This window comes from Pantherophis guttatus, chromosome 16 (genome assembly GCF_059756535.1).
Source record: "Pantherophis guttatus breed Tessera chromosome 16, ASM5975653v1, whole genome shotgun sequence".
Lineage (NCBI taxonomy): Eukaryota > Metazoa > Chordata > Lepidosauria > Squamata > Colubridae > Pantherophis > Pantherophis guttatus.
The window spans coordinates 1,477,769-1,601,677 of record NC_142078.1 but is presented as its reverse complement, the minus strand read 5'-3'; the positions used below and the strand labels follow the sequence as shown (position 1 = coordinate 1,601,677).

General features: G+C 47.3%; 3 protein-coding genes and 1 pseudogene across 6 annotated transcripts; 2 read left to right on the top strand and 2 right to left on the bottom strand.

The window, feature by feature from the left end:
* Window positions 1–2,244: 2,244 nt before the first annotated feature.
* Window positions 2,245–70,075, top strand: SEC16A (SEC16 homolog A, endoplasmic reticulum export factor). 3 transcript variants are annotated; one of them, XM_060691835.2, is made up of 32 exons: window positions 2,245–2,812; window positions 8,229–11,852; window positions 12,794–12,933; window positions 14,854–14,942; window positions 17,559–17,673; window positions 20,765–20,963; window positions 29,623–29,791; window positions 33,496–33,638; window positions 36,503–36,564; window positions 37,210–37,348; window positions 39,925–40,167; window positions 40,270–40,367; window positions 42,350–42,431; window positions 43,690–43,807; window positions 46,427–46,538; window positions 47,125–47,230; window positions 49,685–49,825; window positions 50,599–50,712; window positions 52,791–52,980; window positions 53,347–53,583; window positions 54,445–54,521; window positions 55,088–55,135; window positions 55,327–55,488; window positions 56,319–56,387; window positions 58,240–58,296; window positions 58,873–58,975; window positions 60,492–60,629; window positions 61,444–61,538; window positions 63,198–63,272; window positions 63,836–63,895; window positions 68,169–68,231; window positions 68,599–70,075. In XM_060691835.2, exons 2-32 carry the CDS (start codon window positions 8,310–8,312, stop codon window positions 68,665–68,667), a joined length of 7,056 nt encoding a protein of 2,351 aa, XP_060547818.2. In that variant the 5' UTR covers window positions 2,245–2,812; window positions 8,229–8,309; the 3' UTR covers window positions 68,668–70,075. The 3 variants fall into 3 exon arrangements, with proteins under 3 accessions (XP_060547818.2, XP_060547832.2, XP_060547845.2); XM_060691849.2 differs by lacking the exon at window positions 63,836–63,895; XM_060691862.2 differs by lacking the exons at window positions 63,198–63,272; window positions 63,836–63,895.
* On the bottom strand, window positions 47,705–48,575 carry LOC148111697 (securin-like; annotated as a pseudogene).
* Window positions 70,076–71,453: 1,378 nt separating the features above from the next.
* On the top strand, window positions 71,454–86,798 carry INPP5E (inositol polyphosphate-5-phosphatase E). 2 transcript variants are annotated; one of them, XM_034427168.3, is made up of 11 exons: window positions 71,454–71,608; window positions 74,695–75,528; window positions 77,007–77,130; window positions 77,995–78,092; window positions 78,686–78,810; window positions 79,069–79,188; window positions 79,945–80,052; window positions 81,820–81,978; window positions 83,802–83,917; window positions 85,146–85,282; window positions 85,926–86,798. In XM_034427168.3, exons 2-11 carry the CDS (start codon window positions 74,789–74,791, stop codon window positions 86,056–86,058), a joined length of 1,860 nt encoding a protein of 619 aa, XP_034283059.2. In that variant the 5' UTR covers window positions 71,454–71,608; window positions 74,695–74,788; the 3' UTR covers window positions 86,059–86,798. The 2 variants fall into 2 exon arrangements, with proteins under 2 accessions (XP_034283059.2, XP_034283058.2); XM_034427167.3 differs by having other exon boundaries at window positions 81,817–81,978.
* A 1,414-nt stretch (window positions 86,799–88,212) lies between these two features.
* PMPCA (peptidase, mitochondrial processing subunit alpha) lies at window positions 88,213–101,006 on the bottom strand. The gene is made up of 13 exons (XM_034427169.3): window positions 100,673–101,006; window positions 100,340–100,536; window positions 100,128–100,207; window positions 98,205–98,287; window positions 97,248–97,342; window positions 96,734–96,834; window positions 95,546–95,809; window positions 93,223–93,315; window positions 93,020–93,138; window positions 89,762–89,852; window positions 89,433–89,495; window positions 89,205–89,349; window positions 88,213–88,847 (listed from the first exon to the last, which is right to left on the bottom strand). The coding sequence occupies exons 1-13, from the start codon at window positions 100,717–100,719 to the stop codon at window positions 88,678–88,680; spliced, it is 1,548 nt and encodes a 515-aa protein (XP_034283060.2). The 5' UTR covers window positions 100,720–101,006; the 3' UTR covers window positions 88,213–88,677.
* Window positions 101,007–123,909: the final 22,903 nt, after the last annotated feature.

Genomic DNA, 123,909 nt, shown 5'->3' with positions numbered 1-123,909 from the left:
AGGGACCATCTTTGGTGGGAAGGTAACAGAGTTCCGTGCGCCTTTGGCATTGAGTCATGCTGGCCACGTGACCACAGAGACGTCTTCGGACAGCGCTGGCTCTTCGGCTTTGAAACAGAGATGAGCACCACCCCCTAGAGTCAGGAACAACTAGCACATATGTGGGAGGGGAACCTTTACCTTTACCTTACAAACGATGCATCAAAATGTAGGACTGTTCGCTATGGACATTATCATCACTGGAGGTTTTCAAGAAGAGACTGGACATTGCTTTGTCCAGTATGGTACGGGCAGTCCTCGACTTACAACTGAGCCCCAAATTTCTGTTGTTAACTATCACATTTAAGTGAGTTTTGCCCCATTTAGAATAAAATTCTTTATTGGCCAAGTGTGATTGGACACACAAGGAATTTGTCTTGGTGCATACGCTCTGTGTACACAAAAAGAAAAGATACGTTCATCAAGAATCATAAGGTGCAACACTTAATGAAAGTCATAGGGTACAAATAAGCAATCAAATCATATTAGGAAACAGTCAATATAAATTTTACAACTTTTCTTGCCACAATTGTTAAGTGAATCCGCCTTCCCCATTGATTTTGCTCTTCAGAAGTTCACAAAAGGGGATCACGTGACACTCGGGCGCTGCGACCGCCATAAATACGAGTCAGTTGCCAAGTGTCTGAATTTTGATCACATGACCACAGGGATGCTACGACAGTCATAAGTGTGAATTAAAGTCACTTTTTCCAGTGCCCTTGTAACTTTGAACGGTCAGTAAACGAACTCCTGAAGGTGCTTTTTCAGGAGGCAACTGGACTTTCTGGTTTTTCTTTGAAGACCTTTCACTTTTCATCCAAGAAGCTTCTTCAGCTCTGAAGGGATGGTGGGGAATGGAAGGATTTATACTCCTTGCAGACAACTGGTCCTTTGCATCCTTGAAGGGGTCCTTGAAGCACTTGGAGGCTTATATCTTTGTCCTCAGGGTCCTGAGTTAGTGCAAATGGTTCCGGTACTCTGCAATTTTTTCCTCTGGAAATTCATTCCTTCTCCCACCCCATTCCAAGGGTCTTCATCCCAAATTATATAGCTAAAAGTCTGTAGAGATTCTCAGTCATCCAGGTCATAGTTGTCCCAAAGGTGGTTTTTTTCTCAGGAGGCAACTGGACTTTCTGTTTTTTCTTTGAAGACGTTTTGCTTTGTTAGAAGAAATATCCTTCTGGGTTCAGCTCCAAGTGGGGAAAAAGACACTGGAAACATGGAGACTGCTTGGAAAGATCACATGGTTTGAGTTCCTGAACAGAAAAAGGGCGAGACGCAGCGAGTCCCCGGGTTTTATGCCCTCTCTGGCTTTGAACTTCCTGGGGCCCCGGAAGAGTATCCTGATTGGTTGTCAGACTCCCAGGGGACGGGGGTCTTAGCTAGCCTTGCTGGCTGATGTAATCTTCCCAAGTGCCGTGAGTTTCTGTTGCTAGATGGGTCCCATTGTGTTGCAGATGATGGTCCTTTGACAAAGACTGAATTTCTGCCTCTGGCCCATTGACAAAGGGTGGGGGCAGGAAGATGGGAGCTGCTTCGTCTTTAAAACATGCTTCTCCATTTCTCATCCAGGGAAGCATAATATTCTGCCTTTTTAATTATTTCCCAAAATATTTCATTCCTCTAGGAAAGGGGTGGGTGTTAACTTCCTACAGCTTCTCGTCCAAGAAGCAGCTTCAGCTCTGAAGGGATGGTGGGGAAGGGAAGGATTGATATTCCTTGCAGACAGCTGGTCCTTTGCATCTTTCCATTCCCCACCACCATCCAGTCAGAGCTGAAGAAGCTTCTTGGATGAGAAGCGAAACGTCTTCAAAAGAAAAGAACCAGAAAGTCCAGTTGCCTCCTAGAAAAAAAAGCCCCTTTGGGACAACCATGACTTGAAGGACTGAGAATCTCAAACGGACACTAAATGAACTGTTGTAAATTGAGGTTCTTCCTGTTTAGGGTCTCCTCCTTCCAGTAGAAGACCTCCAAAGACCCTAAATATTTCTGCTCTCCTCTCTCCAGGCTCAGAGGGAAGCCAGGGAAACACCCGGCGTCCTATTTCGCCTCTTTCCGCCTCCATCTGCCAGAGCGACAGGTTGCAATCGCCCAGGAACGAAAATGCTCCAGGGCTTTTTTTTGCCGGGAGCAGGAAAACGTGGACACATGGGGATACTTCCGGTCTCCATTTGAAAGCCGCCTAGACAGGCTTAGTTAGTTAGAGGAATCGCTCTAGCCACAGAAACTCTTTGGCCACGGATATTCGTTTGGATCTGGAAGCAGCTGTTGAGGCATTTAAATAAATTTTTTAAAAAAAGGTTTGACATGTGTCCATAGAGATAGGAATTGTAGAGAAACACTATCTACCGTCGGGATCAGAAACTTGCAAGTCCACTCTTATACTCTTCCAGGGGGCCCGACCTTCAGAAAGGAGAACGCACACGTGACGTGCGATAAAGCAAACTGAACTTTCTCAATGAAAAGTTGCTGTCACACGTCGACTCACGTCCGTGTGTTGGTGGTGTCCGATTTTCCCGGTCGCCACGAGCGGACGACTCTTCCTTTTTCGTAGCTCTTAGGTGCCACCTCTCGCGTAGGGCAGGACTGGGCGGGGCGTGCGCGATGACGTCACGCGCACGGGGCCAACGTGACACGTCAGCGCTGCCGCTGGAGCCGGATGTTGCAAGATGGCGGCGGCGGCGGCGGCTGGGCTCGCTGCTACTGAGGCTGTGGCGACGGAAGGAACCGGCGCCGGCGGCCGCGCGTGCTGAGGGAGACCCTGCCCCCACAGGTGACTTTCGGGTTTAAGGAGGGTGAGGGACCCCCGGGCCCTGCTGCGGGGGGGGGGGGCGGGGGCTTGATGAGGGTAGGAATGAAGCCTCCCGCTTCAGGAGAAGTCTACCTCATTGGTCATCGTGGATGGTTCCTGGCTGCTCCCTGAGCGGGAAGGATCTTTCGTCTTTTCGGGCAGGATGGCCGGGCAAGGAGGAGGAGGGAGAGGCGCCCACAGGGTCGATCTACCACATTTCTCCCCCCCCCACACACACACCGGCTTTGAGACCCCCCCTCAACCCTTCTCCACCCCCCTTCCAGGTCCCTGGCTTCCCCTGACACAGGTGGTCCTCGACTTACGACCACCACAACTGGCGCCCCAAATCTGTTTTGGGTTAAGGGAGGCTTTTCTTCTGTGAGTTTTGCCCCGTTTTACGGCTTTTCTCGCCCCGGTTCTTAAGTGAATCGCTGCAGCTGTTAAGTTAGTAACCCGGGGTCGTTAAGCGAATCTGGCTTTCCCCATTGACTTGGCTTGTCGGAAGGTTGCGAAAGTTTGATTGAATGACCAAACCGGGACACTACGGCCGTCATAAATGTGAGCCAGCTTGTCGAGCGTCTGAATGCAGATCGCGGGGATGCAGCAACGGTCGTAAGTGCGAGACAACGGTCCTAAATCCCTTTTTTTTCCAATGCCGTTGTAACTTTGAACTGTTCCTAAACTGATGTAAGTCGAGGACTATTTTGCTTTTTTTTTAAAAAAAATTAAACTGGCTGTTTGCCAGGGGTGGTCCAGAATGAGGCCTTCTTGACCCATGAAGCAGAAGCGCAATCCGCACGGAGTCCCAGCAGCAGCAGCCGCCCCTGGGGTGCAAGAAAAGGAAGGGGGTAACAAATTGGCTACTCCCCCCCCACGACTGGAGCCCCCCCTCAAGGAAGTGGAGTTGCTGGGGCGATGGGGGAAGAGGTGCAGATTATAATCCATGGGCATCATAATGCTCAGCCTCTGAAACTGATGGGACGTGACAGGTCATGTGTCAGGTACTGGAATACAGGCAGTCCTCGACATACAATAGTTCATTTAGTGACTGTTCAGAGTTACAACAGTACGGAAAAAAGGGACTTTTTCCCAGTTTTTCACAGTGGCAATCTTTGCAGCCTCCCCGTGATTACGTGATCAAAATTCAGATGCGTGGCAGCTGGTTCATAGCTGTGTCCCAAAGTCATGTGGTCCCCAAAGCCCCTGGGGAAGCCAGAATCACTGAATGACCAGGTTACTGCAGGATTCACGTAACAACGGTGGCAAGAAAGGTACTAAAATGGGGCAAAACTCACTTAACAAATGTCTCACTTAACAGTGGAAATTTTGGCCTCCATTGTCATAAGTGGAGGACTACCTGTAATTGCCCCTTTCCTGCAATAAACGTCATAAGTCATGGCGACGTAACCCCAGGACAAACAGCACACAGCCATCAATGTGGGCCAATTGCCAAGCGCCCCAAATGAAGTCACGAGGAAGGCAGATGGCAGAACTTCAAATCTGGACCCTCACTTAACAACAGAAATTTTGGGCTCAGTTGTGATCATAAGTCAAGGACTACCTTGAATCTGGGTTCATTAAAAAAATTGTGTGCTTTTTTTCCCTGATGCCTTCTCTCCATCCACGCGACATGCAGCTGGGAAAGGAGGAATCGGTCGTTCCAAATGCAGGGTCATATGCATGGAGGCCAGATCCAGGCTCTGTCTGAAGTCTGAACCCATTTCTGTGGACTTAGAAAATGTGAAAAATAACGGTCACTCTGAGGGGAATGAAGCCCTAAGGGGATCTGAGGTGCTACAAACCCTTTGATAAGTTTGAGAATATATTTATATATATATATAAACCGCATTTGGGAGGCTTACGCAACACGTGTAGTGAAATGCACTCGTGGATTCTGAAATATCAGGATGTTCGAGTAGAGCCCGTTTCTCTTGGCTTCCCTTGTTCAGGTTGATGTTCTCCATAATCAGACAATTAGTTTAGTAATTAGATTTCCTTGGTGAATGGAGGTGCATTATTTTGTGTTCATTTTAGAGTTTGAATTGTTGCTCTTGCTAGAAACAACCCACATTCAGTTGTTGTTGTTCAGACTTGATCAAGCTTGGATGGGTTGCCAGTGTTTTTGGAAACACTCACCTTTGCTTCTCTTATAGCAGAAACTTTAAACTGTACATCTACCAATGATTTCTGTTCTTTTAAGTTGCTGTTAATTAAATTACTAATTAATCCTAATATGGAAAGTTCCTTATAACAGTACTTCTCTACTGTCTTGTAAGAGGCTTGTTAGACCTGTTCATAGCACTGAAGGCAGAATTAAGACTTTTTTTAAAAAAAAATTGGAGCATTTATAATCACCATCAATAAAACCAATAAAACAACTAATTACCAATCATTTCTAATATAGAACTTTAATGAAAAAGATTAAGAAGTAAGTGGGGAGTTCCTTTTAAAACAAAGCATCTTTCAGACAGCAGAAAATAACATTTGAAAAGACCCACTTGGTGGAATGAGTTAGAAATCAGAATTCCCACAGCCCAAATCTTAGCTGTTTGAATTTGGGGAACATAGCAGTTGCTGTGAGGATGTATCTGTGTGTGTGTGTGTGTGTGAGAGAGAGAGAGAGAGAGAGAGAGAGTTACCAGATATTTTGAAAACAGCTATCACATTCCATTCAGTTTTCTTCCATGATGTTTTCTACCCAGTTTTTAAATAATTCTTTGAAAAACTATCTCTGCCGCTTTGTGCTTCTCCTGGCTTGCTTTAGGAGCCAAGATTGCACCCAGCACTTAAGATGAGATTTGATTAGTGCTGAATAAAGTAAATTTATGACTACAGTGCCTCTGATTTAGAGAACAGAGTTTTATTAATGCAATCTAAAAAGGGCACTAGCCTTAGCTGGGTCACTTTTCGGGTGTGATCAACTGTAAACCCAGGGACTTTCTAGCTGCCTTCAGGTTATAATTCCTCCTCTGTTGTCTTTAAAGCAAAGACAACTTTGCTATCTTTAATTCATCTCTTTTCCTCCCTGCCTCTCTCCAGTTCAAAACTTTGGGTTGTTTTTTTGGCAATTATCTGTGAAACAAAATAAACATTTTCTGTGTCACTTTCATGTTTACATGTCTTTTTTTTAGACAAACATTTAGTACATCATCCATTTCTTCCATGTGACATCTCGGTGTTATCTCCAAAAACTTCTTCTTTTCTATTATCTCTTCTGTCTTCGTTCTCGCCAAGTCAAAAATTTCCCACTAATCTAATATTCTAATTATAACATATTTTATCTATCTCTATTAACGCTTATTTATATCTTTTTTCTAACCAGTAGTAAAATTGATTCCATATCTTAAAATATTTCTTTTATCTTCATAGTTAATCTATTCAGTTTACATCTGTCTTTTACTCTTAAGTCACAGGTGTTGAGGAAAAAGGATAGGGGCTTCTCTTGAATGCTTTTCCTGTTTTTTGAGGAGCTAGTGATAGAATTACATGACTGAGCAGAATTTTGTACTAAACAAAAAATGTGCTTTAAATGTGGTTTCTTAAGTTCTTGTTACAGTGGTGGGATTCACACACCTTGCTGAACCAAGGCATATCGCATTATGTGTGAACCTGGTGTTCAGTTTTCCAGCCCACTGACGTGCATGTTTTCTTTTCAAAATATCACGGAGATGGCTTATGATGTAGGCACAACCGATCACAAGGTGTAACAGGCTTTTTTCTCAGAACAAGAAGTCTCAGCAAATACTAACAAAATCTGGGAGTGCTTTCTTTTGCTTTGCCCTAGGATTTCTGATCCCCCCGTAAAAGGCCACAACAGACTAAGGAAGACCAAATTACTTCACAGCTCAGAAGTGTCCCTTAAGGGCTAGCAAGCACTTTGCTCACATCCCACCACTTGGGAATTCTGGGAGGTGAAATCCCGAAGCACACCATGCGGAAGGCTGAACCCTTCCTCTGATTCCGATGAATCGCCCTCCGAAATGTTTCCTTCCCACATCTTGTAGTTCAAACTTATTTGAAAGTAAATGATGAACAGGAACAGATGGAAATCCCTGTCATGGGTGGAAACGCGTCCCTTGCTCTGGAGCTTTGCCAGGACACTGGCAAAGGTTTGTGGGTACCCGAAAGGCCTTTACCTACTTTTCAAGTTCTGCTTACCAAATGTATTGGGAAGAAATAACAGGCTGCCTTTCAATCAGAGGGCAAGAGGTGGGTGTCATTCAAAACCTCCGAGAGGGCTTCTGTGAGCGTGCTTTTCTTCCTTGCCCTGCCCACTCCTCATCTCCCCCCAACCCCTCCCCCCCCCCCCCGCAATAGCTGAGTCCGATGGAGTCGGGAGGAAAAATCATTACTAGAAAATGCTGCAGCTGAAGTGAAAGTACTGTTCCCTTGATCCGAAAGTACAGCACAAAAGACAATCTCTGAGCAAGCCTTTATCAAAGAACATAAATTATAGACCAATAAGGAAGCAGATAAGCTTATTCAGGTTCCAGAATCCCTTCTGGGCCTAGAATGTATGAGAAATTCTAGGCCAAAATAGAGGCCTTGCTTGTGCCATACAGTCCTAGCTTCATCCATAATCACTGGTATTGTTTCATGAACTGAAAACAGGCAGTGTTGTGTGGAAGAAAAAAAAGGCAGGCATAAAGGAGAGGCTATGAATTGAGAGATTCCTGCAAGACAGCCAGTATAGTTAGCAAATTCAAATTGTGCTTTATAAACACTACATACTTCAGATTCCCCAAAGATGCTTATTTCATCTCCAGTAATCCATATTCTTGATGGAATAGCAAGTGTACGTACGGTAGGTACTGCTTGACTTATGATGTCAATTGGGACCAAATTTTCCATCATTAAGTGATGCGATCATAAATTACAACCACATCCCTGAATGACAGCAATCTCTTTAATCCTTGTTGCCATCATTAACTGAATTTCACAGTCATTAGGCGAGGCAGCTTCCTGCCAAAGTTAATGGAGAAGCCGGCAGGAAATCGCAAGCCCCAGATTGGCAGGTAGGTAAGTGGCTGCTGCTGGGTGGGGAAGGGCTCAAGAGGGACCCCCAAGAGGCACCACGCAGGTCTGAGAGGATGCACGAGGGTGCCGTGAGTGTGGAGAGGGGCACAGGAGCGTGGGAAGCAAAGGGGGGCTGGAGGACGATGCGCAGGTAAGGAAGTCCCATCCCAGAGGCTTGCAACCTTCCCTGCCGGCTTCCCCACTGACTCTCAAGTGGCCATCACCCGGTTGTGGAGATGCTGGAGCAGCCAGAGCTCCAAGGGTCGGTTGTAACCACTGCTTGTTTAGTGCTCTCACAACTTCACATGATGGCTGAGCGAGCAGTTATATATCGAGCACTATGCCCGTTACTAATTCCACTTTTCTGTCTTCTTCACTCCAGCTTGTGCATATGAAGGCAAGCCCGCCCTGCTCCATCTACTGCTCCTCTTCAGGTGGCAAGTGACTCGGCTCCACTTTGATTATGCAGCCCCCTCCTCAGACAGCTCCCCCGGGGGTTGGAGGCCCTCCTCCTCTCGCCCCCTCCTGGAACATGCATTGGCGAAATGGCCCCTACGGTAGGCGTGCAAACGCCCCCACCTCTGCAGCAGCAGCAGCGACTGGACCTGTGCAACCGGTGACAGACCCCTTCGCCTTTGGCAAACAAGGCCCCCGGAGCTCCCCACTGAGCAATGTGCCCCACGGAGACCCAGGCTCTTCTTCATTGGCTTTCCCTCCATCGGCTGCTCCCCTTCACCTCTCTTCTGGGCACCTTCCTCACGCGCCCGCTCCATCGTTAACGTCTGTCTCGGCCTCCCATTCAGAAGCTGGGGGCTCCTTTTCCATTTCCACAGCCTCCATGTCGGCCTTCCCCAAAGGGGTCCACAACAGCACCGAAATGCATCCAAGCACAGAAAACGCCCCCCGCCCCCCAGTGGAACCACCTCAGCCCATGAGAATCGGCTCTGAAAATTCTCTTTCGGCTTCTGTCCCGGACAGGCTGCCGGGTGGGCCCGACGTGAGTAGGAATCCAGGCAACCCCGGTGCGGCCCCCCCATCATTGCCGGCCTTCTCCCTCCTTCAGCAGACGGTGCCTCAGTGGATGCCTCCCCAAAGCTCTGCGTATTTGCCTTCCCCAGAGCCCCTGTCCCGGAATTCCTTTGGGAGTGCTGCCCATTCCAGCAGCTCTGTTTCCCAGCCGGGCCCCCAGCTGGATCGCCACCCGACTCCCCCTCATCAGCCTGGGTTCCCTGGTGTCCCCCAGGCCCCCTACATGCTCGCCGAGGCATCCAATGTGACTCTGCCCCCCAATAGCACTTGGCAGAGCCCCGGGGGCACCGGTGTTTGGGCTGGCCAGCTCCCCCAAGAACACTTTTACTTGCAGCCCCTGGAAGCCACGTATCCCTCGGGCCACCCCACTTCTCAGGAAAACAGCCCCCCCGGCCACGCCCAAGGGGTGTCTGAGGCAGGGAGCAGGCAGTGCCCAGATGAGGCCGATGCGGGGACAATTTCAATGTTCTTCAAGGGAGACGAGGCGGAGAACGAGGAGATACTGTCATCGGAGGCCAGCAGCCATGTTGCCAGACCAGACGTGGATGCTTTCCAGCAGACCATGGGCCACACCTATTACCAGCCTTTGCACGGCCCGCAAGGGCTGCCGGCTCATTTTGCGCCAGCCCAGGCTAATGCACCTCTGGCAGCAGAGGCAGCGCCCAAAGAAGTGGACGCCCAGCGCTTCCTTAGAACGGCGGTCATTCAGCAGGCCAGTGAGAAGGCGCCCTTCCCGGGAGAGGACCGAGCCAGCCACGTCCCACAAGCAGGAAGCTGCTCTGCCAGCGGGCAGTATGAAAACATGGAAAACCAGGAGTGCGTTCAGAACCAGGAGGTTTTGCCAAGGGAGCCCCTGTCACAGAACCCTTCGTCCCCAGGGACGGCATCGGACTCCAGCCGCTACGCCTCTCTGGCCCCACTGCTCCCAAAGAACCATGTCGGGAGCCACATGGAAGGAGGACCCAACCTGGAGGCCCCCAGCGTGCTCCCACGGCCCGTCCGGCCTGACAGCGTCTCTTCCAACTATAGCAACTTGAGCCCCAGGAGCATGGCTGGCACTGCCCGGCCGCAAGAGCCGGGCACGTTCATTCAGCAGGAAAGCGGGAAACCCGAGCAAGAGGCTTCCCGCTTCTTTTTTAAGCAGGTCGACTCCTCTCCTCTGGGAGCAGATGTGGGGGAGCAGGAGCCTGGCAAGAATTACCACAGCCCCCCCTCCCAGGCGCCGACGCCGAGCCCCCCCAAACCCATGGGAGTGTTTCACACCAGTGTCAACAGCTCCTTTGAGCCAGTCAGGGCCCACAGCCTGGGGGTGAAGCCCACAGAGACCGATCAGGCCAAGGTGGTGGCCGAGCTGCGAGAGGATCGTCCCAACCAGAGGAGTAGCCAGAGGAGCTCTGCGGTTGCCGTGGCCTCCCCAGGGAACCTGGAGCAACCTCCTGACAATCTGGAGACCCTCTTCCTGCCCCCAGGCCACCCCTTGCCCCTCTCCCTCGTGGGCGGCAGCGGAAGCCCCCGGCAGCTTCCTTCCAGTGGGGCAGGGATGGAGAAGAGGCCGACCACCAGAGCTCAGGGACTGGGAAAGAAGTGTGAGAGCCCAGCCACCACTCTTTGGGCGCACAACGAACTGCCCAGTTTTGGGGGCAATGTGCTCCTTGCCCCCGCCGCCCCTGCGGTCTACGTCCCGGCCAAGCCATCCCCACAGGTGGTCCAGCCTCCGGAGGAAGCGTTGCCGAGCAAGCCGGGGTCTCAAGCCGGAAGCCTCCCGTCTGAAAATTTGGAAAACCCTCCCAAGCTGGGGGACGAAGAGGCGGTTGGCTCTCAGGGAAGCCTGGGTTATGCCAGCCTCCTTTCCTCGCCCCCGACGGAGACGCTTCAGAACCAGCCGATCTTGCTTGCCCAACCGAGTCAGTTTGGCAGCTTGGCCCTGCCTGCCGGTCCCTCTCTTGCCCTCCAGCTGGGCCAGCCCGAGAAGAACCACTCGGCCAAGGACCTGGGCGCCAGTGGGGCTCCTCTGCCTCTGCTGGGGAAGAGCAGGAGCTGCAGCTTGACCGGGGAAAACCCACCTGGTGGCTTAGCTCACTCAAATCCTAGTTTCTTCCACTGCCCACTTAGCGCAGCTGAAACTGCAACCCCCAAATCCCTGCTTCAGTCTGGGTCTCATGGTCCCCTCAACTTAGCCATGGAAGCCCCCCAGCCTCCTGCTGCGGAAGGGCTGCCTTTGGAAAGTGCTGGCCAACCCACAGCCGGTGTTCCTCTCTCCCACGTCAGCGGTGCGACTCCCATTGTGGGGCCCAGCAACAGCCTTCCCGGCTGGTCACAAAACGCTCCCCATTGCCAGGAGCTTTCCAAACCTCTGGATTTGGCAGGAGTGAAGTCTCAGGAGCACAGCAGGGCAGGGCCCGGCCCCCTGGGGCTCAGCCAGCTCCTTTTGGGTGGCCAGACATTTCCTCTGGCCCCCGGACCGGCTGGCCCCGGTGACCCCCAGGCTCGAGGCCCGCAGCAGTTCTACCGGCAGGTAACAAAGGACTGGGTGCCCGCGATGCCCTCCAATCGAGGGGCGCCTTTGGAGCAGGCTCCCACAGCTACTGGGCACTCTTCCGCTTCCCCCAACCTCCAGATGTTTCCCGGAAACCCCTGTGCTCCGGCGCCGAGTCCGAAGCCTTGCCCCAGTGGTCCCGTGGAAGGCAGTTCAGCCCTCCCACCACCCAGCCATCCTCAGCCGGGCACCGACTTCAGGCAGGATCCCCGCATCCCCCCTGGCATGGGGCCTCCTCCTCCTCCTCCACCTGGATCCATAGCCCCAAGTGGCCCCCAACCTGCTCATCCCCTTTCGCTCCACGAGCAGCAGTACCCTTCTTCACAGAACCCCCAGAACGCCTACGGCCCGCCCCCCAACTCCTACTACTACTACCGGCACCCGTATGACAGCTACGCCTACCCACCGGTGGATCCTAGAGCTGCTCACCTTTACTACCAGGTAGAGTGAAAGGTACTCTCTTCGGTCACCCTCAGGAGGACCCCCACCACCCCTGGGGCTTTGGGGTGGGGGTGGGCGATCCTGGGTGGGCTGGGCTGAGGCGTAAGACGTTCCGCATGCATTCACGTTCAGGGGGATTTCTTCAGTGAAAACTCTTCCCACCCGGAGCAATTGCAGAGGGCATTTTTCAGGCTAGGGGTTTCTGCTGAAGGCCAGAATGATTGGCCAGAGAGGAGGGGGAGGTTCTCCCTTCCAAGGCTTCTTCCAGGTGTGGCAGGTGGTGGCAATCCAAGCCCCCCCCCCAGTCTCTCGGAGCCCTTTTGGCTTTCGTATGCTTCAAAGGCTACACATAGCCTTTGAAAGAGCAACAAAAAAGGGGGAAAAAAGGAAGAGAAAACCCATTGACGAGAACGAGGGCTTCATTTAGGTGGAAGCACAAAAAGTTTGGGTAAGAGAAAGCTCTCGAAAAATTGGTGAGTGTGTGGGGGGGAATTTTGGCAAACGGGCCATCCAAACATTTCACGTTTAAAACAAAGATGCAGGTAGCCCTTGACTTACAGCCATTCAATCAGTCACAACGGCACTGAAAAAAACCCCACGGTCCCTCTCTACCCCACAGGGCTGTTGTGTTAGGGGAGGAATCGGGGAAGGCCCCTGAATGTGGGATATCATCATCATCATCGTCGTCCTGATCCCCAGAGGACTCCGGTCCTTATCTTTTCGTGTATTTATTGTTGGCCTTTGGGCAGCTGGGTTATAATCAGCTCATGATCGTTTGATTTTTTTCACCCGGGATTTTGCTGTTGGGTTCTTTGTTGACGCTTCTGAAACCTCCTCCGTCAGCGTGGCGTGGCATCCGCTGAGGGAGGAGCCTGGCCAGACGTTCGGCTCGCCTCTTGGACTCCCTCCCGAGTTAATGTATCCTTTCTTGTCTCTCGGAGGACGCGTATGGCCAGTACAACTCTTCCTACAACCAGTATGACCAGTCTGCTGCCTATCGAGATGCTGGGAGCTACTGGTACCCTGAACCTGAGCGCCCCAGTTCAAGAGCCAGCCACACTTCGGACAGGCCCCAGTCGAGGTAAGCAGACTGCCAGCGCTGACGCCTCGAAGGTATTTTTGCAAAAGAGAGGAGGAGGAAGCGGGAGCACTTAATAGAAGCGCTTTTATTTGGCCCACTCTGGAAATGCATATTCCTTTCTCAAGGACCGGTCAGTTAATCCCAGACATTCCCGAAAAGCCCTTGAAAAAAGGAATGTGTTTTCTGAAAGCTGGCTCAAGAAAAGCCTTTTCACTGGCCTTTGAGGTTTTCTTTTAGGTTGCATTGGTGCCTCTTTCTCTCATCAGACATTTTATCAATTGTCTGGTAGTTCTGCTTAAATTTCCTCTACCTGACCTACACAGACTGCAATACAGCTCAAGGTCCTTTTCTCCTTGCACTTAGTGGCGTGTTTGCAGTTCTCCTTCACTGGTGGAATTCCTTGAGAAATTTGATACTTTCAAAGACGATGAGAAAAGGCCGGGGGGGGGGGGGGCTGAAATAGGCTGGCCTTTCTCCTCGGTGCTGAAATTTTGGTCACAGCCAGACCTCGACTCTACTGCAGGGGTGCCAAATTCAATTTCATCGAGGGCTGCATCAGGGTTGTGTTTGACCTCAAAAGGGAGGGGGGGAGGGTGCTGGGGGCGTGGCCAAGGTGGGCGTGGCCAGCTTGATGTCACTCGTGTTGGGGGTGCCCGTGGCAGCCCGAGCACTCTGCAGCGTGAATGAGCTCCTGAGCTCCGTTTTCGGCTGCCACGGCCTCCTGCAACCCTCTACCAGTGAAAACGGAGTGCAGAAGCACTGTGGGCCGGTCCTTTGCTGTTTCCAGAGTGACCCCACGGGCCAGATCTAAGCACCCCTCTGGCTTTGAGTTTGACATCCCTGCTCTACTGTCATTAAACCTGGCAAAAATAAAGTCAATCCACAACCATGGAATGTTGCAAATGGCAATAAATACCGTTTGCTTGCCGAGCGCTGAAAATGTGTTCGTGTGAGCCTGGGGTGGGGGTGGGAGCAGCTCCAAAGCTTTGAAACCAAGTGGTAAATACCTTTTGGGGAGGCCCATCGTGATTTCAAATGGTCACAAGGCAAGTTGGTTACAAAGTGGAGGCCTTACCGGTACAGGGTACCTAAAAATTAGCCCTATAAAGCATGAGATCCAGAAATGTATTGATTTATATTTGACTGATTGCCCTGACATCATCCTATGCTTATGGAGTCTCAGTCACCCAAGTCATGGTTGTCTCAAAGACATCCAGACTTTCCAGAATGAGTCACCTTCCACCTTCAGACGTTGTGGGGCCCTCCATCACTGGAGGCTTTTAAGAAGAGCCTGGACAGCCACTTGTCTGAAATGGTAGGGTGTCCTGCTTGAGCAGGGGGCTGGACTAGAAGACCTCTAAGGTCCCTTCCGGCTCTATTCTGATTCGGATTCACTTCCAGTTTTGCTCCTGAGGAAGAACTGCAAAAGATAGACAGGACTCACACAAACATCTTGATCTCTGGGAAGAAGAAAAAACAGATTTGGTGTCTCTGTGTGAGAGAGAGAGGAATCTGGCATTTCTCAAGGAACAACTAGCTGATGTCCCAAAGGTGCTTTTTTTCAGGAGGCAACTGGACGTTCTGGGTTTTTCTTTGAAGATGTTTCGCTTCCCATCCAAGAAGCCTCTTCAGCCCTAACTGGATGGTGGATCCTTCCATTCCCCACCACCATCCAGTCAGAGTTGAAGAAACTTCTTGGATGGGAAGCAAAACGTCTTCAAAGAAAAACATTCATGAGACAACGATGACCTGGATGGCTGAAGATTTCCACAGACAGGAAATCTTATAGCTGATGTGTTTCAGCTATACGAAATCCCAGTGCATTTTTCAGCAGTGCTTTACATCTGTTTGTGTTGATAGTCTAAGTTGGGACTTAGGAATTTCAACCATTTCTCTTCTCTCTCCCCCCTCCCCTCCCAGACAAGATTATCCCGATGACTATTACAACACCAAAAGTGGATGGAATGGCTACTATGGAGACTATTACTCAAATCCGTATGATAACGGAGGTAAGGATGTGCTCCTACAGCAAAATATGCCAACTTCAATATACAAACTCCCTTAGCCGAAGCCTGATATTTTCTCTTTCATCTCTGTAAAGGCTATTTCAAGACATTAAAAGTTTGAGCAAGCTACAGGTGCACTTATAACCGCAATTGGGATTGCATTTCTGGTACTAAGTTGTTACGGTCTTAATTTGAGGCACCCATGGGATTGGATATGATTTGATGACATTTTTTGCAGTGATCATTAACCAAACACTAAAGTTGTATGGGGACACAGTGGCTCAGTGGCTAAGACGCTGGGCTTGTCAATCGAAAGATCGGCGGTTCGAATCCCAAGTGCCACGTAACGGGGTGAGCTCCCGTGACTTGTCCCAACTTCTGCCAACCCAGCAGTTCGAAAGCACGTAAAAAACGCAGGTAGAAAAACAGGGACCATCTTTGGTGGGAAGGGAACAGCGTTCCGTGCGCCTTTGGCATTGAGACATGCCGGCCACGTGACCACAGAGACGTCTTCGGATAGTGCTGGCTCTTCGGCTTTGAAACAGAGATGAGCACCGCCCCCTAGAGTCGGGAACGACTAGCACATATGTGCGAGGGGAACCTTTACCTTTACAGTTGCATGAGTCAATTCTTCCAAATGGGTATTTTTTGGGTGGAAACCAGCAAAAAAAATTTAAAAACATTGCAAATTGCACGTGACTGTGGGACACCACAACGAGCCCTAAAAGCAAGTCCCTTGCCAAGCTCCCAAATGTCGTCATGTGATTGTAGTGAGAGATGTTGGCACAGCATTTTACAATTGCCAGATGTGATTTCAAACAGCTGTTAAGCAATGAGTCATAACTCGAAACCTGCCTGCATTTCACGGACAGAGGCAACATGCGTTCACACATAAAAAGATGCCAGATAATTCTTAGCTATCCTGATTTAAATCCTGCCAACTGAGAGGAGATACAGGCTGTTTTCCCTTTTTTGAACCAGCTGTATTTCAAAACAGTTAAAATGGTTTGAGGGACCCAGGCCTAATTCTTGCTCAGTGAAGGACTCCGAGCATCTCTTATTAATGCTCAAGCCAAGGGTTTCTTGTTGTAGTTCAGCAGGATCTTGTGGATCACAAGTTCCCCTCTCCTCCCAGAAGACAGGATTCTGAGCCCCTTAGATACAGAATGATATTTCTCCGCGCCAGGGGAACGACTAAGATTGGCATCTTTACTAAGGCTTCACACCCTATCATTTGCAAGGCGAGTCAAGATGGCCATTGTGCCTGCAGAATTAAAACACAACACCTCTAAAAAAAAGGGGATGGGGCTCACAGTTGTGGCTATTCCCTGGCCCAACACCCTGCCTCACACTTAAATTTTGTGAAGACGTATTTAAATAATAAAATGAGGCAATTGCAGAGATGTGAGAATAAAGACAGAACAAAATGTGAAGAATTTAATTCTTCATCCTGCAGCAGATTTCGGACACATCAACAAACGCAGCAATGGGAATTATCAGAATTAAGCTCTGGGAGATATGAGGTTCAGGAAGCATAGAATCAGTTTGGGCTGCTGTTAATCTTATTCAGCATGTTGTAAAAATGAAATAATTAAATGAAATGCTCTTTTAAAACTCTTGGATTGTAATTTTTGAGCATTTAGGAGGAAATTCTGCTGAACTCAAAATTTTGAGTCCCTTGTTTGTCAAAGGTGGAAGATAGTATAAGCACTCTAATAAATTTGTTCACTAGAATTTATTTTCAGGGACACATATCTTCTTTTAATGATCCCATAATCCCTTGCGGGATGGAGTCTGGGCAATTGAACAGAGCTGAATATTTACTAGCCGAATGCCCTTCCTGTCGCCAATGTGGAGTTTTTTTCAGCAGATTTATTCTCATTGTGCCCAGAGAGAGAAATATCTGCCTCTACCTAGGATCGAACTCACAGCCTCTTGATTGTAAGGCAAGAGCTCCACCTCTAGGCCACTGCACCACTCATTTTCAGGGACTCATATATCTGGGTAAAAATCAGTTCATCTGAAATGTGCAGTTTTTCAGCTCAAGAAAGGGAGACTAGGAGTACAGGATCCCCCTGGTAGCCTTCAGTTATTACTCTCTTTCAAGCCCCAATAATCTCTTGGATCTTTCTAACACACATAAGCTGGATTCAGACATCCTTCCCAAGTTACAGGGTTAGGGTTAGGGTTTGCTTAGCATCATTAGGTGAATTATGTTGTTTATAAACCTTTTGAGGCACATTTGGAATTTGAAAACTACGCAAGGCCTAAATTTAAAGCTGGCAGCTGGTGCCTGGCTTTGCAGAATATCAATTTCCTGGTGTTTTAATTCAACACGTGTTTTATAATTTTTTGGGGGGGAGGGCAGGTGGGGGAAAGAACCCAAGGGCCATGTTGGAATCTTCATGTCTGTAGCTTAATGTTGCATGAAACACCAGCCATGGATGGTTTGCTCAACAAACTCTGGTGAAACCAAATCTAACTGCTGCACTGAACGTACGGTAGGATGGCTGGCCAACGCAGCATGTTAGCAGAGACCAGATGTTCCCAGGGAATCTGATTTGGTAAGAGTGCAGAGCCTCTGTGATGACCGATTGTCCCACTTCTTCTGTTTTAAAGATCGTTACTCTTCAAATTATGATGCCAGATTCCGAGATCCTCGGCTTTATGACCAGAGGTATTGGTACAACACGGATCAGAACCAAAAGAAAGAAGCCTATCAGCAGGGAAACAGGTTGGTGAACCTTCGATACCTCTGGGCTCCAAATGGATTTGGGAATGATGGACCTTTTGGGGGGACTGTGTGAAGCAAACGGTATGAAAGACAGCTGGGATAGCAAAAGCAGCAGAGATATTCCTTTCAACAACCTCATCCTGCGGCAGAATCCCGTGTTTCCCCGAAAATACGACCTACCCTGAAAACAAGCGCTAGCCCAATTTTCACGCCTGCACCTAATAATAAGCACTACCCCCAAAATAAGCCCTAGTTAAGCCCCGCCCACCATCTGGTTATACGAGGTGGGGGCGAGGCAAATGTGTAAAAATCAAGCTGGGGTGGGAGTGGGGAGGTGGAGCCTTTACCTTAGGAGCACCGCAGCCAGGCCTCCCACTCCCCGACACCTGTCATGTCGCTGCCCGACTTCTTCTGTAGCTGCTTGTGGTCCCTTGAGGCTGGACGCCACATAGTGCATCACACAGATGCCGCTGCTTGAGGCAGGACGAGCGGTGGCATCGGCATGAAGAGACACGCGCCATCTGGCCACGAACAGCCACAGAAGAAGTCGGGCAGCAGCATGACAGATGTCGGGGCAGGAGAGACCTGGCTGCGGTAGTCCTAAGGTAAGCAGGTAAGACATCCCCCGAAAATAAGACCTGGTGCTTATTTTGGGGCCCAACAGTAAATAAGACTGGGTTTTATTTTGGGGGAAATACGGGTAATTAGAATCTACTCTCTTCTTGGATTGATAGCAGGATTGGCAGCCTTCTAGCAGTCCTGTGGAATTCATGTTATTGCAGAAATCCAAAGAGATGAATGTACTTCAGAAATGTAAAGTCAAAAGGCCTCCAGCTTGTTGGGAGGATGGCAACCGTTTATTAATGTTGTAAATTCCCCTTATTTTTTTTCTTTTGTTCCTGCCTTTTAGCTTTTTCTTTTAAAAGAAAATCGGGAGCTTTGATAGTTGAGGGATGGTGATTTTGAATAGTCAGAGCTTCATATTCACATATCGGATTGAGTGGATCTGGCTTTTCACGGTGGCAGTTATATTTAATATTTATCATAAAATGTGGCTGCTCTTCACTGCCCTTCATGATGGTGGGGCCTTCATACCTTCAGCCCCACAGTGGGCGTCATTTGAGTAGGATGGCTTGTGCCCTTTGTGTGGTGCATTTCTGCGTGAGGCTATTTTCACTGGACTTGGAGTGTGTCTGTTTAGGCATCCGTAGAAAACCTCTGGGGCTATTTGAGCAAAAGTACAGATTTTCACAGAGTTTCGCAGTTCTGCAGGAAGTGTGGATACATCACCGATGCAAAGTTGAATGTTTAACTATACGGTATCCTGAATGCTGTAATTTTGCTGAGAGAAGTATCTCGGCTAAAGAACGAGGGAAGGCGGACATGAAAATCCGGTTTCCCTTTAAAGCTCCTTGTGTGTGAGCCAAAGACCTTGACTTGAAAGAAAGGAAATTGTTGAACGTCTCAACAATCAACCTTGCCTCCTTTTTAGTGGTTTCCTAAAAGTATTAATCCATAATTACCTGCTGGCATGAAGCCAGTTGGTGGTGAGAAAAGGGGAGGCACAGAGTGCACACTCCTGGCATACTTCTTGTGTTCTTTCAAGCTTTTGTGCAAACACAACCCCTGTCTGTCCTGGGTCACTGCTTGAAACGGTGTTCCTCCAGAACGCTTGGCTCTTAAAGCGTGACTTTGCACTGAGGCCGTGGGGTCTGCTTCACACAGGCAGGGTAAAATTAAGCCTCAACTGTTTTAGTTGCTGGGCTACTTTGCAGCTTGTCAGACCTGCCGCTCCCTTGGGTGTTTAGACAGATTAACAGAGTTGGAAGGGACCTTGGAGGTCATCTAGTCCAACCCCCCGCCCAAGCAGGAGACCCTCCACCATTTCTGACTGATGGCAGTCCAGTCTCTTCTTGAAAGCCTCCAGTGATGAAGCTCCCACAACTTCCGAAGGCAACTTCTGCTCCATGGGTGGATTGCTCTCACTGTCAGAAAATTCGTCCTTATTTCCAGGTTGAATCTCTCCTGGATCAGTTTCCATCCATTGTTCCTTGTCTGGCCTTCCGGTGCCTTTGGGCTGGAAGCTTTTGATCCAAGGAAGCACTCGCTTTGACATCTATCATGGGGTGGTGGTATGGGGGCAATTAAAAAAAAACATTTTTTTATCGACTAAAAGAGAACAGAATAGAATCCAAGGGCCAGAAGGGACCTTGGAGGCTCTCTGATTCCCAACCCCTTCCCCATGACAGAAGACCTGATATTATGCTGGACAGATGGTTGCCCAGTCTTTTGTTGAAAACCTCCAGCAATGATGCACCCACAACTCTGGAAGGCCAGTTATGGTTCCTGGTTAGATCTCTCTTTAACAAGCTTCCACCCCTTGCTTCTTATCCCACCCTCAGGAAGTTTGGAGAATAAGTCCCTCCTCTCTCTCTGGCTGCCCATGTCACCCCTAATTCTTCTCTTCATTAAATTAGATGTACCCAGTTCTCTGAAGTGCTGCTTCATACTTAAACGGTTGTCCATTGAAACACCCAGATCCCTGGCACAGTTACTGCTGTTGAGCCAGGTACCACCTGTTCTACACCTGTGCATTGGGTTTTTCCTGCCTAGGTGTAGGACCTTAACTTTTCTCAACACTGAATTTCATTTCGTTTGATAGGGCCAAGTCTGTCGAGATCCTTCTGTTTCTGGAGCCTATTTTTCGGGAGTGTTAGCTATTCCTCCAGCTGCAAATTTGATGACTTCTCTTTCTATCATCATCATCTTCTTCTTTTAACGATCCCATAATCCCTTGCGGGGTGGAATCTGGGCAACTGAAGGGAGCTGAGTGTTTACAGCCAGATGCCCTTCCTGTCGCCAATACAGAGTTTTGTTCAGCAGATATATTCTCATCATGCCCAGAGAGAGAAATATCTGCCTCTACCTAGGATCAAACTCAGCCTCCTGATTGTGAGGCGAGAGCTCCACCTCTAGCCCACCGCACCACTTCAATGACTTCCCTTTCTATCCCCTTGTCTAAATTGCATATGAAGACGTTGACGAGTCCTGGGCCTAAGACAGTACTCCTTCTCTCACCCCCACCCCGCAGTAATGACCGGTATGAAGACCATTGGCGATACGACCCTCGTTTTGTGAGCAGCTTTGATGACGACTTGGAGCCGCGCAAGGATCCGTATGGGGATGACAGTGACTGGCGCAGCGTCCACAGCGAGCATTCGGGACACAGCCTGCACAGCTCCCACAGCCTCCGCAGCCGCCAAAGCAGCTTCAGCTCCCGTTCTCAGCAAGTAAGGAGGCTTTGCAACCTTCTTGGCTGGCGTTTCTCAGCCGCTTCAAGATGGGTGGACTTCAACTCCCAGAATTCCCCAGGCAGCAAGTCCAAATTCGATAGCAATAGCACTTAGACATTATTATTATTATTATTATTATTATTATTATTATTATTATTATTATTATTATTTATTGAATTTCTATACCGCCCTACTCCTGAAGGACTCAGGGCGGTGAACAGCCAAAAGATAAAATACATATAATACAAAAGTTAAAAAACCATTAAAATACAATTAAGTAATTTGGCCCAAAAAAACAAAATTTAAAACACCCAAATTTATAAGACAAATTTAAAATTTAAAAACAGTTTAAAAAAGAGGTTTTCACAGTGGTTTACAGCCCTCTCTAACCCGTTTATAGAGCCAGCCTGTTGCCCCCAACAATCTGGGTCCTCATTTTACTGACCTCAGAAGGATGGAAGGCTGAGTCAACCTTGAGCTGGTCAGGATCAAACTCTTGGCACATCCTGCAATCTAACCACTGTGCCATGGCAGATAGATAGATAGATAGATAGATAGATAGATAGATAGATAGATAGATAGTTTAGTTTAGTTTAGTTTAGTTTAGTTTAGTTTAGTTTAGTTTAGTTTAGTTTAGTTTAGTTTAGTTTAGTTTAGTTTAGTTTAGTTTAGTTTAGTTTAGTTGTATACCGCCCTACTCCCGAAGGACTCAGGGCGGTGAACAGCCAACAATAAAATACATAAATACACAAAATTTAAAAACCCGATAAAATCAAATTAAATTATTTGGCCCAGACAAATTAAAATACCCCAATAATTTAAAAACAGATTAAAATTTACGTATTTAAAAAGGGAAGAGATCAGGCCAAGCCCGCTTGATGGAATAAAAAGGTCTTCACAGCACGGCGGAAGGAGCGCAGATCTGGGATCCTCCGTATCTCCGGGGGGAGCTCATTCCAGATGGTAGGTGCCCCCACAGAGAAGGCTCTCCCCCTAGGGGCCGCCAGTCGACACTGTTTGGCTGACGGCACCCGGAGGAGTCCCTCTCTATGAGAGCGTACTGGCCGGTGGGAGGCTATTGGTGGTAGTAGGCGGTCCCGTAGATAACCAGGCCCTAAGCCATGGAGCGCTTTAAAGGTGGTAACCAAAACCTTGAAGCGCACCCAGAAGACCACCGGGAGCCAGTGCAGCTCGCGCAGGAGAGGTGTTACATGGGAGCGCCATGTCGCTCCCATCACCACCCGCGCGGCCGCACTCTGCGCCAGTTGGAGCCTCCGGGTGCTCCTCAAGGGGAGCCCCATGTAGAGAGCATTACAATAGTCCAGGCGGGAGGTGACGAGGGTGACGATATACCTTCTGCGCATGCTCCAAGATGGCGGCGACCAAATAAGCTCCGTTTCGGAGATGGGAGAGTTGCCGGTTGTCAGAGTCTTCAGGAGCCCTCTTGTCCATCTTCGGCTCCAGTCCCAGTGAGGGGAGCATCCGCCCTGCCTGTTGAGGGCTTTTTCGCCCTCCGGAACATCAGGGCAGGGCTGGACGGCTCCGCGGGAGATGGGGCGATGGGCCTGGCTGCAACAGCTGTTTCCGGTGTCGGGGGAAATGGAGGCCAAGGCATCCGGCAGCGGGCGGCGTTTGTTCGGCGGCGGCTTGAGGTGGCCCCCCCTCCGCTCCCTATAGCCCTCTAGATCCCTGGGGCACTCTTTTCCGGCGTTTTCGGGGCTCCGGTATGCCTTGGAAGCTTGGGGTGCCTGATTACGGGCTGACGACGACGGCGGCGGCGGTGGCAATGGCTGACATGGACCGGCCGGCCAGAAGAACAACAAGCAGCAGGTTGATGGGGGAGAAGCTGACAGCCTCACCCCTAGAATTACCATCTGGCTCACAGTTGATTTTTACTGTGATGGGGTGTTTTAGAACAAAGCTGTGTCTGGGGGTTGTGGAGATTGGGGCTGGAGAGGCAGGAGGCTGACCATGGTTTGGTTGGTTGATCGCCTCGGGTGGCCTCTCCTCCCCCCCTTTCCCCCAGGTATGGGTGGGTGTTGGCTTCAATGGCCAACCACCCCTGGATTGGACTTTCCTGTCTTGCTACTCCTACTCTCACCTCAAAGAAGATCTTGTGCCCATGGGTCTATTATCATCTTTATTAACATCTTTATTATTACCATCGTTATTAACATCTACACTTTGGACACTCTGGTCCCCTTATTATGCTCCACTCACACCCTCACTGCTAGGAGAGACTGTGCACCATTTGAGAGAGCTGAGGGATTTTCCACATCCCAACGGAGAGGATAGAACTTTGCTCCCATTAACTTTCTAACGGGACCGGCCATCATGAGAGGATGGTTGGCCATTAGCCTCTGTTGGAGAAAAAGAACTTTGGACCTTCTCCCTGTCGTGAGAGGACAGTGGAGTCCAGCCCTATAAATGGATATTTTGTGACCTTTATGCTCAGTTATCCCTTGGACTATGACAGATTCCTGGACTGGCTTTTCTTTTCCCATCTTTGGTTCGGTTGATGCTCCAAAAAACCGACCTTCTTGCGCTGCGAGACTCCCCCCTCTCGCAGGCCTGGCCCTCCACGTTATCGAGGGCCTATCTTGATGACGGGCTTTGGGACCCCGAGAGATGGCATGCAGCAAAGAGGGGGCTGAGGGGTTTTTTAGCTAAATTTTTAAGGAAAATTTTAAGGGGACCCGGGAGGACGGGTGGGGGTTGTAAAAGTGGACCTGGGGGGGTCCAGATAGCGACTGCACGGGATGATGGGTTAATTAGCTGCAGCAGAGGGGTCGCGAAAGGAAATTTAACCGGGGGACAGGGGGACGATAGAAAGGGCTGTGTAATTGAAATCATGAGTGGGAGGGGCAGGTATGACGGGCGCAGGGGGTCATATCAAGTGTCGGGAGTGCGCACACGCTGTCTCCGAGCGATTGCGCACTCCGGCCCCCAATGCGTGACTCGTGTCCTGGGTTGTGTAGAGCCTCATGCCCAGGGTCTGCGGCTGATGTTATGTAATGCCAGGTCAGTGGTTAATAAGGCCTCCCTCATCTGTGATCTTATTTCGGAGGAGGGTGCAGACCTGGCAGGTATTACGGAGACCTGGTTGGGCCAAGAGGGGGGGGTCCCCCTCGTAGAGATGTGCCCGCCAGGTTTCCGTGCATTTCATCAGCCAAGGGCCCAGGGGAGGGGTGGGGGAGTGGCGGTGATCATTAGGGAGAGTCTTTATCCGAGGGAGACCACTGTTCCTCAGATAGCCGGATGTGAGTCCCTTTATGTGAAGTGGGGCCGTGGGGTGCAGATGGGTCTGCTGACTACGTACCTGGCTCCCTGCCACGTGGCAGCAACCCTGCCCGAACTACTCGACGTCATTGCCGGGGTGGCGGTCGATACCCCCAGACTTATTGTCATGGGGGACTTCAACCTCCCATCCACAGGTGGGGCGTCAGAGGTGACTCGGGAGTTCATGGCTTCCATGACGGCCTTGGACCTGACCCAGTTAGTTCAAGGCCCCACTCACATAGGGGGACACACTCTGGACCTGATTTTTATCTCTGGTCAGTGGTTGAATGATCTTGGTAGAGGGGACCTAGACATCAAACCCTTGTCATGGACAGATCATTCGCTCCTTCACTTAGACTTTCCTACCGCTTTCCCCCGCCGCAGGGAGACGGAACCAACCAGATGGTTCCGTCCCAGGCGCCTGATGGATCCCGAAAGGTTCCTGACGGAGCTTGGGCCGTTTCCTGAGACTCTAACACACGACTCGACTAAAGAACTGGTGGCCGCCTGGGAAAGGGCGGCCGCTGGAGCTTTGGACCGCGTCGTGCCTTTGCGGCCTCTGACCCGATGCCGATCTCAATTAGCTCCTTGGTTCTCTGAGGAGCTGAGAGAGATGAAGCGTCGGAAAAGACGCCTAGAGAGCATTTGGAGGACTAGTCAATCCGATTCTGACCGGACACAGGTGAGGTCTTATATCAAGACCTACCTAGTGGCGATAAAAGCGGCAAAGTCTAACCATTTTTCCGCTCTTATCGCATCTGCAGAGAACCGCCCAGCTGCCCTGTTTAGGGTGACCCACTCCCTTCTTCGGGGGGGAGTGCGGGAAGATCCCTTGCAGGGTCGTGCTGAGGATTTTGTGCAGTTCCTGCATGATAAAGTTGCTTGGATTCGGGATGTCTTGGACTCCGATTGGATGAGTCCACGGGAGGAGACCGGGGCAGGTCTTGAGAATGTTATCTGGGAGGAGTTTGATCCTGTGACTCCCGAGGATGTGGACAGGGTTCTGGGTAAGATTAGTGCCGCCACGTGTTTATTGGACCCGTGCCCCTCCTGGTTGGTACTGGCCTCCCGGGAGGTTACACGAGGCTGGCTCCAGGGGATTATAGGTGCTTCTCTGAGTGAGGGTGACTTTCCTGCCGCCTTGAAAGAGGCGGTGGTGAGGCCCCTCCTCAAGAAGCCTTCCCTGGACCCGGCTGAATTAGCTAACTATCGTCCAGTCTCCAACCTTCGTTTTGTGGCGAAGGTTGTTGAGAGCGTGGTGGCACGACAACTTTCCCGACACCTGGATGAAGCTATCTATCTAGACCCGTACCAGTCGGGCTTCAGGCGGGGGTACAGCATAGAAACGGCATTGGTCGCGTTGGTGGATGATCTCTGGAGGGCTCGGGACAGGGGTTGCTCCTCTGTCCTAGTCCTATTAGATCTCTCAGCGGCTTTTGATACCATCGACCATGGTATCATGCTGCAGCGGTTGAGGGGGTTAGGAATAGGGGGCACCGTTTTGCGGTGGTTCTCCTCCTTCCTCTCCGACCGCTCGCAGTTTGTGTTGGCAGGAGGACAGAGGTCGACCTCGAGGCGTCTCACATGGGGGGTGCCGCAAGGGTCAGTCCTCTCGCCCCTCCTGTTCAATATTTATGTGAAGCCGCTGGGTGAGATCATCCGTGGTTTTGGGGTGAAGTGCCATCTGTACGCTGATGATACTCAGCTGTACATCTCCACCCCAGACCACCCCAACGATGCCCTTGATGTGATGTCTCGCTGCCTGGAGGCCGTGCGGGTCTGGATGGGGAAGAACTTGCTCAGACTCAACCCCTCCAAGACCGAGTGGCTGTGGCTTCCGGCGCCCCGATATAGTCAGCAGGTGCCATCGCTGACTATTGGGGGTGAATCTCTGCCCCCCACAGGGAGGGCTCACAATCTGGGTGTCCTTCTGGATGCACGGCTGTCCTTAGAAGAGCATATGACGGCCGTGGTCAGGGGGGCCTTTTATCAGGTTCGCCTGATTCACCAGTTGCAGCCCTTTCTGGATCGGGACGCCCTACGCACGGTCACTCACGCCCTTGTCACCTCCCGGCTGGACTATTGTAATGCTCTCTACATGGGGCTCCCCTTGAAGAGCACTCGGAGGCTCCAACTGGTCCAGAATGCAGCCGCGCGGGTGGTTATGGGCGCAACTCGTGCCCATGTGACACCCCTCCTGCGCGAGCTGCACTGGCTCCCAGTGGTCTTCCGGGTGCGATTCAAGGTGTTAGTTACCACCTTTAAAGCACTCCATGGCATAGGACCCGGGTACCTCCGAGACCGTCTTCTGCCACCAATAGCCTCCCACCGACCAGTCCGTTCCCACAGGGAGGGTCTCCTCAGGGTGCCGTCAACCAAGTTATGTCGACTGGCGACGCCCAGAGGGAGGGCCTTCTCTGTGGGAGCCCCAGCCCTGTGGAACGAACTACCCCCGGAAATGCGTAAGATCTCCGACCTCCGGGCGTTTCGCTGCGCACTGAAGACCCTGTTGTTCCGCCAGGCCGGACTAACAACACAATAGTTTTTAAATTGGGATATTTAAATTTATTGGGGTTTTAAATCTGAGCCACTAAATTATTTTAAATTTTATATTGTTGTTTTCTTTGTGTTTTTAAACAGGCTGTACACCGCCCTGAGTCCTTCGGGAGAAGGGCGGTATAGAAATAAAATTATTATTATTATTATTATTATGAGTGACCGTGCGTAACGAGTCCCGATCCAGAAAGGGACGCAACTGAGATAGAGGGACAAGGGACGCAACGCAGATAGATAGAAAGATAACCTGTTTCCCCTAAAATAAGTCATCCCCTGATAATATGCCCAATCGGGCTTTTGAGCGCATGGCAATAAGACCAAGCGCTTATTTCACGGTTCAAAAAATAAGACAGGGTCTTATTTTGGGGGAAACACGGTAGATAGATTAGATAGATAGATAGATAGATAGATAGATAGATAGATAGATAGATAGATAGATAGATAGATACAGTAGATAGACAGACAGACAGACAGACATAGAGATAGATAAATAGCACAGCACTTACTTGTATACTGCTTTCCAGCCCTCTCTAAACGGTTTACAGAGTCAGCCTCTTGCCCCTAACAATCTGGGTCCTCAGTTTACCCACCTTGGAAGGAGGGAAGGCTGAGTCAACCGTGAGCCTGGTGAGATTTGAACTGCCAAATTGCAGGCAGCCGGCAGTCAGCAGAAGTCGCCTGCAGTACTTGCACTCTAACCACTGCACCACCGTGGCTCACTGATGGGGCCTTCCTTCCTGTGGTGTTGCCATGTCTGGCTGGGGCACTTTCCACTCCCTGCCCCCTCCAAATCATCTTAGGTTCATGCTTCTTTTGGGGTCGAATGTCACGCAGTCAGAAGGGGTCTCTTTAAGCAGCTTCACCTGAGCTTCCTTTTATGGCTCAGAGGAAATGAAAGGACCGTATTTTTCGGAGTATAAGAGTACCTACCTTTTTTTGTTTTTTTGTTTTTGTTTTTTGTTTTTTAGACAAACACACATACAAACATAACAATGTATTTTCTTTGAACAGAATATTTGGCTGGTTCACAAATTTAAACAGTGTTTAGTCATTTCAATTAAATTTATAATTTCTATATTTCCTTTTTGCCATATTTATTCCTCATCTATTTTTAAAAAAAACCATATTACCCTTCATCTTCATCTCTAATCTTAATCAAATTCAATTTTCCCCTTCTATTCTATATTATACCACTTCCCATTGTCATCTATTTTTATATCCATCCTCACATTGGTTAATTATGTAATATTACAGTTGTTTAATACAAATTCAACATTTTAATATAAATCAATTAGTTATATAACTATCTTTTTTGTATATTAATCAATATGAACATGAATATTCCAATTATTTCCATGCAATCCAATTTCTTACAAATCAATTATATTTACCAATAATAATAAACCAAATAATTTTCCCCACATATTTCTCCAAACCACAACTTAACCATTTGCTTTCAACACAATATACAATTAATAGTATCTCAATTATTACAATTCCCTAGTTAAATAGAGCTTTCCCCTTATGTTACTCATTTTCACATCTTAAACTCTCCTAATAACCCAAATAGTTTTGCCCATATAATCCTCCAAATCACAATTTAATCATTTCTACTTTCATCACAATATATAATTAAAAATATTTCAATTGTTACAATTTCCCTAATTAAATTTAAAAATGTTCTAGCGGTTATCCAAGCTACAACTTAATCCTTTTTACTTTCATCACCATATACCATTAAAGGTATTTCAATTGTTACAGTTTATACTTACGCATATTTCTAAAATAAATAAATAAATAAAAACTTATCATTGTCTAGATTTCAAAAATACAAAGACAAATATTCCAATTATTATTAATTTCATTTTTACAATCATGATTTCCCATTTATTTCTTACTACTATTCATATTTCAATTCTGAATATGTATAAATTCTTTCTCATTCATTTCTTTTTCTCTCCATTTTTCTTTTTGCCTTTTTCTTTCTCCTTTTTTTGTTTTGTGTTTTAAAATCTTGAACTCTCCTCTTTTGCCCTAAATTTCCCATTCTTTGCACCTACCTTTTTTGGTGAGGAAAAAGAAGAAAAAGAAATGTCCCTCTGCCTAATTTTACGATGTTGCAGCAAACAGCCTGCTTTACTTTCATTTTCGTTTTCAGCATAGCTTGATTAGCACAAGGAAAAAAAAAATCTGCTCCAGCAATTTACCTCTTTGCAGCAAGCAGCAGAGCCCTGCCCAAAACAGCTGAGAGCAAATCAGCTGAGAGTCGAGAGATCCAATCAACTTGTGCTAATTAGGTTGTGCTGAAGCTGAAAGGAGCTGTTTTTTCTTGCTGTTTGCTTGCAAGGAGGTAACTGCTGCGAGGCAGAGGCCAAAGGGTGGGGGCCAGTGGGTGGGCGGGGCTACATTCGGTGTATAAGACGCACCTAAATTTTCACCCCCTTTTAGGGGGGGGAAGGTGCGTCTTATACTCCAAAAAATACAGTATGTTCAGTCACAACATCTCTGCCGGAGAAATAGCTTTATATGTTAGCATGCTTGGGTTTCAGTTCATGAGAATTGGGGCCTTCCGGTTTAACTGTGACAGGCCTGGGGGCTGAATCTGGCCTGCGGGGTGCTTAGATCTGGCCCATGGGGCTGCCCTGGAAAGAGCGAGGGAGCGACCCACGGTGCCTCTGCCAGCAAAATTGGAGCTCGAGAGGGCTGCCTGCAGTACTGCCCTCTAACCACCACGGCTCATCCTGTGATGCTCCTGTATTACCCAGCCTTGCGCTGCTCCTGTTCCTTTGACTCTTCCATGCCCTTCTGTCTTCTCCTCCAGAGCCAGCGGTATCGAAGCAACCACGACTTGACCGTCAATGCCTACGATGGCGACCCTCCGCCAACCTCCCTCCGCACAGACTATTCCTCCGGGGGATACTACATCAACCAGCCACCGTTGAACAGTTACAATCCCGTAGCCCAGATTCCTTGGGCAGGTGTAGAACAAGGTATTGGTTTAAAAAAAAAATGTTTTTCAAATATATGTCGTGGACATATATTTATAGGTCTTAAATCAAGGATTTCTGGGAGTAAATTTAAGTTAACTTTGGATTCTGGAGTTGATGCGGAGAAATGTTGGGAGAAATGCATTTAATATAAACATCAGATAACGTCCAAAGAAAACTTGTTTTCACTTTCTGCATTGAAATAGGAATAGGGTTTTCGCAATGGTTCAATGTTCTGTTCTTTACTCTTCTTAGCACTACTGTGTTCATTAGAGTGGGTTTTAATGTGCTTCTGGTGGGCTACCTTTCGCCCTGTAGTAGTGCTGGAAGGGGGGGGGCTAGTAATTTCACCTGACTTTGTAGTTTATCTCCTAAAACAGGGGTGCCAAAGTCACGGTGTCACATTTTCGTCACGAGATATATCACACTTTTTCCCCCTTGGCTAAAACGGAGGTGGGCGTGGCTGGCGCGTGACGCATCTGGCCCGCGGGCCGTGAGATTGACACCTCTGTCCTAAAAGCTATTCATTTTCATTTTCATTTCATTTTATTTAATTTGTATACCGCCCTACTCCCGAAGGACTCAGGGCGGTGAACAGACACAAGATAAAACACATAGAATACAAAAATTTAAGAGCAGAAGTAAAATTGAATTAAATCAATTTAGCCCAAGACAAATTTAAAACCCCAGGTTAAGAACAAATTAAAATTTACATTAAAATTTACATTAAAAAGAAAATGGGAGAGGTTAGGCCAGACCAGCCTGGTGAAATAAAAAGGTCTTGAGAGCGTGGTGGAAGGTGCATAGATCCGGGATCCTCCGTATCTCCGGGGGGAGCTTGTTCCAGATCGTAGGTGCCCCCACAGAGAAGGCCCTCCCCCTGGGGGCCGACAGCCGACATTGTTTGGCCGACGGCACCCGGAGGAGCCCTTCTCTGTGGGAGCGTACCGGCCGGTGGGAGGCCGTTTGCGGCAGCAGGCGGTCCCGTCAATAACCAGGCCCTAAGCCATGGAGCGCTCTAAAGGTGGTAACCAAAACCTTGAAGCGCACCCGGAAGACCACCGGGAGCCAGTGCAGCTCATGCAGGAGAGGTGTCACACCTCTATGAACTCTTCCTGGCATATGGGTAGTTCTCAACGTACAACCACAACTGGCATCAGGATTTCTGTGGCTGAGCAAACAGCTGTTAAGTTTTTCACATCTGATTTTACTACCTTTTTGCCATGGTTCACTGCCGTTGTTAAGTAAATCATACGGCCATTAAGTGAATCCAGCTTCCCCCATTAACTCTGAAGGCACCTCCACCCCCAACCTGGGGAAAGTTGCAAATGATGATCACATGACCCCAGGATGTTGCAGCTGTTGTTAATACACGATGGTTGCCGAGCACCCAAATTTTTATCCCCTGCCTATGGGGATGCTGCAGTGGTTGTAAATTGGGAGGATCGGTTGGAAGTCCCATTTTTTTTTAGAGTGCTGTTGTAACTTTGTCCAGTCATTTTAAAAAAAATGGTTGTAATCTGAGGATTACGTGCATTGGAAGAATGTGGTATGTTTTTTTTTCTGTGATTCTTGAAAAGCTTCCATGGTTCAGCATACGGATGCCCCTCACCGTATCCCAGGACTCTTAAGGTGGCAGTTCTCAAGCCCTGCAACTTTAAGACCTGCAGACTTCAATTCCCCAAATACCAGATTGGTGGGGGCCAGAGGCTGACTCTGTAAACCGTATATAAGTGCTATCTATCTATCTATCTCTAATCTATCTATCTATCTATCTATCTATCTATCTATCTATCTATCTATCTATCTATCTACCTACCTACCTACCTACCTACCTACCTACCTACCTACCTACCTACGAGCCGTGGTGACTCAGTGGTTAGAATGCAATATTTCAGGCTAATTCTGCCCACTGCCTGATCCTGACTGGCTCAAGGTTTTGACTCAGCCTTCCGTCCTTCTGAGGTTAGTAAAATGACCCAGATTGTTGGGGGCAAGAGGCTGACTCTGTAAACCGCTTAGAGAAGGCTGTAAAGCACTGTGAAGCGGTATATAAGTCTAAGTGCTGTTGCTATATAATAATAATAATAATAATAATAATAATAATAATAATAATAATAATAATAATAATTTTATTTCTATACCGCCCTTCTCCCGAAGGACTCAGGGCGGTGTACAGCCTATTTAAAAACACAGACAAAACAGCAATGTAAAATTTAAAATAATTAAATAAATTGGCTCAGATTTAAAACCCCAAAAAATTTAAATACCCCAATTTAAAACTATTGTGTTGATAGCCCGGCCTGGTGGAACAACAGGGTCTTCAGTGCGCAGCGGAACACCCGGAGGTCGGAGATCTTACGAATTTCCGGGGGCAGTTCGTTCCACAGGGCTGGGGCTCCCACAGAGAAGGCCCTCCCCCTGGGTGTCGCCAGCCGACATAACTTGGCCGATGGCACCTGGAGGAGACCCTCTCTGTGGGAGCGGACTGTCCGGTGGGAGGCTATTGGTGGCAGAAGACGGTCTCGAAGGTACCCGGGTCCTATGCCATGGAGCGCTTTAAAGGTGGTGACCAACACCTTGAATCGCACCCGGAAGACCACTGGGAGCCAGTGCAGCTCGCGCAGGAGGGGTGTCACGCGGGCACAACAAGGTGTGCCCATAACCACCCGCGCGGCTGCATTCTGGACCAGTTGGAGCCTCCGAGTGCTCTTCAAGGGGAGCCCCATGTAGGGCCCCATATGGGGTCACAGAAAGGATGTTGACTATTGTTAGTTTTAGAATAAGAATTGGGCACATTTTTTTATCTAAATCTGTACTAAAGAAAGTCCAGAACCATTATTATTTTTTCTAATTTCCTTTTTTTTTTTTGTACTTTATCTTATTTTTGGTTGGATTCTTTCCTTTTTTCTCTATTTTCTTTTTTTTTTCTTTCCTGCTTACTTTTTATTCATGTTTTTGAGATTTAATAACCTCCCTTTTTAATTGTAAATTTTAAATTTGTCTAAAATTTTAGGGTTGTTTTAATCTGTTCTGGGCCAAATTTATTTAATTAGGTTTTTATACTGTTTTTAAATTTTGTAATTCTGTGTGTTTTATCTCTTGGCTATTCACCGCCGTGAGTCCCTCGGGAGTAGGGTATATAAATCTAATAATAGATAAAAAATAATAATAATAAAAACCATATTAAAAAAGGACAAGGGAAGTCATTCTTCATTCATCAGCTCCCCAGGATTGAAAGGGAAATTATAGGGGGAGATTGAATGAAATCTGGATATGGAGGTAGTTCCTTTCAGCCACTTCCCATCCCCCCAGGTTTTCATACTGACTTGGCAACCCCAAGACTTCAACTCTCAGAATTCCCCAGCTGGCACGGTAGAAGTCTGCACGTTTTAAAGCTGCGGAGATTGAGAAGTGCAGCTCGGGGGGTTGTATGAATTCTCCGTCTCCTTTAAAAGGACATTTTGCAGAATTATAATGAAACGGTTCTATCTTAAGCTTCTCCAGCAAGAAATTGCAAATATGCTGGGAATCCATGCTGGGCTGGTGGGGAAGTCGTGATGCTTTGGTAGCCCAGTTTGCTTTCTTGTTCCTTCCAGGTTCCGACTTTAGGGAGGTTAGCACTGGGCCAGCCAAACCTGCGTGGTGATATTTCTGTCTTATGTTTGAAGCCTCTTTCTTCTCTCTTGTTTCTTTCTCGCCTGTAGTCCCTTCCAGACCTTTGACTCCCGAGAAGTTTTCCGTACCCCACGTGTGTGCAAAATTTGGGCCCGGGGGTCAGCTGATAAAAGTGCTACCCAACCTTCCCTCCGAAGGCCAGCCAGCCTTGGTCGAGATCCACAGCATGGAGGTGAGTGAGGAGAACCAGCCAGCGAGATGGGGAGCGGCTGCTTAATGTTTAGCTACAGGTAACCTTCAAGGTACGACCATGATGGAGCCCACCATTTTCATTGCTAAGCAAAGTATTTGTTAAGCGAGTTTTGCCCCCATTTTACCAGCTTTCTTGCCACAGTTGTTAAGTGGATCATTGCAATTGTTAAGTTAGCAACAGAGTTAAGGGAATCTGGCTCCCCCATTGGCTTTGCTTGTCAGATGGTCGCAAAAGGGGATCACGGGACCCCAGGATTCTGCATCCGTCATAAATATGAACCAGTTGCCAGGCATCTTTGATCATGTGACCATGGGAATGCTGCAATGGTCGTTAAGTGTGACAAACGGTCATAAGTCACGCTGTTCAGTGCCGTTGTAATTTTGAACAGTCACTAAACGAACTGTCGTAAATTGAGCACTACTTGTGTTCATTTATCGAATTTAGGCACCGTCCGTCTCACTAAGTGATTCCGGGCAGTTGACAGTTAAAAATCATAAAAACATGTAAAAAAACAGATATAGTTAAAAATTAGACTGAAAACAGGATGAGGAATAAGTAAAAACAAAGGTTAAGAAATGATTTGAAAGGCAGAGGGAGCGTCCTCAAGGCACCAACCTCCCAAAAGCTGCACGGCATTCCTTGAACCCCACACGCTCATCCAGAAGGCCAAGAGACGGGGGGCCTATCCCACTTTTGGGAGGAGGGTGTTCCATAGGGCAGGGGCAGAGAAGGGTCTCTTCCTAGACCCCACCAGCCAATATTCTTCAACTGATGGGGATAAAACCCTGCCTGCCTGACAGGGTGGGACTAGTCAGTGTAATGGGGACAAAACACTGTCCCATATGGACTAGCGTCTTACGTAGCTCAAGATTTGTTGTTGCAAGGCAAAGGCTATTGGATTTCACCCTAAGGCTAGTCTAGGGAAGAGAAGGACCAGGGGAGACAGGATAGCATCTTCCAATATTTGAGGGGCTGCCCCAGAGAGGAAGGAGTGAAACTATTCTCCAAAGCACCTGAAGGCCAGACAAGGAATAATGGATGGAAACTGACCAAGGAGAGATTCAACCTGGAAATAAGGAGGAATTTTCTGACAGTGAGAACAATCAACCCATGGAACAGAAGTTGTGGGAGCTTCATCACTGGAGGTTTCCAAGAAGGGGCTGGACTGCCATCTGTCAGAAATGGTGTAGGGTCTCCTGCTTGAACGGGGGGTTGGACTAGATGACCTACAAGGTCCCTTCCAACTCTGTTAATCTGTTAAGAGTTTCCCCGTGGATTGCACAGCCCAGACAAAGTGCTTTCAACACCAGAAGCCTTGAAATGTTCTTGCTGCTAGACTAGGTAGAGCTGTCGGATCCAAAACAGGGTATGATTTTAGCAGCTTCGGTCCTTCTCCATTGGGTAGGAGTTCCTATGTCCTTAAAGTCTGACTTTCCCAAAAAGCCAAGGCTCCTTCCTTCCCTGCTTTGGTTTTTAAAGCAAACTGTTTTGAATATGGAGAAACAGACTTTGAGTGCACATTCACACATGCACCCCACCCCACCCCCAAGCATTTGGAAATGCTTGAAGCATAAAAAGTTTCCCAAAAGTCTTGAAGCAGCCCATTTTTCAGCTCTCTGGTTTGGAATTCTGAATAGCTGCCATGCAGAACATTTGCACACTCCTAGAATGGAATGATTCTTGCAGAAGACGGAATATGTTAGCCCCGTGAGAGAGACCAGGGAATGAACCCCACAGAAAGGCTAAACCCTATTTTCATTAAGATTGACTTACAATAGCAAAATCTCTCCATCTGGTTGTGCTGGAACGTCCTGTGCTTCTTACATTTCACTGAACCTGGGAGGTGTCCGCCTGAGCTGTTTTTGAATATTATACCTCCCTTCTCACCCTGGTGGCGCAGTGGTTAGAGTGCAGAATTGCAAGCTGACTCTGTCCACAGTCTGGAGCTCGATCCTGATCGGCTCAGGGTTGACTCAGCCTTCCATCCTTCCGAGGTTGGTAAAGTGAGGACCCAGATTCTTGGGGGGTGATAGGCTGACTCTCTAAACTGCTCAGAGATTGAGGTAAAGCACGGAGGGGGGGGCTGTTATATAAGTCTAACGGGGAATCCATGGGGAAACTCTTTTAACAGATTAACAGAGTTGGAAGGGACCTTGTAGGTCTTCTAGTCCAACCCCCCGTTCAAGCAGGAGACCCTACACCATTTCTGACAGATGGCAGTCCAGCCCCTTCTTGGAAATCTCCAGTGATGAAGCTCCCACAACTTCTGTTCCATGGGTTGATTGTTCTCACTGTCAGAAAATTCCTCCTTATTTCCAGGTTGAATCTATCCTTGGTCAGTTTCCATCCATTATTCCTTGTCTGGCCTTCGGGTGCCTTGGAAAGTAGTTTGACCCCTTCCTCTCTGTGACTATTCTCCTCACTTAAGAAATTCTCCAGCCCCTTTTTGCAACATTTGCTGCCTGTCTTCATCCAGGTCATCTTCTCAGCTCTCCACAGAACGTTCTCAAGGTCATAGTTACTCGCCCTTTATCTTTCAGTGTTAAGCGTATAAGTATAATTTTTTATTTCTATACCGCCCTTCTCCCGAAGGACTCAGCCTATTTAAAAACACAAGACAAACATCAATTAAAAATTTAAAATTATTAAATGAATTCGGCTCAATTTAAAACCCCAGAAATTTAAAATACCCCAATTTAAAATTATTATGTTGAGCGTAGGGTGACCCATGCCACTTCGTGGGTCCTGAAGGTGGGATCTGCGGCGCTCATCTTCAAGACAGCATCACGCCCAGGGAAGAGGAACCGTCCCAGGTTGCATTGCTGATTCTTGTCTCTCCACAGATGGTCATGCAACACTTTTCGGAGCAAGAGGAGATGAGGGCTTTTCCCGGTCCTCTCACCAAGTAAGTTCCTGAGGCTTTTAAGGAATCCGTTTCAGAGCGTTTTGTTCTGGTGTAGTTCACAGGTGACCACTTTGGCTCTTGATAACGGTCAAAAGGCAGGGAAATCTTGGGGCAGGCTTTGGTTCCGATACTCCAAAGTGATTTCATCCTTGGAGCCTTGTCTTCCCTTCTCTACACTTTTCAGCTGTCCTTACAATATTGCAACTGTTGTGAGTGATGATATTAGTACTGAAAGTGGAGATGTGAAAGCTTTGGCTACTCCCACGTGACTCCTAAGGGGCAGCCAAATGTTTTGCACAAAGACACTGCAGTGGGTGTTGTGCGCAGGAGGAAGGGCCTCAGGGAATACAGCAGCAGTGTGAGCAGCATCAGACCAAGTAGCATAAAGCAGAATTAAGCTGACCGCCCAGAAGCATTGATTGGCTGGATTCAGACGCACAAAACCACCAATTGTTTTCATTCCCCCAACAATAGTTGTGCATATTGTTTGAAAACCGTAGGGGGCGGGGTTTCCAAGACAAAACCACAGGAGGCAAGAATTGCAAGCTTGCAGACTGAGCTCCCTCCCTCCCTCCCTCTCATTCGTGCCTAGGGTGTAACTGTCTTGTGATACCTTCAAGTGTCGCTTTCTCTTCCCTCTTGCAGAGACGACACCCATAAAGTGGACGTGATTAATTATGCCCAGAATAAGGCCACCCGCTGCTCCCAGAACAATGCTCTGATTGACAAGGAATCTGCTCGGCTTCTCTGGGACTTTGTGGTTCTCCTGTGCAGGCAAAACGGGGTATGTGCTCAAGGCCTCCTTTCCACCTCTTGCATAGACCAGTTCTCCAGTTCCGCCTCTCAGGCCTTCACGCTGGTTATCTCGAAGCTTAGCCCTGTGAATGGCGAACCTGTGGCGCACGAGCCAGAGGTGGCACACAGCGCCCTCTCTGGTGGCACACAAACCATCGCCCCAGTTCAGCTCTGCTGCGCATGTGTGAGCGACTCGCACCAGCCAGCTGGACTCGGGTCTCTGCCGCGCATGCGTGGAGGGTGGGGCGCGCATGCGTGGGGTGCAGGGCGCATGCAGAGGCCCCTACGTACATGTGCAGGGGGCGGGGTGCATGCATGGGGGCCATACGTGCATTGCATTTTGGGGGTTCAGGCATGCGCATTTGTGCACATGCGCATACTTTCGGCACTTAGTCCAGAAAAGGTTAGCCATTACTGGCTTAGCAGATCCAAATTGGCAACAGGAGGAGCTGAGCAGCTGAGCAGCAGCTGGCCCTGGGGAACATACACACACACAAACACACATTACCCCCCCTCACTCCCCCCCCCCAAGCGTCTCCCAAAAGTGCCACCAGTATTAATGTCTTCAGTTTGGCAGAAAGGAAAATGGGAGAATAATCATGTCAACTTTACCTAATTGACATGATATGAGTTGATCCATATTTATTGATTTCATCCTGAGCCTGGTTAACTTAGCTCTGCCTTGAGAAATGCCTAAATGTTGGCTTATAATAGCCTTCTGGGTGATTTTCCGAGCAATTTAATTTAATAATTTAATTTAATTTAATTTAATGTTGCCCCTCTCCGAAGACTCAGGGCGGCTCACAATACATTTTAAAAAATAATTAAAAAAACATTGAAAAATTAAAAACATTAAAAACTCATTCACGCCATTCATGGCCGGATCTCACCAGTTCGCAACAGCGAGATCAACGGCCCCAGGACTGCCGGAAAAGCCAGGTCTTCACCGCTTTCCGGAAGGCCAATAGGCTGGGGATGGTCCAGACCTCAGGAGGTAACTGGTTCCAGAGAGCCGGGGCAGCCACAGAGAAGGCCTTCCTCCGCAGGCCCATCAGCCGACATTGTTTAGCTGACGGGATCCGGAGGAGACCAACTCTGTGGGATCTTACCGGTCGCTGGGAGCTATGCGGTAGAAGGCAGTCTCGAAGATAGCCTGGCCCTGAGCCATGTAGGGCTTTAAAGATAATAACCAACACCTTGAATTGTGCCCGGAGACCAGTAGGGAGCCAGTGCAGCTCGCGGAGAATTGGTGTAATGTGGGTGTACCTAGGTGTACCCACGACATTGCATGATGGGGAAGGGCACAATTTATCCGGGTGTTTTCAGGATGAGTCCCACTCAAGGGTATGGGAACCTTGCCAAGGTTTGTTTTGGAGAAGTTTGAAGAAGATGCCTTTTGGTTTCATTATTGTGTTGCCCAAATGCTCTGAATCATCACTTGCCTTCTGCCCCAGAGTTTCAGTAGCTTCAATCGCTTTGAACAAAATGTGTTTTCTGCAGCTCTGTGTCTCTTCTCAGTTATGTGGGGCATAACTCATGTTAGCATTGGGGCTAAAACCTCCTGGACTCCTTTTTATATTTTATTTTACCAGGTTGCTGATTTCAGCAGAAATGTTGACCTCCTCCCCCTTTATTTGTTAGTGATACATTCACAGATCTGTGCCCTCTCTTCCCATGGACACATCTGAGTTAATTTTTAAGTAGGATGGACTTTCCACCCTGAAATTAAACTCCCACTGGATGACTGTGGTAAAAAGCCCCAGCAATAAGTCACCATCTCTGTTTTGGCACCCCAGTGGGTTTGATGGGCAAAAGCAGACCCTCCCTAGAGTTTCTGCTCGTCTCCCACCCACCCACCCCTTCACTGCCAGTCTGTCTAGGATGTCTGTAGAGCTTCTCAGTCCTCCAGGTCATAGTTGTCCCAAAGGTGCTTTTTCAGGAGGCAACTGGACTTTCTTCTTTTTTCCTTTTGAAGACGTTTTGCTTCTCATCCAAGAAGCTTCTTCAGCACTGACTGGATGATAGTGGGGAATGGAAGGATTTATATTTCTTGCAGACAGCTGGTCCTTTGCATCCTTTTAGAGGGCTGTTGAAGCATTTGGAGGTTTATCTGTGTCCTCAGGGTCACCTGAGTATTGCTCCAGGTTCCTGTAGCCTCAATTTTTTCCTCTGAAAATCCATTCCTACTCCCACGCCATTCCAAATTGTATAACTAAAAGCTAAAATTGCAGACTACAGGAACCAGGAGCACCATTCAGGTGACCCTGAGGACACAGATAAACCTCCAAGTCCTTCAACAGCCCTCTAAAAGGATGCAAATGACCAGCTGTCTGCAAGGAATATAATTCCTCCATTCCCCACTATCATCCAGTCAGTGCTGAAGAAGCTTCTTGGATGAGAAGCAAAACGTCTTCAAAAGGAAAAAAGAAGAAAGTCCAGTTGCCTCCTGAAAAAGCACCTTTAGGTCTGTCTAGGATGGTCTCTCAACCTTAAAGCCACTTCCCGGTGTGTGGACTTCAACTCCCAGAATTCCCTTGTCTTAAGAGCATCCCTTCCTATTTGTAGACAGTGGTGGGCACGGATATTGCTGAGCTTCTGCTGCAGGATCATAAGACCGCGTGGCTGCCTGGGAAGTCACCCAATGAAGCCAACCTGATCGACTTCACCAATGAGGCTGTGGAGCACGTGCCTGAAGAGAGTGGAGAAGCTCAGCTGTCCTTCCTGACGGACAGCCTCATCGCCACCATTGACAGCCTCGAGAAGGAAACGGAGCGCTTCCGAGAGCTGCTGCTTTATGGACGGAAAAAGGTGAGCCTTCCTTCCTTCTTGTATGTTGGCTCCTGCAAAAAGAGGAGGAGATCTGCAAAAACAATTTAAAAAAAAATTAAATCCTGCATTCTTTTCCAATAGGATGCTTTGGAATCTGCCATGAAACATGGGCTGTGGGGCCATGCATTGTTGCTTGCCAGTAAAATGGACAGCAGGACGCATGCTCGAGTGATGACCAGGTAGGTAGGAGATGAGACCTCTGTGTGCCTCTGATCTCAATCGGGACTGAGTTCTAAAAAACCCTTAGTAAGGCCACACCTGGAATACTGCAACCAATTTTGATCACCACATTACAAAGAAGATGTTGAGACTTTGGAAAAAGTGCAGAGAAGAGCAACTAAGGTGATCAAAGGCCTGGAGAATAAGACATATATAAGGATTGCCTCTCCTTCCAATTTAAGAAAGTAAAAACTCTTGAAATGTAATATTTCAAAAGGAACCTTTTATTAAGCAGAAGTGACAGCAATCTGAACACCCTTAGGCAAGACAAGTAGGATTAAAGCAGTAGAGACCCCTCCCTTTAGCCAGAATGCAGATTTTAGCCAATACACAAGTGTGAAGATGTTTTCTTTACCAGCTGCCCTGAGAACTGGATAAGTATGTATTCCCATCTCTATCCTCCATTATCCTTTAAAGTGAAACACCCACATGGCCATCATAAACATTCCCCAAAGTTAAGGGGATCTCAGGGTGCTTTGGCGCCAGGATATAGGTTGAAAAGTATCTGTTGACACAGGCAATGCTAATAAATCGAATCCAAGGCCCCCCTTCTCCCAACTGAACGGCAGTATCACTTTTAGGGTTCTGACAACATATGAAGAACGGTTGCAGGATTTGGGTTTGGCTACTCTAGAGAAAAGAAGGACTAGGAGTGACATGATAGCAATAGTCCAATATTTGAGGGGCTGCCACAAAAGAGGAGGGGGTCAAATTATTCTCCAGAGCACCAGAGGGCAGGACAAGAAACAATGGTTGGAAGCTAATTGAGGAGAGAAGCAACCTGGAATTAAGGAGAAACTTCCTAACAGTGAGGACAATTAGCCAGTGGAACAGCCTGCCACCAGAAGTTGTGGGTGCTTCATCACTGGAGGTTTTTTAAGAAGAGACTGGACAGTCACCTATCTGAAATGGTATAGGTTCTCCTGCTTGAGCAGGCAGCTGGATTAGAAGACTTCCAGAGTCCCTTCTAACTTCTATTCTGCTCTGCTCTATAGAAGATCTTTGGGTCAGATCTGGTCAGGAGGCCAATGCAACAACCTCTTCCCAGGCTTTGGGCCTTGCATTGTCTCTCCAAAGGGGTATCAAGGCAGTTTTCCTCCTTGGAATGTTGATTGCTGATCTTCGTACTCTTTTCTTTTTCTTTTTTAACCTGTTTTTATTTTATTCAAAACACAGTTAAAATACAACATACAGAAATAAAAATAAAATCCAAAAGGACAAATGGAGAAAACACACACAAAACAATCAAAACATTAAAAAATGCATAAAATAAGACCTACATGTTATCCCTCTAGTTGAATATTGATGAATATATTGCTACAACTTAGTTCCCACCCGCTGCGAAACGAGCCCTCCAAAAAGTTTTAAACTACTAAGGCTGAATTTACAAGATTTAATTAAGCCACATTTGACGACAGACGATATTCAGAAACAAAACACGATATTTGACCCAGGACGATTTATTTATAACTTTTGGGATGAATTGGGATAGATAAGATGCCGTGATAAATTTTGTATGAGTGGATTACAATAACAGCCTGTTATCAGAGAGCTTTGAAACTTGTAATTTTGTTTTGTTCCACTAATATTGTTTTTTCCTGTTAACTATTTGGTCATTATCCCAAAGGTGCCTTTTTTTTTCAAGAGGCAATTGGACTTTCTGGTTTTTCTCTGAAGTTGTTTTGCTTCTCACTCAAGAAGCTTCTTCAGCTCTGACTGGATGGTGGGAGTCAGAACTGAAGAAGCTTTTTGGATGAGAAGCGAAACATCTTCAGAGAAAAACCAGAAAGTCCAATTGCCTCTTGAAAAAAAAAAGGCACCTTTGGGACAACCATGACCTGGATGACTTGAGAATCTCCATAGATAATTTGTCACTAATATAAGATATAGAAGACAGGTGAACATGTTGCACATAGATTTAATAGTACTCTTTTGTTTCTAGATTCGCCAACAGTCTCCCGATAAATGACCCACTGCAGACCGTTTACCAGCTGATGTCTGGTAGGATGCCCGCAGCCTCGACCGTAAGTGCCAAGAGTTGAGCCCACCCTGTAGTTTCCAAGGGTTGGCATTACAGTTTCCATGCTTCCAGGGAATTCTGGGACCAATGGCCTCAATATGCAGAGACAAGTACCATATTTTTCTGTCTATAAGACGCCCCCCATGTATAGGATGTCCCCTCCGCTTTTCATACTTAAAATTCAGAAATCAATATTTTAAACATTAAATAGAAAACATTTATTTTTGCAGAGTAAGACATTCACTTACTGGTACTGGTATTTGTTTGTTTGTTTATTTATTTATTCTGACATTTTTATGGGCTCAGAACGCTCCAACATTACCGCTCCCTGTTGCACCTGGGCACTGGCTACATGCAGCATCAGCTGATGTCAGTAACATAAGGCTCATAATCTGAGGAAACCTGTTAGCTTGTCTCTGCAATCGGTTTCGCTCGTGAGGCTAGTTTGCAGAGATAAGGTATCGGCAGTCTCGCAACCGCAGTGTTCTGACCCAACTCCCCAAACACGACAAACTCTTTGAAGTGAACTCAGAAGATGCCTTTATTAGGAGTGCCAGCAGCCCCAGCAAAAAGTTTCTCTTTCAACGCAGGCTAACAAATCTGGCCGGAAGATGAATAGTTGTCTATTCTATTCATCTCCACACCCTTCCTTTTATCCCCAGAGCTAGGGTGGGGCTTTGCTAGCAGTGGTGGCTCTTCCATCCCAAAGACCGGCCCATAGATTTCCGCTGTTCTCCTCTCCTCTGCCTTCTGTGCATCCATGCGTCAGGCACTGGGCCCAGCTGTTCCTCCTCTTCTTCATCAGCCACCTCCAGACCTGGGGGCTGTTGACTCTCCATCGGAGGGCTGATGGATGGCCAAGGCTCTGCCTCTGTCTCTGCCAACTCCATTCCGTCTTCCCCCTTGGAGCTCTCAGGTTGCCTTGATGCTGAGCCTGACTCCCACGCCTCGTCCTCGTCTGATTCGGCTGCTGGAAGAGTCGGTGGCCGATAGGCCACAACACACGGTTCTCCTCCCCCCCACCCCCGAGTGCATAAGATGCCTCTCCATTTTTAGGTCAATATTTTTAAGAAAAAGCATCGTCTTATACATGGGAAAATACAGTATTTCTGTAGACCATTTCAGCTCCTCTGTGCTTATCTTGGCTGGGATGCACATCCTTTGTCCCCATTCAAAGCCAACTTGGGGGTTTTGTAAATTTGCTGCCTCCTCTTTATCTTTCCTGGCTCACAACATCGGCCTCTCCCCCTCTTTTCTTTTAGTGCTGTGGAGATGAGAAGTGGGGAGACTGGAGACCTCACCTGGCAATGGTCCTGTCCAACCTGACCAATAACACGGACGTTGAGTCAAGGACAATCGTCACCATGGGGGACACGCTGGGTAATCCTGCAAGGGCAAAGGGTGTGGAGGGGGGGGCAGTGAATCTGGAGCGGGGGGAGGGGTTCCATCAGGATCTTGTGGCCCCAGGAGGCTGGATCTCTTTTGTAAGGGTTAGTGACAGGAATTCCAGCAAGTAAACAATTTTTATTATTTACTTACTTATGTTTAGTCATCACCATCTCGCTCATAAAGGCATTCTGGGCTTTGTTCAAATAAAAGTTAAAACATAAACACTGAATATAAAAATTTAAAGCAGGGGCAGGGATAGTTAAAATGTGACGTTAAAAATGACTTAAAACAGGGGTCTCCAAAATTGGCAATTTTAAGACCTGTTGTTCTGCCCCAGCTACAGGTTAGTTTACTAATTTAAATCAGTCTTTTCCGAACAAAGGCTGTTAAATTAACTTCATTAACAGCTGACAAGAATCCAAAGAATAATAACCGTAATCTTACTGTGGTTGGCAGAATGCCCAGAAGCAATTTGCAGGAAACTAATAAGAGAAACAAGATCAAGACACAAAGGTATGTGAATGGAGTTGTTACCTGCAAATTGCTTCAGTCATCATCCTTCCTTAAATAGGCTAGGGGAGTGGCCAATTAGCCCCAAGCCTTACCCTCGAGGAGACCTCCTCCTGAGGAGCCACTCCTGCCTTTTGGCAGCTCTGCGCGCCTGTGCATCGAGAAGAGGCTCCTCCTCTTCTTCCTCTTCACTTATGGGAGCTTCTGGAGGTTCTGAAGGCCCTGGCTGAATCCCTGATTCTGGCACCACATCTTCTCCAGCCTCCTCATTGTCCGACTCGAGTGCCAGCTGCACAGGCTGCTGGCACAGCACCACACCAGCCTCCTCGCTGTCAGAGTCAGCTACTAGCTGCACAGGCCGCTGACGGGCCACAACACCTGTGGACTTCAACTCCCAGGAACTCTGGGAGTTGAAGTCCACAAGTCTTAAAGTTGCCAAGGTTGGAGACCCCTGGCTTAAAAGGCTTTCAGGAGGGCAGAGCTAGGCCTTGAGATAATTTTGGGTGTGTGTGCAAAGACTGCGCTTAGCAAGGATGGCGCAGGTTGACCTCAGGTGATAAAGGGGACCCCGTAGGGTTTTTAAAATAATTTTTTCTGGGTTTTTTTAAATACAGGTAGTCCTTGACCGACAACAGTTCGTTTAGGGACCGTTCAAAGTTTAACTCACTGAAAAATGTGCCTTATGACGGTTTTTCACAGTTTCGACGTGCAACCCTGTGGTCATGTGATCAAATTTCAAATGCTTGGCAACTGACTCATATTTATGACGGTCGCAGTGTCCCGAGGTCATGTGATCCCCTTTTGCGACCTCCTCACAAGCAGAGTCAATGGGGAAGCCAGGTTCACTTAACAACCGGGTTACTAACATCAATTGCAGTGTTTCACTTACCAACTGTGGCAAGAAAGGCCGTAAAATGGGACAAAACAACAAAAGTCACTTAACAGAAATTGTGGGTTCAATTGTGATCGTAAGTCAAGGACTACCTTTATTTCATGCGAACAGAAAAAAATAAAAATATAAGTAGTTAAAATTAAATAAAAAGAAATACAAAAGCCTTGGTGTCAGGTTTCGATGTCGCCCCTTCCAACTCTGTTATCCTGTATTCTGTATTTTGCCCTTTCAAAACCAGATAACTTAGACATTTCCAAAAGACGATCCTTAGTATTTAGAATAGTATCACTTTTCCAATTTCTTAGAATAATTGTTTTAGCAACTCCTTCCCCTGGTCATGTCTGGTAGAACCATAATGCCTGAAAGACCATCATAGTCCAGAATTTCCAGATTCAGTGTAACTTTTATATCGTTAACCTTAAGGGATTTCTCCATAAATCATCTTATTTATAGTACATTATATATGTATGTGTAAAAAGTTACCATCTATCATTCAGAAGTGGTAGTTTCTTCAAAAAGATGGGACTCGTAACACCAAGGAAGCCCATCATACAATCCGGGAGCAAATCTGGAATGAGCTTTTTTTTTAAGTAAGGAAGGGGACACTAAATAGTAAGAAAAAATCCCGATGCATTTCTGGGAGACGGTCAAATCTCAGCCGGTCTACCTGAAAGATGCTTGAGCCAGGAGGGCTACCTTGTTGTGTAGTGAGAAGATCAATTCCAGACCATCCTTAATGAGTCACGGTGGTGCAGTGGTTAGAGTGCAGTACTGCAGGCTCCTGCTGCTGCCTGCCGGCTGCCTGCAATTTGAACCTCACCAGGCTCAAGGTTGACTCAGCCTTCCAGCCTTCCGAGGTGGGTAAAACCGCTTAAAGAGAGCTGTAAAAGCACCGTGAAGTGGTATATAAGTCTCAGGGCTACTGCTATTTATTTATTTGTTTGTTTGTTTGTTTGTTTGTTCAACTTGTATGCCGCCTTTCTCCGAAGACTCAAGGCGGCTTACAATGCATTTAAAAACCATATATAAAACATTAAAAGTTAAAACCATTAAAAACAATTAAAAATATTGCTATCCTCCCCATCTCGGTGGTCCTACCTGAATCAAGCCTTTGAAGTTGTAAACTCCTGTGGGGGGGGGGGGGGTTCAGGGATGCTCCCAGTGGGATCTGCTTCCTGAGAGTATTCCTTCTTTGTCTTTGGTTGCAGCTTCCAAAGGCCTCTTGGATGCTGCTCACTTCTGCTACCTGATGGCCCAAGAGAGTTTCGGCGTCTATACCAAGAAGACCACCAAGCTGGTGCTGATTGGTGCAAACCACAGGTGTGTGGGGATCCTTCCAGTTTTCTCCCTCGGGATCGAGCTGCCGCCTTGGTTCCTTCTGCCTGTCCCACTACAGAGACCGGGACGCTGCTTCTCCAGGGGAGCCCACCTTCTCCAGGCGTCGCTGCCCTTCCACACTCCCCCTCGAGTTCCGTTTGCAGCTCAGGCAGTTGTGACCACGTAGCCTCGTTTGCGTGGCGCAGATGCAGAGGGCTCGGTGCAGCTCTGGGCTCTCACTCCCACTGCTGTGTAGGGAGGCTGGCACATCAAAAGCAGCTCTGCTGATTGGCACGTAACAGAGGAGACATGTCACTGGGGCTCGCCAAGCCTTCAGCAGGGCGTGGTTTCACGTTTTAAGTAGGAATCCCAGCAAAGGACCCCGGGGTCTCTGCTGTAAACTCATGAAGGAGGTTGCTTGCTTCCCCCACCCCAGTCCTTGACTTGATGCCCCTTGGAGGGGCAAAGTTAAGCCCCCTCCCTTCTTTTCAATGGCTCCAGCCAGACTCACTGTGCAGTTTCAGAACCGCACAGTGTGCTGTTATGGGCCATTGAAGAAGGATGCCGTTCTCTCTTTTTCTGCTCTTAGCTTGCCTTTTCTGAAGTTTGCCAGCAACGAGGCCATTCAGCGGACGGAGACCTATGAGTACGCGCAGTCCCTGGGGACTCAGCCATGCTCCCTGCCCAATTTCCAGGTTTGCATCTCCCTCCCTCCCTCCCCCCCTCCCTCCCTCTCTCTTTCTCTCTCTCCTTCCTTCCCCCCCTCTCTCTTTCTGTTTTCTTTCTCCCTCCCTCCCTCCATCTTCCTTCCTTCCTTTCCCTCCCTCCCTCCTTCCTTCCTTCCTTCCTTCCTTCCTTCCTTCCTTCCTTCCTTCCTTCCTTTCTTTCTTTCTTTTTCTTTCTTTCTCTCTCTCTCCCTCCCTCCCTCCCTCCCTTTTTCTTTCTTTCTTTCTCTTTCTTTCTTTCTTTCTTTCTTTTTCTTTCTCTCTCTCTCTCTCTCCCTCCCTCCCTCCCTCCCTTTTTCTTTCTTTCTTTCTTTCTTTCTTTCTTTCTTTCTTTCTTTCTTTCTTTCTTTCTTTCTTTCTTTCACTACAAGTTCTTTATTATACCATTGAAAGGAGTTACATCATCATTCAAAATACAACTTTAAAATATAGATTGTTTACTTGCTACAAGGGAGGGGGAAAATCAGTTACTATTTCCTCCAGAGTGGCCAGAAAATCTTTAGTTGCCTGCAGACAGTCATAGTCCCATGAAATGAACGCTTGTTTTGCAGGCTGCTTGCAAATCTATCGGGCGCACTAACAATAAGACAAATAAGAGCCTTGGTGGCGCAGCAGACTAAAGCACTGTTAAGTAACACCAGCTGCCTGCAATTACTGCCAGTTCAAATCTCACCAGGCTCAAGGTTGACTCAGCCTTCCATCCTTCCGAAGTAGGTAAAATGAGGACCCGGTTTGTGGGGGCAATAAGATGACTCTGTATAAAAAAGAACACTGCTTGGGGGGGGGGGGGGGCGAAAGCCGTACTAAGCAGGTCTATACAAAAGTATGAAGGCTATTGCTTCACGCATTGTAAGCCGCCCTGAGTCTCCGGAGAAGGGCGGCATATAAATCGAACCAATAAATAAATAAATAAATAAATAAATGAACTCCAGTCAAAAACATATGGCTCAGCCGCTGCTCTTCAGGACCATCAAAGCTCTCAAAATCTAGAGGATTACAAGAAACCAAAGATTCCCCTTCTCTGGACATTCTTCAGGAACCATGCTATAGCTTTCAGTTCTGCTTGTGTTTTCATTTGCCTTTCTTTTTTTTCTTTTTTTTTGACAATTTTTTTCCCTTTTAGGGAACTGACTCGTTGTTGTTCAAACTTCCCAGAGCCTTCCTGACCAATTGAGATTCCGTCAGATTCACATTAGCTGTCCTTCTAACAAACACTTTTGAAGGTGCCCGTAGCGGTTTTAGTCGGTCCTTTAGCAGCAGTAGCGGTGCCAGTTTCTCCCATTATTATTTTTTTGTCTATGATATGTGTTGGCATCAAATGGTCCCTGGACAAACACTTTGTGTAAAATCTACCGCGTCTCTTTGTAAAGTTGCCGGCCCAGCAACCGCTCTCGCGTGTCTCATGGATCACTGCAGGGCCGGAGTTGGTGGAAAACCCGGGGGCCTCCCTAGGCTCTCTTCCAGCCAGTGATGGAAATTTGGTGCTTGGATTTGAGGCCTGTAGATCAAGGGCCACTTGCCTTCTCCGGCCTGTGGGGCCGAGCACAAGGGGGTACGTAGCGCAAGGGAGCTGCTTAGTTTCTCCTGCTCCGTGTCTCTGCCTCCTGATGGCACTCAGAAGAAGGTTCCGGATGGAGCTGCAGATTTCCCATTCGCAGGAAGTCCCAGGTCTCTGCAGCAAATTGGGACCAGGTGCAAATCACAGCTGGCTTGGGGGACTTTCCGGATGAGCCCCGTTTAGAAAGGGGCCCAACTGCTCAGCTAAGATGCTGTTTTTAGAGACCTCCTTCTTGGAGCCCTCAGACCAGAAAACATTTGATGTAGATCCTGGGGTGCTTCGTATCGTTTTTTTTGCACAATCTTTAATTCTTAAGGCGACAGAAGAGGAAAATGTTTAACTATATGACATGGGAGCAAATGTAGTACAGGTAGTTCTTGACTTATGACCACAATGGAGCCCAAAGTTTCCCTCATTAAGTGAGACGATTGTTAAGTGAGTTGTATCCCATTTTATGACCTTTTTTTTTTTTTGCCATGCTTGTTAAGCGAATCCCTGCAGCTGATAAAGTTAGCAACCCGGTTGTTAAGTGAATCTGGCTTTCCCCATTGACTTGGCTTGTCAGAAGATCGCAAAAGCGGATCGCATGACTGTGGGACGCTGCAACCGTCATAAGTATGAGCCAGTTGCCAAGCATCTGAATTTTGGTCACATGACCACAGGGATGCAGGAAAGGTCGTAACTGTCGAAAACAAGTCCCGCTGTAACTTTGAATGGTCAGTAAGTGTGAACTGTTGTAAGTCGAGGACTACCTGTAATTACTGTTAAGGAAACGGACGTGAAAGGCAATTGAGGTGAGCCTTGGTTCTGGCCCCGTCCTCGGTGCTGTATTAACCGGCGTCTCAAAATCTTCTCTGCATTCCCAGGTGTTCAAGTTTATCTATGCTTGCCGGCTGGCTGAGATGGGGCTCATTGCACAGGCCTTTCATTACTGCGAAGTGATTTCCAAAGCCATCCTGACAAACCCCGGCTGCTATTCGCCGGTTCTTATCAGCCAGGTGATCCAGGTCAGCACACTCCGCAGCAGGATGACTCGCTTAAACCTTTGGGGGGGGGAGCCAGGGAGCCCTGCCCTTTTTCTGGGACCCCGGGGGGCTAGGCTTGCCAGGTATTTCAGATCACAGCACCCCCTTTTCCTGTGTACCATTCCCTTTGCCCAACCTTCGCTAACTTTGAGCCCTCCAGATACGTGGAGTCACAAATTCCTAGGACCCCAGGCTGTGACAGATTAACAAAGTTGGAAGGGACCTTGTAGGTTATCTAGTCCAACCCCCTGCCCAAGCAGGAGACCCTACACCATTTCTGACAGAGGGCAGCCCAGTCTCTTAGTGAAAGCTTCCAATGATGAAGCTCCCACAACTTCTGAAGGCAACTTCTGTTCCATGGGTTGATTGTTCTCACTGTCAGAAAAATTCCTCCTTATTTCTAGGTTGAATCTCTCCTTGATCAGTTTCCATCCATTATTCCTTGTCTGACCTTCAGGTGCTTTGGAAAACAGCTCAACCCCCTCCTCTCTGTGGCAGCCCCTCCAATATTGGAAGGTGGCTATCATGTCTTCCCTGGTCCTTCTCTTCACTGGACTAGCCAGGCCCAATTCCTGCAACCGTTCATCGTATGTTTTAGCCTCCAGTCCTCTCATCATCCTGGTTGCTCTTCTCTGCATTTTTTCTAGAGTCTCAACCTTTTTTTATAATGTGATGACCAAAACTAGATGCAGGACTCGAGGTGTGGCCTTACTAAGGCTTGATATGACTTTAACTCCTCATTCTTCATTTTACAGATTTCCTCTCAATTGCGGCTCTTTGACCCTCAGATAAAGGAGAAGCCTGAGCAGGAATTATTTATTGAGCCCAACTGGCTAATTCATCTCCGACACTTAGACGGGCAGATTAAGGTAAATTTCATATCCTTTGGGATGTTTGCAGCAGGTGGGCGCAGATCGGTCCAGCTTTGTTGAGGGCTAACTCTGAGGCCTAGAGATGCTGCTGAGGTTTCTTTTTTAAAGTTTTGTAGGAACGTCTCTGAGAAAAAAAGGTTTCCTTGCCAATGGACATGTTTCCTCTGTAACTGTAAAATGTTGGCTGTGGTCAGATCAATAGAATAGGAATAGGAATAATGGAATGGAATGGAATGGAATGGAACGGGGAATAGAACAGAACAGAACAGAAATCAGAATAGAGTGGAATGGAATGGAATGGAATGGAATGGAATGGAATGGAATGGAATGGAATAGAATAGAATAGAATAGAATAGAATAGAATAGAATAGAATAGAATAGAATAGAATAGAATAGAATAGAATAGAATAGAATAGAATAGAATAGAATAGAATTCTTTATTGGCCAAGTGTGATTGGACACACAAGGAATTTGTCTTTGGTGCATAAACTCTCAGTGTACATAAAAGAAGAGATACATTCGTCAAGAATCATAAGGTACAAGGTTACAGTCATACAGTTGTAAGTGGGAGGAGATGGGTGGTGGGAACGATGAGAAGATTAATAGTAATGCAGATTTAGTGAATAGTTTGATGGTGTTGAGGGAATTATTTGTTTAGCAGAGTGATGGCGTTCAGGGGGAAAACCTGTCCTTGTGTCTAGTTGTTCTGGTGTGCAGTGCTCTATAGCGTAGTTTTGAGGGTAGGAGTTGAAACAGTTTATGTCCAGGATGCGAGGGGTCTGTAGATATTTTCACAGATTCCTCTTTTGACTCCTGCAGTCTACAGGTCCTCCATGGAAGGCAGGTTGGTAGCCATGGTTTTTCCTGCAGTTCGAATAAAAATAACAATAACAATAACAGAAGTTAGTTAATAATCCCTAGGATTATTGACACACAAGACCATTACAGATAGTCCTCAATTTACAACAGTTCATTTAGTGACCATTCAAAGTTACAACGGCCAGTTTTCACACGGCCATTGCAACCTGCCCATGGTCACATGATCAAAATTCAGGCACATGAGAAATGACTCCTATTTACAACGGTCGCAGTGTCCCGGGGTCATGTGATCCCCCTTGAGTCCATGGGGAAGCCAGATTCAGTTAACCGAGTTACCAACTTATCAGCTGCAGCGATTCACTTAGCAACGGAGGCAAGAAAGGAGCAAAACTCCCTGTCTTGATTTGCAAGGCTTCTAAGTGGGAGAGTTCAGGCGGAAGGCAAGTCCAGTGAGGTCTCCATGGATGCTGATTGAATTTGGGATCATTCCGCAGGGTGACTTAACCATAAAATGCCTCTCCCACCACCGCGAGTCAAGAGAGCCAGACCCATGATAGCATAGCTAAGAGGATGCGGGTGGGTGGGTGAGGAGCCAAGGGAAGGAGGCCCCTCGGAAGAGAGAACAGAACAGAACCTTGGAGGTCTTCTAGTCCAGCCCCCTGCTTAAGCAGGAGAAGCTGTACCATTTCAGACAAGTGACCGTCTTTTCTTAAAAACCTCCAGTGATTGAGCACCCACAATTTCTGGTGGCAGGCTGTTCCACTGGTTAATTGTCTTCACTGTTGGGAAGTTTCTCCTTAATTCCAGGTTGCTTCTCTCCTTGATTAGTTTCCATCCATTGTTTCTTGTCCTGCCCTCAGGTGCTTTGGAGAATAATTTGACCCCCTTCTCTTTGTGGCAGCCCCTCAAATACCGGAATACTTATATCATGTCACCCCCTAATTCTTCTTTTCTCTAGACTAGCCAGATCCAAATCCTGCAGCTGATCTTCATATGGTTTAGTCTCCAGGCCTTTGATCATTTTAGTTGCTCTTCTCTGAACTTTTCCCAACTTTTTCCAAGATAAAGAGCTTAGGCCAGCTAGACTAAGCCCGCTTAGGTGGAAATCTGCTACAAATCCACTACTTTAATTCCCAAACGCCTTGCAACAATGTGTGTGCATGTGTGTGTCTGTGTGTGTTCTGCCTGGGGCTGGGCAGTGGCATCGAATGGCTGGTCTTAGCTGAAAGCGTCCATTGGCATCCATCTCGTTCCAGGAGGGCTCCTTCGGCTACAGCGTAGGGAGAGCCACACCCCAGCAGTATTCCTCCAGCACGCCAAGCTCAGAGCACGACCACACCAGTCAGAACGAAGGCCTGGGAGGCGGCCTAGATGTGAGCTCCAACAACCCGTTGTTGGCCTCCCTGCTGCCCAACATGGTCCAGCCCGTCCAGCTGATGCCTTCAGGTGGGTGCATGGATTGCGAGAGGCTTCCTTTCCTGGCATCAAAACGTGGAAAGCAAATGGAACCCAGGCAGCCAAATGCCAGGCAGCCTTGTGGGAAGCCAGGCAGCTACGTAGGGGCTGCCCATCTGTTGGGAAGCATCCCACTTGCTTCTTTGATGGTGGCCAAGCAACCGGCTGAGTGAATGAAAGATGTCGGCTACTCTGAGGCCAGCTGTGGCCATCGCAGATGGTGGCCTGCAGTGTCCCCTGGCTGCCTTCCAGACCCCTCGTGCTGCTGTGCAGGACCATAAAGGAACAGTCGGGCTCATTCTGGACTCTTGCTTATTATGGGATGCAAACTCAGTTCTCTTTCAATCCCTTCTCCAGCTCCTCCTACCATCCTGGATGGCACCGTGGCTCTGACCCCCCCTTCCCAACAGGAGCCTGCTGCTGCTGTTCCTTCCTGCTCCGTGGTACCTGCCTCTATGGGCCTGGGACCTGGCTCTCCGAACCACTATGGAGCCGAGGTGAACCCCATGTACGGGGGGTCAGCGGTGCTGCCAGCAGGTCTACCTCCTCAAAGCCCTGAGCTGCAGCCGCACGAGAGGACCCAGCACGAAGCAGGTTTGCCTGGGCGAGGAATGGGTGGGGAGGAATCGGCCAGCAAACTCCCTTCTCCAAAGAGCCTGTCTCATACTGCTTTTCTACAACATTTCTAGGGAATTGCAACATGGAGAGGAGAGGGAAAGGGAAAGGATCCGTTCATGGCTTTTCCCATTTAAAAAGCACATTTAGGATCCCATCCTCCTTGGGGAATTCAGCAGGGAAGCCTCCCTTCAGATTTCTCCTTGCCTTTGGTTGCCCTTGGAGGCTCCCTCTAATTGTAGTCCCATCTTAGGTAGATAATGAGAGTAGCTCCTAGATCAGTGTTTCTCAACCTTGCCTATTTTAAGATGGGTGGACTTCAACTCTCAGAACTCCCCAGCAGCCATGCCGACTGGGGAATTCTGGGAGTTGAAGTCCACCCATCTTAAAATGGTCAAGGTTGAGAAACACTGTCCTAGATCAAGGGTGTCAAACACAAGGCCTGCGATGTGGTCCTTACATGGGGCCATCCTGGAAAATGTAAGGGGCCGGCCCGCATCGCTTCGGCCCAGTCTACCCAATGTGAAGAGGAAACATGCCAGCAGCTTGGTGAGTGGCATCAAGCTGGCCACACCCACCCAGTCGACCGTGCCCGCCCAGCCCTCCAAGGTCAATCACAGCCCTGATGCGGCCCTCAGTGAAATTGAGTTTGAGACCCTTGTCCTAGATGGACCTGCCCACACTGCATCACCAAGCCTTGGATCTGGAGCCCCATTCATTCATTCATTCATCTGTCTGTCATAGCCACTCATCTCACAGGCAGGTGGCTCTTTCCCCCCTTATTTGGGAGAAACTAAAGCTTACCTGTCGTTCCCTCTTTCTCTTTTTGCCTGATCCCAGGGGTGGCTGAACCTCCCGCATGGAAGGCAGTTCCAAAGTCCGGAGAGGAAGACTTCTACAGGAAGATGGAAATCATGGTATTGGCCAATTTCTTTCTCTCTCTTTATTAGTGACCTTCATTGTGCGGCCACATTCTGCCCGAGGCCTTGTGGAAAGTTTCCAAGCCTGCCTTGCGTGCTTTGGCTTAATTTGGGCACATTAGTTCCGGAATGCCAAAATTTGTGAAGAAGTTCTTAGAATGACTTTTCTCTGAGCACTTCAGGAGAAGTCCACGGCCATGGCCCTCTTGGTCAGCCACATCTTGCCTGCCAAGCTGTGGCGATGGGGCCGATGGCCTTGGACTACCTCTGGGGCATGTGCACCACAGGCAGGGCCTCAGGCTGAAGGCAAGAAGCTCCGGTGAACCAGGAGCCGGGCTTCCTAGATCCCTTCAGTCTGGAGGTCAGAGACCAAGAGCAGAATAATCTGGTAAGTAAAGAAGATTCCGCGTACGAGTTCCCGGTTGTCTGTTGTGTTTTTTTTTTTTCCTTTCCAACGTGACGAATCCACTTCTGGGATTTGAGCCAGTGGGACTTTTGCTGCCCACGGCTGTTCATGTGTGGTCTTCGCTGCTTGTTCAGGTGCTGACTTTGTTTCTGTCCAGGGCCCAGGCCGACGATCCCGATCGACCTCCCAGTCTTCGGCCCACATGGTATGCCCCTGAAATTGATTTGCTGCCACTCAGATCTTCTCTCTCTTAAATCTGTCCTCTCTCCATTACCACTTCTCATCTCCGTTGCTTGTTAGCACTTTTTCTCCTTCCTCCTCTTCCTTCTTACTACATTATTGCAGACGTCCCTTCTTAAAGCCAAAAAATTGAACTCGGTTGTTACGTAACCACAGGGCCTGGGGCGGCGGTCTCGGACCACCTCGGAGTCCTCCGTGCATTCTGTTGGCCGGGAGAGGCGAAACTCCGCCGCCAAGCAGCCTTCTCCACCTCCACCCTCGATCCCCGAAAGGAAGAAAACGTCCAAAGAAGCCAAGGAGGAGCTGGCACCTCAAAAAGTGAGCCATAAACCTTAACGCTAAGCAGAAACACTTTAGCTGCCCTTCCTGGAGAGAGTTCGCTCTTCCTGGCTTGGTGCCGATGCCTTTGCCAACCTCAGCAAAACTTTCTGGAGGCCTCCATCTCTCCTTCCCCCCACAAGCTTAGCACTTCCTCCCTCAAACTTATTTATTTATTTATTAGAAAATTTATATTGCTGCCTATTCGCACATGGCAACTCAAGGCAACTTACAGGGGTATAAAAACTTCGTATATATATAAAAATAAAACTAATAAAAGAAAATAATATAATAGCCCCCCACCCTGGCGACAGCAGATCACATGAGCCATTTAATGGGCTCCAACCTGCTCTGGGCTCCCCAGGCCCTTTTCAACGCCTTCTGGAAGAGTGCCAGAGTGGGGGCCAGTCTAATCTCTGGAGGGGATGATGTTCCGGAGAGAGGGAGCCACCACGGAGAAGGCCCTTCTGGGTCCCACCAGCTGTTTCTCCCTCGGGAATGGGACCCACAGCATTCCCTGCCTCCCCACTCTGGTGGGTTGGGTAGATGTGACCGGCAAGAGACGGTCCCTCAGATCACCTGGTCCCAAGCTATGAAGGGCTTTAAAGGTGACAACCAGCACCTTGAATTGCACCCAGAAGCAAATCGGCAACCAATGCAGCTCCCGCAGGACAGGTGACACATGTGCACACCGAGGTCTGCACAAAACCATGCAGGCCACTGCATTTTGCACCAAACTTAAAGTCAGAAATTGCTCTGGAATCTCCTGGGGGGTGGGGGGGACACACACATTATATTAAAAGAAAGTATGATTGCATTTTTTCCCCCAGAGCTGGCTTCGTTGGCTAATGGGGAAAACCAAACATGAAGCTCATCTTCCTGATGATAAGAACAAGTCGGTAAGAAAACCGTTCAGCCTCCACTGGCATCCTTGGGCTAATATTATTGTCTTCCTTTTAATACTCAGTTAAATTTTAAAAAGGGATGATCAAAGCCAACAATTATGAAATATGGGGGATTTTATAAAATCAGTGTTGATGGAAAGCAAAGGGAATAAAGGTTTGTATGAATATATGTTGTTTTGGAAGGGATAAGGGCACAATTAGAATATATGGTATATCTTTTAGTTGTTATAGAAAAAGAAATATAAGGGGAAAAAATGGTCTCCTGAGGTGGGGGTGCACTGTAATATTTGTATTTTCCCCCCTTTTTGTGTGTGTTTAGATGTATATGTACTGTGTTTGCATTATTTGTATTTAAAATAAAAAAAAATATTTTAAAAAAATACTCAGTTCCCAAACTGTAGCATTTGGCCTTGGGATATTTAAAAAGAAACACATTTTTATTTTTTACATTTTTTAAAAACTTCAAATGGCACCAATTCCAGTCTCAGAAAAAAAACCTTTCAGGATTGGCAAAGAAAGTTAGAAAAACGCTTCTGCAGAGAGGCAGATTTAGAGCATGGGCACTGCGGTTTCTATCCGAGAGACAAAAACGAATGACAGAAAACTATCCCTAACAAGAATTAGTTTTCCATTTTATTTATTTATTAGATTTGTATGCAGCCCATCTCATGGTCAAGGCACCCTGGGCGGCTTCCAATACCAGAACTAACAAAATAAAACAATGACAGGATTAAAACATAGGGCATTAAAAGGGAAAGCATTAAAATTAATATTAAAGTGGATAAAAAGAATCCACGAGTGGAATAGAACCTATTAGCAACCTCTTGGCTAGTCTAGGGAAGAGAAGGACCAGGGGAGACAGGATAGCAGAGTTCCAATACTTGAGGGGGGAGGAGAGAGGAGGGGGTCAAGCTATTCTTCAAAGCACCTGAAGGCCAAACAAGATGGAAACTGAACAAGGAGAGATTCAACCTGAAATTTTCTGACAGAGCAATCAACCCCATGGAACAGAAGTTGTGGGAGCTGAATCTCTGAAAGCTTTCAGGAAGAGACTGGACGACCATCTGTCAGAAATGGTGGAGGGTCTCCTGTTTGGGTGGGGGTTTGGACCAGATGACCTACAAGGTCCCTCCCAACTCTGTTAATCTGTATCTTTCTGCCAATATTAGTTAGTTCATCAATATTCGGAGAGTCGCTATGATTTCTAAGAAAAAGATTATGTGGCTAATAAAGTCAAAGGACTCAAATCAGCAGAGCAGTAACCTTCAGGGTTCAATATAAACCATAACTATCTAGGTTGTGGGCAGAGAGATTAGACAAACAAACAAGGGAAATTAGAAAATGCGTCCCTAGAAAGTTTTCTATAATATATTCACTTCTTATTTATTTTTTATTTTTTATTTATTTATATGCCGCCCTTCTCCGGAGACTCAGGGCGGCTTACAATGCGTTAAGCAATAGCCTTCATACTTTTGTATATTTATTCAAAGTCATCTTATTGCCCCCACAAATAAGGGTCTTCATTTCACCTACCTTAGAAAGGATGGAAGGCTGAGTCAACCTTGAGTCTGGTGAGATTTGAACTTGCAGTAATTGCAGGCAGCTGAATGTTAATTACAGTGCTTTAGTCTGCTGCACCACCAGGACTCTTTTACTTCTGCTTAGTAAGGTTTTTTTTTTGTTTTTTTTTTGAAATTCTATTACCTAACGTAGACTATTTCCCTTTGTATTTGATTATTCTAACCAGCCTAAATGTGTTTAAATAGAAAACACACACGCAGATTTAGCCAGCTGAATCTGGCTCCTCTTGGAAAACGTTGCTTCATTCTTCTTTATCTATCTGCAGATTGTTTGGGATGAAAAGAAACAGCGGTGGGTCAACCTGGATGAACCGGAAGAGGAAGTAAGTGTCGCGGCCAGGAATGCATCACCCAGGAGCATAACGCACATCGTGCTCCAAGTCCCTTTTTTCTCTGCTCTACACACACACACACACACACACACACACACACACACACACACACATCATCATCATCATCAAGGGATGAAAAAGCAGCTTCCTTCCGGGGAGGGTCTTCTACTTTCTTTGCTATTCTAGCCTGCTAGTTTTTTTCCATCCCTTCGTCTCCTGTGCCTGAGGGACTCTTGCGAAAGCTGTCTCGTGATTTCTTGCCGTCCAACACCAAACGTAAAGGAGTTCCAAAAACAGAGAACTGACAGTTAGAACAATTAACCAGTGGAACAACTTGCCTCCAGAAGTTGTAAATGCTCCAACACTGGATGTTTTTTAGAAGAGATTGGATAATCATTTGTTTGAAGTGGTGTAGGGTATCCTACACCTAAGTAGGGGGTTGGACTAGAAGACCTCCAAGGTTCCTTCCAACTCTTTTATTCTATTTAGGAAAAGGAAAGCTGTCAATTAAGAGATTTGCATTTCACTGACTGTTTTTTTCCTTCCCCTCTCCCTCTCTCTTTTTAGAGCAAACCCCCTCCCCCTCCCCCCACTGCATTGCCTCAGGCTGTTTCCTCTGGATTAGCAGGACCTCCCAATGCTTCCATCAACATGTTCTCCAGGAGAGCAGGTAACTTACACAATTGGAAAACCTATCCTGGGCCTGAGAGGTGGGACGAGCCAGGGGTTGCCTATGAACCAGTGGCTCCATTGTCTGCCCACTCCCTTCCTTGGCTAAGAGTGGCTTGTTGAGAGGGCAAGCAGCGAGGGAAGATAGTGTTGGTTTGAGAGCATCTCCAGAGGTTTCAGGAGTTGAGAGGCATTAGGTCAGGTGTATCAAACTCAAGGCCTGCGAGCCACATCCAGCCCATGACTTAGATCTGACCCCTGGGGGCCGGTCTGGAAATAGCAAAGGACCGGCCTGCATTGTCTCTGCTAGGGAAAATGGGGTGCTGGGGGGTGCACACAGCTCCCCCGAGCTCCGTTTTCACTGGCAGAGGGCTATCAAAACAAACTAAAAACAAAACAAAAGGAGAAATGTTTCCCCTTTTGCATTTGAGCACGCAAGAAGGGACAGGAAAGGAGAAAGGGAAAGAGGGAAGAGAAAGAAAAAGATGGGAAGAGAGCAAGGAAGGCAAAAGAAGGAAAGAAGGGCAAGAAGAAGAAATTAGAATGAAGGGAAGGAAAAAGGGAGGGAGGGAGGAAGATAGATAGGACGATAGATAGATAGATAGATAGATAGATAGATAGATAGATAGATAGATAGATAGACAGACAGACAGACAGATAGATAGATAGATAGATAGATGATAGATAGATGGATAGATGGATAGATGGATAGATAGACAGATAGATGATAGATAGACAGACAGACAGACAGATAGATGATAGATGGATAGATGGATGGATGGATGGATAGATAGATAGATAGATAGATAGATAGATAGATAGATAGATAGATAGACAGACAGACAGACAGACAGATAGATGATAGATAGATAGACAGACAGATAGATAGATGATAGATGGATAGATGGATAGATAGATAGATAGATAGATAGATAGATAGATAGATAGATTGATTATAATGAGTAAGGGAGGGTCTCAGGGAAGCCCTGCCTTACCGCTTGGCCGCCACAGGTTCTCCCCCCCCCCGACACAAATTTTGAGTCACACCCATGACCCCTCCCACATTAGGTCAAGGGTCCCTTGGGATAAATCAATAAATGCAACACAGCCTGACCACTTGCTCAATCCTTAGATGGTAGCAGGGCACCATTTGCAAAATGACCATAGTACGTTTGGCTTTTCATATGCATCCATTAGCCCCCAAAAGTTAGGACCTCTTGCTCTATGTAAGTACAAACAAAATGGCTGAGAAAGTGGGATTCTGGCCACGGGTCTCCTGGAGCCTCTCGCTCCTTCCCACACCTCCAGATTAGCTTCCTGGGTCTGACCATAAGGTCTGCCTCCCCTTTGCTTCCGATGCCCTCCGGGAGAGCTGGGAGATGGTGTCAGACCTCTCCCGACTTAGACCTTTAGGGCCCTTGCAGTCAGGAAATTGGGCCCTTGTTCCTTGACGTGCTGCTTCTCTCTCCTCCTCGGTCTCTGGAACGAATCTTGTTTCTCTGCTTGTCCCTTGACAGCTGGAAGTAAAGTTCGCTACGTGGACATTATGAACCCAGGCAAAGCCAAATCTCCTGTTCCTGCTCTAGCTCCAGCTGACCTGTTCGCTCCCTTGGCCCCGATGCCCATCCCTGCCAACATGTTTGTACCCAACTCAGGTGAGTCAAGGCAGGTGCGAAGAAGGCGAGCAAAAGCCGCACTCCGGAGCCTGCCGGCCTCCCTTCCCAGCTGCTCTTTTTTCTGCTTCCTTTTCCAAGGAAGAGGGAAGCGGGAGGAAAAAATGCTGTTGGCTGATTTTAGTTGAACAGCTTTTGCTACGGAAAATATAAGATTGGGATTTAATGAACTGGCGCAGGTATTAGATAGACTGCCTCTTGTCGAAGAGCTTAGATTGTAAATATTCTGTTCAGACCAGGGGTGTCCAAGTGGATTTCTTCAAGGGCCGGACCAGCATTGTAGTTCTCCATCGGCCGGCCGGAGCTGAGGGTGGGTGGGTGGGTGTTTCAACCGGCAGAGTGCTGCAGGAGGCCGTGGAGACCAAAAATGGGCTGCAGGTGCCGCATGTGCCCCCCCTCCCCCCGCAGGCCATATTTAAGCACGCTTGAATATGCCTTGTGTTTGACACCCCTGGTTTAAACTATTTGTGAAAAAACTCTTCTTGAATTCTTAACTTTCTGAACAGTTGGTGTTACTCTTAAACGACATGTCCCTTTTTTTTTTTTTGGTGAAACACTGCCTTAAAAACCAGTAGATTCCACAATTTTGGAATGTAATTCAAAATAACTTTGAAGCCTTTAACTTGAGGACAAGTTTCCCCTAGAGCCAGCCAGAGACCACCATGGGAGAGGAGGCCCATTGCAAGCTTGGCTACTTTTCCATGGAAAACCCTGTGCAGACCCCTGTGATGGAGGGAAGGGGCAGAAAGCTTGTCCTTTAAAAAAACAAAAAACAACCTGTGGCCTCTTCATACAGTTCCTGAAGAGCAGACACCGCTGGAGGGTGGAGTGGCTCAAGATCAGATGGCACCAGGAAACGACACCAACCCTGAGTCAACTGGAGAAGTCCCAGTAAGTTGGAGTTACTTTTAGAGATGTGGAGCCTTCGGCCCCAGAGGCCCTGAATGCAGCAGCTGGGCTTCGAAGGCCCCACTCAGACGCCTCCCTGGCTAGTTCTGTAACACCAGTGCTAGGACTATTTGGTGTTATAGGGATGGCTAGTTAGATATTAATGTGTCAAAGCAAGAAGTTGAGGCTGGAGAGTGTTTATCTTGTACTGTGATAGGAAAAGGTGGAAGTCAATGCCTTCCTGTTCTTTCCTTTTCCTTTTCCTTTTCCTTTTCCTTTTCCTTTTCCTTTTCCTTTCCTTTCCTTTCCTTTTTCCTTTCTTTTTTTTCCTTTCCTTTTCCTTTCCTTTCCTTTTTCCTTTCCTTTTCCCTTTCCTTTCCTTTCCTTTTCTTTTTTCCCTTTCCTTTCCTTTTCCTTTCCTTTCCTTTTCCCTTTCCTTTCCTTTTCCTTTCCTTTCTTTTTTTTCCTTTCCTTTTCCTTTTTTTTCCTTTTTCCTTACTTTTTTTCCTTTCCTTTTCCTTTCCTTTCCTTTTTCCTTTCCTTTTTTCCTTTCCTTTTTTCCCTTTCCTTTCCTTTCCTTTTCCTTTCCTTTCCTTTTTTCCCTTTCCTTTCCTTTCCTTTCCTTTTCCTTTCCTTTCCTTTTCCCTTTCCTTTCCTTTTCCTTTCCTTTCCTTTTTCCTTTCCTTTTTTCCCTTTCCTTTTCCTTTTCCTTTCCTTTCCTTGTATTTCACACCCCCATTTCCCCGTTCCCTTTCCTGCCCTTAATTTCCTATTTTCTTCTCCCTCTCTCTCCCTCTCTCTCTCTCTCTCTCCTTCCTTCCTTCCTTCCTTCCTTCCTTCCTTCCTTCCTTCCTTCCTTCCTTCTTCTTTCTTTCTTTCTTTCTTTCTTTCTTTCTTTCTTTCTTTCTTTCTTTCTTTCTTTCTTTGTATTTTATATTTTATATAATAAAATTAAAATGATATTTTTTTAAAAAAAGCCTTTCTGGCTGAGAATTTGGATGTTGGACGCCAGTGAAAGATTGCGGGCTGGGCAGGGATTGTGCCTGGGTGAGGAGAAGAGAGAACAGCAAAATGGGTGAAAGATATGTGAACAAGAAGAAACATATACAGTAGTCCTCGTCTTACGACCACAGGGGAGCAGAATTTCTGTTGTAAGTCATGGCTGTCCTAAAGTGAGTCGTCAAGTGAGTGAACCTGATTTTGCGACCATTTTCACCACCGTTATTAAACGAATCCAGCTTCCCCAGTTGATGTTTTTGTCAGAAACTGGCTGGGAGAGTCGCACATCACAATCATGTCAACACAAGGCACTGCAACCCGTTGTAAATACGAGCCAGGTGCCAAATGCCTGAATTGCAATCACAGGGCAATGTGGCTGGTATGACAGGTGTAAATGCAAGGGCAGCTGGCATATGGCTTTTTCCGAGGCGTCATAATTTTGAACCATAGTCATAAATCAAGGCCTACCTGGCGTAAATTGTTGCATTAATTCTTCTCTGACCTCTACTCATAATGGAGAACTTTAACAATAACATTACTTTTGGATTTGATAAAATGCCCGTGCCAATGCTTAGCCATGGATAATTTCAATTGGATTCTCTTGGGTCATTGCTACATTTCCACGGTTGATGGCGTCCTTCCTTCCTTCCTTTTGTCTTTCAGTACTTAAATTCTGCTGCATTTCCACCTGGGCCTGAGCTTCCTGTGTTGAATCCAGGGGACGCCCAGTCTGGAGAGGTAGGCGCCCCTTGCCAGGTTAGCTATTCTGAGCCTTTGAGGCACCTGCCAGGTGCTTTTAGGCCCACCTTTGCAACAGAAAATAACATGTAACAAGCTCAGGAGCTAAAGGCCATTGGAAGCAGGAAGAGTGGAACCGGAAGGAGGTAAACGTAGAGTAAGGTTTAGCCTGGCAATCTGTATCTGGGAACTGAAGGTGTAGCCAGTCGCCTCTTCTGAAGAGGCCTGCCATTCTGCGGAACCTTCATTCCTCCGTTGAACATTATTTGTGCATGAGTTTGACTTGCGTGAAGTGCCATGAAAATGCTAGGCTCTTAAAATCCAACCCAAGGCCTTGAGTTGCATCCGAGATGTCCATAACCCAGAAAGTGCCTTTAAAAAAAAAAAAAAAAAGCAAAGCTAACTTGCATTTAGCGATATGTATAATTTAACCTTTGGCCCCGGGACCCTTCCCCTCCCCCTTTGATATGAACAAAAGTTTAGCTGAGAGCTGCAGGCAGCGGCTGGCATGGTGACTTTGATTCCTTTTTTTGTGTGTTGTGTGTCTTTGCTGTTTTTTGTAGCTTTCGCGCTCTAGTTCAATGAGTTCATTATCCCGTGAAGTCAGCCAGCATTTAAATCAGGTACCTTGGCTGGCCCTCCTCCTCCTCTCTTTTCCTGCTCCTTTTCCCTCCTTCCCCCCATCATATCTTGTCCCAGTTCTGCCATCTCCAACTTGCATTTCCATCCAACTAACATGTCACCATAATGATGAAGCCTTCCGCCCCCCCAAAAGCAGGGAAATGGAGTACCTGGCTCTTTTTTGAGCCAGCTCTCCTTGGCTGGGGAAACATGATTGCTTTTCCATAATGCAGGGTTCATAGTCCAAGACTCCCCCCTTCAAAAAAAGGGTCAGAGTTGGGGTTTTGTCTAGCCAGCCTGGAACAGGATAGCAACTGAAAAACAACAGAAAAGGCAAAATGTGCTGAATCAGGATATGTTTTGGCGTAACCACATACTTAGAATTTGCTGGATAAACGTATCAACAAATCAAAGGTACACCCGTGGGATCCCCACTTTCAGGACCGATAGCAGAGGTTGTAATGCAACATCTGGAATCAGTAGCACTGCCATGCATACCACTCAAAATATGGACCAGGTATATAGACACACCTTTTGGCCTAGAGGTGGAGCTCTCACCTCACAATCAGGAGGCCGTGAGTTCGATCCTAGGTAGAGGCTGATATTTCTCTCTCTCGGCACAATGAGAATATATATCAGCTGCAAACACTCCGCATTGGTGACAGGAAGGGCATCTGGCCAGTAAACACTCAGCTCCATTCAGTTGTCCCGACTCCACCCCATTGCAAGGGATTATGGGGTCATTAAACGATGAACATATAGACAACACCTTTAATAAAACGGGACCAATTAGGGAACACCCACAAAACCACATCCTCAAAAGAATCCCATTCACAAGAGTTAGGGTGAAAACAATTACATGCTCCCCTTCCTGGATATTCTTATCAGTGCCGACTAGGATGGCAAATTAGAAACACAGGGATACCAACCACCCCACCCCGCCCACACACCAACCAAATGTCCTACTACCAAAGTAGTAACACAACCTCTGACAAGAGAAGCTGTGGGTAAGAACTCTATTTAGACGAGTACAAACACAACATCTTTCAACAAAATGGATATACCTGCAGCTTCATCACATTCATAAAAAGAGCCTTGGTGGCTCAGTAAACAGCCCAACCAAAGAACTTCTAAGACCACCTCCACCAACACTGTAGGGACAGGCCACCAAAACATAAACTGAGAGCAAACCCCTCTCCCTTCTCGCACTGATGATCGTCCCAAAGGTGCTTTTTTTCAGGAGGCAACTTGACTTCCTTTTTTTTTCTTCTGAAGACGTTTCGCTTCTCATCCAAGAAGCTTCTTCAGCTCTGACTGGATGGTGGGGAAGGGAAGGATTTATATTCCTTGCAGACAGCTGGTCCTTTGCATCCTTTTAGAAGGTCTTTGAAGCACTTGGAGGTTTACCTGTGTCCTGTCAGAACTGAAGAAGTTGCTTGGATGAGAAGCGAAATGTCTTCAAAAAACAACAACAAGAAAGTCCAGTTGCCTCCAAAAAAAAGCACCTTTGGGACTACAACCATGACCTGGAGAACTGAGAATCTCTCTAGACTTAGCACTGATGATGTTACATTCTTTGGGTAATGAAACATCTGCAGGAAAACAGCCAAGCTCAGAGAGCACCAAGCGCCCCTCATTTCAACTCTGGTAAAGGTAAAGGTTCCCCTCGCACATACGTGCTAGTCATTCCCGACTCTAGGGGGCGGTGCTCATCTCCGTTTCAAAGCCAAAGAGCCAGCGCTGTCCGAAGACGTCTCTGTGGCCATGTGGCTGGCATGACTCAATGCCAAAGGCTCACGGAACGCTGTTCCCTTCCCACCAAAGGTGGTCCCTATTTTTCTACTTGCATTTTTTACATGCCTTCGAACTGCTAGGTTGGCAGAAGCTGGGACAAGTCACGGGAGCTCATTCCGTTACACGGCACCAGGGATTCGAACCGCTGAATTGCCGACCTTTCGATCGACAAGCTCAGCATCTTAGCCACTGAGCTAAGTCCATTTTACATTCATTCTTTATCACTACTATGGTGATGCAATGGACACAGGGCTAGGATTTCTGGAGAGAAATTGAGTGTTTTGGAAGTGTGAAGCCTACTGCACTTTTTTTTTTTTAAATCAACATTGACAAGAATCAGCAGTTCTGTCAGCAGGGAGATTGGGGAAGTCCAATAGGACTTCAGGGGCCACTTGTACTGTACAGATTACCCACTCGATATCATATATGCTACTATATGATGTCATGTGATATGACATGAGAGCTGTCTTCCAGTACTTGAGGGGATGCCAGAGAGAAGAGGGGATTGACTCATTCTCCAGCGTACCAGAGGGCAGGGCAAGAAGTAATGGGTGGAAGCTCATGAAAGAGAGATCCAACCTACCATAGAAGTAATTTACTTGTCAGTGAGTATGATTAATCAGTGGAACAGCTTGCCTCCCTGAGTTATGGGTGCTCCATTGCTGGAGGTTTTCAAGAACAGACTGGACAATCATTTGTCTGGGATGCTATAAGGTCTCCTCCCTTTCAGCCCTATGATTCTATCCCAATTGCTCTGTTGCATGAATGAGTAAAATCACCAGAAAGTAGCATACAATATGTCTCAACAAGCATAAAAGACCCAAGAGCAGAGCCCTCATTTTTGCTGGAAAATTGTTCAGTGAAAATTTTCTGCTCCCTTTTAAAATCCAAAAGATAAGAAATGTTTTGCTGAACATGAAACACGCCTTCTCCATGCTTTGCGACATTCTTCTCCCTCACCGAGACTCACATGCAGAGGTACTCCTGATTGTTGGGGGGCACCCTTGATGCTGTGAGAACATGATCAACATTTTACAACTGCTGTTCCAGCTAGCATCCAGAAGCCAGTCAAAACAGCCTGGTGCTCAGCTGGATTTATGAGAGTTATGGGTCTACATTCTTACGCTTAGGCAAGAAAAACCAAAAGTAGACATATAGACTGGGGAAAACCAGGTTTAATAGCAGTGACTGTGAGTGGGATCTTGGAGTCCTACTGGACAACCAGCTAAACAGGAGCCAAGAGTGTGCAGCGGCAGCCAAAAAAGGCAATGCAATCCTAAATTGCATTAACAGAGGGATACAATCAAGATCAAGGGAGGTCCTAATACCACTCTATAAAGCCCTAGTAAGGCCACACCTAGAATACTGCATTCAGTTTTGGTCACCACAGTATAAAAAAGAGGTTGAGACTCTAGAAAGAGTGCAGAGAAGAGCAACCAAGAAGATTAGGGGACTGGAGGCTAAAACATGCGATGAACGGTTGCAGGAACCGGGCATGGCTAGTCTAGTGAAGAGAAGAACCAGGGGAGACAGGAGAGCAGTGCTCCAATATCTGAGGGGCTGCCCCAGAGAGGAGGAAGGGGCTCAAGCTATTCTCCAAAGCACCTGAATGCCAGACAAGGAACAATGGATGGAAACTGAAGAAGGAGCTGTTCAATCTGGAAATAAGGAGAAATTTCCTGACAGTGAGAGCAATCCACCCATGGAACAGAAGTTGCCTTCAGAAATTGTGGGAGCTTCATCCCTGGAAGCTTTCAAGAAGAGACTGGACTGCCATCTGTCAGAAAATGGTGTAGGGTCTCCTGCTTGGGTGGGGGGTTGGACTAGATGACCTACAAGGTCCCTTCCAACTCTCTTAATCTGTAATCTGAAGCCCTCTGGCAGAAACCTCAAAGCAGGTCCCTTTCTAGAGCCTTGGCTGTCTTGGAACAGGTTCTCTGAGCCTTGGAGAATGTAAGACGCGTGGACAGAATTGGTCTGCGTGTCCTAAGGTTGGCCAAGGCTAAGAAACCCTCCCTCCCAGGTTCTGTCAGAAGGAACCAAGCGCTTCAATCTTTGTACACATCCATCTTTGGGGCTCCCTTGGAAGCAAGGTGAGGGGGGGGAAATGCACCTCCACATGGACCCCCAGGCAGGCTCACGGTTTGGGCATTCTTCAAGCACTTGGCACAGCTAACCTTTCCGCTGCTCCTCTTGCATGTTTCGAGGGCCGCTCCCACCCTATCCCAAAGGAGCCTTTTCAGGCTCGTGCATGTGCCTTTGTTCTGTGACAGCCTGTGTGCACCGCTGCTCCTATCGGTAACACGGGAAGCTTCCCTGCGAGTTGGGGGCAGGTGGGTTCTCCTTCCTGTGTTGGCATTTGTGTGTAATACTCTTGCTGCAGTATTGTGGAATCCCTGCTTGACCAAGCACAGAAGGCAGGCTTGTCTGACTTTTCCTGAAATCACAGTAATCGCAAACCTCTCTCCTTGCTTTGTCTAGGCATCTTCTGGAGATCCCCCAACCAGTGCTGTCCAGTTCTACAATCCGTCTCAGTTTGCACAGGTACAGCATTCCTCCTCCTCTCAACAGGTCCCCTCCGATGCGAGTCCTGCAAAACTAGACCACCTCCATGCACCCCACTCCCTGTAACGCTTCGTGTAATGAGGAAAGATTTGCTCCGGCTTGTATTCAATCCCTAGGGTGGGTTTAGGGTCCAAAGGCTTTTGCTTCAAGCGTGGATTGGATAGTTTTCTTTTGAGCTTTCAGGATTGGAATTCGGTTTGGAACAGAATTGGGAGGACCTTTTGCTTTGCTTTAAACACAACCCAAGAGGAGGATTTCAAACACAAGAAGAAGTTGTGTGTGCAGGGTTCTTTTTTGTCTCCAGCTGTGCGGTTACCTGACTGATTGAAAACTTTTGTCTTTTCAGCCTCCTGCAGCTCCGGCTAGCTCCCGACTTGGCAGAATCGGGCAGAGAAAATACCCCACCTTAAAATAGCATCCATTCGGTCTCTCAGCCAGGCCATCGCACAAGAAGTCCCCAAAGATGTCACGGGGTGCCAGTGCAGTTTCTCAAATTGAGAATCCATCTGGGTGGCTCCCCCACGGAGACCGTGGCCGACGTTGATTACCACATGCCCTCCTCGTTACCCAAAAGCTTGGCTGAGATGGTCGAACGTCAAGAGGGACTGGAGAAATCAACCCACAGGAATGCAGCTGGGGCTGCCTCAGCCCGAAGGCCCCCCTTTTTCCTCCTCGGCTTTGCTAAAATCCAGCTGCTCCTTCTACGACAAGACTTTTCCCGTGTCACCTTTTAACATGACAGTTTGTGGCCTTACAGGGATCGGGGCATTGTTTTTATGCATATAAACCACTACTTGGGGTTTATTGCTCATCTGGCACATTAACAGAATGGGTGGGGATTTTCTTTTCCTATCGACTTTCCCTTGCTCCCAACCTTCATGGAGGGAAAACGTAGCTGATCCAAATAAACAGAAATGTATAATGAATAGGGGGAAAGAAAAAGAAAAAAAAAAAACTGTGACTTGTAATCTTAAGATTTCCTTGGAAGTGGATTTTCTTTAGTGTATATGTAGTTTGCGTCTTAGGCTCCTTGTAAAACGAATTGTAGAGTCAAGAGCGGAAGCTCTTTGTATAGCATTTTGCATTGTTCTCCTTCTGATAATTCCTCCTGAAAGTGCAATATGGCTCCTTTCTGAAACTCTGATCCCTCCAATAACTCCATAACAGCTCAAAAGGGCTTAGCATTTTATTTTTTAAAATTTGTGGAAGTTTTCCTTCTTCCATCTCAGACCTTTCCCCCTTTCCCACGGGCCCAGCTCATAATTTACCTGGCCGTCCCTTTTTAAAAAAAACTAATCAAATTAGCAAGCCTCTCTAACAAGAGACATGAACTAGGTCTCAGGTGGAGTTGCGGGAACTCTTCAAAGCTGTCATAGGTTGTGCTAACATCCACGTAAGTCTGATCAGCGACAACTAATTGTTGGTGCAGTAAAAGCCAGTCCAGAAGACCAATGCTCGAGTCAAGAAATGCAGAGCGTATTTTTTAACGTTGATGCTCGACTCTGTGGCTTAATTCTACATATCTGGGTTCTGGAGAGTCTTAAACACATTTCCAAGGATTTTTGTGGTGAAGAGTTGTAAAAAAAAAAGGCAGAACTTGTCTCAGCCACGTGCTGGCCTCTCTTCTAGTCATCTTGAATTTGTTCAAGATGTTTTTTGTCCCTTTAGACCTCTGCCTCTGTGTCGATGACCACTGCGCATTTTTCCACTTCCAAGTTTTCCTCCACCCAGAAGAGCCACTCTCTGTCCTAAATGTTACAAACGACACTGTACATTCTTAAAATAAAAATATTTTGCGCATCTGGAGCACTTTTCACACTTAACTCGGCCTATGGTTTATTGGGGTCCCCAACTTTACACTGAAGCAGGCGTCCTAAGAGCCTGCAAGTTTCTGGCACTGCAAACCATCAACCTTCCCCTCGCTTTGCTTTGGAGAAACCTTTCTTAGGGGATTTTAGTGGAGTTTGCCAAATTCCTGCGCCCATTGGGAGAATCGAGGCTGAATGGATGGTCCCAAAGCAGCGTGGCGAATCTGTATAAAACATAAAAGTTCCATCAAGTCATCGTCGCCTCAGAGTGACCACCCAGATTTTCTCCGAGAGGGTCTGTCCCCCACCTGGTCCTTCAGCCTTCCACGCATGCCCCCATTTCCACCCTAACTGAGTTCATCCCTTTTGCAGCTGGTTGTCCTCTTTCCTTCCAGCTTCTCCAGAGCTGGGTTTTCTTCATGTGGTTTTTTTTTTCCTCCCGTCTGGTCATTGCCTCGAGAGAGGCCTCTGGGTGGAGGAAGTTTGATCTATCTGTTTTGGCCCGTATAGTTAATAGTATATTGTCATTGCACATGGTAGAACGAAATTAAGTGCAGTCTTCAGTGTACATTATAACTATAAAAATAAAAACACAAACGTAAGACCTCCAATCCCAGAGTTCAAAAGCATCGGTGTTTCCAGACAGTTATCTGAAATAGTAGAGGTTCTCCTGCTTGAGCAGGGGGCTGGACTAGAAGACCTCCAGGGTCCCTTTCAGCTCTTCCTCTCCTGCTTCCTTGCAAACGCAAGACATAGAAGCTGGAGTCATTCATGATGCGTAAAAGCAACAGGCAGTCATAAGCAAAGCCCTACGTGTGGTGAGGGTGATGAAGAAATGCCCTCGGTGCTGGAACACAGGTAGTTCATTTAGTGACTGTTTTAAAGTTACAGCCGCACTGAAAACAAGTGACCTGGCCATTTTTCACACTTGCGACCTTTATAAGCGTCCCCATGCCCATGTGATCAAAATTCAGGTGCTTGGCAGCTGGTTCACACTTATGACCGCTGCTCCGTTGTCACGTGATCCCCTTTTGCGACCTCCTGACAAAGTCAATGGGGGGGAACCCAGGTTCATTTAGCGACCGGGTGACTCGACTTATCAACTGCAGCAATTCACTGTAATGCCTGCGGCAAGAACGGTGGTAAAATGGGCCAAAACTCATTTAAGTGAGTACCCGTCTCACTTAAGTAAACAGTAAAGTTGGGCTCCATTGTGGTCGTAAGTCGAGGACTCCCTGTAAAGATCCGGGGGGGGAGGACCCAGTTGTGGCTTCACAGCTGCAGCTCCTTCCCCCCTCCTCCCCCGCCCATCCGGGTTCCAAAGCGGCGTCAGGGAAGAACCGCCCACCGCGGGGCGCCATGGCAACGCTCTGAGGGAGCGGGGCGCCATGGCAACGCGCCGAAGGGGCGGGGCGAGGGGGAGCGTGCGCAAACGCACGCGCGCGCGAGCGAGAGAGGGCGGCCGTTGGAAGTGGGAGGAGCCACGGCCTCGACGACGACGGGACGAGCGCGGCGCGGCGAGAGGCTGCTCAACAACGACCCTGCGAGGTAGGCCTTCCCCACCGTTGGCGGCTCTTACGTTATTTCGCTTTGGGTTGGTTTTTTTTTTTCCGTGCCGCCATTTCGCTTTTCTTTTTGCTTTGCTTTCCTTTTGGTCGGTTTAATGCTGTTTTACTGATTGGGACGCGGGTTTCGGCCGCCCTCCCTCCCCAAAAATCAAGGAAAACAACCCCAAGCCTCCCCTCAGGATCCTTTCCGTGCATGCCGTGGATGATGGGGCCCTTCCTCATGAGGAGAGGGGGATTCTGGGAGTTGAAGTCCACCCATCTTCAAGCTTCCAAGGTTGAGAAGCACCGGCCTAAGGGCTCTGGCTATGGCGACAACACAAAAGTGGCTTACAGCCCTTTTTTCAGACTTACGACCACTGCAGCATCCCTGTGGTCACATGATCAAGATTCGGGCGCTCGGCAACTGACTCCTATTTAGGACGGTCGTCCCGGGGGGAGGGGGGGGTCACGCCATTCCCTTTTGCGACCTTCTGACAAGCCAAGTCAAGGGGGAAGCCGGGTTCGCTTACCAACCCGGTTACTCTTTTTTTAACAACCGCAATGATTCACTTAACAACCCTGTTAGTAACTTCACAATTAACGACCGTAGCCAGAGAGGTCACAAAACAGGGCCAAGCTCACTTAAACAAGGGGCTCGCTTACCGACAGGAACGCGGGGCTCTGTTGTGGCCGTAAGTCGGGGACTGCCTGTGGTCCTCTCTCTGGGAGTCTTTTCCACCTTCTTCCAAGGACTGACGGGGGGGGGGGGGAGATTTGAGAGGCGGGAGATTATAGGAAGTGAAAGAGGAACCCCTAGATGGGTGGGGGAGGGGCAGACCTAGACTCAGCCCCCTTCAGCAGCAGGGGGTCACCAATGGGGGCAGAAAAATGGGGGGAGGAGGGAGACAAGAGCCCCCCTGCCCTCTCCTCAGCTAGCAAAGCCTGGGAAGGGAGGGCAAAGGGGTCCCCAACTTCAGGCCCCTCCTTTCCTCCAAAGGTCCTTCTGGGAGTTGAAGTCCACCCATCTTCAAGCTCCCAAGGTTGAGAAACACTGCCTTAGACTTATATACCGCTTCACAGTGCTTTACAGCCCTCTCTAAGCGGTTTACAGAGTCAGCCTCTTGCCCCCAACAATCTGGGTTTGTTGTAACTTCATACGGTCACTAAATGAACTGTTGTAAATCGAAGACTACCTGTAATGTAGCTGGGTTAGGGTTAGGGTTAGGGTTAGGGTTAGGGTTAGGGTTCTTCCTCCTGAAATTGCTGAGGACAAATTGCAACAATGCGGAAAATATCTGTTGTTGTTGTTGATGTGGGTCCTGTGTCTTGGAGACACAATTTATCCTTTTCCTCTAGTTGAGCTGCCATAGAGATCCAAGTGTCAATCCAGACAGTGCGTTAACAGAATAACAGGATTAGAAGGGACTTTGGAGGTCTTCTAGTCCAACCCCCCCCCCCATGCCATTTCAGACAAGTGACTGTCCAGGCTCTTCTTAAAAACCTCCAGTGATGGAGCACCCACAACTTCTGGTGGCAAGCTGTTCCACTGGTTAATTGTCCTCACTGTTAGGAAGTTTCTCCTTAATTCCAGGTTGCTTCTCTCCTTGATTAGTTTGCATCCGTTGTTTCTTGTCCTGTTTCTCTGGTGCTTTGGAGAATAGGTTGACTCCCTCTTCTTTGTGGCAGCCCCTCAGATACTGGAATATTGCTATCATGTCACCCCCTAGTTCTTTTCTCTAGATTAGCCAAACCCAATTCCTGCAACCGTTCTTCATATGTTTTAGCCTCCAGCCTCCTAATCACCTTTGTTGCTCTTCTCTGCACTCTTTCTAGAGTCTCAACTTCTTTTTTTATAGCATGGCGACCGAAACTGGATGCAGCATTTCAAGTGTGATCTTACCACTTATAAAGTGGTACTAAGACTTCATGTGATCTTGATTCTATCCCTCTGTTAATTGGCTTTTTTGATAACTGCAGCACACGGCTGACTCATATTGAAATGGTTGTCTTGGATCCCTCTCACAGTTACTGCTGTTGAGCCAGCTTCTACCTATTCCATAGCTGTACATTTTATTGTACCTGCCTAAGTGTAAAACCTTACTTTTCTCACTATTGAATTTCATTTTGTTAGATAGGACCCAATGTTCAAGTCTGTCAAGATCTTTCTTGGTGTCCTCTGCAAATTTGATGAGTTTTCCCCTTCTGTCCCTCATCTAAATCATTTATGAAGATATTGAAGAGTACTGGGACTAAGCAAGACCCTTGGGGAACCCCACTGCATACTTCCCTCCGTGTAGACGTAGTTCCATTGAGGACCACACATTGAGTGTGGTTGGTCAGCCACTTACAAATCCATCTGGTGATAGTATTGTCTAACCCTATTTCTATCTTATCGAGTAGTAGGTTGTGGTCTACTTTATCAAATACCTACTGAAATCCAAGTAAATTATGTCCACATTTCAGTGGTCTAATTTAGCCACTTTGTCAAAGAATGCAATAAGATTTGTCTGACATGATCTGGGTTTTACAAACCCATGTTGGCTTCAGCCTTCGGGTTATAACTTTGCTTGTCTTTGGTGTTCGCTGATTCTTTGCTTGATTATCTTTTTCAGTATTTTCCCAAGTATTCCCATTCTGTAGTTTCCTGGACCCATTTCCCTCCCTCTTTTGAAGATGGAAATCATGTCAGCTCTTTTCTAGGAACTCCTTTCTGGGAGTTCCTTGGTGCTCCATAACCAGTTGCATATTGATAACATTTATGGTTGCAATTGTGATTGCATTTTCATTACCATCTAGTTAATCATGGGGTGAATAGTGTTCTTCCAGATGAATCTATCCTAATAATAATTTCCTACAATTCTGATTTGTTTCAAAAACCTCTGATCTTTAAAATAGGACTGACCCAAGTAATACTAGGCGCATCTTTTGAGAGTGGATGCATTGGGTGGTCTCAACATTTTGCAGTTAAAGCAGAAGGCTTGGCTAACCTCTATCATTAACATTTCTAGGGGCAGTGCAAAATGAAATGCCACACCAGCTTGGGTAGCACTTTTCCCTGACACATTTTTTTCTCATATTCCCCTTCAGGTTTTTCTTCCGAGATGGAAACTTGGTTCATAAGAAATAGCGGTTCTTCGACTTCCTTCTAGTTGGTGCATCTAATGGATTCTCCTAGCAGACAATGGAGCACCTCTCAAGCGATGGGCCCCAAATCCTGCAGCCAAAAGAGGACAGCTGCTCCCCAAGGAAAGAGGCAGGCAGTAGTGGGGATCATCTCTCCGAGGACCCACCAGAAATCAAGGTCCCCTTTTCCAGTGACCCTCTCAGACTGCAGTTAGAAGGACCCCAAGGCCCAGCTGGGCTTAAGTCATTCACTCCAAAGCCTCCCCGTAAACCGAGGCTGGAGCGGACGTTGTCTCTGGATGAACTGATCTGGCACCGGCGGAGGAGGCCTTTCAGAATGAATCAAGGGAATTCGGTTGATTCAACTGAGGGGGGCTCCTCCGATGGGTCTTTCCAGGGAGAGAGCCCCACCAAGCAGGAAGTGGCCTCCAGCGGCGACCATCGCCATCTGCGGCCTCGGCACAACTTGAACCCGGGTTCCGAGGGTTCCGACCTCAGCCAAAGCAGACCCAGCCTTTCAGCTTCGCCCCGGAAGTTGTCCAAGGTCTTGGCCTCCCAGCCTCCACCTCCTCTGGAACTTGAAGGCTCCTTTCCTTCTCTGAGGACAACTAATCGGATTGACCCAGATTGCGCAGAGTACAAGTTTGGCTCCCGGAGGGGGCTTCCAAGAGCAGGCAGCAGCTGGAGCGACACGCAGCTTCAGAGCCGTGGGATGGCTTGCGAACACTGCTTGGCAGCCTCCACCAAATCTACCTTCAGCCTGCTGGCCCCCATCCGTGTCACAGATGTGCGAAACAGGTGTGTATCTAGAGGGAGGGAGACCACGAGGGCACTAATCACCTGCTCCAATATGGACGTTTGCAGTTCTTTTAAGACAAATTCTTCTTTAAGGAAATCTGAACACCGAATGGGAAAAGTGTGTGTGTGTGTGTGTGTGTGTGTATAACTTTTGGATAATAAGGTTTTGCTTATTTTCTTTTAGAAAGTTAACTGCTTACTGAGTCACACACTGCTCTGTCCTGCCTTCCCAGCCCAGCTGCTTCGATCCCTGGCATAAAGAGAAAGATCTCTAGCTCAGGTTCAGCCTTTGAGCTGCCAACAGAAGGATAGGGTAGCATGTGATGCTCTTTTGCTGATCTAAAATTGAGGCAAAGTCCTAGAGAGGCTCCTTGATAACAGGAGGGCACCATATTTCAATGGCTGTGTTGTCCTTCAGGTGCATGCAGCCATCCCTGGTTGAGATAGAAAACTAGCAGAAATGAGCTGTGTGCGTGTTAGAACCTGTTCATTGTGGAATAATTCTGATTGCATCACAGTGTGTCCCCACCTTTCATTCCAGGCTTTGGGTAGGGAGAAGGGGGGGAAAGAAATACTGGCTAGCCACCCAGCTTACTTTGCAGTGGTTGGGAGGGCTTTAAAAAGTGCAACCGAGAGCCCCAACCACCCCTGGTGACAGTGTTTAATAACAGGGAGAATGGATGGCTCTACGTGCTCTGCGTGTGGCACCAAGTTGTTCTTCTAGCAAAATTCTTTTCTAGACTTTTCTGGCTCAAGTCAGAAGGCTGTTCCTGATCTTTGAAGCCAACACAACTTCACACTTGGGTGTTTTTAAGAGCAGCCCTATTCCCTGCAAACTCGGTTGCCCAGTACAGTTTTCACCCCCATGCCATCACTCTGCCAAGCAGCTAATTCCCACAGCGCTGTCTTATGCCTAAGGATATTTACCCTCGTAGTGGGACTGTATTACTATTATCCTTCTCATCTTTCCTTTGACCTTCTCCTGTTGGTATCTTACGAATATATCACTTGTTGCTTGTATGTACACTGAGAGCTTATGCACCGGAGACAAATTCCTCGTGTGTCCAATCATGCTTGGCCAAGAAAGAATATTCTCTTCTTTTCCTTCTTTGCAATGGCCTTGTCAAGGGAAGTTAAATGTGGAGATAAGGATTGGCCCCCAGTCACTTAGTGGGCTTCATGACTTGGCCTTGTCCTCCCAAGTATTGTAACTGCTGCATCTCACTGAACTGAAGAAGACCTCTCTCTGTGTCTCTCCCCCCCGCCCCCACTCCCCCAATGCCAGCTGAGCTTCTTTCAGGGGAGAACTTTGCCAAGGCTACCCTGAGACTTTGGAATTAAGAGAGGCCTGGCTCACCTCCTCCTTCCTTACGCCTTTGACTTCTCAGTCTTAGGTGACTTTCCACAGGTAAGTCAAGCCTATAAACCTACCCTCTAGATTGTCTTAACGCAACAAAACAGAATATCCTTTTCTACAGAAGCTACTTGGAAGGCAGCCTTCTTGCTAGTGGTGCCCTCCTGGGAGCAGAAGAGCTGAACCGGTATTTTCCTGATCGCAACATTGGCATCTTTGTAGCCACCTGGAACATGCAGGGCCAGAAGGTGAGGAAGGGAGGGGTCAATGTCCTTCTCTAACCACCAGAGTTTTCATAGGAAAATCCAGCAGGAAAAAAATAAAAGGCTCAGCTCAGCCTACAGAATTGGCAGCTATGGGTTCACACAAACTTCTCTCCCTGGGAAAGCGTTACTGCACACTTGCCCTTTTTTACACCGTGAACTGCAGGTATTTCTGGACAGTGTCGTAATATGATTCTGGTTTTGCATGTCAAGTTCATATTTTAATGCAGACAGTTTGGGAAGCATGTTCAATGAGGGTATGCGCAACCTGTCGGGACTAACCACCATTTTAGGCTCCATAAATCCACTTGCAGCTCCTCCATTCCCAGACACGAGTGGGTTTTTTTTCCCTTTCAGCTTTTCTTTTACAAATATTTTTTTCCGGGAAATGTAATAAAAGAGTGGAGAGAAGCAGATGGGTCAGTCCAGCTTTCTAAAGGTGATCTGTGGGAGAGAAAACTAAAGAAAACGAGAGCCTCTCCTTGTGTGATTCTTTGGTTTTTGCCACATTACAGATGGGACTTGAAGTTGTCCTTGTTAGAATGCTTGTGTGCCCGAAACAAGTATTTGTGCATCATTTCACAAGTAGGGCACGGGATAGCAGGAGGAGCAGAGTCGCCTTAATCTTCCAAATAATGTGGATTATGTAATTTTCTAACCAGATCAGAGAATGGCCCATTTGTCCATTTTCTGCATTCCAGCCCAGGTGAACAGAAAAGTGTTTGCATCCTGCAGGCAGAAAAATGGATTTGATACCTGCCTCATTTCTTGTTCCTCAGTTGGAAGAAAGAGCCTCCAATCAATCTGTAGGGCTCGTCTACAGTTGGAAAGGTCATTTTTTTCTTGCAGGAACTCCCTGAAGTGCTGGATGACCTCCTGTTGCCGTCTGAGCCTGATTATGCCCAGGACATGTATGTGATAGGGATCCAAGAAGGCTGTCCAGATAGGTATGGAAACAGAAGCAACTTTGTAGCTGAGGGACCCTTCCTTCCTTCCTCCCTCCCTCCCTGTACCCTTCCTTTCTTCCTGTATCCCTCCTTCCTTCCCATTCCCATCTCCCTCCCTCCCTTCCTGCTGAGAATCACACTACAAGTAGGATCATTACACTCCACGGGTCAAGGCTGTCTTAAGTCCTCTCTCCCCTTTTGCAATGAGGCAGACCTTCCTGTCAAAGCCGGGCGAGGCGTCTCGTAGGTGAAGGCCTCCTTTGGGTGAAGGCTGCAAGGGGTCCGTTGGCCATCTTAGTCCCGTCTTCTCCTTTCCTCTTCATTTGTCTGCAACCTTCAGTGGGCGTGACCAGAGGCTGGCATCCGGGAGAAGAGTGAAGGCGGGCAGTTCCCTGCCAGGAATTGGGAGCCAAACGGAGGGTCCCTCCCAAGCACCCGGAAGACGTGCGAATGAAGAGTGCTTCCAGGAGATCCCGTGTCCTCTGAATCAGCCTGACTGGCCCCAGAAGTCTTTTCTGAGCTTGGATTGGGCCTGCTGACCTCAGAGCTGCTCCAGTACCGAGTGGCCAATTGGCTTTGCTTCCTTTCTGCAGGCGAGAGTGGGAGATTCGCCTGCAGGCAACGCTGGGCCCTCAGTACGTCATGTCTTACGCAGCTGCTCACGGGGTCCTTTACCTGTCCTTCTTCCTGCGAAGGGATCTCATCTGGTTTTGCTCAGGTAGGCATGGATGGCCGGGGATGAATTCCCAGGGGCCTTTTCAGTCGCTTCTGCCATGGAAATGGGGCTGAATCACCAGACAGCCTTGTTTCTATTTGGTGGGGAGAAAACTGGGGGCTTAGAAGGTGGAACTAAAGCCCGTCATTGAATTGCAGCATTTTCCACCCCAGGTGTTAAGGAGAAGAGCCACCTTTTTGCTTTCTCCCTGCCCGGTCTGAGCACTCGTTGACAGGCCGTGCCATTTCTCTCTTCCCACAGAGGTGGAATGTGCCACGGTGACAACGCGCATCGTGTCTCAGTTCAAAACCAAGGGTGCGCTGGGAATTTGCTTCACGTTCTTCGGCACGTCCTTTCTTTTCATCACTTCCCACTTTACCTGTGAGTATCTCCCCAAGTTCCCCTCATGCCTGCCTTGGAGTCAGAGTAGGTTTTTTCCCCCCAAGGCTCTGTAAACAGGTATGCCAGTTGAACTACCTGCTTTATGCTCTGTTCCCAGTTGAATGCAAGTAAGGTAAAGATGAAGAGTTACTGCAGAAAGTGAGGAAGCTGTGTCTTCAAAGAAATGGACAACCCCCAGACATTCCTCCCCCTTTATAGTCCCAAGGCCTAAATCTGGGTATCCTCTCTGCCTTTGTGGAGTCCACAATCACGCAGCAGCAGCAGATAATGAGGGGACTGGAGGCTCAAACAGACGATGAACTGGGCCTGGCTAGTCTAGGGAAGAGAAGGACTAGGGGAGACATGATAGCATCTTCCAATATTTGAGGGGCTGCCACAGAGAGGAGGAAGGGGGTCAAGCTATTTTCCAAAGCACCTGAAGGCCAGATAAGGAACAATGGATGGAAACTGACCAAGGAGAGATTCAACCTAGAAATAAGGAGGAATTTCCTGATGGTGAGAGCAGTCAACCCATGGAACAGAAGTTGCCTTCAGAAGTTGTGGGAGCTTCATCCTTGGAGGTTTTTAAGAAGAGACTGGACTGCCATCTGTCAGAAATGGTGTAGGCTCTCCTGCTTGGGCAGGGGGTCAGACTAGATGATCTACAAGGTCCCTTCCAACTCTCTTAATCTGAAAACCCACCACCCCAACTAAACCCTGCCCTAAGCATCCTTCTTTTCTTTTCTTTTCTTTCAGCTGGAGATGGGAAAGTCACTGAGCGGGTCCTGGATTACCACAAAACCATCCAGGCTCTTTCGCTGCCCAGAAACATTCCCGATACCAACCCCTATCGATCCAGTTCCTGTGAGTAACTTGGCACTTGAACAACGCGGCTTTCACTTTCTGTCTTTCTCATATGCGGATGTAACTTTCTCTTTCAAATAGAAAGTTTGTGTTCTGGAAAGTCACTGATTTGGCCTCGGCACAAAATGCGGGTCCCAGCGATAACATCAGATTTTAGAGGGAACGTTTCGCAATTTGGGCAATTTTGAGATGGGTGGGCTTTATTTAGTGATTTATTTAGTGATGACAGTTTTTTCCCACATGCCATCGCTCTGCTAAACAACTAATTCCCACAACACTGTCAAAACTATTTAGTAAGACTGTGTTAATATTATTATTATTCTCATCTTTCCTATTACCTACCTCTTTTTCTACTTACGACTAAAACTTTGTTGCTTGTATCTTTACAATTTATATTGTTTTATTTCCTAGTACGATTTATGTTCTATCACTGCGTTGTATCTTATGATTTATGATGAACATATTTTTATGATGGCTATGATCATGATTTACCACTTATACCTTTTATGTACAATGAGAGCTTATGCACCAAAGACAAATTCCTTGTGTGTCCAATCACACTTAGCCAATAAAGAATTCTATTTCTATTCTTTTCTATTTCTATTATTTCTATTCTAATTCTAATTCTAATTCTATTCTTTATTTAGTTTCCTAGTATGATTTATGTTGATGGCTTATTTACTATCCTGTGACTATCACTAAGTGTTGTATCTTATGATTCATTTTTATGATGACTATGATCATGATTTATCAGTGATATCTTTTATGTACAGTGAGAACTTATGCACCAAAGACAAATTCCTTGTGTGTCCAATCATACTTGGCCAATAAAGAACTCTATATTAACCCCAGAATTCCCCAACCAGCAAGGCCATTGCTAAGGATTCTGGGAATTGAAATCCATGCATTTCAAAGTTGCTGAGATTAGCACTGAGATGGCAAATGGTGGCAGATTATAGTCACTGTGTTTCAAAAAATGTGATGAAGTCACGCAGAAATTCAGAATTTAGACAGTCCTTGACTTATGACCGTTGCAACATCCTCATGGACATGTGATCAAAATTCAGATGCTTAGCAACTGGCATGTATTTATGAGAGTTGCCGTGTCCCAGGGTCACGTGATCCTCTTTTGTGCCCTTCTGACGAGCAAAGCCCATGGCGAAGCCAGATTCACACAATAACCATGTTGCTAACTTAACAGCTGCAGTGATTCAGGTAACAGCCGTGGCAAAAATGGTTGTAAAATTGGGCAAACCTCAAAAACTGGTTTAGCAGCGGAAATATTGGGCTGAAATGTGGTCGTAAGTCGAGGACTCTCTGTACAGAAATCCAGAGTTCAGACTTGAAGCGGTTTTAGTTTCAGTTGCTTTGTTTGGAAGGTTTGAATGGAATGAATTTCACCCTCAAGCCTCTTGGTCGGCCTCGGGTCAGCCTAGGAATTCTGTGCAAGTGGTTGGGGAAGGCTTCGCCTTAACTGCTGCAGCCTTTTTAGAATAGAATAGAGCTGGAAGGGACCTTGGAGGTCTTCTAGTCCAGCCCTCTGCTCAAGTGGGAGAACCTCTACTATTTCAGATCAGTGGCTGTCCAGTCCCTTCTTAAAAACCTCCAGTGATGGAGCGCCCATGATTTCTGGAGGCAACTTCTGTTCCACTGGTTCATTATCCTCCCTGTTAGGAAGTTTCTCCTTAATTCCAGGTTGCTGCTCTCTTTGATCAGTTTCCTCTCCTCCACTCTCTTCCCCCTCCTTTGCTGGGTGTTCTGCAGCAGACGTCACGAGCCGCTTCGACCACGTCTTCTGGTTCGGAGACTTCAACTTCCGCCTGAATGAGGAGCGGGAGGTGGTAGAACAGGTGCTCAACCGTGGCCAGGCCCTGGACGTGTCGGTGCTGCTGCAGCATGACCAGCTGTTGAAGGAAATGCAGACTGGTGAGGAGCCCCTTCCTATTTTCCACGTGTGTCAAGAGTCGGTTTAACGTCAGGGTTCCAAGTAATCCATTGCAAGCAAGACTCTGAGGCAGTTGAATTCCTCAAAGATTTCTTTTATTGGAAATATCATATTGGCACATATCTGGTGAAAACCGGCTCTGAAAACTCCTGCGGTTTTCACCTTATTAAAAGCTTTCTCAAAACAATCAGTCACACGGTCCAATCACCGTGCAGTCCGACAACCAGGTGGTATCGCTCCGTCTTCTTGCGACCAGGTGTGAGAATGTCCTTGGTTCCCAAGAGAAAGTATTTTGTTTTGGCTTCAAAATTCCCTCTATCTCAATTCCTCCCTCCCTGACCCTCAGCTCCAGTGTGGACAAAATGGCTTTGGTCAGGCCAGCTTCAGGGTTGACAGTGTGTTTTTGCAGGAGCCCCCACCCCAAAGGTCTTGATCTGTGCAAGAATACTTACAGACCCCAAAGCTGCATCTGGGCGCCAATTGTGCCCCTTCCTGCAGTCTCAGCACCCCAGCTCTTGCCTCCACAGTGACCCTTGTGAGGGGCCTCTAAAGACACCCCCCCCTTCCCTCCTTTCCTCCATCCCTCTCAAGAAGGCAGTGGCCCCTTTGATGCCCTCCACAGCTCCCACTTGGTTTCCAAGTGCAATTTAGAGGGTTGGTTTTGACCTCTCGAGCCCTGATGACCTGCAGAACTGTCTTCTCCAAACAGAGTTAACTCAGCCACCTCAGCTGTCCCGGAAGAGGCCCTGGGTAGAATCTCTTTTCCATGAAGGGTGATGAGGTCCAGAGCAGCTTCTTTCAGGAGGAGGACCCGTTGGAGACCAAGCTTGCTCCCTCTCTTTTGGGAAGAGAGAAAGAGAGAGGGAGGGAGGGAGGGAGGGAGAGAGAGAGAGATGGATACTGTTTTGGAATATTTGTTGCTCTTCTCTGCACTCTTTCTAAAGTCTTTTATTAAAAATAGTGATTACCGGAATTAGACGCAGTATTCCAAGTGTGACCTCACTAATAAGCTAATAATAATCTAATCAACTAATAAGATCTCCAAGGTCCAGCTGTTATTCTGTGCTCTATCTTGTAGTGAGACCCTGTTGTACCCCACTATGATTAAGTACCCACAGATCTTTTGCTAGCTAAGAGGCAGAGCCATTCCTGGCAAGCATTAAGCTTGTATACAGGGAGGCAGTCTTCAACTTATAAATTGAAAGAAGGTGGAAGCCGGACGGAAAAGTCGCAGGTCTCAGGCGAGACATCCCACTTAATTACCATTGGGATTTGCTTAAATACCTTAGTAAAAGTCATAAAATTGGGTGCAGTCATATGATTCCTCACATAATGACACCACCATTTAACGACAAGATTCTGGTCTCTATTGTCATATGTTGAGAACTCCCTTCATTTCTAAGACCGAGAAAGGGGCTTAGCCAGGCCCCTTCGCCTCTTGCTCACTTCCAGATGTTGGGGGGCTATTCAGCCATACCCAGTTGATTACACCCACATTTGATTTAGCCACAGCCTGACAGGTGAGACTGGTGGCCTGTCAGAAGAGGAGTCCCCTGGGAGGGTGGGGGGGGAGAGGCCTTCCAACTCAGCACCACCTTGGCTCACTCTTGGTCTGCCTGGGAGGCTTTTACCTTGATCCGTGTTACCAAGCCTTTCGCCCAAGACTGTGCTTCCGACTTCCTCCGTTTGCCAGCTCACTGCAGCCTGGCACATAATGGCAGGGCGGCTCCTGCGTCTCGGGGTGTCCTTAAGGCTGGGATTTAGGATTCAGCCCTTTGACTTGCCTGATCTGCTCTTTGCACAGGTTCTGTATTTAAGGGGTTCCAAGAGGCCCCCATCTTTTTCCGTCCTTCCTACAAGTTTGATGTTGGACAGGACACCTATGACACAACCTCCAAGCAGAGGACGCCTTCATATACGGTAAGGGTTTGGGGGCAGCAAGAAAACAGGCCTCCCCCCCCCCAGAGAAACCCCTCCAGCAGAAAAGGGCACCCAGAAGCCGACCCTTCTGTCCCCATTTCCCACAGGCAGGCCAGACTTTCTTTCGCCCACCATGCCTACCACTCGGCTGCTAGCAAGCTGGCTAAGAGTATAGTAGGGCGAGGAGGGAGATGGAATGCGAGGGTCACCTTGATATGTGTCTACTCTATTAAACACCCCCCCCCCCAAGCCTGAGTCAGATACCAAAAGATGGTGTGATGGACAAGAAGGCTTCAGCCATGCCCGCCCCCCCCCCCCAAATCAGCTTTGAGGGAAGAGAACTTCCTGCTTCCGAAGGCTGTGTGCACCGGAGGGAGAGGGTGAGAGTGGAAGCCCCCCTCCTCCCCTCCCCTCAGCTGCTACAATCACAAGCAGCCTTTGGCCAAAAAGCTTGCCTGCACTGGCCTAGAGGCTTTGGGCTAAAGGCAATATTGGGTTACCTTTTCCTTCTGCGAGTGCGGATTTGGTCTAGTGGTTAAAGGCATTGAGTGAGAAAGTGAGAAACTTGTGAGTTTGCTTCATTTGTTCATTCAATTTTTGTGCCACCCATCTCCCCTATAAAGGGACTCTAGTCCTGCCTTCTGTATTGCGCCAAGAGAAGAACCTGGGCCCATTCCTGAAGCCACTAGAGGCGTTCTCTTATTGTGCCTCTTCAAACCTCCCAGGTGCTCCTTAAGCATCGTCCTCGTCTTTTGCATGCATCCCCCTCCCTCCCTCCCTCCCTCCTTCATTCTAGAAAGGGAGGCTTCCTGGAAAGTCCCCTGATCCCACCTCCTTGCCTGCCGGAAGCCTGCATAGTAACTCAGTTACCAGAGGCAGGGAAGAAACATGGCAAATTAATCTTAAAAACAATAAAAACCTCCAAGGCCCCTTCCAATTGTTCTTCTGTGTTCTATTTATACCCCACTATGATTAAGTAACCACAGAGCTTTTGCTAGCTAAAAGGAATAAAAGGCCTCAAAGCTTTTTCCCCAGTCACGTCCATGGCAGCTTGAGGTTCTGCAGTGCCCCAGGCTGTGTCCTCCTGCCCGTGTAGGGATCTCCACCATCACACCTTCCGGAAGGCCTCTGCGCCAGAGATCGAAGGCAGATCCGTTTGCCCAGGAGAGCCTCTCTAGTTAGGTTTGTCAGGGGGTGCTCTGCTCATCTCTCTCTCTCTCTCTTCCAGGACCGGGTCATCTATCGAAGCCGCCACCGGAATGAAATCCATGCTGTGAAGTACTCGGCCTGCTTTGGGATCAGAACATCCGATCACCGCCCTGTCTACGGGTTGTTCCGTGTCAAAGTGAGACCCGGGAGGGACAAGTGAGTACGACTGTCATTAAGAGGGGCGGCAGGGGCTGCCTTTTGGAAAGGCTTCGTCCTCCCAACGTTCCTGCGTTGCAACACTTCAGCCCGAGTTGTGACTATCTGTCAGCGCTAGACCACCCTACCCGTGAGAAGGCAGAGAGGCATCGGCCACCCCATACCTGGACTCTCCTGCTGAACTGCCCTTAATCCTTAACAACTGAAACGGGCTGAGTGAGGGATATAAAATCCACCATTTTATGCAGTTGGGGTTTGCATCCTAACCTCTACTTAAAAGAATACAGTCCTCCGTATTTGTAGCTATTCTTCGCCATTCAAAATCTCATGGAGTAGCCAAACCTAGAAAGATCTTTTGATCCATTTCTTTTTTAAAAGACACATTTTTATTTTGGCATCTGTGCCATTGCACAGCGGTCCACATTGTGTGGAAAGGTTACTGATCCAATTTATTTATTTTTTTGGGGGGGGGGATTTGTCATTTTAATCTAATTACTGATAGTGTTTCCAGGCTGTGCAAAGATGAAATGAGGAATAATCAGGATGCCAGACTATTGGAATGGGTCGCAGAGATTGTAAAACAATATTGTACGTATGTTAACATTTTCACCAGCTGGTTTGTGCTTTTCCCATTCACCTACAGCATCCCACTGGCTGCAGGCCTATTTGATCGAGAACTTTATTTGATTGGCATAAAGAGGCGAATCACAAGGCAACTTCAGAAAAAAAAAGCCCTGAAAAACCAGAAATCCAGCGCTGTCTGTTCCGTTTCCTGACCAAACGCACCCAAGAACTTCTGAGGCGAGTGAAAGGGCTTGTGGACCAGGCCTTCTCTGAACCTAGCTGGAAGGGCTTCAACAGGGTCCCAAAAGTGAAGGGCTCTTTTGAGGCTGGAAACGGCTGGGCAGTCAAGGGGTTGGATCAAGATTTACCAAGCGTGTAGCGTCTTCCTGCTCCTGTATCCTGTTGCTTGAGGAGGGTCCTGGAATAATCCTTCAGGGTGTTGGCATTTACACCAGCCATAAACATTTCTTAGGTTTGGAAGGCACTTGTGAGGATCATTTTGGGAACAAAGGAACACATTCTCTAAGCCTTGTATTGTTCAGCTGCAGCTCGGAAGTGAATTACGCACTGCCTGATTGGTCCCCTAAACCCACATTTTTCCTAAGAATCCTAGAAAGGGCCTTGAAATGCCAGAGGGGCACAGGAAGACTCAGAAAGCACCAGCATGGGAGTTTATAGAGTGGGTTTCTTACCTTCAATCAAGACAAGCCAGCTTCCACCAGCTACTTTTTTTAAAAAAATCCATTAACTAAGAAAAAGTGGAAACCAGTTTCACTCAAGTGTAGGGCCTTGAGTGGCTGCAAAAATCAGTATTTTCAATGGCAAAGGCCAATTTTTAGTTGATGCCAATGGTTGATAAGTAGTTAGAAATGTTTTCCCCTCCATCATTTTCTTGGATTGGGTTTGGGTTCAGAATTTCTTGAAATAAAAGGATGATCCAGAACTTTTAAAATGTGTTCCTAGTGTGTTGCCTGCTTCTTTAATCTCTGCACTGCTGATATACCTGTATTCCTACCTGGAGCTAATTTAAATCCTCATCAGTGGAAGTCCAGTATTTTCAACATGCAATACAAGTTTTCCCGTTCCCCTTTATGGGACATATTAAGCATTAATTACAAGATTCAGAACGTTTAACACATACAGTTGCTTGTAGCACTGGATTATCCCAGAGCAGGGGTCTCCAATCTTGGCAACTTTAAGACTTGTGGACCTCAGTTCCCAGAGTTCTGGGAGTTGAAGTCCACAAGTCTTAAAAGTTGCCACGGTTGGAGACCCCTGTCCCAGAGCATTCTTCCAGCCTGCAACTCCATGAAGGAAATCTGGGTTCGATTCCTTACCAAGAAAATCCCCACAGAAGTTGTGCTTCACAGCAAATGCCAAGTATAGTAAATGTGCCCAAGGTGCCACCCCAGCATCTCCTTTGCTCCCCTTTGATGGGATGAGCCATCGGCCATCCTGCTGGAGAGGACAAGGAGGCTGGGAAGAGGAACAGGAAGGTAACTGGGTATTTATTTAGCTGATGCTTCAGGTTGTATTCAGTCCTCTCCTGCCTCTGCAATTAGACCAGAATCCTTTCATCTCAACGAATTTCATTGAAATTCCTGGTTGCATTGAAAAAGGAGGATTTTATCAGCAAGAGTACGAGAGGAGGGTCTATCTCCCTGCAGAACAGTACTTCTCGACTTGATGGCTCAATTTATTGATAGCCTCCAAAAAGTCAGTTATAACCTAAATTTGAACTAATGACCTTCACTCGGCCTGTAGTCACATTACCACAATTTGGGCATTTGGCAACTGGCTCTCACGTACAGCCAGTTATAGCATCCCAGTCACAAATGTGATTTGTGACCTTTTTTTACCAGTTTCTGGCAAAAATAACAGCTGGATTCACACTTACGACTGCTGTGACTTGAATTACTACCACTGTAAAGATGGTTGTGAAGTCAGAACCGATCACATGAGGGTCTACGACAATTCGCCATGGCTACCGCACTACAGCCCATTTGCCAGGGCCAACTTGCTGCAAGACAACTCCCTGGTATCAGAGAAATGATGGGATAGAATCGTTAAAGAAAGGATGCAGAAGGAGGGGCAGAATAAAATGTGAATGGCAAAAATTAAAATTTTTATTTTAAATAATGAAATAGAATTGTTAAAATTGTCCTGCAGAGAGTTGGCCGCAGCAAGTTGTGCCAAGTTGTCCCATTCCTGTCACATGATATCTCACTTTCTGACAACTTACAACAGAAATTCTGGTTCAAATTGTGGTCCTCAGTCAAGGACTACCTATAGGGGAAAAGTTTTCATTTTGGGTCCAGAATAACAGGAAAAACTATCGCAATTAAAGACGCAATGTAGACTGTGAATAAATCTACCAATCTTGAAATTCAGTTTTGTTGCTATCAATTCCAAATACAATGGCACTCTGCTTTACCAGAGTTTAAACTTAATTTTGGAAACAAAGGTCAACATACCACAGCGCAGCACCCTCATTAACTCTTTTTATCTGTATTGTTCGCCATGGACTGCACCAGGCTTTGGGCTCAGACTTAATTGTCCCCTTAATTCAAGACAAGGACAGGAATTTGAAATACCAAAATAGCAATCTGATTTGTAGGAGCAGCTCTCTTCAACCGTCCGGCCTCCATCTTCTCATTTAGTTTTGAGTCTCGCAAAATAAGTTATCTTGAGGATGAACAGAATTGGAACAGACATGTGGCTCTGCCAACCACCCTCCTCCGATGCCCGGGGTGCGCACCCTGGCAGATGAGAAGCCTCTTGGCAAGCAATGGCTCGTCTCGACCAAATGTCTCGGTGGGGCAACCGCCACGTTAACGGAACAGCCGGTAGACCCTGGGAAGCCGCCCGTCCTTGCTGGAAAGGGCGCCCTGGATGTGCTCGTAGCTGGGCAGCTCCCGCAAGTCCCCCAGGGCGGCAACCGCCGGCTTCTTCCGCAGCATCTTTGTTGCTACCCGTTTGATGTCACTGGCACTCACTTTGCCTGTGCAGGAGGGAAACAAAGGCCACCGGGATCAGTTTGTGCGGCTCCGTGTAGCACCGGCTCCCACACAAGGCCGCTCCACTACTATAATACGGGCCACCCAGCCTGGCCCATCAGAATCAGCGGAGAATGGGCCCAGAGACACAAGAGGAACGGAGCGAGAGAAAGCCCAAGGGGAAGCCACTCCGGCTGAGGAGGCCGGTGAAATTCCACAAGGGGGTTTTGGGCAGCAGAGCAGGGGAAGTGGGCTCACTTCGGCAGCAGACTCAGAAACCAAGACCCCCTCCCCAAACTTCCTCACCTCAAGAGGGAAGGCTCCATTGAGCCGCAACTTAGGAAGCCGAGCCTGTCACTTACCGATCAGGACACAGAGCTCCTGTGGTAGCTTCCTCCCTCCCGTGGCCAAGACCTGCCTCCCAACATCCTCAAAAATGACCGGCCGGGACTCCAGGTTCATCATCAGCATGGACCGCAACTGGGTCTTGGCCCGCTCCAGCTCAACCTAGACGGAGAGGCAATGGGGTTGCTCCAGCCTCTCATCCGACCCCAAAGCCCCAACATAAACCCTCCACCCTGACCTCTTACCTCTCCCAGGTTTCCAGCCATTAAAACAAATTCCCGGGTAATGATCTCCACCATTTCACGGACCTGCAATCGAAGAGGAGACGCAGACGTGAGAATCAATTCTGTTCAAGGCCTCCCCCTTCCTGTAGGGTGGAGAGCTTTGGGGGAGGCCTCTGGGGTGAGGGCAGGAAAGGAGATCTCTTCCTCGCCAGGCCAGGCAAGGGGGCACTGGGGACAGCTGCTCCCTCCCTCCCTCGCTCGCCTGCTGGCCTGGTAGATGCAGCCCAATCTCCAATTGGCTAAGAGGACATGCCTGGCAGGCGAGGGATCCATTCTGAGGACCAGCTCACCTGTCTGGGATCTGCGCTGGCGTGAATGCACAGGAGGCCGGTGTCCTCGTAGCTGTGGTGGTAGGAGGTGGCGTTGTACATCCAGTGGTGCCTGGGAGAGAGAGCAGCAGAGAAGGGGACAGGGGTGAATATCGGCAGCCTTGCATGGTTCCCTAAGAGCCTCTCGTAACTATGGGTCCTCCTCAAGAGTCGGACCACATGTCCCATCAGCCCCAGCCACCGGCTGGCCCAGGGAAGGCCAAGGTATCAGCCAGTCAGATTCTGCCAAACTCGCAGATACATTCTTTTTTTTTTTTTTAATGAAATTTTATTGAATTAAAGATATATTACAATTCAAACTGTACGGGTCGGCAACGTGTAGTCATATTGTATATTTACAAGTGCGGTGTCTAATCAGTTATCTAATTAATTATAGTTTGTACAAAAATTCTTATATATAAAATTGATTACTGTTTAGTTAAGGTACAATAATATATAGGATTAACTAATAGTAGTGCATTATTCCTCATGAGTGTTAACTTTTGCATTTAATTTCCAACCACCTATACCACAGATCCCAGATCATATAAAATTCTGAATCCTCCTTTCCGTTTAACACATACGTTAATCTGCACATTTCTGCGCAGTCAAGTATCTTATTGACTATCTGTTCCTCAGTTGGACCTCTTTTCTCTTTCCAATATCTGGCATAGGAGAGTCTAGCAGCTGTGACAATATGAATGATCAAATATTTCTTGTCCTTATTAAATGTTCGTTTTAGCACTGCCAGGAGATAGATTTCCGGCAAGAAATTAATATCCTCCTTTAATATTTCTTGGATCCATTTTTGTATTTTTTTCCAAAACTTCCTCGCTTCCGGACATGTCCACCACATGTGGTAGAAGGTACCTTGGTGGTGGCCACATTTCCAACACTTGGGGCTTGCATTTGGGTAGATCTTAGCAATTCTAGATGGTGCTAAGTGCCATCTATATAGCATCTTATACTGATTCTCCTTATAGCTTGTTGCTCTTGTCAGTTTAAGATTGCTATTCCATATTTCTTCCCAATCATCAAGATTTATCTTAGATTCGATGTTTTTCCCGCAAGCGATCATTTGGTCTTTTAGCATTTCTCCTTCTCTGTCGTATTCGAGCAGGTAGGAGTATAATTTGGCTAATAGTTTGTTCTCACTACCTAGCCATACCTTATCCAAACTGTTTGTCCCCTTCTCTATTCCCTTTTCTTGTTTATCTTTACTATATTGGGATTTAATTTGTAAATAAGGCCACCAATCTATATGGATCCCTTGCTCTTTTAATATCTCATTGGATATAAGGTTACCACTGTTATCTAAAATATCTTGATAGGTGACCATTTTCTCCCTACTTATCGTATTTGGATGGATCAGTGCCTCCATTGTAGATATCCATTTTGGGTATTTTAAGTAATGTTTATGCCTGATTTCTTTCCATGTCTTCATTAATGTATCTCTAATTTTATGTTGGTGGAAACATATCCCTGTCCCTTTTCCTTTATCCCAGAGGTAAGCATGCCAACCTCTCAATAGGTCGTGCCCTTCCAGTTGTAAAATTCTCTTGTCTCTTAATAAGGCCCACTCTCGTAGCCATACTAAGTTGGCCGCTTTGTGGTATAGTTCCCAAACTGGGAGTCCGAATCCGCCCTTATTCCTTTTTTCCTGCAAGGACCGTAATGCAATTCTTGGTTTTTTCCCTCCCCAGATAAAATTCCTTACTATCCCATTTAAGTCCGAAAAATATTTTCTGTCAATACTAACAGGAGTGGTTTTTTTTTTTTTACAAACTCGCAGATACATTCATTCATCTGTTCACTCAGGCTGCAATTATTGTGAGAACACGGAAAAGGCCCACTGTGGATCTGCCATTCCAGATTGTCAAGAAAAGGGCTGATCAGTCACCACAAAGGGCTGGACCCAGAGCAATCAGAAGTCAAGCCCGGGGTGGGATGGAAACCACGCAGGTCATTCCCATCAATGGACTGAGCCTGGAGGGTGGCAGTACGACTATCTCAGTAGCCTTCCAGGCTTGTGACTCCAGGGTCCTCCTGGACTGCTGTGATGAGGGCCATCATTATATGGTAGCTCTCCTTCTCCTGGAGTGGATGGTTCCCTTGGGGGCTACAGGGAGAAGGTTCAACTCTCCTGGAGTGTCAGGAGGGGCCCCTCAGGGCTCAGTGGAGCTTAATGTCTATGAGAGAAAGGTCTCCCATTCGTCTAGGATGAAGTATCTCAATGTGCTGGTGATGCCCATCTATCGATCCCCAACCTGGGCAGAATGGGAAATCTGAAAAGTCCTGGGAAGCTGGAGTTGGGCCAAGCACTGAACACAACCCACATACTATCCAGGCAATCGGGAACGCTGAATGAGTGAATCTGCAAGATGAGAGGGAGACTTTGGCCCCAAGGAGTTTGCCTGGCTTAGGGGACATTCTCAGGACCCTTCAAGTTAACAGACATGCCCTTTGCTGCCCATCCTGGTGGTGACGGAGTGTAGAGAGCAGAGAGGATGGCCTTGAAGGAGGATCCATTACCACAGCAACAAACAGATCAACATGGCTTGAGCTCACACCAGGATAGAGATTTACAAAAATGCTTACGGCAGCAACCCCAATTCACATGAAGAGGGAGGGTGGGAAGCACATTCAGACTGGCAAGATTCTGCTCCTATAAACACTGGAATAAAAGTAGTTTTAGGCCTACATGGTGCCTGCTTCTTCATTTGGTCTACCTTGTAGGGCTCAAACTACAGGCCTGGTTCAAATACTGTGATAAGCCAAAGGGGTTTACTTGGTTTAGATTTTGTCTGCTGTCTGTTTGTAGCAATAACAATAGCACTTATATGCCACTTCACACTGCTTTACAGCCCTCTCTAAGCGGTTTACAGAGTCAGCCTCTTGCCCCCCAACAATCGTTTTACTGACCTCAGAAGGACGGAAGGCTGAGTCAACCATGAGTCGGTGAGATTTGAACTGGCAAATTGCAGGCAGGCAGCAGAAATAGTCTGCAGTTCTGCATTCTAACCACTGCGGCTCTTGTAAAACCATAATTTATAGCTTAGAATGACCCTGGAGCTCTATCACTGCTGGGTTAGCCAACCTCCCCAACACACATACAATTAAAGCCAATTATGCTTTAGCACAATGTGTAAACTGGCTACACATTTTTACTCCTTTCTCTATTTGGACACTCCCCCCAAACTGAAGGTCCCATGCAGCAACATGAGAAGCCCAGGGACGTACCGGTTGAGGACGTTGAGGTATAGCCGCGTGAACATGCCTTTGCCGGGGCCTCCAGCCGAGAAAGAGCCACCGCCCCCCATCATCATGTTTAAGACGGCAAAGGGGATGAAGTCTTCCTCCTGGAGCAGGGAAGCCAAACCAGAGGGTCACTTGGACGTCCAAGCAAAAACGGCCACCACAGCCAGAAGTGGATGGATGCTTACCAGAAACGAGCAGCTTTCTAGTCCAATCATGATGTGGGCCAACTCTGGGATGGGGGTGGGCCCTAAACTCACGTCTGACATGTCCTTCTCCAGCTGCAGAGAGAGGGAGAGATTCCGTGGGAATTTGGCTTTTGTGCGACTAGCTGGCTATTGGCTCTAGAGCAAGGGTCTCCAACCTCGGCAACTAAGCCTGGCGGACTTCAACTCCTGGCTGTGGAATTCTGGGAGTTGAAGTCCGTCAGGCTTAAAGTTGCCAAGGTTGGAGACCCCTGCTCTAGAGTTCCCTTTTAACCTTCAGCTTTTTCAACTGTGCTTTTTACTGCTTTTAATACTTGGACTGCCTTGTAGCGTTGTGAGTGGCTCTTTATGTTCACCTTGGAAGAGGCACAGAATCTATTACTACCTTGAGTTACAACCGTAATGGAGCCTGCCGATTAGGGTCGCAGGTTGGGATGGTCATTAAGTGAGGCTTCCACATGATTGCGTCACTCAACAAGTGGCCCAAGACATTCTGATTCTAAGAGAGAAGATCTCTTCCTTACACTTTGGATTGTAATTTAATATTGTCCCTCCAATTATCCATTTTCCGCTTTCTCCACTTCAGAAAGATCTAATTTGCTGCCAACCAACAAAAGGCATCTTTTCAAAAGGTGGGGAAAAGCTCTGCCAGCCAGGGTCTGAGAGCAGGACGACTGCTTTGTGGAGGGACCCTGCCCCACACAGGGCAAAATCCATCTGTCAGCTAGTTGTGATGCCCTCAAAGACACTGCTTGGAGAAGTCTGTGGCAAAAGATAAGCAAGATTTGCAGAGATTCTCAAGTCATCCAGGACATGGCTGTCCCAAAGGTGCTTTTTCAGGAGGCAACTGGAGTTTCTTGTTTTTTCTTTGAAGATGTTTCGCTTCTCATCCAAGAAGCTTCTTCAGCTCTGACTGGACACTGGGGAATGGAAGGATTTATAGTCCAGTTGCCTCCTGAAAAATCACTTTTGGGAGAACCAGGACCTGGATGACTGAGAATCTGTACAGACTTTTACCCATACAATTTGGGATGAAGACCCTTTGAATGGTGTGGGAGCAGGAATGGATTTCCAGAGGAAAATATTGCAGACTACAGGAACCATTTGCACCACTCAGGTGACTCTGAGGACACAGATAAACCTCCAGGTGACCAACTGTCTGCAAGGAATATAAATCCTTCCCTTCCACACTATCCTGTTAGAGCTGAAGCTTCTTGGATGAGAAGCAAAACGTCTTCAAAAGAAAAAACAAGAAAGTCCAGTTGCTTCCATAAAAAGCACCTTTGGGACTAAGCAAGATTTAGCAAAGCACAGGCAAATGCAGCTCCATGCAGCAAGCAAAAATCCCTCTTGGCTTTCACCATGCCCGTGTTTTCAAGCCTACGTCCGAGAGAAGAAGGGTGGCGAAATCCATCAGATAGGCACGGAGGGTCTTCTTCACTCAGCCCCACTGACAGCAGAAGTGTTACCTGGTCTCTCTACAAGCAGCGATTTGCTCTTAAAAAGTGATGGGGGGAAAAAGATCTAGTCTGGCACAGGGTGGGGAGGGGAGACAACCGGTTCCCCTCCCCGTTGCGTGCCAGCCTTTGGAAACGCTGCATTTGCTATTTTTCTATCTAGAAAGCCATTTCATGAGATGTTTCTGAAAGGCGGAAAGTCTCTTTTCAACCAGGGTCTTTGAGAGCGACAGGGCTGCTTGCAGAAGGGACTCTGCCCCGTGTGCCGGGTGAAATTAATCTGGCAGGCAGCCCTTCTCCTGTCGGAGGCTGGCTGTAAAAAAAGTCTATCCTAAAAAGAGTTCCAGTCGGCCCCCAGCAACCAGAGAGAGTCCTGGGCAGCACCTGGCAACTTTTACTGTTGGCTTTCCTGTTGCCTTTCTGAGGAAACAAACAGGGAAGATTACAAGTGGCATCACAACACTGCAGGGTGCTTGGCAGCTGACAATCGCGTGACTGCAGGGCTGCTGCAATGGCCATAAATTGAGGGGGGAGGTTGCAAGTCCCTTCGTTCACCCGTCACAATTTCAAACAGTCACTGAACAAAGAGTCATAAGTCAAGGACGGCCTGCACTGCACATCCTTCCCAGATTTTTATCACTTTAACTTTGTTTTAGCTGCTCTGAGAACACATTTAAGGCAATTTTAAACCCCATTTTAAATAATAACAAATCACTTTATGAAACCCAAGAGATACAAAGGAGGTTTTGCTTCCTAACGTGCCAATAATGAGTCCTGGCCTTGAACTGAACTCCAGCTGCTTCTGCAGAGCTTGGCAAGAAAAGCAGAGGCTGCCTTCCCTTCCTCACCTTCAGGATCCCTCCCGTGTACTGGGCAACTGACTTGTCCACATCCTCGGCTTTCCCACTTCCCCACGCCGGAACGGCTCCCAGGAAGTACTTGCGAGCACAGTCCACAAGTTGCTGGTGTTCAATCCCCACGCCAGCCAAAACCATCCTGTCAGGGGTGTAGTAATTCCTCAGGTACGAGTGGAGGACCGTCCTGTCAATTTTCTCAATGTTGTCTGCAGGACAGAACCTGTTCAATCCCACAGTGTTTCCCCTGTAGGCTGCCTGTGGGAGATCAGGACAAACACAATGATTTTCAAACAACAATAACAACAACAAAACAAGGCAATGACAAAACATTTGTGACCTCCCTTCCTCGGTTTAGGATTACGGTTGGCCACGTGCACCAAGACACAGGAAGAGCCCTTGCTGCTCGACTTTGATGATATCTCTAGTGAGCATAAGGGAGCCCCACACCTGAGAAAGTAACCACCTCTCCTAAAGGCTCTTCTAAGCATTATGCAACGGATTCCACTTTCACTGAGTTGTGAGATAAACCTGGATTTGAAGCCAGGTCTCCCTGATCCATGGCCTGAGCTACTGAGAACATTTTGCTTCTCAGCTCTTTGAAGGAATCCTCAATGTCAGGGCCTGCAAGCAGTTCTGTGTGAAGCACTTTGGACCCAAAGCCAACATAGCAGCAGATGAGGTACCTCCTCAAAGAGGAGTCCCACACCCCTCTGAAGCAGTGTCACACCCGGTCAGTTGGAAAGAAAGATGCAGCTTTTGGGGGGCAGCGTGCGCACTCACACTCACACAATGCCCCATTTTGACTTTGCATTCCCCAAAGCTGCATACCCCTGGACTGAATATTTCCTTTCACTTCCCAGATTGCAGGCAGGAACACAATGCATTAGCAAAACAAAACATGTTTTTATCTTATTGTGCCCCACCTCACATAATGAACCTCATTGCTTATCATAAAAAAAGACAAACTTGTGTTTCTTCTGAAAATTATTTCCGGTCCCACATCCACTGTTGAAAAGGGATTTTTCAAGACTGAGGAAGCCACCACGGGCCCCTCAAATTACTTAGGGATTGCCTTTCTTGGCATGCTGATAACAGCATCCTTCCCCCAAGCCAGGAGATTAAGCAGAGGTCACTGAAGGGCTCAGGGGCTTCATGGGGCAGAATGCCAGAGGGCCTTACTGCATGGATCATCTCGGTCAGCAACGGCTCTGGATCAGGTCTCATGTTCAGGTCCTGCAGCTCAAAGCGGACCGCCATACGAGTCATCTCGATTTCCTCATCTGCCAAGAGAAGCCAACCCTTTGGATCTGGGACCAACCTCTTCCCAAGGGACAATGGCCCAAACCCCCTGGAAGGGGAGGAAAATTGCTCCCAATTTTCAGCCACCAAATCCCACAGAATCAACCTGTTTCTTCCCAGCTGATAAATTGGATTGGGCATACCCACCTACGCCCCTCCCGCCATCTTGGTCTCTCCTGGCCTTCCAAATTATGCCACTGCACCACGTTCTCCACTGGCAGAAATCACTAGCACCTTTACAGCAACGCAATTTGCGTTCAGGTGGGGCAGAGAAATCCTGCCTGGCTTTTGCTCTCACTTCTTCTTCTTCTCTCCATGCACAGAAGACTCTGTGACGATGGCACCTGCCAATCTCCTTTTTTTTTAACTATTATTTTTTTATTTACTAGATTACCTGACAGTCTGGGTTGGAGAACCACATCAGCCAACAGACTGACCATGGCATCAAGGCCCCTGCCATCCGCAGAAACGGCATACATTGTGGTATCCCTGAAAGAAGAGCAAAATTGGGTTTGTGTTCTACTGGGGTGGCAGGGCCTTCACCTAGGGTGCAAAGGCACGTTTAAGACCCCGCAACAAAGAACCTTAAAACCAGGGGTGAAATCTAAAATTTGTTACTACCGGTTCTGTGGGCGTGGCTTGGTGGGAGGGGGTAATGTGACTGGGTGGGCATGGCCATTTTTTTTTACTTTTAAAACCATTTTTCCTACATTCTTTCGGCGAAGAGGTTGTAAAATAATGCTTTCAAAAGACTCTGACAATCCCAGCTGAGTTGCCTGATCGGCAGAGGCTTTTTAAAAAACTCAGCTTGGATTGTCAGAGGCATTTAAAAGAAAAAAAGGTGTTTTTTTTCTTTTAAAAGCCGTTGACGATCCCAGCTGAGCCGCGCGATTATCAGAGGCTTTTTTTTTTACTTTTAAAAGCATTTTTTCCGCCGAAGAGGTTGTCGAAAAAATGCTTTTAAAAGTTAAAAAAAAGCCTCTGATGATTGTGCGGCTCAGCTGGGCGGGGAGGGGGGGGGCGCGGGCAGGGATTTTTGCTACTGGTTCTCCGAACCACCCGCCTCCATCGCTACTGGATCGGGCTATCCAGTCCGAACCGGGAGCATTTCACCCCTGCTTAAAACTCTTGGGTGAAAACGGCCCACTGCATCACTCAAACTAAACTCAAACGACAGAATCTCCCATTAGCCTCCCTGTGAAGGATGGAGGGGATCCCATTATATAATGAGAGGTAGGATAAAAGTATGCAATATATAATAGGGTTATACTCTTCCAGTCAAAAGCCACATCGCTTGGCTGGGATTTGTCAAAGCATTGCCTGACCAAAGGACACCCAACAGGAAACAGACCTTGACACCTGGCAATCACAAATGCCTCCGTGCTTCTCCAACATGAGGAGGATCTCATCCTTGCTGCTAAACTGAGCTGTAGACTAAAGAGAAAAGGAGGGAACAAAGCAAAGGAGTTCGTTTTCTCAGAGAGAATTGGGCCAAGAAGGCAAAATAAAAATTAATTAAATTATATCCAGTTAAGCGGTTACATGCAATAACCAATTTCCCTGGGATGTAATATTAGAGGTTTGCTGCCAGCTTTTGCAGCAGCAGCCAAAAAAAGCTAATACAACTCTGGGTTGCATAAACAGAGGCATAGAATCAAGATCATGTGAGGTATTAGTACCGCTTTATAAGTCTTAGTAAAACCACACTTGGAATCTTGCATCCAGTTTTGGTCGCTACAATGTAAAAAAGATATTGAGAGTCTAGAAAGAGTGCAGAGAAGAGCAACCAAGAGGATTAGGGGACTGGAAGCTCAAACATGTAAAAAACGGTTGCAGGAATTGGGTATCTCTGTCATAAGTTACTTTTTCAGTTGTAACTTTGAACCGTCACTAACTTTGAACAGTTAGTCACTAACTGTTGTAAATTGAGAACTACCTGTATTATTCTATTGCTCTGCACATACATGGAGAGCTTCTGCACCAGAGACAAATTCCTTGTGTCTACTCTACTCTACTCACCTATAAAAAAGATGTTAAGACTCTAGGAAGAGTGCAGAGAAGAGCAACTAAGATGATCAAAGGCCTGGAGACTAAAACAGCTGCAGGATTTGGGTCTGGCCAGTCTACAGAAAAGAAGGACTAGGGGCAGTGGTGTTAATAATAATCTGTTTTACCACCAGTTCGCATCGCGCATGCACTTTGCGTGTGATCGCCGAACTTGTGCTTCGTGCAAGCACATTAGGAAAAAAAACAGCCGAGGCATGGCAATCCCCTCAGCAGCGCCTGACCAAAAAACAAAGGAAATAAAGGTACGTATAGCGCGGGAGAGGGCCAAACTGACATTCATAGCGAACTGGTTCTCTCTCCTATGAATATTTCCACTACCGGCTCTCCTGAACCGGGGAGAACCGGTAGCAACCCACCACTGACTAGGGGTGATACGATAGCAGTCTTCCAGTATTTGAGGGGCTGCCACAAAAAAGAAGGCGATCAAATTATTCTCCAAAGCACCAGAGAAACAGGACAAGAAACAATGGATGGAAACTAATCAAGGGGAGAAGCAACCTGGAATGAAGGAGAAACTTCCTAACAGTGAGGACAATGAACCAGTGGAACAGCCTGCCACCAGAAATTGTGGGCGCTCCATCACTGGAGGTTTTTAAGAAGAGACTGGACAGGCACTTACCTGAAATAGTATCTAAATAGTATCTTAAAACATGGCTATTCCGCCTGGCCGGCTTGGACTGAAGGGGTTTTAGAGGGGATTTTAATGGTTTTTATAGTAATTTATTGGGTATTTTTTTAAAAATTGAACTTTGTGTGTTTTATTGTTGTGAGCCGCCCTGAGTCCTTTTGGAGATAGGGCGGCATATAAGTCCAAATAATAAATAAATAATGAATAAATAATAATAAATCTCTACTTGGAAGTTGTCCTGCTTGAGCAGGGGGCTGGACTAGAAGACCTCCAAGGTCCCATTCAATTCTATTCTGGTCTTTTATTCTATTCTATTCTATTCCTAATAATTCTATTCCTTCTATTCCTATACTATCCTATTTATTTTTATTAAATTTATATTATATTTCATGCCAGGAGCAGAAGAGCAGGAGGAAAGCACAGAAAGACGCACCCCCTACCCCCCCTCCTTTATCGGGGGGGGGGGTTCGGTTAACACTCCGCCCCCCCCCAAAACCCCCCCAAAGGGCTGGTCCTAAGGCCGGCCGACCGTTTGCTCTTTCCCAAGCCCCATTTGAAGGAAAACTAAGGGCAGCTTACCGAGAAGGCCAACTTCTCCAAGAAGTGCGAAATCCCGGCGTGGTACTTGGCTTCGTATCTGGAGCCGGAGTTGATGAGGACTGGGGGGGTCCCAGGGCAGAGGAAAGGAGGAAGGAAGGAAGAAGGAAGGTCAGCCGGGGCCCCCGGTGTCGCTTCGGCCGCCCATCCCACCCGCCCACCCCCGCACCCCCCCCCCACAGGCGCCCCCTTACCGCCCAGCGTGCAGAACTGCCCGAACCTCCTCTGGGAAGCCACGCGCAGCCCGCCCTCCAAGGCGCTGACCTCCGTCTCGAAGCCCTCCGGCCCGTCCAGGCCTGCGAAGGCGGGCTTGGGCAGCCCCGGCAGAGGAGCCGTCAAAGGGGTTCCCGGGTAGCCGCCTCCGCTGCTGAAGCGCCGCGACCCGGCGAGCCTGAAAGGGAAGAAGCGGAGGAGGAAGAAGAGGAAGCGGAGACCCTCGACCCCCCACCTCCAGGATGGGAAATGGGGCGGAGAAGAGCTTCCTCCCCCTCAGCCGGAGGACACGAAAATCAAGGCCGAGGCCTCACCTCCGCGCCGGGCCCAAAAGGCCCCTCCGCACCGCGCTGGCCGCCATCTTTCTTTCTCTCTCTCTCGTCGGACGCCGATTGGTCGCTCGGGGTGACGGCGCCGGCGATTGGCGGGAGAGTCCCGCCCCTTCCCCTTCCGGAATGGGACCTGCGACGGAAGGAGTTTTCTTGGTTCGGCGACGGAAGTGGCCCGAGCCGCATTTTTAACCCCGGGGCATGCTGGGAAGCGAAGGATGTGGGGGCGGGAGGGGGGAAGGGAGGGAGAGCGGGTAGGCCGAGGCCTGTCTGTGGTGGCGGAACAAACCGTCCATAACGCCCCCGAGCAGCGTTGAGTGAAAGAGGCATAAATGGCTTGGAAAAGACACTCGGAGGGTGGAACGCAGGGGTGGGCTCTAAATTTTTTACTACCGGTTCTGTGGGCGTGGCTTGGAAGTCATGTGGCCGGGTGGCCATGGCTATGTGTATAGGGACTACTCAGAGGGCTGAAAAAAGTCATTTCTGACAGGTCCTCGCACTTTTGACCGGTCCTCACATTTATGACCATCCTCACATTTATGCCTGTGCAGCATTCTTAACAACCGTGTCACTCATTTCACAACTGCTTCTCTTCACCATGGTGACAAGATAGGGCAAAAACATAAAATGTGAGGACAGTCGTAAGTTCGAGGACTGGTCAAAAGTGCGAGGACCAGTCAAAAATAACTTTTTCAGCCCTCTGAGTAGTTGAAAAGATGTTGGAATTTATGTTAAAAATATCTGTCTTTATTTGTTAAACTAGTATACCCATCTGTGACCGGAACAAGACTTCGTTCTTGGGGGGGGGGAAATTTTTTTTTTATATTTCTATACATTTTTGTTTCTCTGTTCTAACCACTTGTCCCACTTATCCCAAACCTCATAAAATTCTGTTTCTTCCTTGCCTTTTATTTCTAATGTGAGCTTATACATCTCAGCACATTTTAATGTAATTTCATTTTAATGTATAGCCGATTAGTGTACATTCAAAGTGACAATGATATTATTCTATTCTATATACTAATCATAATAATAATAATCTTTATTGTCAGTGCACAACATATGTACAATGAGATTGGTTGAGCTCCCTCAGTGCACCTCTCACCCAACACAATACAACTCACAGTGAAGACAGAAAATCCCTAATCCGGGTAATATGTCATATTAACAAAACACCCAGTCCTATTGCACCAGTGTCAACATGTTACACATTGCGTCGGCCCTGCTAGTCCATTATATTACATAGTTATTCTGTTATTTCTCATTCAGGCATCTTGACAGACCAAGGATAAAAACTCTTCTTCGGCCTGTTTGTGCAGCTGGCTATGCTTCTATATTATTTTATTTATTTTATTTTATTTATTAGATTTTTATACCGCCCCCTCTCCCGAAGGACTCGGGGCGGTGAACAGCCAAAGTTAAAAACATACAATATAAACAATTAAAATACGTTTAAAACAGAATTAAATCTAAAATGGCTCCCCAATTTAAAATGCCTTACCCATACCCCTATAAAAAGACGAATTTAAAAATTTAAAAATTTAAAATTTCCACATTTAAAAAGGGGGAAGATTTAGGACAGGCCAGCTTGATAAAATAGAAAAGTCTTAAGCGCGCGGCGGAAGGTGCGCAGATCCGGGATCCTACGTATCTCCGGGGGGAGCTCGTTCCAAATCGTAGGTGCCCCCACAGAGAAGGCTCTCCCCCTAGGGGCCGACAGCCGACATTGTTTGGCCGACGGCACCCGGAGGAGCCCCTCTCTATGGGAGCGTACTGGCCAGTGGGAGGCTATTGGTGGTAGCAGGCGGTCCCGTAAATAACCAGGTCCTAAGCCATGGAGCACTTTGAAGGTGATAACCAGAACCTTGAAGCGCACTCGGAAGACCACCGGGAGCCAGTGCAGCTCGCGCAGGAGAGGTGTCACATGGGAACTCCATGTCGCTCCCATCACCACCCGCGCGGCCGCACTCTGCGCCAGTTGGAGCCTCCGAGTGCACCTCAAGGGGAGCCCCATGTAGAGAGCGTTGCAGTAATCCAGACAAGAAGTAACGAGGGCATGAGTGACTGTGTGTAGGGAGTCCCGATCTAGATAGGGACGCAACTGGCGGATCAGGCGAACCTGATGAAAAATCCTCCCGGACACGGCCGTCACATGCTCTTCTAACGACAGCCGTGAATCCAGGAGGACACCCAAGTTGCGAGCCCTATCCGTGGGGGCCAATGATTCGCCCCCAATAGTCAGCGATGGCATTAGCTGACTATATCGGGACGTCGGAAACCACAGCCACTCGGTCTTGGATGGGTTGAGCCTGAGCCTGTTCCTCCCCATCCAGATCCGTACGGCCTCCAGGCACTGGGACATCACTTCAAGGGCATCGTTGGGGTGGTCCGGGGTGGAGATGTACAGCTGGGTGTCATCCGCGTACTGATGGTACTTCACCCCAAAACCATGGATGATCTCGCCCAGCGGCTTTACATAAATGTTGAACAAAAGGGGCGAGAGGATCGATCCCTGAGGCACCCCACATATGAGGGGCCTCGGGGTCGACCTCTGCCCCCCTGTCAACACAGACTGCGACCGGTCGGAGAGAAAGGAGGAGAACCACCTTAGTACGGTGCCTCCCACCCCCAACTCTTCCAACCGGTGCAGCATGATACCATGGTCGATGGTATCAAAAGCCGCTGAGAGATCTAACAGGACCAGGACAGAGGAGCAGCCCCTGTCCCGAGCCCTCCAGAGATCATCAACCAACGCGACCAATGCCGTTTCCGTGCTGTATCCAGGCCTGAAACCCGACTGGAACGGATCCAGATACGACGCTTCATCCAGGTACTGGGGAAGCTGTCCCGCAACCACACTCTCAACAACCTTCGCCACAAAACGAAGGTTGGAGACTGGACGATAATTAGCCAATATTGCCGGGTCCAGGGAAGGCTTCTTGAGGAGGGGCCTCACCACTGCCTCCTTAAGGGCGGCGGGGAAGACACCCTCACCCAATGAAGCATTTATAATCCCCTGGAGCCAGCCTCGCGTCACCTCCCGGGAAGCCAGCACTAACCAGGAGGGACACGGGTCCAACAAACATGTGGTCGCGTTCAATCTACCCAGAATCCTGTCCACGTCATCTGGGGTCACAGGATCAAACTCATCCCAGATAACAATCTCAAGACCTGCCTCCGTCACTCTCGCTGGATCTACCCAGTCAGAGTCCAGACCTTCCCGAATCTGAGTGATTTTGTCATACAGATACTGAACAAAGTCCTCGGCTCTTCCCTCCAAGGGGTCCTCCCGCGCTTCCTGGTGGAGCAGGGAGCGGGTCACCCTAAACAGGGCGGCCGGGCGATTATCTGATGACGCAATAAGAGCAGCAAAATGCATACATTTTGCTGCTTTTATCGCCACTAGGTAAGTCCTAATATGGGATCTAACCAGTGTCCGGTCCGATTCAGAAAGACTAGCTCTCCAACTACTCTCTAGGCGTCTTTTCTGGCGCTTCATCTCCCTCAGCTCCTCGGTAAACCAAGGAGCCAGGCGAGATCCGCGCCGGGTCAGAGGCCGCAAAGGCACGACTCGATCCAGGGCCCCAGCGGCCGCCCTATCCCAGGCGGCCACTAGGTCTCCAGTCGAGGCGTGAGCCAGAACCTCAGGAATTGGCCCAAGCTCCGTCTGGAACCTATCGGGTTCCATCAGGCGCCTGGGGCGGTACCATCTTATCGGTTCCGCCTCCCTGCAGCGGGGTGCCGCGGTAGGAAGGTCAAGGCGAAGGAGAGAGTGATCCGACCATGACAAGGGCTCGATGACTACATCCCCTATCTCAAGATCACTCAACCACTGTCCAGAGACAAAAAGCAAGTCCAGTGTGTTTCCCCCAGTGTGCGTAGGGCCATGAATTAGTTGGGTCAGATCCATGGCCGTCATGGAAGCCATGAACTCCCGAGCCACCTCAGACGTCTCACCCACGGACGGCAGGTTGAAATCCCCCATGACCATAAGTCTGGGGGTATCAACCGCCACCGCAGCAATAACGTTGAGTAGCTCAGGCAGGGTTGCTGCCACGCGGCAGGGAGCCAGGTACGTGATCAGCAAACCCATCTGAACCCCATGGCCCCACTTCACAAGGAGGGACTCACAACCAGCTGTCTGAGGTACAGTGGTCTCCCTGGGCCTAAGGCCTTCTCTAATAATAACTGCTACTCCCCCGCCCCTCCCTTGTGACCTCGGCCTCCTACCCGATGGTAGGAGGGTAAAGAAATAATGACCAGGGTCATTCCTGAGAATTTTTCTCACTCTTCTAAGGCAGCGAGCCCTAGTAATCTCATCTAGTGGTATCAAGGGAGCAGCCCACAATGTTTTGTGCTATGCTCACCTATTCTATTCTATTCTATTCTATTCTATTCTATTCTATTCTATTCTATTCTATTCTATTCTATTAATTCCCATTCCTATTATTTCTTCAACTAGGCTTCTGGTTTACACACTAGTGGTGGATTGCTCCCGGTTCGGCCCGGTTCAGCCGTGCCGGTAGCGGTGACGCTATTACATCACCAAACCGGTTCTCTTCAGGAGCTGGGCCCTCCCGCCCGCCCCCGCGTTATTCCAACCTTATATTTCTTCTTTTTTCGCCCAGCTGAGAGGTGCAGCAGATCGGATTGCCGCACCTCAGCTGGGCAGATTTGCAATGCACTTGCGTTCGCTCACATGCGCGTGGCGATCATGCGCAAAGCGCGCGACCGAAGAGGTGATCGTGCGCTAAGCGCGCACACAAAAAGAACCGGTAGTAAAGCCGGTTAGAACCCACCCCTGTTACACACTGTATTAATCAATGAACTGTACAGCTGCCCAGCTTGTGAAATAAATATGTTGGGTGGCTGAGGCAGGATGGAAAACAAGCTGCTGAATGAGCCAGCACGGTGCAACACAAATGGCTCCAAAGGAAGCCTTGAAACCCAGAAACGTGGCGCTCCTCCAGTGTCCTGACTCGGCACTCATGGGAACACTTGAGGTTGTTGAGGGATAGGGAAGGCCAGCAGGATTGGAGCCCTCCAAATAGAATAGAATTCTTTATTGGCCAAATCTGATTGGACACACAAGGAATTTATCTTCGGTGCATAAGCTCTCACTGTACATAAAAGCTATAAGTGATAAATCGTCATAAAAATACATCATAAATCATAAGATACAACACTTAGTGATAGTCATAAATACTAAATAGGCAATCAGCATAGATCATACTAGGAAACTATATAAAACAATATAAATCGTAAAGATGCAAGCAACAAAGTTATAGTCATAAGTAGAAAAGGAGATAGGTAATAGAATGAGAAGAATAACAGTAATACAGCCTTACTAAATAGTTTTGACAGTGTTGATGGAATTAGTTGTTTAGCAGAGTGATGGCATTTGGGGAAAAACTGTTCTTGTGTCTAGTTGTTCTGGTGTGCAGTGCTCTATAGCGTCGTTTGGAGGGTAGGAGTTGAAACAATTTAAGTCCAGCATGTGAGGGTTCTGTAGATATTTTCACAGCCCTCTTTCTGGTTCATGCAGTATACAGGTCCTCCATGGAAGGCAGGTTGATAGCCATTGTTTTTTCTGCAGTTCTAATTATCCATTGAAGTCTGTGTCTGTCTTTTAGGGTTTCATGAAGGGGACACCAGGTCTGCCCAGTCTGTTGCATTTTATGGGAAGGGCCAGTCTGGTTGTTCTGCCCCAGCTACGGACCCCAAAGAACGCATTAAATCAGTCTTTTATGAACAAAGGCTGTTAATTTTAACTTCATTAACAGCTGACAAGAATCCAAAGAATAATAACTCAATTCTGAAACACAGTATTTCAGATAACCGTAATCTTACTGTGGTTGGCAGAATGCCCAGAAGCAATTTGCAGGAAAACTGACAAGAAAGGAGCAAGAGCTGATCGGACGTTTCTGGAATCAAGACGCAAAGGAATATGAATGAAGTTGTTTCCTGCAAATCGCCTCAGTCATCATCCTTCCTTAAATAGGCTAGGGGAGTGGCCAATTAGCCCCAAGCCTTACTCTCGAGGAGACCTCCTCCTGAGGAGCCACTCCTGCCTTTTGGCAGCTCTGCGCACTTGTGCTAGCTGGCCTGGGGTCACAATGGGACAGGCTGCACTAGAGGTGATTGATCGGAAATCAATCGGTTGATTGATTTAAAATCCACTTGGTTTTAATCTATTTAATTATTGTTAATAGCAATAGCACTTAGACTTATATGCCACTTCATAGTGTTTTACAGCCCTCTTTAAGCGGTTTACAGAGTCAGCCTTTTGCCCCCAGTAATCTGGGTCCTCATTTTACCCACCTCGGAAGGATGGAAGGCTGAGTCAACCTTGAGCCAGTGAGATTTGAACTGCCAAATTGCAGGCAACCGGCAGGCAGCAGAAGGAGCCTGCAGTACTGCACTCTGACCACTGCGCCACCACGGCTCTTGATTAATTTTACATTAATTTTAATCCTTTTAATGTTTTTACCGTATCTTATTGTAAACCATCCAGAGTCAGATGTGATAGTGAGGCAGGAGCAGGGGTGAAATTAAAAAAATTCCCCTACCGGTTCTGTGGGTGTGGCTTGTTGGGGGCAGGTCATGTGACTGGGTGGGCATGGCCAACTCAACATCACTCCCATTGAGGGGCTTCTCATGGGCCCCTCCCCTCCCAGCCACTCCTTGTCGCGAATGGCAGGAAAATGGGGAGGGGAATATTCCTGCCTATCATCCTTCCCTCAGTTGGTGCTGAGATTAAGGAATGGATGATAGGCAGGAAAATCCCCTTCCCCATTTTCCTGCCTTTCAGCTGCATTCCAGCTACTGCCCATGCCCTCCTAGGGACTACCTTAAAAGGGACAGGCTGCATCAGCTCCGTTGTGAATGGAGGGAGAAAAGTTAGCATTCTCTCTGCTGCATTTGACATTGAATTCTGTGAAATATTGAGTGGCCGGAAGAGGTGAGCAGTGACCGGCTGGGCGTGGGTGGGGCCAAGGAGGGGTAATGATTACCGGTTCGGCGAACTGATGCCTATAATCCCTAGCAGTTCTTCCGAACCGGTCCGAACCGGTAGGATTTCACCCCTGGGCAGGAGGCATATAAATGAACAGTCCGTGATATGAAAAATCAGTGTCATCAAGCTGAAATTTCAGGTATACACTGTGGCCTTAATTCCAGGCCTTTGAAACCCAGAAGTGGTCTAAGACCCATTGGGTTTTGAAGTGAGCAGTTGCTGCTACACCAGGAATTATGCTTGGCAGCCAAGCAGGAGATAGTACTCACAGATTTAAGCACCAGTGAAATGTGTTTCAAACAGTGAGACAAGCCTAGCAGCTCTCCTCCGAAGCAACCTATTTATTCTCCAAGATCAAAGCACTGAAGAGGATTCCTAAGTGTGTAATAAAACCCATGGAAGTGAAAAAAAAAAAAAAAAACAAGCCCTGAGAACTACAAGCCAACATTCTAGCCCTGAGCTACAAATATTCTACACAAGCACAAATAATTTCTGTCAAGCTTCAAAGACAGACCCGCATGAGCTGTGAATCAATAAAAGTTCCTGCTGTCACAGATTGGCTACCGTAGTAAGTTTCTGTATAAAAAGTGTTTTCACGGGTCACATAAAAGCATTTTTATATACAGAAAGCTTTTTTCTGCAGGTTCTCTTAAGTCCAAACGTTACTTCTTTTAAAGCTGTCGATGTACAAGAAATTTGTCCAAATCATTTTAAGAGAAGAGATCCTAGAATAGCAAATATTGTAGCCGAAATGCCATTTTTATAGATGGTCACAAATGGTGCACAAGATGAATCGGCGTGAAGGTCTTCCTGGTGTAGAGCCTCCTCTACTGCTCTACAGGAGAGAGAATGGCAATTATATTAATGATTTTAAATTGGGTGTTTTAAATTTGGGGTTTTAAATCTGAGCCGAAATTCTTTAATAATTTTAATTATTTTTAAATTGATGTCTGTCTTTGTGCTTTTAATAGGCTGTACACTGCCCTGAGTTCTTCGGGAGAAGGGCGGTATAGAAATAAAACAATTTATTATTATTATTATTATTATTATTATTATTATTATTATTATCATCATCATGGTTGTCCCCAAAGGTGTTTTTTTCAGGAGGCAACTGGACTTTCTTGTATTTTCTTTTGAAGATGTTTTGCTTCTCATCCAAGAAGCTTCTTCAACTCTGACTGGATAGTTTGGAAGGGAAGGATTTATATTCCTTGCAGACAGCTGGTCCTTAGAGGATTGTTGAAGCACTTGGAGGTTTACCTGTGTCCTCAAGGTCACCTGAGTGGTGCTCCAGGTTCCTGTAGTCTGCATTTTTTTCCTCCGGAAATCCATTCCTACTCCCATACCATTCCAAGGGTCTTCATCCCAGCTAAAAGTCTGAAGAAGCTTCTTGGAAGCTTCCCCCCTTCAGTTTTAGTTTAAACACTTTCGAATAAGCTGAGCCAGTCACTTTCCAAATATTCTTCCCGGTTCTTGTGAGGTGCAGCCCATCCCTTGCCAGAAGCCCTTAATGGAGGTCATGCTGTTCTGCCCCAGCTATGGACCCCAAAGAACGCAGCACACACAAAGTCCGTTCAAACCTTAGTTTACTAAATAAACCAGTTTTTTACAACAACGGCTGTTAATTAACTGCATTAACAGCCACCAAGAATTCAAAGAATAATACTGAAAGCTTACTGTGGTTGGCAGAATGCCCAGAAGCAATTTGCAGGAAGCTGATAAGCAAGACAAGACACGAAGGTATGTGAAAGGAGTTGTTCCCTGCAAATTGCTTCAGTCGGCATTCCTCCTTAAATAGGCTAAGGGAGTGGCCAATTAGCCCCAAGCCTTACTCTCAAGGAGACCTCCTCCTGAGGTCTCTGCGCACCCATGCATTGAGAAGAGGCTCCTCCTCTTCTTCCTCTTCACTTAAGGGAGCTTCTGGAGGTTCTGAAGGCCCTGGCTGAATCCCCGCCTCTGGCACCACATCTTCTCCAGCCTCCTCATTGTCCAACTTGAGTGCCAGCTGCACAGGCTGCTGGCGCAGCACCACACTAGCCTCCTTGCTGCAGCCTAATCTGCAGCCTATCTCATCCACATCCACACACCCATCTCCTGGGTTGATTGCACTGGCCAGAGCAAAGCCCCTTAGAGACTCTCACCACCCCTGGAACACTTCAAATCAATGGAGGAAACCTAAAGAAGGGGGACATTTTTCGGTATCTGGGATCCCGTCTCTAAGGCAATGGTGACATCAATGGTGAGGTGCCAGCAAGAGTGGATGCAGCCTGGATGCGTTGGCGAGGACTCACCGGTGTGCTATGGGACAGACAAATGCCAACCCGTCTTAAAACTAAGATTTACACGACAACCATTCACCCTCTTGCACTGTATGGCACTGAATGCTGGGCAGCAACAACAGGGACCGAAAGATCTCCCCATGCCATGGAAATGCAAAGGCTCAGTTGGACATCGGGCACCACATCACAAATTGTCAGAATTTGTTGCAGCACACACAAGCAGACTATTAAGCAGGATTCAAAAACGTCTTTATATACATAAGAACACATAAAGCATACAATACCCTTGTAGGTTTTTCCACGTTGTAGAGAAGAGAAATAGCAAGTACAAACACAGCACAAAATGGAAGCACAAAAGGGAGAAGGCAAAATGGAGGAGGAGAAGCTAGTGCCCTCAAGCTTATATACAGAACAGTTAAGCCACGCCCAGGCTCCAAACTCTCTTATGGCCCCATACAACAAATACTATGTTTCAGTTACCAAACAGCCTTCATTGGCTGACCTGTTGCTATGCCCTATTCCACTTCATGAATATACTGACACAAATGACACCATTCGACAACATTTTGGTGGGGCACTATTTACAGAGAAGATGAGAGATGGCCGGCTCTGCTGGTATGGACACGTCCAGAGAGCAGCACCTTCCACCATGGCCAAGGCTGCCTATCAACTAGAAGTCAGTGGCCGGCGACCTCGTGGGCACCCAAAACAGAGATGGCAAGACACCATCAACAAAAATATGCAAGCCACGGGCCTGCACCCTGGAGACGCAGCTGACAGTGCAAAGTGGTGTTGGAAGAAATATCCTTCTGGGTTCTGCTCCAAGTGGGGAAAAAGACACTGGAAACATGGAGACTGCTTGGAAAGATGGTTTAATGGTGGACAGGATCACATGGTTTGAGTTCCTGAACAGAAAAGATGCGAGATGCAGCCAGTCCCCGGGTTTTATGCCCTCTCTGGTTTTGAATTTCCTGGGCCCCCGAAAGAGTATCCTGATTGGTTGTCAGACTCCCAAGGGGTGGGGGTCTTAGCTAGCCTTGCTGGCTGATGTAATCTTCCCAGGTGCCATGTGGTGAGTTTCTGTCCTAGATGAGTCCCATTGTGTTAGTTTCTGTTGCTATTGTGTTGCAGATGGGTCCTATTGTCAAAGATTGAGTTTCTGCCTCTGGCCCATTAACAAAGGCTGGGAGGCAGGAAGGTGGGAGTTGCTTTGTCTTTAAAACATGTTTCTCCATTTCTCAAGCAGGGAAACCTAATATTCTGCCTTTTTAATATTTCCTAAAATATTTCATTCTTCCAGGAAAGGGGTGGGTGCTAACTTCCTACAGTGGCGTTCAATGATCCGAAAAGCAGACCTTGCACCTGTGGGAATACGCTAGGAAGGAGAAGAAGAGCAAAGCCAACTCTACCCAACCTGCGTCCTGTGTTCAAGTGGGAAGGGGATGGTTGTGGTGCAACATTCCGTTTTCATGGACCTTTAGAAATGGAGATGGTTGGCAGAATCAAAACCAATCTGAACCACTATGTGTAATTTATTTAGTAGATTTATTTGCTGATCATCTCGTTCTGGGTTATCCATCTAGAATAGAGTAGAGCTGGAAGGGACCTTGAAGGTCTTCTAGTCCAGCCCCCTGTTCAAGCAGGAGAGCCTATACCATCTCAGACAAGCGACTGTCCAGTCTCTTCTTAATCTGGGTTTAGAAAATGAAATCTAAAGACGCAGGGAAGTTGATGGGATCTTTGGAAGTGGACACTCACCTTTCTCATCTCGAAGTTCTGTGGTTGTTTGGATAATGGCTCCTGCTGGGTCTACTTGGCTGTCTCAGTTAAATTGTCTGTGTTCAGTTATGTCATTTCTGTTAACTTTTGTCCTGACCCCACCAGCTTCTTGGCTCCTTTTCAGGGGCATCATCTCCAGCAGGGCCTCCTTCAGCTTGGAGTCTGCCCCTTCCTGCACCAACACTTGAGCCGCCGTTTCCTGGGTGCCTGGAGCTGGCTGCCTTTTCTGCCAGACGTCTCTCCTTCTTGCAAAATGTCTATGGAGATTCTCCATCATCCAGGTCACAGTTGTCCCAAAGATGCCTTCTTTGAGAGGCGACTGGACTTTCTGGTTTTTCTTTGAAAATGTTCTCATCCAAGAAGCTTCTTCAGCTCGCTTTGAAGGCGTTTCGCTTTTCATTGTGGATGAGAAGCGAAACAGGTTCAAAGAAAAACCAAAAAGCCTCTTGAAAAAAATACCTTTGGGTCTCCTTCTTGCAGTGTCCCTTCAAGCCACTAGATGTCAGCCTTTTCACATCAAAACAGACTGGCACTCCTGGCATGGATCCCACATGGGCCACCTGCTTGCCCAGTTAGCAGGGATTATGATGCCATGGGTTGAAGAGCAACCATCCCAGTCAGGAGGAGGGATTGAATGGAATTAGCCTGGACTCCTTAGGTAAACACCAGAGGGCTAGGTCTGACCCCCCCCCCCCAGCCTCTTTGAAGGCCTTCGAGCCTTAGAATTTCATGGGTGAAAACTGCCACTCTGGGGAGATTCCTGTGGAATGGGCATAGAGCAATAAAGTAGCCAGTTTAACTTGATGCTGATGGATCTGGGCTATCGGAGCTGAAAGAGGAAAATAATTGGGCTGTGTAAGGTCCGGCCTCTCCTCCTCATTCAAGAAAGTAAAAGCTCTTGAAACCTGGCATTTCAAAAGGAACCTTTTCCTGAACAGGAGTGATAACAGGACGAAATCAAAGCAGGCTCTGAGGACCCTCAGGCCATACAGTTAGAATAAAGGAATTAGAAACCCCTCCCAACAGTCCATTGTGGATTCAGCCAATCCGCAGGTGTGAAGATGTTATTGTATATACGGCCACACTGAGAAAGTGATAAGAAAACTTTCTCAGGGTCATCCTCTGCTGGCTTTTGAACAATAAAATCCACATGGCTCTCCCTCCCCTTACATTCCCCAAAAGGTGAGAAAATGCCAGGCTGAAGGTTATAAATCAATCGACTACAGGATATGGGATACATAAGAGAGAGCATTAAAGAACTTTAAGATGGGTGGACTTTAACCAGGGTTGCTACTCAGCAGGTTCTGACAGGTTCTGGAGAACCAGTAGCAGAAGTTTTGAGTAGTTTGGAGAACTGGCAAATACCACCTCTGGCTGGCCCCAGAGTGGGGTGGGAATGGAGATTTTGCAATATCTTTCCCCGGAGTGGGTGGGAATGGGGATTTTGCAGTATCCTCCCCCTGCCACATCCACCAAGCTACACCCACCAAGCCACACCACGCCCACCAAGCCACAGAACCGGTAGTAAAAAAAATTGGATTTCACCACTGGAAAGCACAAGTTCTGTCCTAAAAGGCCACATGGCAAGGAAACGTGTCCTTTTAACACAGCTCTGTGGCCGTCGTACTTGTGTGACTGAATTATGGCAGCCACAAGGAAGGGAAGAGGGCCAGATGCAGATGAAACAGCCTGAGCTTCCCCAACAAGGCATGTCAGAGCTTGTAACCTGCGAGGAAAAATGGCTGGGTTCCCATTACACGCACAAACCACAAAACCCTGCATGATTCTGGACCACTTTCCTTGGAAAAGGAGCCGCAGCTTCTGAGTGCAGAAAGTAGGTTTGATTTCTGGCTGGGTGGGTGGAGGTTGTCTCTGTAATTAAGGGATGCAGCATCTTCGTATAATGATGATTTTAATCAAATGATCCTCTTGGCAGCATTCCAGCATCCCGGAAGATCTTTATTATCCCGAATAATGTGAGAAATGAATTGGCTAACGGAGAGGACTATTTTTAATTGCCGTTTCTTTGTTCGACCACAATAATGTCACAAGCACATCTGTTTTGGAAGGAGCGCAGTACCAGTTGAATAATAAAGCTGCATTTGGGGCTGGTTTATTTCCAGCACAGAAGGTCGCGAAGTCAGCTTGATGCTAGAAGAGATACGGAATCTGCATAAAAATTCTGATTCTGAGGGTCAGCCAAATGGGAAATAAGAGCAGCAAGAACAATGACTTTGACTCGATGCTCCTGTTTCTGCCCCCCACCCACAAGGTTGCATTCGCCTCTGCCTTTTTCTTTCTCCTGCACATATCAGCCTGCTCTTTCCATCAGATTCCTTTCCGGCCATGTTGTAGTCTGTCGGACGCCGGCCCCTCCGGCAGCCGAATCAAAGGAGGAGGAGGCGTGGGAGTCAGGGTCAGCATCAGGGCAACCTGAGAGGTCCGAGGGGGAAGAGGGAGTGGAGCTATCAGAGAGAGAGAGAGAGAGAGGCGGAGTCTGGGCCGTCCGTCAGCCCTCAGATGGAGAGTCAACAGCCCCCAGGTCTGGAGGTGGCTGAAGAGGAAGAGGAGGAACAGCTGGGTCCAGTGCCTGACGCGCAGCTGCACAGAAGGGAGAGGAGAGGAGAGCAGTGGAAATCTATGGGCCAGTCCTTGGGACGGAAGAGCCAGCGCTGCTAGTGAAGCCCCCACCCTAGCTCTGGGGATAAAAGGCAGGGGGCGGAGATGAATAGATGTGTCAGACAACTATTCATCTTCCGGACAGACTTGTTAGCCTGCAAGAGAAATTTTTTACAGGGGCCGCCGGCATTCCTAATAAAAGAATCTTTGAGTTCGCTTCAGAGGGTTTGTCGTGTTTGGGGAACTGGGTCAGAACAGGCCATTGCTTGGCCCAGCCTGGATCTTCTTCAATCCTCTTTTTTTCCTCTCATCTCGATTTAGCCACCCTTCCAGTTCTGTGGCTCCTTTCCCTCGACCCAAAACGTACTGAAGAGCCCGGGGACTCAGGAGGGACTGAGCCATTAGCAAGTCCTATCAGGGTGGGGTCATTCAGGCAACGGAGAGGCCAACAGAAGCATGATCAGCTCTGTATTTAACTTAGAAGAGGCATGATATTAGGCGGAATTTGGTTGAATTTTGGGAAAATAAACTACCCTCCTTAGAGAACCCATGACTGAGAGAGGCATCTTGATGGTTCCAGGGAAGGCTGAATAACCAGCTTTCTTGGGATTTGCACTCCTGCTTTGATCAGGGAGTGAACTGGTTGACCACAAGGATCCCTCCAACTCAGATCCTAAATGTTGCCTTATTATAAGTAACGGTGCAGGTGATTTTGCTGAAGGCCAAAAATGTAAGATGTGCAAACACTCTTGTTTCTAAGAGCTGGATGCAAAATTAGAGCGGGAGTTTGGAACGGAATTGTGCAAAGTTCAAGTCCCCATTAGGAAATTGACCTAATGCTATTAAGCTAATTAATTCATTAATTAAGGTACTCAAATAAGCAATCCGAAGGTGCCCAGGAGAAAGGTGTGTGTTAGGATATGGTTTGAACCTAACAAGTTGTCCAGGCAATAGATGTGTTCTGCGACTTTAATATGAATATGTATTGTGTGACTTTAAAGTTTTACTGCTGATTCATTGTAATGCTGAGTCATGCTGTAATTAGATAATCACTATTTGTAAACGTATTTAATAAAGATACTGTAACATATTCAGTTGATGATATGCTACCATTGTGTGTGGAGTTGCTACCATTGTGCTATCATCGTTGGATGGATCTGCTACCATCGTGGTTTGTGAACCAGAGTGAGTTTGTTATTCAAACCAACTACTGTTTGTGTGGTAAGAAGAGTTTTGTATCACTGGACTGGCAAAGACTTGGATTGATTTAAAGACTATGAGATTGTTTTTTCACTATACAGTAAACTTTTGATAAAACCAGTTTGCACATCTCTTATTCATTGCTCTCAGCAACGTTTCTCTGTGCTCTACACTCTGCTAAGGATACAACAATATCCTTAACAGTGTGGGCAGCATATACAGCTGGAGGCTGGACAGAGGTAAAGGGGGCTCAGAAAATACAGATTTATTTTCTGGGTCAATCAAGACTTTTTAAAAAAACTTGGGTCCTCTGAAGTGCGTGGCATTTTCTTTTCACTTTCTCTCAAAACTACCCACCTGCAGCATGTTGTGCTTAGTCAACAACAGCTTTTGCGTTTTTGCTAACAAATCTGGCTCCCTGGCTATTTCTGGCATGTCTTCTCAGCACAGGCTGTCCGGGCGAGAAAGTGCTAAGACACTTGCCTCACAAATAGGTAGAACACCTGCCCACAAGACATCCATCCCTTTTGGACTGCAAGGAAGGTGTTGCGCCAGGCTCAGAAGAAAGATTCCTTGCCCAGCTAATCTTGATTTGGGGTAGTACTCCCAGTTTTGGAGTACTTTCTCTTGCAATCTTATTTTATCACTAGCTGATAACCCAGCATTGCCCAGGTATTTATTTATCCCAATCCTGCTATCAGACAGGAAGAGCAACTTCACCCTGAGCTCTGATTTCTGCAAGAATTAAATTCGTTAAAAATGGTTTCCCTGTGACCCCAGAAGCATCAAGTAAAACGATACCACCTTGTTGTTTTGCTAGCTGATCCCTGATCATTTGGTAGGCTTTTTTCTGATCTTGATTTAGAAGTGGCTTCTTGTCCACAATATATGCACTAAACTGTTCGACATTGTAGTTCTTTTCTCGTATGTCATCTGTGTGAAGTACTTTGTGTCGGTCTCGTAGTGGTGCAGGCAGGCCAAGTTGCAGTAATGTTTTATTGATCATGGCCATACATTTGTCCTCAAGAATAATCAAAGCCTTGTTGAAAATGTCAGAACCAAATGTAATTTCTAATGTTGGATTTTCCCCCTTACCAGAGGGAGCCCCCTTGTGGAGTACTGTGAAGCCGTTACCATGGCAACTCCACTGGGCTGTACAGTAGAAGCCATTTTAAGGCAGTATAGTAGAAGCCATTTTAAGGCACAACAGGCTGTATCTTAACAGAACACACACCCCAAGGGATGTTAGGGGTGTCTTACCCCCACAGTATTTCTTTCCAGAGAGTAAGTCATCTGTGTACCAAGTCTGCTTGAAATTTCTCAAGGCGTTCCAGAGTTATGCTGGAACATACACACACACACACACACACACAGTCATTTTTTTATATATAGATTTACCCCAAAATACATGCACTTGGGATTTATTTCCACTTACGCACTGAAGATGAATTCCTTGTGTGTCCAATCCCACTTGGCCAATAAAGAATTTTTATGTGTTTTCCAGAGTGGGCACAGATGAAAACAATGGCACCCCAATGGCAGTGGAGGCTTGGAGAGGCAGTGGTCCCAGTTTTTCATGTGGCCCCTTTGGAAAATTAATTGCCTACCCCTGACTTAACAGAACAGAATAACAGAGTTGGAGATCTTCTAATCCAACCCCCTGCTTAGGCAGGAAACCCTAATGGTTTTTTAATGGTTAAGTTCCATTAAAATGCTAAGCTTTTCACCAGACATTGAACCATGCTAATAGCATGACTACATCCATGTTTGTTTGTTTGTTTTCCTGATAAACAGAAAACCTCATTGCTTCCTGGGATTTTCTTCAACTTTCCCATTGGAATCATCTATCACTCTGAGCCTTCATTGTGGTCTCTTAATCCAGTATTGAGAAACAGTTTTGTGTAGTGGTTAAATCCCCTGCCTAGAAATCCAGGGATGGTGAGTTCTAATCCTGCCTTACGCACAAAGTGAATGGGTGATCTTGGGCCAGTCACTCTCTCTCAGCCAGAAGGAGGAGGAGGAGGAGGAGGAGGAGGAGGAGGAGGAGGAGGAGGAGGAGGAGGAGGAGGAGAAGAAGAAGAAGAAGAAGAAGAAGAAGAAGAAGAAGAAGAAGAAGAAGAAGAAGAAGAAGAAGAAGAAGAAGAAGAAGAAGAAGAAGAAGAAGAAGAAGGGGAAACCACTTCTAAACACCTGCCAAGGAAACTACCCTGGTTCTTGTTCAGGCATTCATCAATAGAGATCACAGCGCCTTGGTAGCACAGTGGACTAATGCACTGTTATTAACATCTGCTGCTTGCAATTACTGCAAGTTCGAATCTCACCAGGCTCAAGGTTGACTCAGCCTTCCATCCTTTCTAAGGTAGGTAAAATGAGTACCCAGATTGTGGGGGCAATAAGCTGACTTTGTATAAATATACAAAAGTATGAAGGCTATTGCTTAACGCATTGTAAGCTGCCCTGAGTCTCCGGAGAAGGGTGGCATATAAATTAAAGCAAAAAAAAATAATAATAGTCAAGATGGATTCAAAGAGGACCCAGATTGCTGGGGGCAAGAAGCTGACTGTAAACCGCTTGGAGAGGGCTGGAAAGCACTGTGAAGCGGTATATAAGTCTAAGTGCTAGTGCTGTTCTGATTTTACCTTAGCTCTGTAAGCCACCTAGACTTCCGTTAATGGCAGGCCCTGATATTAATTTTATGAATACATTTCACAGATGCTCAACCTCCCTGTTTTGTTCCTGGCCCGATGTAAACCCTGTCCGTTCTCCTCCTGCTGCAGCTCCACATCTGTTGATTCTTTTTTGAGCAAAACGGGCTGGATGCATCATCACCGGAGCCAATTTGCATAAGATGTGGATCTTAGCCCCGCTGTCTGTTCATTAGCAAGGAAAAAGCTGAAAGGCTCCTTGATCAAAAAGAGGGAAGAGATGCGGATTTCAAAGCAGTTCATGAGTGGAGTCTGATTTTTAATTATCCCTCTCTAATGAGCACCCAACCAGTCTCAGAAGCCCCTTTGGGAATAAACACTTAAAATACTCTGGATCCTTTAAATCAGTGTTTCTCAACCTTGGTAGCTTGAAGATGGGTGGACCTCAACTCCCAGAATCCCCCAGTCAGCAGCGCTGGCTGGGGGACTCTGGGAGTTGAAGTCCACCCATCTTCAAGCTTCCAAGGTTGAGAAACACTGATTTAAATACTCCGTATAACACACACACACCATCTTTCTTCTGCATTTCTCTTCTGTTTGTCCCGGAAACTTTTTTTTTTTTTGCAAATGAGCGAGAGAAAGAATGATGCTTCAGACCAGCATCACTAGAATGTAATTATTTTGCATTTGTCATTTGCGATCAGAGCACATCTCTCGTGAAATTAATAAAGCAGAATGTATACATGAAGAAGTGCATGGTTACAAGCCATATATGATTACATTTTGATTTGCAGAAAACGCAGAAGCTGAGCAAGGCTGCATCTGAAACAGCTTTGAGTTGTTATGTCTACCGTTAAACCGAGTTTTAGTTTAGCGAGAGCCAGTTTGGTCTAGCGGTTATGGCACCAGGCTGGAAAACAGAGATCATGAGTTCTAGTTCCCCACCTTAACCATAAAAGCCAGCTGGGTGATTTTGGACCAGCCTCTCTCTCTTGGCGCAAATCACCTCACAGGGGTTGTGAGGTGGCCCTACACCATTTCTGACAGATGGCAGTCAAGTCTCTTCTTGGAAGCTTCCAGCGATGAAGCTCCCACAACTTCCGAAGGCAACTTCTGTTCCAATGGTTGATTGTTCACTATCAGAAAATTTCTCATTTCCAGGTTGAATCTCTCCTTGTTCAGTTTCCATCTATTATTCCTTGTCTGGCCTTCAGGTGCTTTGGAGAATAGCTTGATCCCCTCCTCTCTGTGGCAGCCCCTCAAATATTGGAACACTGCTAACATGTCTCCCCTGGTCCTTCTCTTCGCTAGACTAGCCAGGCCCAGTTCCTGCAACCGTTCATTGTATGTTTGAGCCTCCAGTCCCCTCATCATCTTCATCGTTCTTCTCTTTTTCTCTTTCTAGAGTCTCAAAATCTTTTTTATAGTGTGGTGAACAGAAGTGGGTTTCAGCAGGTTCTGACCAGTTCTGGAGAAACGGTAGTGGAAATTTTGAGTGGTTTGGAGAACTGGTAAATGCCACCTCTGACTGGCCCAGACCCCATCTATTCTCTGCCTCCCGAGTCCCAGCTGATCGGGAGGAAATGGGGATTTTGCAGTAACCTTCTCCTGGAGTGGGGAGGTAATGAAGATTTTACAGTATCCTCCCCTGCCACGGCCACTGAGCCACGCCCACCAAGCCATGCCACGCCCACCATGCCACACACCCCAGAACCAGTAGTAAAAAATTTTGAAACCCACCACTGGTGGTGACCAAAACTGGATGCAATACTCTAGGTGTGATCTTACTAAGGCTTTATAGAATGGTATTAGTACCTCCCTTGATCTTGATTGTATCCCTCTGTTAATGCAATTTAGCATTTCATTGGCTTTTTTGGCTGCTGCACACTGTTGGCTCCTATTTAATTGGCATTGTTGATATTTGCCACCTTGAGTTATTTGTAAAAATAGGATGTTTAATAGCATAAAAGAGATGCTATTCTCCTAAGCTTTTGATCTGGAACAATCTTATAGAGATTTACAAAATCCTAGTAAGGCCACACCTGGAATCCTGCAACCAATTTTGGTCACCGTACTACAAAAAAGATGTTGAGACTTTGGAAAAAGTTCAGAGAAGAGCAACTGAGATGATCAAAGGCCTGGAGACTAAACCATATGAAAAACGGCTGCAGGTTTTGGGTCTGGCTAGTCTAGAGAAAAGAAGAATTAGGGGTGACAGGATAGCCGTCTTCCAGTATTTGAGGGGCTGCCACAAAGAAGAGGGGGTCAGATTATTCTCCAAAGCACCAGAGAAGCAGGAGAAGAAGCAAAGGTTGGAAATTAATCCAGGAGAGAAGCAACCTGGAGAAACTTCCTAACAGTGAGGACAATTAACCAGTGGAACAGCTTGCCACCAGAAATTGTATTGAATTATCTACTTTTCAAACTTGGCAGCTTTAAAATGGTTGGAATTCTAGGAGTTGATGTTCACATAACTTAATGTTGCCAAATTTGAGAAACATTCATCCAAAGAGTATCTAAATTTGTAAATAAATTTTGGGCTACTGTTAAAATCAGTGAAATCAGTGTCTGCATAGGCACTTTTTTTTTTCCTGGTAGAACTTTCCTCCTTTGCTTCTTTTCTTGGTTGGGTTAGATGATCCCTTTAGGTTGTTTCCAAAATGGGATGAGATCAGCTCTTCACCAACTAAATTGCAGCTCATAGCTGTAGAAAAGTGAGGCTGTCTGAGCCCGGTTTATGTCCACTGCCAACTCATAAAGATTTTGTTATGTTTGTCTTGCTCTCTTGAGCTGTGCAATTGGCACATGAAGAAAATGCTGCTGATTGATTGCTTCATTCTGAACAGCCAGCATGCCAAGACACTGATTGCAGAAAGGCAGACATCAGGTCAAAGTTTTCAGGCTGCTAGCTAGAATTAGAATAACCGAGTTGGGAGGGGCCTTGGAGGACTTCTAGTCTAACCCCCTGCTTAGGCAGGAAATCCCGCACCACTTCAGGCGAATGGTTATCCAACCTTTTCTTAAAAACTTCCAGTGTTTGGAGCATTCACAACTTCTGGAGGCAAGTTGTCCAACTGATGAATTGTTCTAACTGCCAGGAAATTTCTCCTTGGTTTTAGGTTGTTTCTCTCCTTGATGAGTTTCCATCCTTTGCTTCTTATCCTGCCCTCAGGTGCTTTAGAGAATAGCTTGGCCCCCTCTTCTTTGTGGCAGCCCCTGAGATATCAGAAGACTCCTATCCTGTCTCCCCTTGTCCTTCTCTTCATCAGACTAGACATACCCAGTTCCTGCAACTGTTCATCCTATGTTTTAGCCTCCAGTCCCCTCATCCTCTCTGTTGCTCTTCTCTGCACTCTTTCTAGAGTCTCCACATCTTTTTTATATCATGGCAACCAAAACTGGATCCATTATTCCAAGTGTGGCCTTTCCAAGGCATCATAAAGTGGTATCAACATTTTGCGTGATCTTGATTCTCTCCCTCTGTTGATGCAGCCCAGAACTGTGTTGGCCTTTTTGGCAGCTGCTGCACACGGCTGGCTCCTATTTAAGCGATTGTCCACTAGGACTCCAAGATCCCCCTCACAGTCACCACTGTTGAGTGAGCTGCCACCTATACTCTCCCTGAGCATTTTGTTTTCCAAGGAAAATGTAGAACCTTACTTTTTTTCACCATTGAATTTCATTTTGTTAGATAGCGCCCAATGTTCAAGTCTATTTTGCAGCTATTTTTCAGGCTATTTTGCAGGATCTTTAGGTAGACAAGTAACATCCGTGTTATCTTAAAGAAAACTTCCTATGGAATCTTTGGTGCATAGTCACGCCCGAAAATGGGATTGCTTCCAGCGTGGCTCACATGGAAAAAAAAATCTAAGCACACCGTCTTTTTTTTCTAGCACTGTTGTCAAGCCAACATATCCAAAGAAGATTGAATGCCTTTGATGGGTCCATATGCAAACTGTTAAAATAAACTTAGCAGCAGCAGCAACATTGGTCCATATGCTAATTAAGAGAAATGCTGGATTTCTTTATCCTGGGCTTTATCCTGGGAACCTTATGGTTCCTACTCTCCCAAAGTCAGGCACTATTATGTTATTACCCGATGGGTAATTAAAGAAATCAGTCTGTTACAAATTAAGCAGCAAAAAATGTTCAGGCAGAAAAAACAGTGCTTTGGGTAAGATACAATTAGATTTTGAAATGGTGTGCAATAGGCCAAATGCCCCAGGCTTGGTGGGATGGTGGCCCGGAGACTGTAAGAGCCATTCCTCGCCTATCAGCACCACATCGTCCCAACAAACACACATGCCTCTAAATACTGTAAGTGCAAGAAACATGCTCTCCAGCCAGGAACAAATACATTTCTATAAATCATTTAAAGAAATAGATTCATCTGCTGATGGCAACACAGGAGGCTCCATGTTGGAAGAACTTAGAACATAGAATAACAGTTGGAGGGACCTTGGAGGCCATCTAGTCCAATCCCTTGCTCAAGCAGAAGCGTCTATGCCAGGGGTCCCCAAACTTGGCAGCTTTAAGACTTGTAGACTTCAACTCCCAGAATTTTCCAGCCAGCTATGTCCAGTCCCTTCTTGAAAGCCTTCTGTGATAAGGCACCCACAACTTCTGAAGGCAGCTTCTGTTCCACCAGTTAATTGTTCTCACTATCATGAAATTTCTCCTTAATTCTAGATTGAATCTGTCATTGGTTGGTTTCCATCCATTGTTTCTTGTCCTACCTTCAGGTGCTTTGGAGAATAGGTTGAACCCCTCTTCTTTGTGGCAGCCACCCAAAGTTGGGAAGACTGTTATCATCTCACTCCTACTCCTTATTTTCAACAGACTAGACGAGGCGAGACTGGAGTAGACGAGACTGGGAGAAGAACATTAAGAGATTAACAGATTAACTGAGTTGGAAGGAACCTTGTGGGTCATCTAGTCCAACCCCCCGCCCAAGCAGGAGACCCTACACCATTTCTGACAGATGGCCGTCCAGTCTCTTCTTGAAAGCCTCCAGTGATGAAGCTCCCACAACTTCTGAAGGTTGATTGCTCTCACTGTCAGGAAATTTCTCCTTATTTCCAGGTTGAATCTTTCCTTGTTCTTACTATTTAAACTTAAATAGTATTTTCAGTTTGGATGATCTGGGATCTGCCAGCTGGATTTGCAATCGTAGCATCACAAGAGAACAAATGCCAGCCTTTTTCATCCGTCTGCCTGTTGGACAGGGCCTGGACCAGATGTCCATTCTGGGCTCTGCAGGAAAGCTGCCTCCCATGCCAAGAAATCTTTGGATGGACTTGCCTTTGTCCGAATGAGGCAAAATTTCCTTATTCTTTTACCTCAGTAGTGCACCCAATTGTGAACAGCCTCATGCAAGCAATAAAAAAAACTTGGATTTCATAAATTACCGTTTCTAACAGCCTCTCACCCATTGCTTACTCAAAATAAAAAAATAAAATAAAAACCAGATTATTCAATCAGTTGCATGTGGCTGTACAGTTATTATGCTTTTTCCTTCTGGGCTGGTGAGATCTGGCTTTTCCTGAGCATAGATGACAGAAGCATTTTATCAGCATTAGGAAATTGCATTGCAGGCTTCCACTGGCCACTGGTCGGGTTGAAACCCTGTTTATGGCAGCCAATTGGATGGTGAATGCGTGATTTTTCTTTCTAAGACAAAACGCT

What these genes read in the sequence shown, in the direction of transcription:
- PMPCA (XM_034427169.3), bottom strand. Translation starts at nt 100,719, where the DNA reads ATGGCGGCCAGCGCGGTGCGGAGGGGCCTTTTGGGCCCGGCGCGGAG. An exon ending in GCAGTTCTGCACGCTGGGCG is followed by an intron (nt 100,208 to 100,339) that starts GTAAGGGGGCGC and finishes GGACCCCCCCAG; the next exon opens with TCCTCATCAACTCCGGCTCC. An exon ending in CCAGCGCAGATCCCAGACAG is followed by an intron (nt 89,496 to 89,761) that starts GTGAGCTGGTCC and finishes CTTCGATTGCAG; the next exon opens with GTCCGTGAAATGGTGGAGAT.
- INPP5E (XM_034427167.3), top strand. Translation starts at nt 74,789, where the DNA reads ATGGAGCACCTCTCAAGCGATGGGCCCCAAATCCTGCAGCCAAAAGAG. An exon ending in CAAGAAGGCTGTCCAGATAG is followed by an intron (nt 78,093 to 78,685) that starts GTATGGAAACAG and finishes TCCTTTCTGCAG; the next exon opens with GCGAGAGTGGGAGATTCGCC. An exon ending in GTGAGACCCGGGAGGGACAA is followed by an intron (nt 85,283 to 85,925) that starts GTGAGTACGACT and finishes ATTCACCTACAG; the next exon opens with CATCCCACTGGCTGCAGGCC.
- SEC16A (XM_060691835.2), top strand. Translation starts at nt 8,310, where the DNA reads ATGCAGCCCCCTCCTCAGACAGCTCCCCCGGGGGTTGGAGGCCCTCCT. An exon ending in CTGCTCACCTTTACTACCAG is followed by an intron (nt 11,853 to 12,793) that starts GTAGAGTGAAAG and finishes TGTCTCTCGGAG; the next exon opens with GACGCGTATGGCCAGTACAA. An exon ending in TCCTGTGCAGGCAAAACGGG is followed by an intron (nt 37,349 to 39,924) that starts GTATGTGCTCAA and finishes TCCTATTTGTAG; the next exon opens with ACAGTGGTGGGCACGGATAT.